Source organism: Telmatherina bonti, assembly GCF_933228915.1.
Source record: "Telmatherina bonti genome assembly, chromosome: 5".
NCBI lineage: Eukaryota > Metazoa > Chordata > Actinopteri > Atheriniformes > Telmatherinidae > Telmatherina > Telmatherina bonti.
The window spans coordinates 35,220,697-35,364,875 of NC_136623.1; the positions used below are offsets into that span (position 1 = coordinate 35,220,697).

Sequence of the window (144,179 nt, forward strand, 5' to 3'; positions counted from 1 at the left end):
TCTCCCAGCAGTTACATTCATGTATGTTCATGCAGGATTTATTTTAATGAGCATTTTTACTTTGCTGGAATCCAGGCTGATTGTGATCATGCTGCTGAAAATCCTCCAAAGGAAATTAACAAGACGCCATATGTTTCTAACCGTAAAATATTCACAGCTATGCCCAGTTCTCTATACATTAAAATTTTCACCTTCAATTCTCACATAAAGCAATGGAATCATTATTATAACAAATACAATAGGTGTGATGGAGAAACAGACGGTCTTCTCTAGAAAACTCCGGGAGAAAATGATCACTTTATCTCTGGAACAACAAGGAACATACGGGAAGATTAGAGGTTGTCGTGGAGATTATATTCTGGGAATTTAAGGGGATTTAACAGCCTTAAGAGAAGGTTACATTAAAAGATTATTCCTCTTTTTATGAATGTGAGGTAAACATTTTATAAACATTTCAAAGAGCTTTGGTGGCTGTTTTTACACAAAACGTTGGATTATCTTTAATAAGGAGAACAACAAAACTTTTGGAGACGTTTCATCTCCGTGCTGGTAATCCTGACTTTCCTGCAATGTTTTGTTAATAAAATGCATCTAAGAAACATTAGAGAGCACATGACTGGTTTCTGTTTAAACAGATAAATAAAGGCTAAATGTTTATTTTTATTTTTGTCATTTAATCTTTATTTTACCAGGGAAGTCCCACTGAGATCTCTTTTCTAGAGCAGCTAAATTCCATCACACACAGAAACCATTAAAACAACCAAACAAGAAAAAAACACGCCGTATAGAAATGCTGCTAACTTTCTTCAGAAATAGATGGTAAGACTCCAGTATTTATGGTGAGACTGTCGCTGAAGAAAGCATCAAACTGACTCCAGCTTGGCGTGGAGCAGCAGGGGGCCACAGCCTCTTAGTTTTCTGGTTGAAGGGGGTCCTTAAGATCAGCCGCTATAGATGATAATTACCTCCAAACTCCCACCAGGGGTGATTCTGCAAGCTTTTTCTGAAAGATGATTGAACGTAAAATCTTGTGACTTGTTGCTTAATGTCAGATTGATTTGATCAAATCTTCATAACTGATTATGGCCGAATGATTTATCTGCACTGTCCTCATGTGTCACATGACTGCAGGTTCGCTGTTAATCTTGATCTGCAGAAGGAAATAAAAGAATGATGCGAATATTGTTCTTTTTGTGAATGCGATCTGTACAGGATTAAACTGCTTGTGTAAAGTGTGAACCTGTTCAGCAATTTAAATTCAAATGAATCTTTATTGCCAATAAAAAAAAAAACTAACATTAAGCAATGAAATGTGGGTTACAATCTGACCAGAAGTGTGGAAAGGAAAAGCCAGAAGCAGGAAGGGAAGGGCTTCCATTGTCTTTCCATCACATTTCTGACAGCAATATTTTTAAATAACACATAATAATACATAAAATAATAATTATTACCTAAAATACAGAGAAATTTTTTTTTTTTTTTTTAAAAAGGGCTGAGATGAATTTATCTTATTATTATGATTTATAATTTCTTCACACAAGTGATGAAATAACTCTTATCTAAACACCAAGCCAGCTCATGCTTAGTGTGAATTAGCAGCTGATATTCTGTTAATACACCAAAACGAAGCTGTTTCTGCTCTAAACGTACTTACAGTGCAGGGTGTGCAGCGGGGAGGTGGGTAACAGGCTGATTACAGTGTAGGGGAGCGGAAATGGCAAGCAGGCATTAGCACACGGCAACATTAGCGCTGTCCCTGACAGCCTGTTAGCTGAAGTGGGCTTTAATTAGCTATTTTCCAGTTAGTAAATGGTGGAATTATCGATGGCCCAAAAACAATAGTGAAGCTGGGCATGCAATGTACACGCAACACAAGCACACACACGTGTATAGCCTGTCAAGTACAAAAACAAACAATCCAAATAAATGGCAGATCCATGCATATAATATTAGCATAATATGTTGCTCGCAAATGGGAAAAGCCATTATCTGGTTCCAGGGACGGAAGCTTTTTTCTCTCCTGCTTCCTGACTAATCAGAGCCTTGTCGTACGACGCCATGCTGCCTGTAAGTGTTTCCTACCTTCGCTCCCTTCAGCCTCTGACAGGACACTCAGACTTTCTTTCTCCTTTGTGGGCAAGCCTGCAGTTGTCATGGCTGTCACATTAGAACGATAGGCGAGGTTATTAGCCTGCTTTTTAATTAGTTTCTCCCCTACCACACTTGTTCACCCACACATACTTCTCCATATGTGTGGGTGAACCAGCGAGGCATTATTAATATTTAGATGAGAAAACCTCTCCTCTTGCCTTGGAGGCTGTTGGCGAAAGCAGACTCCCCCGTAATGCGGCAGGGTAGATGGATGGATGAATTCCCCTGATGGCCCTTCATCTTGGCTGCTGCCACAGCCGAGCAGCCTCCCTAACAGGGAAGACGAGGACTGGGGCTGTTTATAGTGCAGCTCCTACATGTTGTGCTGTGTGGGTTTCTTAAAGGTCTACAACATTATTAAAAATGCTGCAAATGTTCCATGTGTTTCAGATTTGCTTTGCTGTGTGTGTGTGTGTGTGTGTGTGTGTGTGTGTGTGTGTGTGTGTGTGTGTGTGTGTGTGTGTGTGTGTGTGTGTTTTGTTTCTCCATGCTGATGCACAACCAGCCTAAAGCAAAGACGTGCCACATTGAGGATCTATCTTTCTGAGGCACAGAAATGATGATTCACTGCAGGCAAATAAAACTCATGTTTATTTAGATCTTTTAGAGGAAATGATGTAATGGATTTAACGCTGCTTGTTCTACGGAAACCCAGAGCGGACATTTCTGTTCTGTTTTTAGTCTCATCTCAGGAAAACAAATGAATTTTCTCATCACCGTTTTCTTGTGATAACGGCATCATTTCTCTCATCATATCAATAAAATAAAGGGTTTTTTTTCCCAGGATAAGGAAGTGATTACAGCTTCTTACGTCCTCCATGAGAAGCAAAACATTTCTTCTTGCTCTCGAGAAGAAAATGACGTCATTTTGTTCTTGTGGACGTTTTTGAAGACAGTTCTCGACACATCAGGCTGGCAGACCTTTTTCATGGCTCTGAGAAGTATCGTGTGATTGGTCGGACATTTGACATGGGCGTGGTCAACACAGGTGGGAAGTTGATGCTTCTGCCTGCTGATGCAGGTAAAACTGTTTGTTTTGGATGAATCAGCTGATCGAGGTGGTGAGAAAGTACGAACATGTTTATAACATGTGACATTTAGACACACAGACCAAGTTTCTCGTTAAATATGAACTAGCAGGGTTCATTGCACATACCCCCCCCATATCCCCCACCTCCCACCCCCACCCTGGTCATTGCAGTTGAAGCTTCTTATGAATGTAAAATATTTTTTTGTTCTTGCAGCCTCAATAGCAAGAACACAGTTTCTGCTTCTCGTGGAGGATGGAGCACGTTTTAGGGGGGCTCAAACAGAAGTGCTTTCTGTGTTACATCTGATTTCACTGATCAAACCAAAACCCACGGCAGCTGTGGGTGTGGAGAGGCCACAGCCATGGTACCGTATGTGTAATTCTGTGAATGACAGAGAAAACTTCCTACTTAGACGCGTCGTAGTTTTAGCTTTTATCAGCCTTGGTTAAATGGAGTTACAGTGTGTTCAGACCACTCAACGCTGGTCACTAAACTGCCACTACTGTGTCCGACGCCCAAAACGCTCGCTTGTCTGCCGCGAGCGGCAAACGCGGCGGAAAAGAGAGGAGGGAGGCGGCGCTTTCCTTCCGGTCAGTTTGAATGATGGCGGATTCAGGAGAGAGATGGCATGGTTTTATTTAATAAATAAAGCTGGAGGACGTTGTCGTAGGGCAGTGATAGTCACTGTTAATGCAACAAGAGCCGCACTCAGCAGAGAGCCGCCGCCGCCTCCAAACAAAGCGTTGCACGGAATATTGCACAGAGTAATGGCATCTCAGCGCTGTGTCTGGGTTCACCACAGAAATCCTCCAGGAGCTGCGGGCTGATCGCTCTGATTGGTTGACGCCCCGCGTCGAGCGGCCAAAGCTCAGCTTTGTCCATCTCTGGCTTTCGACGTGCGTTCCGTACGTCGAGCATATAAAAACTTCTGAAATTTTCAGCGCGTTCCACACAGAACGCCGACGCGAGAAAGCTCGACGCCCTCTTGCCGCGCCTCTACATAGACTTTACATGGAAACCTGCCGCTCTCGACGCTCAAGACGCGTGTGGTCTGAACATGCCGTTATCTGACGCCAGACTGCGTTTTGTTGCTAGGTTGCCTGTTCTGCAACATCCCAGCACAGTTCTGTTCTGTCATTTTAAATTTTATTCACTATTACTTTTGTCAACTTCAGCTTATTTCAGTGAGATCTGTTTATATTCTTCTTTAATGGGATATGAATGAGGACGACTAGTTAGGGACTAAATGAGCCTTTAAAACTGGTGCAGGCTGTCTCAGTGGGAAAGATCTGATTGTTCGGGTGGTTTTAATATTTGTAACCATATTTTGTTGCCGGTCCTGTGATGGACTGGTGACCTGTCCAGAGTGCGTCTCTCCCAGTGATTGGCTCCAGCTTTCCTGTGACCCTGAATTAGAGCAAGTGGTTAAGGAAATGGACTGATGGATGGATGATGTTGCAGGTCGGTTCTGAACAGCACCACATCGCTCCCGTTAGTCCTACAGTCTATCAACCGGTGTATTTGAGGCATAATTGAACTTCTTTGTGAATGAAATGCCTCAGTCTTTTGACTCCTTTACTTCCATTACGTCCAACCTGTGTGTAGCTGTGAAGGGAAGTTTGCTAATGGATTCAGCACACACACTGGCTTCCCCGTGTGACTCGCTGGGTGAGTCCAAGGCACAAAGTTCTGCCACAGACAGCAGAACTTCCTCAGGCTTTGTCAGGCTGTGTGGAGTAGACGAAGTGGTGTGTGGAGGTAGTTTGAGTGAACTGAAGCTGAGCAAACATCTGAAGCTTTCCTCAAATTGAATAATAATTAAGCAATTTAGAAAAAGAGAAGTGGCCCACTCCAAATGGTGTGTAGGAGAGACATCTGTTCCTGCAGGCCGACCGAGATGACTGGAGGATGGAGACTCAGCTCCCCGATGCAGCAGGAGAAGGCTTCCACACAGCCTTGCTCCGACACAAAGGTAGAATTAAAATTTACTGTATCTACTCTGATGGAAACAAGAGCTGAAGAAAAGAAATAAAAATGATCTTGTATCATTATAACATTTAGTTTTTGTTGGATCAGACACACTGAATAATGTCAGAGTTAAAACATTTATGCACAGTTTAAGTGATAAAGTCATCCTCTCAGCCAATGGGGGATCGTCGCATTGAGGGAAAGTTGTGAAGTTTAAAACTAACATCACGGTTTGGAGTTGACTCACCATGAACTACGCAAATACAGATAAACCACAGACAACAAGCAAGTGAGCAACATGTTGGATTGATTAACAATATAAAGCTGAAGGACAGCAGCCTGAGTCCATCCAGCCATGAAATATTTGTCGGTGAAGACGTAGCTGGTCACAGCAAGCTCTCCAGGTCGGGCTGCTGGCACTCTACCACCGAGCTTAAAGGGTTCCTATGATGGTATTTGGAGTTTTCTGAGCTTTCTACAGTGTTACAGTGTTGAACCCTCATCAGACATGTGAACGACACTGTTTTTTATCACCTAAACGCATGTTTGAGTTTGAGTTTGAGTTCCAGCACTCCATTCAGTTTCCATGGCGACGAAAAACGCGTCGTTTTAGAGAGTTTTTTTCTACTTGGAAATCCTTGTGACGTCCCGGGGGAGAAGGTTCGGTGACTGGTTACCTTCTACTGGTTAACAAGGGCATGTACAAATACATCAGGCGGGTGGAAAACGTGGGATAAAGTTATTTCCAACGATGGCTGGTGAGTTTACCAAAGAGAGACATCCTGCTGCATTCATTGCTGTGGGTTGCTGTTTTCCACTTCGTTTTCAGGCTCTGATTCAGGTTCCAACATGTAGGGCTGCATGCTATGTGTTGACATTGTAGTTTTTTTTTTTTTTTATTGAGTTCATATGAGCCTAATCCTTCTGTTTATGAGATGTTACAATGACGGTGAAAGCAGGTGCGGTGCGCGCTCCTGATGTAGTGCAGTGGCAGGAGGCGGGGCTTAATGCGGAAGAGTCTCAATCCACTCGTTTTGCCCGCAGGCTGATCTGACAGCCTACGGAGAGGGTCGGTCTGAAGTAAATAAAGCCTTTTGTGACAATAACTCCATCAATCCCAGCCCTTCTGGTCTCAGAAATAAAAATAAATTAGCCTGAAATGCACATAATAGTTCCACTTTAATGCTGTTTGGTCCTCAACAAATATCCTCCTGAGCATGATGAGCAAACGTCTCCACTCTCGTCTCATCTGTCCAGAAGACCTTGTTCTAGAAGTGTCGTGATTTCTTTAGAACCACCACTGGAAACCTGCCGTAATGTCCAGGCTGCAGAGCGGACAGGAATGTAGCCTTCACCGAGCAGCAGCTCTATTTCCTTCTACTACAGCCACTTTGATGGCCTTTAACTTGAAAGCCACATCATATGCGTTTCTTTGTGTGTTCTCTGCGATGCAGATGTGTGCATGAAGGGCAAAAGGACTCATATGCCAGTAAAGATTCCCACATTAGCCTCATCACTGTTTCAGCCACAGGAAAAGTAGCAGCTTGTTGCCTGGAAACAAGCAACGAGTCTTTCTCCAGAATACTCAAAGCAAACTACACTTCTCAGTATTTATTAGTTAGACCTGCATGAACTTCGACATCTAACATGCTGTTTGATGCCTGTAGAGTCTGAGAAGGTTGGGTTTTTTTGCAGTTTCTCTAAAGCAGCAGTGTCCAAGTCCGATCCTTAAGATGTACTACCCTGCAACTTTTAGATGCAGTGCGTTTGAATGGCTCAAGTCCCTCATCCACATGTTGGAGAAGGATTACATCTAAGAGTTGCAGGACTTGGACACCCCTGATCTAGACCTGCGATGATGTGCTGAACTTTCCTCTCCTGGGAAGACTGTCAGCTGTCCTCAGTCTTTCACACCAGTCAGTAATCTTTCCCACTGTAAAATGGACTCAGCTTTATTTATAAAGTCCTTTAAAACAACCAGAGTTGGAACAAAGTGCTGAAAAATAAAAACAGAATAAAACAGTTCAAATGCAAATCAATAACACATAAAAACAAGAGGTCATACAAGGTATACGGAATTAAAACAGGAAAATAAACTAAATAAATATTAAGTAAAAACCAATAATAAAAATAAGGCACACCGACTCAACTGTCTTACGTTGGGTTGAAGGCCAAGGAAGAAAAATGGGTTTTAAGATGAGTTTTAAAAATGGACAGGGAGGAGGACTCCAACAACGGTAGTTCGATGTTGTTGGAGGCTTTTCCTCGGCCTTGTGTTAACACACCGGCTCCTTCTCCACTTTCCCCACATGCAGTTTTTACTCTCAGCTCCTGCATTTCACTGTAAATTATAGACCTATTTTCAGGACTTGGTCAGAAGCACATTGTTTCATCCTGCCTGGCATGTAAAGCTCACTTTCTTTCTCCATGAGGTCATATCTTTTAGAAAAGCCACAGCAACAAGCCTGCAAGACGTTTCTCTCAGCAGAGCGAAAACTTACGACCTAGAAGTGTGAAGAAGTTTTAAGGCTTTTGTTTGTAGGCCGCGTGGCAACATCTGCATGACCTTGTCTTTGTCTTCCTGTCTTTTCTTTGCAGGATTTGTGTAAATATTTGAAATAAAAGAAAAGTTGTGTTGAAAGAGAACGTTGCTTCTTGTTTTCTGTGTATTTGCCGTGTTTATTTGTAGTTTCCGTTGTTAAACTGCATCACAGCAACGTGAACAGCAGCCTCTGTCTTGGTGTGTGGTTGTGACAGGTAAGTCTGCTGAGGCGCTTGATGCTTTTGGACACGATGTAAACCTGACGTATGGATTTTAAAAGTCTGAAAGCTGTGATCCTTAAATTAAACAGTAGCTTGCTGCATAAATTAGACATCTCCCACATGCCGTGTAAACCCTCCTCGACTTTCCCGACAGCCTTGAAAAAACTCATGCTCTGAGTGAGATGGACTCTCATTGGCTGCGACATCTCTGTGATTTAAATGGAAGACCCTTGTACCGCTGAAGTTTACCAGCATCAAATATAAAACAAAACAAAACCTCCTCATTGCACCAAGGCTGCTTTGCTGCTGAATATTTCAAAAACCTTCCCCCCTTTTTCCTTTTGCCGGCAATCAGGAAACAATCTTTCCTTGTCTCTCCCCGGCTTCTTCAGGGACTCTGGGTGCGGAGCGAGAGGGAAGACATCTGAATGCGAGATGACTGCTCCAAATCCGATGGCGGATGGGTGTAGCCGGCGGAGGGCGGTTTAATTGGAGATGTGGCTGGCTTCTCCTGCAGAGGGAAATAAGAATATGAGGGGCTCCCAGTGGCTCGGTGCGTCGCATAACCAGTGACCTAGAAAAGGAACACTGATCACTCCCCGGAGCTGACAGCAGAAGAGCCTCGCGCTGAAGGAATGCTCTCTGCCCGAGTGTGCTGCTGAAGAAAGAGGCTCTGAGTGTGTTTGTGGCGCAGACAGAAGCAGGCAATGTGACCCCCTCCAAGTAGTGAAGAGGAAGAAATGCTGCTTCACAGATTCAATCTGGTGGAAAATTTATTTATGTTAGACAGAAACATCACAGAGGAGACCCCAGATCGATGTCCAGTCCCCTTTTCTCCACTTTCTGTCTTCAGCGCCGTCTCTGCAGTTATTTCTGTCCCATGCAGTTAAAATGAAAACTGTTTCTCAGCTCATTTACAGCTTCAGATTCCTTTGTTTTTCTGTTGCAACTGTTATAAATCTAATCATGTGATTTAATATTTGAATTTATTTTCATTTAGGTTTACTTCCAGACTTCAGAACTGGATACAGACAATCAGACACTCACTCACCTTTAGTATTGTAAGTTTTCCATGTTGGTGGTAAAACGGTAGTTTACATTGAATGTATTGACATGACTTGAATGTATTGTTCTCATTACGGACTGAATTTTATTGACAGCCTTGAATGTTTGTTGAAAAAAAAAAAAAAAAAATATATATATATATATATATATATATATATATATATATATATATATATAAAAATATATATATAAATATATATATATAAAAAAATATATATATACAAATATATATACATATATATATATATATATATATATATGTACTCCTTTGTATTTTGTATGTATATATAAAGGCACATATGTGTAACTTAACTTAATTTTAATTTTCTTATTGTTTCTTAATGCTGTAGTATGTGCCATCATTCATGGAGAATTCTTGTCCCTATCAAATAAAATAGAATAAATAAATAAAAGATTGTTAAACATTGCAGATGTGATGTATTTTATAATTTTCTTTTAAATATTTTCTTCCGTCATCTGTCGATGCAGCTGTTCCCTGTTCACAGGAGGAGTTAAAGATGCTGAAAATCACAGTAATTAGCACATATCTGCATCCAGGTTGTTATAAATAATCATAAATTGCCTATAAATACCTAGCAAGATGGTTGAAGTGTTATCAGATCATCATTTGTGTTTTCTCTGCTCCAGTCAGTGTGTCCTAACTGTGCACAACTAAATTCTGCAGGATTGTCACATCTGAGCAGGTCAGCGTAGGACTGAGCCACTCCACTCCCCTGCTGTAGTTTATGTCTGAATCAAACTAGCTTGAAACAGTCAGCTCAAGCGTTTTCCAGCCGAGATGCTTCGTAGTTTCCTCCCTGGGACGCAGGGCAGCGACGAGGGTCATCTGCAGCCATTCTGATCCACCAATGTGTCAAAGCTGCACTTAAAATGGCTCAATTTTAATTTCCAGTAAATCTGCAGGAACATTAAACACTGTTTAATATTATCCCTGATCTTCCAACTTTCTGCACTTTTATAATGATGTGAATCTGGCACAGATAGTGTGAGACTCCCGTTAGCGGTGGGGGGAGAGGATCCCAGTGTCTCCTCCATCATTAGCAGTCCACATGAACCAGAGGAAAACGGCTGATTGCTGAGGCAGCTGCAGCCAAGCGGATGTCAGATAACTTCAGATTCATCCTGATTTAACTGTCTAAGGTTGGTGTCCTGCAAACATGGTTCTCTTACTCACCTGATCAGGCCTTTTTCAGCCATCGTGCCTTCAGAGGATCAGCTGCAGGATGACCTAATCCATGACTGTCTGCTGCTTGCCTGTAATGCTATCTGCCAGGAGGAGCGCTGGTCAGCCTGTCGTCTGCAGCAGAAAGTAGCATTGAGGCATTTTAACAAGCCTTTCCTGCGGTACAGATGTGAAAAACAAATCAGGAGTCAACATAATGTCTTCATCTCTTTTCACATCACATCTCTTCCTGGTGCATTTATTTTACTTTTAACTGATGGGAATGGTTTTAAGCAGCTTTAGAAAAAGCAGATCAAATGGTTTTATCCAACATTTTATTCTATATTTTAAATGAACGATTGTTCTGCTGTTTATAAGAAAGAGATCCAGTGTGTTAAAGCGGGCAAACATTCAATCTGTTGATTAAACTGAGAGAACAACTGACAGACTGATCTACAGAGTATTATCTGGAGTCTCATCCTCTGATAGAGGAGATGTTATTCCTTTTCACATTTTCTTTGTCTGCATTTTTAACTCCTCGTTTTCCTGTTGGGATGTTTTACAGCTTGTAAAGATCATTCAGATAAAACCAGAAATTTTGCACAAATATATTTAACAAGTGACAAAAGGTAATAATAATATAAAAATAGACTTTTGGATATGACATGAGCTCAAAGTCAGCAATAACTATGTGTTTTTACACATATATACAGTATATATGTGGGTTTCATGGTGTTATATGGGCTAAAATGTGAGTGTATATATGTCCTCCTTTTCCTCCCAGAGAAAACCTTTCATTTGTCTCCCGTTGACGTGCATCACAGCCTTCACATTAATCACCAGTCTGTCGCTCCTTTCTCTCTTCCTCCTGGTCTCAATTTATTCACATTTCTCTCTTTCCCCTTCCTTTACCGTGAATCACGGCTAATTAGGCGCTCTCTAGATCTGATTTTCATAAAAGGCTGGGGGGCAGGAGAGGGAGGGTGTGTGTGTGTGTGTGTGTGTGTGTGTGTGTGTGTGTGGGGGGGGGGGGGGGGGGGGGTTGGTTATGACAATTATTTTTCATAGGCTGTATAGAACAGCGACAAAGGATAAATGGTTATTAGTATTCTGCAGCTTAAAGAAAATCACCAAAAAGATTTTACTTTGATTCAGAAATTACAAAGAGATGCTGCTTCTTTTTCATGCCGGGGTTGAATTTGCAGGACAGCGACAAGCTTGGCGTGTAACAGGCGGCACCACCATGTGTGAAATGTCCTGTTTAGACACATGCCTGAAATAAAAAGCCGTGTAAAAGTGACTGAGTCTGCATCTTGCCTTTTGAAAGTTTTGCTCTTGTGCTACAAAGGACTGTTTTGTTTTTCTAGGGTTTTTTTTTGGTCCAATTAGCGGCTTGTGTGGCTGCAAATGCAGCATTCTTGAGTGATTCCTTATTAAAAGCAGGTAAAAAGCCCCTGACACAGACAGAAGATGAAAGCAGAACCAGCCCTGCTTATACGCTTATTTTCCAAAAACAGCAGCTTAAAAAGTGAACCTGACCTGGGAGCTGATGTCATTATAAATACTGTAAAACCAGCATATGTTCTCCACACACACACACACCATCCATCTCTCAAATATGAAATAAAGCAGTTTGTACATTATTCAGAAAGGACTGGGCTGCGGCTGCACCTGACCGCCTCAGGGTGGATGCAGGGGGTGAGAAAACACGGGTTGAGGTGGGGAAGATCCGGTGATGTCTCCTGTTAAATCAACAACAGACAGACGCACATATATTCATGTCTTCCGCCATATTGAGTGGCCTCTATTGTCTGCGGCCCCCTGGACAGGGTCTCCAGATGGCAGGGTGCCTATTACTGCAGCACCTACTGTGAGGGCCCCACAGTGGAGATGTGTGTGTGTGTGTGTGTGTGTGTGTGTGTGGTTGTCTTTGAATGTGTGTAGATGCAAATACACACAGAGAACAAGATTTTTCTGTTCTGAATTTGTCTGGCTGTATGTCTGCAGGGAGAGCCGTGTGTGTGTGTGTGTGTGGGGGGGGGGGGGGGGGGGGGGGGGGGTTAGGGTGGGCCAGAGGCATCATAAAGTGGCACACCGGTGTGACATTCCTTCAAAGCGCTCATCAGAGCCTCTCCCCCTACAAAGCAGAGTGCAGTGCACGTCCCTCAGGGGGATTAGCTCGGCCTCGGTCATTAGGCCTCAGCCGAACGGCCCTAAGGAGAACCTGGCTGGATCTATAGCATGAAACACGTACAACACTCACACTGCCGTATGGTGGGCCCAGCTCATGAATATCATTACATAGTAATGCAGGATAACTACCCAGGGATAACGCGTTGCACATTATGCTTGCTGTGCGTGTCGGGATGGCTTTGAAAGCACTGCGCATGGACCTTAAATAAAATTTGAGAAATTTAAAGAATGTTTTATTTTTCATTTGAATGATATCTGCAGTGTTTTGGTTCCGAAGTGAATTCCTTCCACTTAGTGGATTCACACGTAAAATAAGCATAAAGACGAGTCTGACGGTTGCTGGAGTAAAACTGGAAGATGCAGAGCTCTCTGACTTTCATCTGGCCTCAGAAACAAAAAGAGAAATATTCTGAAAGAAAAGATGTGAAAAGAAAACCAAAATATATCTGATCACATATCTTATTTATGTTTTGTCATATTTATGAATTCTATTTGTTGACCAACTTCCCCCCTAAAGTTTGCAACCAGCAGAAACCACCGATCAACATTTCATCATATTGATCAGATGAAGAAGGAGGCATCAATACTACGATCAATATCTGCAGGTCACAGAGGTTGAGCTCACACAACTGGTTTATCTCAGACTGGAACAGGAGAAACTGCTGCAGCGATGATTCATCACTAAAAGCAGCCAGTTGGAGAAACCGCATTCATTAACATGATAGACTAGATTCATCTAAATGATTAAATGACTTAGAATTATTGTTTATTATGGTTTAGTCATGAATTTACAGAGATATAAAAAGATTTCTTTAAAAAAAATGTTTTATTTTTATTGCTAAATTATTCAAACAAACAGCAAAAACTTAAGATGCAATGAGATCTTTTTTCTCTAATCCATATCTATATATATATATATATATATATATATATATATATATATATATATATATATATATATATATATATATATTTATATATATATATATATATATATATATATATATATATATATATATATATATATATATATATATATATATATATATAGTTTCATTATCTTAGTAGTTTTCTTCAGATTCTTGCAGCTACTCAGACCTCACTGAGATTAAAACGTGACTCTTCACTGATTGTGAATTCTTGTGTTGCTTTTTCTTTGTTGGATTAAAATAAATACAAATATTTATAGATTTATTGCTCCTAATTGCTCAAGTGGATCTAAAAGAAGTGTGCATATGGACGCAGGAAGCGAAGCAGTGTATGAATTTCCTGCCATCACAGTGACTTATCTTCACCGTGGAAACAATTCATTACCTGCAGGATATCCGACAGGACGCGCTGCGGTGCCTCCCTTTTGTAAGGCTCAGATACATGCTGACATTTGAACATAATGGTGCCGATAATGCAGTCATCTGTTCACTGTTTATGGACCAGCAGCCAGGGGTGATGTGATGATAGATACATCGAGCCTCTGCCAGAGAGGGGGGGTGTTTGACTTTCATCATGTGGTTAAACACTGGACTTAAAAGCTTCTAGTAGGTTTTATTTTCTGCTGTTTTACTCAGATGTCATGATGCAAGCAGTCGTGCTGCACGGGTTTACTGTAATGAGCTGCTTTTAAATGTTTAACTGCACATCTGTGTGTGTGATAAACCTTCTTAATTCTTTCATCTGGACTCCACCGCTTCCATTTTGTTTGTTTTTCCTCATGTTTCTCTTTTCAGGGTGGGATAAATTATTAACAGAAAGTATGGATCCATAAGCACTCAATGCATTTCAGCTGCTGAGCTGCATCGCCCAGGGGCGGAGGAAGGGGGTGGTGGGGCCTGGTGGGAGGCGGGTGGCCGGGCATTTCACGAAAGAGCGAGCAAGCGAGGCAAAAATGCAGCTCTCCAAAGGTCACCGCCACCCACTGGGTCTCCTGTGATATTTTCATTACTGAGGTGGAAAAAAAAACACACACGCTACTCTCCAGTCATCTCTCTGTGCACGTGCACCACCTTCAGGCCCGCAGTAGCAGTCCCTGGTGGGCGCAGCAGTGTCATGCAGGGGGTGGGAGGTGCAGCCACAGCTTCCTACATGTGCAGAGGAAGACTGGGAAAACGCCAGAAGAAAAGCTATTATGAGGAAATGGGAAAAACTATTAAAAGACCAAAAGAATCGGGAGGGAAGGAAGAGAGAGGGACAGAAATTCGGCTGGAGATGGAGGGAAAGAGATAGAAGAAGCTGGGAGAGACGGGCCAGAAAGAGGAGAAACAAGAGACTTCATTACAGCGACGCGTCTCCGGCTGAAGCTGCGGATCAGATAGGCTCTGATTGTTTTTTCTTAGATACACTGTAATCTTGCTGATCTCCAAACAGTGCTGTAATTGGATTCTTCTGGGAGGATCAGGAAAAAAAATGTCCTACAAACCGCCGTCCTTTTTGTCTCCAGAGACACAAACAATACGATAACCTGAAAGATAGATGAAGGTTTGCTTTTATATTAAGACGGATGATGTGAAATGAGATTATTTTGTGATTATTTGTCTTTCAGAAGGTTAGATGCTGATAAATTCATTACAATATACTTGGAGAAGAAGAATAAGTGATAATATAATATTTCCTCCTGAAATGAGACGTTTTGGTAAATGTTTATTCACTGCCACTCAGCTGGAAGAACTGGACAAACAGGAAGTTTCTCTGCAGCAGGTAAACATCCACTCACAGCAGCATCTTTAAAAGCAGCTAACACAGTAGATCTGGATCATCTACTGCATGCAAACTGCAGAAATATTTATTTACATCTCAGTTACTGGCAGCTTTGCACGTTAGCTTTGTTTTGTTTCCATGTGTTTCTAGACATTAGCTCAAAAATGGATAAATCTGCAGATTTTTTTAGGTGGTTTTGTTTTTGTTTTTTGTCTTTGTGACGATAGAGTTGTAGTTTTTATGACTCAGGATAATTCCACAGCTTTATTCTACAGTAATAAACCCATGAGGCAGAGGTGAGGGAGGACAAACTGAGGAGTTTATGACCGTGAGTCAGGAGACGGAAACAGATCAGGGGTGTGGAGTCTGGAGAGGTGGTCTGTCACGGCTGAGGCCTGCAGCAGAACCTGATGTGGCCTTTAGAGAACTCCACCTGGGGCAGTTTCTCGAATCACATAATTAATTTGCATATTAATTAGTGCATTTCCACGTGCAGAGAGGATCCTGCAGAGAATTAGCAGGAGAATTACCCCCCCCCCCCCCAACTTTAGCGTGTTTTCATTTTTGTTCATGGGATCTGGTGATCCTGACCCATCTCTTTAGTTATTCTCCTTAAAGTCCGGACAGCTGGGATGACTTCCCATGATGCATCTGTCCATTCTGCTATCGTTGCAGTTTACTGTCCATGTATATAACATCTGCGGTATCATCAATGTCGTGTGTTTACTGTTTATTTTTCTCTCACATGTCATATGAGAGAAAAAAAAATGTGTATATATATATATATATATAAACACATATCCACACTGGATGTGTGTTAAATTCCTGTCAAAATGCCACAGTTGACTATTAATTAATTCTTTCCTTGAAAGACATTAAATCTGCCATGAAAATATAAATCCCTAATTGCTGTAGCAGTAAACACTTCCAGGCGGGATGGTGAAGAGGATATAAACCAAGACAAGTTTGCTGTAAAAGGTTTACTGGAAAGCTTCTTTCTGCGCTCCCACTCTGAGATGGAGGGAAATGAGGCGGGTGGAGGGATGATGGAAGCAGCTTTTAAACTTCATTTTCCCCAAAGTCACAGTTTTTTTTATTTATTTCTTTTTTTTTTACCTTCCCTGCTTGTTTTCTGTTTCTTCTTCTCTTCATTATGGTTTTTCTGAAGTCTTTTTAAAGTCCGTCATTAGAGCTTCTAATCAGCCGATCTTCTGATTCCAGCCCATCTGAACCTCGAGCCAGCTGATCGTCCTCTCACTCCGTCTCTCTCAACACCCCTACATCACAAAATAAAACAGATTTTTCCTTCTGTCCCTGCTGGTTTGCTCCCTTATTGACAAAGAATTATTAAAAGCAGCACCCGTCACCTACGAGCAACCTACTTTCCATCCACAGTCTACACATCTTTTCCTACTCAGAGAGCCTCAAGTCCCAGAATCTGCACAGCTAATGTTCCACAGCTGGTTTTGTGTCCTTCCTGCACAGTTATCTATTTAGACTGAAGTCTAAAGTTTTGAACCATCTCAGGGGTGTCCAGCTTCGGTTCCTGCAGGTTTAGGCTGAAGATTCTTTGGGATTCTTTGCTGTCTTGCATTTTCTCCTACAAATACTTACAATACTACAAATACCTGCTTTTTACGTTGCAAACTGGAGCTGTGACGATCCGCTTTTGTCCAGATTCCATTTGATTCTGATTTTTTTGGGTGCCGATTCAATTTATAATGCGATTATCACAATTCTTAGTTATTGTTGATTTTTGTAGATTAAAAATAAGGAAAAATATACTAAATTTTTCTTTGCTCGTCATTTTTCTTGATTTCAATTAAACAAAATAACACAGTAGCCAGACCATCTTACTTTTTATAATGGATTATGTTTGATAATTATAAAATAAATTGATTTTTTTTTAACAAAAAAAAAAAATTATTTTAAACTTGTAAAACAAAAAATCCCGATTTACAATTTTATTTTATTAGATTTGCCCACCCCTATTGTAAACTGTCTCACCCTAACCCTGACACACGTGGCTTACTGTTAGTGTTCACATCAGGATCGTCCGCCAGACTCTGTCCGATTGGGGACTCGGCTCAGCTGTAGGGGGGTGTATCCATTCCGACCGAGATCATGTTCACGTTGCACTTTGGTCAGACGCTGCCAGAGAGAGGACAAGACCGACGTGAAGAAGAAAACTCCGTTGCAAGTTTAACATGGAGACCAAACTATGACTGTTTTGGGTTTTATTGTGTCTTGTGGAAATATCCTGCAGAAATACTCTGCAACAATGGACGCAGTATGAACACCAGACGAGGCAGAGGACCCTTAACGCCATCGCTATGTATTTACCCACAATGCAATGCTACGCCACATGCAGAAAATGACCATTTTTTGTAGTTCGCTTCTGCTTGAAACGGGCCGAGACCTGTGTTTGTAGGTGGACCGAGTCCGCTCCTTCGGTCTGAATCTGAGTTCGTTTGGCGCGTTCACATTTCCCCAAACGAAGCGACTTTCCGAGCGAACGGACTCGGATTCGGATCAGAAAGGCGGATGTGAACGAGTCCTTAGTTGCTGAACAGACCAGTAAACTGAGGCCACACCTACCTGGGTTTGATATACAGCAGGGACACTTGGAAAGCCTGCAGGCCCTCCAGGACCAGGACTGAGGATCCCTGCTGTATGTGACACCTACACAGGCCTCCGACGTTCCACCACTCCATTTGTCGTCTGAAGACACGGTGGCAGTGGATCAGGTGGTCGAGGCATCTTGTGAGCTGATGGTCAACAGTTTGAGTCCTGCTCCTCTCTGCTGCTTCAGCCCAAAGGGAGACACTGTTGTTCCCAAGCCGGATAAATGTGATTTGCTGTGGCGACTCCTTCAGAGGCACAAGCTGAAAAGGGACGACTTCATTAAACATTGTGAAGTTAGTAACACATCCACCTGTTTACACATTGTGTGTTTTGTTGCTTTGTCTTCTGTCTGCACAGACCCTGAACTCTTACAGGACATGGTTTTTATGCTTGCACTGTAGAATCAGCCTCTAAACTCACATCTCTGTTTATTTCTAATGCTCAGCTGGTAAACATATCTGTTCATGTAAATTAACATAAAAACCCATGAATATTACTGGTAGACTCATAAGATCCACTACCTGTAACTCCATTAGACAACATGAATGTTTCTGTAAGTCTCATACATTCAGAATTTTACAGTAAAAGAAAAGAGCATGTGATTGCTGCAGAATATCTGCTTGTTCACCAGGTAATCTTGCAACTGGATCACTCTCGCTTCCACCAACATTTTCTTTTCCGTGCTAAAAAGCACGTTGCCTGGTGAGACTCTGCCCTGAATACTGATCCCACTTCCAGACCAACGTCCCACACAGAAACAAGCTGCTTGCACTGTGAAATACAGTGCCGTACACTTGATAAATAATGTTGGATATTATGATCACACACATCCATTATTTATTAAGTCAAAACTCATGAAATTTGATGATTCAGTTTACTATAAGACGATACAAGTTATGTTTAAGGCTAAACAAAATGTTCTTCCAGAAGGTGTCCAGAATTACTTTAAGCTTCAGCAGACTTAATATAACTTCAGAGAATTTATTGTTCCAACATCTAGGACAGGGTGAAACAGAGATGTTTGTCCTTTCAGGGGTTCAACTGTGGAATAAACTCAGTAATGAGGTAAAAAATTGTAATTCTTTAATTCTATCTAAAAAGATTATTTATCAGTTTATTTTTGAGAGATATGCAACTGATTATAAAAGTCACACATTGTGTTTGTAACGCATCTGCTTTTGTTATTTGTATAATTCAGGGTAACTACTTGTAAGTGTACATTATTAGGAATACAAGCTTTGCTTCTGCATGTTTTGTTTTTGTTTTACTTGATTGGTTGTTTTTTTTGGAAATGGACAAACTGATTGTGACTGATACAAACAAAACTAACTAACTAACTAACTAACTAACTAACTAACTAACTAACTAACTAACTAACTAAAACAGCTGAAGCCAGCATGTGTCCTGTTGCTGAAACGGCTTCCGTAAAGTCTGTATTGATCATCACTACTTCTGTGAAAAGTACATTTTATTTACAGGAAAGTAGTTTCCATATCTGATGAATCTGAACTGCATTTTAACTCGGAGAGCACGTCCTGCGATCTGCCTGTTTCTACTGGAATCACACCCCTTCTTTCTTTCTGATTTCACCCTCTTGCTTTTATTCTAATCTGTTCCTCGTTTTTTAATGTGAATTCTCACCTTTCAGTCGTTTATTTTTAATCTTTTTTTCCACCATTTATTCGTCTTCCTCGACTCCATTTGCTCCCCTCGGCTGCTTCACAGCTTTCTGTCCTCTGCAGTCTCATTGCTTTTCTTTTGATTGACCAGCATTTCAATAGCAATGGCCAAGGTTGTTTGGCAGGGCTCCACAGAGCACGTTTGTTTGTCCCTCTCTGAGACTGAAGAAGACACTCTGCTATTCTAACGGACTCCAAAAGAGAGAGTCCTTTCAATGGGTTTATAAAAGAAAGCCAGCAGAGTCTCTTTTCCCTCTCTCTTCTCTCCGTCTCCGCCTTTGTAGAGGCTGACAAAGGAGTCAGTCTGTGTTTGCCATGGGACCAGATGTACCCAGGCAGTAGGCAGGATGCTAACCTCTGGAAGCCCTTGTGTTCCTTCTGTTGTGGGGTATTAAAGCTACACTCGACTGCATATTGGCAGCTAAATACATAGCTACTTAAAATGTAGAAAACTCAAGCAAACATTAAAATGCACGTGAAACGGCACAAAGTGCAAGCGCTTCCAGGGGAATCGGAAATGTAACTGGGACCGCTGGGAAATGTTTGTGGTTTCCATGGTGATTCATGAAGCGGGTAAAATTGTTTCTTTGTTTGTTATATATCACAAAAATAAGCTTTTTTCTTAAAGAAATCTGTTAGGAAGTCATGTGGATAATTTCTTCATTTATGCTCTTCTTTACTTTTCTTTATTAGCTCCACTTGTTCAGCCAATCACATGACAGCAACTAACATTTACACGTTTAGTCAGAACGAGGAAGAATGGAGGTTTTTTTGTCTTGTCCAGCATTTAAGCAGCAGAATGATTATCTGAGCATCAGAAGGAGGACGAAGCGACTCTGAACGCTGCGTGTTGTTGGTCTGAGTGTTTTATAAACTGCTGATGTACTGGGATTTTCACACACAACCATCTATAGAGTTTACAGAGATGATCTGAAGAAGAGAAAATATCCAGCGAGCAGCAGTTGTCTGGACCAGAACGTCTGGTTGATGTCAGAGGAGACTGGACAGACTGGTTGGAGACGATGGAAAGACAACAGGAAGTCCAGTAAGCACTGGTTCTGACCAGGATATACAGAACATCATCTCTGAACACGTCCAGCCTGGAAGCAGATGGTCTCCAGCAGCAGAAGACCACAGCGGGTTCCCTCCTGTCAGTAAGAACAGGAAACTGAGGCTACAATTCACATACAGTTCAGATGGAAAGGTCTGAATATTCTGGAAACAACATGAACACATGAATCAAACTTGTATCAGTGATTCAGGATGATGATGGTGGAATGGTGGGGGGAGGTTTTCTGGTCCCACTTTGGTCCCCTTAGTACCAGTATGACCTGGTTTAACCAGCACAGCCTACCTGAGTCCTGCTGCTGACCATGTCCATCCCTTTCTGAGCACAGTGTAGCATCTTCTGATGGAAACTTCCAGCAGGATGATGCACCATGTCACAAAGCTCACATCATCTCCACCATGACGATGAGTTCACTGTCCTCCAACGGCCTCCACAGTCACCAGATCTACATCCAGCAGAGCAGCTTTGGGATGAGGTGGAACGGGAGATTCTCATCATGATGGGCAGCAACTGTGTGATGCTTCATGTCAACATGGAGCAACATCTCTGAGGAACGTTTCCACCTTGTTGGATCTGTGACACCAAGGATGAAGTCGGCTCAGATGGAAAGGGTACTGGTACCTGGAAGTAGCAAAGCGGATCTAATAAAGTGCAGAGTGGACATCCAGAGGTTGTATTCAGGATGTGGTCTGAAAGCGTTCTCAGCCGATAGAAGCTGTGGCTCACGTTGGCCAGCAAGTAATACATCTCTGTTCTTCTAAAAAGGAACATGAAGTGAATACTTTCCCATTCTGATACTTCCACTTTCATGTGTACATGTATCATTCTCTACTGGAGAATCACCTCCTGGTTTAAAGAAGTGTCCACAGTACCAGCAGATCAGAGGTGAGACGGGAAGCGTTGGAGCTTCTTTGTTTTGTAGAGAATATAAACCGTTTCCATGGCGACACTGCTGGTCACTTCACTCAGGAAGGCTCCTAATAAAAACGTGAGTTTTTGCAATTTAAAAAAAACAACAACACATATTTAAGTCTCCATCACGTCCAGGACAATGAAGCTAAAACACAACAGAAGGAATCCATAAATGAGCACTTCCCTCCTCCCTGTTCCACTTCAGCATTGTTTTACTACTATTCATGTTACGTCTTCACGCCACATAATCAGCAGTAATTGCTCCAAGAACCATGCAGAGATCAAAGACTTGGAATAATCCCACTTTTTAAGGCATCATCATTTGTCCCATTAGAAATCACTTTCCTCCTCAGTTCTTTCAGGCACTTTAATCCAGCTTGGTATTAAAGGCTCGACTCCTGCCACCAGCTCGCAGTGCAGCTGCGAATCCCAGCTGTCTGATGCACCCAGCAGAAACCATCCAGACACGGGCCAGCCTTTACAGGGTTCAGGATGAAGAAAACTACAGTTTATGATGAGATTAGATTCTAAATATGATATTTTATACATGTTTATGCATGTTGATGTATTCATTAGGCTGATGTCATGGCTCAGAGGGAGAGGCGAGGTGGAGGACCCTGCCCAAATCTCCTGTTGCTCTTTTTCTCCACGCTCGCCTCTCCTGCATCCCACAACAAGCTCATTAAACTGCAAGCAGACTGACATTTCACCCCACAGCCTCCCACTCTCTCTCTTGTTCACATCATTAAGTGGCAGCATCGGGCTCAAAGGTAACTGGGCAAACTGGGAGAAAGGCTCGCCTGGCAAGCGGGCGTTTTGATGAGCTTGTCACTCCCTCACCCCAAAACATGCCTCATTAGTAGTTCAGTCAAAACACCTATCTGTAACCCCCCACCATCAGCATCACCACATCCACGTCCCTGTTACACACACACACACACTCTTTCATTTCCTTTTTGCTTTCCCTGCATCTCCCACCTCCCTGCCCCCCCCTCCTCCTGTTTTTCAGCTCTAATTAGCTGGCTTCTCCCTCTTCTGTGCTTCCCCAGTCACATCTCAAAGGGAGACGGATATGATTTTTCTTTAACCCAAAGGCCAACTTAATCAGCTGAATTAATGACTTTATTACTCGTTAGGCTCCAGGCCATGCAGCACAATGCCCACTGCTCCTCTTTCCGCCTCCTCCTCTGCTGCAGGAATGCATACGTTGCAAAGGTTTCACAGAAATAAGACAAGAAAACAGAGAGGAGGTGATAAGTGGCAGAATGACGTTAGAAATACAAACCTTTAATAGATGCATATGTCTTAAACTGGAGGGTTTCAGTCAGTTGAGTAGAGAATGGGTGAAAAGGAGAAGAACAAAAGCATTTCAAGACATTTCATTTGCTGGTCTGGAAAAATCAGAGCGTGGAATCACGAAGCTAAACGCCGAAATACTCCTTTTCTAAACGGCTAAAACAGGGTAATTAGTTGCTCCATCAGTGTCTGCCAGCAGATATATGGACACAGCTGAGAAACAACTCCGATAAGGAAATGCACCATTAGTCTTCTCATTTATGTGACAAACATGCACAGAGCCCAAGGCCTGCACACAGCATCAGGTTCATGTGGTGACAGGGAAGTAATGGCTTCTCGTTGCTGCAGCTCAGATTCATCTGGATGTGTGTGGAGAGACGGACTTTTCCTCCGGATCTGCAGCTTAACGCTGTTAGGAATGTTGGGAATGTTGGGAATGTTGGGAATGTTAGGAATGTTAGGAATGTTGGGAATGTTGGGAATGTTGGGAATGTTAGGAATGTTGGGAATGCTGGGAATGTTAGGAATGTTAGGAATGTTGGGAATGTTAGGAATGTTGGGAATGTTGGGAATGTTAGGAATGTTAGGAATGTTGGGAATGTTAGGAATGTTGGGAATGTTGGGAATGTTGGGAATGTTAGGAATGTTAGGAATGTTGGGAATGTTAGGAATGTTGGGAATGTTGGGAATGTTAGGAATGTTGGGAATGTTGGGAATATTAGGAATGTTGGGAATGTTAGGAATGTTGGGAATGTTGGGAATGTTGGGAATGTTAGGAATGTTGGGAATGTTGGGAATGTTGGGAATGCTGGGAATGTTAGGAATGTTGGGAATGTTAGGAATGTTGGGAATATTAGGAATGTTGGGAATGTTATGAATGTTAGGAATGTTGGGAATATTAGGAATGTTGGGAATGTTATGAATGTTAGGAATGTTGGGAATGTTGGGAATGTTAGGAATGTTGGGAATGTTGGGAATGTTAGGAATGTTGGGAATGTTAGGAATGTTGGGAATGTTGGGAATGCTGGGAATGTTAGGAATGTTGGGAATGTTAGGAATGTTGGGAATATTAGGAATGTTGGGAATGTTGGGAATGTTAGGAATGTTAGGAATGTTGGGAATATTAGGAATGTTGGGAATGTTATGAATGTTAGGAATGTTGGGAATGTTGGGAATGTTAGGAATGTTGGGAATGTTATGAATGTTGGGAATGTTGGGCATGTTGGGAATGTTGGGAATGTTAGGAATGTTGGGAATGTTGGGCATGTTGGGAATGTTGGGAATGTTGGGCATGTTGGGAATGTTGGGCATGTTGGGAATGTTGGGAATGTTGGGAATGTTAGGAATGTTAGGAATGACACACACCTCCATCTGATCACTGTTATGTAGCTTGGTTTGTATTAAAAACAGACACCTGTGTGTAATTCTGTACACACACACACACACTATTTATTTATTTGTTTGTTTGTTTGTTTGTTTGTTTGTTTTTTTGCTTGATGACAAGAAAGATTCAGATTTATTATTTCATCTGAAACTTTCTTAACAGGTGATGATATAAATAATGACCAGAGTCCAAACACCAGAGACCAGAGTCCAGACCAGAATCCAGACCATAGACCAGACCAGACTAGAGACTAAACATGGAGTGTTTAGCCGTGACGCTGCCAACATGTGGAACAAACTGCGCTGGAGATGAAACTTTCATCATGTAGAATCTTTAATGCAGGTTAAAAATATTTCTGTTCTCATCGTCTGCATGAAATCTGAACGGTAACTTTTACCTTTTCATGCTTTTCATTACTTAAATGTATGATTTTATTGTGATTTTTGCTATTTGTTGTTTTTTACAGCATCTGTTTAATGTTAATTGTCAAGAACATGAAAGTTGCTGTACAAAAACCTGTATTATTGTAAATGATGAAACACATTTTAAGTGCCAGAAATATCTTTTTACTGTGTTTTCCAATTGTGGATGAAAAATGATGAGAGTTTGATGGGATAAGATACATGGAGCAGTTTGCTGCTCAGCGCTTCTTTGGCGCCCTGCGACCCTTCATCAGACTAAGCCGTTAGGATAATGAATGAATGAAAGTGTTTGGCACATGCATTAAACTGGAAATTAAAAGATATGAAGCAGAAAAACCAAAAAGCTGCTTCTTAACTTGGTTATAATTCAGTGTTTTTGGGACTTTGTCACAAATTGCTTCTAAAATGCAACAATTTCAGACATAAACTTTCATCATCCAGATGTGTTTTTTAAATTCTTTTTTTTTCTTTATTTGTGTTTCATGTTGCTGAAGTATTATTGTGGGAAGTTTTCTCCTCCCCAGTCAGTTACCAGCTGCAGCCAAAAGAAGGAAGACTTTTAATCGTTTTAAACATATTTTCAGATATTTGATGTGAACACCTGGACGGGGAGTGGCGGTGTGATTAAATGGACGGCTCAGTCTAACTGTAGAACAATGTAAATAAATAAAATAAACTAAATAAAAATCTTTAACCTCCACTACGCTGCATATGTAACCATACCGCCTTAAGGCTAAAAGATCACAGCCAGTAAATACTTCTTTTCTTATTCTTGACTATAAACCAGCTCTAAATGTACAAAGCACTGGATTTTAATAAAACATCTAAAAGCATAATAATAAAACATAAAGTGAGCTAAGCTTTTCGGGCTGTCAGCTTTAATAAACGGTGATGAGCTTAAAACGGCAACAAGCTACAACATACTTCTTCCAATCAACACCGTTACAGCATGTGATGATGCTTTTATTGACAATACTTGTGATCCGTGGAAGGAAAACACTCATTATCAGCTTGCGGAGGAGGAAGCTGATTGAAGTCAGAGGTGTGAAACACACACGGGGTATTGCATATCAATCCATCCTGAACTGGTTCACAACTCCCACCTGCCAGGTAGTCCAACTGTATGCAGGAGATCACCACAACATGCTGTGTTAATTGATGAAAAATGATTATATAGAATTTATTTGACCAATTACATTTTTTTCCCTTAAACTTGAAATGTAAGATTCTCTTTGTAATCTGTGATGTGACACTAGAGGTGGCATGAAGTCACACCCTGACAACTTTTCCAGAAAGTCTCACCTGAAGGTAAACTTCCCTGCTAGCAGCAAGGTGTGAGGGAGGATGCTGCTCTCCATTCTCCAGGAAACCAGCATCCCTCCTCCCTTCAGGACCAGCGGAACATCGGGTTAGTAAAAACTGAAAATAAAAACTTCTTTTGCTGTGAATTCATTCTGATATTTACAGTAAGGACTGCTGTGTTCATGTGTGGCATTAACAAACTGAAATGATGATAATAAAAGAAAAAGCAGGTATAATTTACATTTCCTCTGTTTGCTTGTGTGACTCTGGATTGAAAATTAGTTTGACAAAAAGTACATCTTAACAGGCTTTTGTCTTTATAGGCTGATGTGTCATCAATTCCGCTCCACGAGTCGACTGAAAAGCATCAGTTCAGGTAAAAAAATCTCCTGCATTTACTTCTGTTAACAAAACGACTGTTGTTCAGATCGCTGTCTTTTTACTCCGTTTGCAATCTAAACCCAGTTTTGTTTTAAGACTCAGAATTGACCAGGAAGGGTTTAATATGAGACAGAATAATGTTTTTTGAACCAAAAGTTTTATAGATTTTTGTGATGAATTGTTTAAAACGTTATTCATCAGCTTTTTAATAGGTCCGTTTCCCCAAATTTGCTCCATTTCAGTCTCCTGAGCAAATCTGACATCTTACAAAACATAACAAACAACAATGTAGGACAATAGCATGGGGAAACTATGACTTAGTTGAGGCCTGGAAGTGGAGGACTGCAGGTCTGATGTGCTGAAGGTAAAGCTGCTGGTGCATCAGGCCATAACTAGTCCTACACTGCCCTCTACTGCAGGATGCATGTATTACATGATATTATAACATAAAAACAAACGATATGACATATTTTACATATAGCTACACACCCTGGTGTTGGAAACAAGCTCCTTTTTTCTTAGCATAAAAGTAATAATGTAAATAATTTGGAATGATTAGAAGATGTTTAATTTCGCTGGTACCCTGGATCCTTTTTTCCTTTAAACTGCCTTTAATCCACAGATCCAACAAGGTGGAAACATTCCTCATGGATGTTGCTCCATGTTGACATGAAGCATCACACAGTTGCTGCACATCATGATGAGAATCTCCCGTTCCACCACGTCCCAAAGCTGCTCAGCTGGACTGAGATCTGGTGACTGTGGAGCCGTTGGAGGACAGTGAACTCATCGTCATGGTGGAGACAGCAGCTGGAGATGATTTGCTTCCAGTTTGATGAGTCTGTGTGAATTGTAGCCTCAGTTTCCTGTTCTTACTGACAGGAGGGAACCCGCTGTGGTCTTCTGCTGCTGGAGACCATCTGCTTCCAGGCTGGACGGGTTCAGAGATGATGTTCTGTATATCCTGGTTGGAACCAGTGCTGACTGGACTTCCTGTTGTCTTTCCATCATCTCCAACCAGTCTGTCCAGTCTCCTCTGACATCAACCAGACATTCTGGTCCAGACAACTGCTGCTCGCTGGATATTTCCTCTTCTTCAGATCATCTCTGTAAACTCTGCAGATGGTTGTGTGTGAAAATCCCAGTAGATCAGCAGTTTATAAAACACTCAGACCAACAACACGCTGCGTTCAGAGTCGCTTCGTCCTCCTTCTGATGCTCAGATAATCATTCTGCTGCTTAAAGCTCAGTTTGGACTTCAGCAAGGCGTCCTCTATGTGACTACATTGAGTTGATGCCATGTGATTGGCTGATTAGATGTTTGTGCTGATAAGCTATTGAACAGGTGAAGTCTACAGTGACTTACTGCTGTGATGTGATGAACGAACATGAACGAACTCCTGCATGTGAAGCTAAGTTAAACACAGACCAGAGAATGTAAATGATGAGCTGACCGTCTTTGTTTCTGCGTTTTACAGAATCAGTCACTGTCGTCAGGATTTACTGTAAAAGTCAAAACTGTAACGTTCTACTGAACAAAATTTGTTCAGTCATTAGAAGTAACCACAATATGCTGCAGTGAAAACTACATGACCGTCTGTTGCCACTGCGAACACTGCTTCCTAAAACAGGAATACGGGCTGAAATGCTCTGACAAAGCAGAACTTTTATCTATTTCTCCTCTTCTAACTGTAAAACAACCAAAATGACACAAAGGTGAAGTTAAGTCAGAAATAAAAAAAATGCTTCTTGGTCTAAAAATGACAACATTTGAGAAAATTCAGTTTATTTGCAAAAATAAATAGTGTAAAAGACAAGTTAAGATTCTACTGATTTATTAAATAAAGGCCTGAGTAACAAAACTTTACTGTACCAAACGTGTTTTTCTGGCTTTGTTTTCTAAGCCGGGTTGTGTGAAGTGATCCTGAAGATCTCAGTGGTCTGTCTGCTCTCCGTCTGGAGAGGCAGGGAGGGAATCTGACGGGGAAACTCAGCTCAGAGCGACTCAGACTGCCGCATGAAGCAGCATGGTTGTCCTCCGATCAGGAAACGTCTGAAGACAACTTTTTAAAGGATTTACTGGAGGAACCATGAAACTTTTGGAGTTGGTACAAGCTCATTGTAGTAGACATGTTCTGAGAAGCTGCTTCTGGAGTCGTCCTCTCAGCTTCTCAGGTGCAGGTAAGAAAACTCATAAGTACGACACACAACAGTACTTTAATAAAATCATTTTCATTTCGGCTCAGTGTTATCGTTGAGCCATCTGTCTCTAAATGGAGATGAAGTCCTCGTGACGTCCTTCAGGAGACATAAAATATCCTCAGTCACTGTGTAACCAAGTGTCTCCTGCGCCGCATCCGTCCGTTGATCAGAGCACAGATCTGTATTTACATGCAAACATGAGCCAGACTGCACATGCATTCTCAGGATACACGAACACCCGAACACGCACGGCCAGTCTGACGTGGTCACCACGACAACACACTATCTCCTCACAGAATGGAGACCTGCAGGAAAGAAACACCAGAAGCTTTAAATCATATTGTTTCCAGTGAAACGGCGCTCACACGAAGATGTTGCTGGACAGTCATGAGAAACTTTAAGTTTGGCTTGTCTGGGTGCAACATTGTGCCCTGAAAATATTTATTTACCATCAAATCTACTGGATAAAGGCTTGAAGGTAAACAGACACAACACCATGGTGGATTATTCCACATCCTCCAGGCTGGAAATGTCCAACGGCTGATAAGTTAACAGCTACATCAGCAGTCTACAAAGCCTCCACTTCCACCCAGAGATCCATGTGCATGTGTTGGTGAGTAAATCAGGGTGTAAAGATGGCTGCTCAGAGCCGGCAGACTGCGTCGCCTGCAGCAGCTCCCTGCCTGAACTGCTTCCAGCTCTGCCCCAGTCCTGCTGTGGAGAGCGTCTTCACCCTCTAAAATGTTTGATTATAAATCCTGCACCTGCTTCTCGACCTCATTGTATAGAGAGTTTGCAGGTTTTAGCATAAGTCAGCTGCCTGTCTGAAGCTGTAGATGTGTCTTTGTAAGTTTTTGTTCTTCTAACAATTTCACCAAACAAGAAAGAGGTTTGATGAAAGGCATCTTCACACAGTCATAAAGACAATGGTTTTATTTGCCGTGCGAACCTCATCTGCTGACAGAGTGTGCTGAAGACACGCGGATGGACTCATCTGCAGCCACATCCCAGACAGAGAAGGGAACGACAGCGTACGTATTTGTTTTAATGAGAGAATTAAAAATAAACAGACTGCACTGTTTTCCTGCTGGTCAAAGACTTAACTTCTGAATCCTGCTGCTGGTTCATAAAGCACTGACTGGTTTACGATGAAATCCACCCAGAAGCTTCTGGTTTGTTATTAACCGAGGTCATCGGGTCTACTTTCTGGTTCCATAGTCCGATGTAAACATGATGTTTGCATGTGGAACAAACTCCCAGAAAACTGCAGGTCTGCTAAACTCGCTGTTTTAAATCAAACTTTAAAACTTTTCTATCAAAAAACTGAAATTCATCATGCTGTAACATTTATTTCTTGCATTTTATCTTATTCTACTGTATTTCTTTTGCCCTAATTTCATTTTTTTGTCTTTTGAAACTTGTAATTAATGTTCTTTAGAATTCTTCCTGTGAATCCACAGTAAGTCTTTTAATGTTTTATGTAAAGCACTGGCAGATAAAGTGTGTTAAACTAATAACCTTTCCTTGTCAGGAGAGGCAGCGGGATAGCTGACCTAGAAGGCTGCTGACAGATGACTGCATGCATATCTGCACTGTTGTGGTTTGTAGACACGGACACAGAAAACAGAAAACAAGGTCAGACTTGGATCGCCACAATAAGCTACACAACCTTCCAAAATGACAGAAGCTGGTGCAAAAGTGTGGACAACCTGAAGCTAAAACTGTAATCTATTAGTAGTCTATCAGGAGTCTATGATCAGTCTATCAGTAGCCTACCTGTAGCCTACCTGTAGTCTATTAACAGTCTATCAGCATTACACATCTTGCCTTGAAAATATTTTCAGTTCTGGTTTCAGACTGCATCATTTAAAACCTTTTATACATTCCTGGTGAAATTTTTTTCCTGTCTTGATCTGGATCTGCATTTCGGGTCATTGTCGCCCTGAAAAGCAAAATTCCTCTTCAGCTTTCTAGCAAGATTTTTGACCAGCAGTGAATCTGAAATTGCTCATAATTCTCCTCGTTCTGACTAAAAGTCCAGTTCCAGCTGTAGAACAGCAACCCAAAGCAGCACTGTGGTGTTCCACCATGTGTGTGATGCTCCGTTGGTGATGCTAAAAGTGCTAAAAGTACTCGTCCTTCTAGATCTCAGTGCTACATTCGTCACCATTGAACACAATATTCTGCTACAGAGGCTGGAACATGTTATTGGGATTAAAGGGACCGCATTAGACTGGTTCCAGTCATATTTATCTGATAGATTTCAGTTTGTAAATGTAAATGATGAGTCTTCTTCACACACCAGGGTAAGTCATGGAGTTCCTCAGGGTTCTGTACTTGGACCAATACTTTTCACATTATACATGCTTCCTTTAGGAAACATCATCAGGCAGCATGGTATAAATTTTCATTGCTATACGGATGACACTCAGATCTACCTCTCCATGAAGTCAGATGAAACCAATCAGTTTCTTAGATTACAAAGATGTCTGACAGACATCAAGACCTGGATGACTCTGAATTTTCTCCTTTTAAACTCAGACAAGACAGAGGTCGTTATCTTCAGGCCTGAAAAACTTAGGACAAAATTATCCAGTTATGTAATTAATCTGGATGGCATCAATCTGGCCTCCAGTACCACAGTGAGAAATCTTGGAGTCATTATTGACCAGGACTTGTCTTTTAGCTCACATTTGAAGCAGGTTTCTAGAACCGCCTTCTTCCAGCTGCGTAATATTGCAAAAATTAGGAGCATCTTGTCTCAGAAGATGCAGAAAAATTAGTCCATGCCTTTATTACTTCCAGACTGGATTATTGCAATTCCTTATTTATGGGTTGTCCCAAATATGCCCTGAAAAGTCTCCAGCTGATCCAAAATGCTGCAGCGAGGGTTCTGATGAGGACTAGCAGGAGAGATCATATTTCACCAGTTTCAGCCTCTCTACACTGGCTCCCTGTTAAATCCAGGATCAAGTTTAAAATTCTTCTCCTCACATATAAAGCTCTCCATGACCAAGCTCCATTGTACATAAAAGATCTTATAGTTCCATATATTCCAAATAGAGCACTTGGCTCTCAGACTGCAGGTTTACTGGTGGTTCCCAGAGTCTCAAAGAGTCCTATGGGAGGAAGGGCCTTTAGCTATCAGGCTCCTCTCATATGGAACCGGCTCCCACCGTGTGTTCGGGAGGCAGACTCCCTCCACACCTTTAAGATGGAGCTGAAAACCTTCCTTTTTCTTATTCTTATTCTTCCTTTTCCTGATTCTTATAGTTAGGATATGAGCATCTCCTGAGTTGGAGTCTGCATGTACGGGACCCAACTGTTCAGGTTATGCTCTTTGCTCTTATAGTTATGGGTAGTCTAGCCATCCATTACTTATGTAGCAATGGAGACGTTACCTGATGCACTGAGAAGTACCTCGCTCTATTTCTCTAATATATTAATGTATAAATATATGCCAATATTGCCGTCTCTAACTTATTTTAGACCTTTTTTCCACAGGTCTTCCTGAATAAGTGCAGTTGTACATGTTGTTCTGTCTTTCCTGTCGTCTCCACCCCAACCAGTCGAGGCAGATGGCTGCCCTCCCTGAGCCGGGTTCTGCTGGTGTTATGATGTGGTGGTTTGTGTTTTTTCCTTGATTCAGGTTTCCTGTTTTATTTTGTAGATTTTCCTGTTTGGTTCCCTTGTTTGTTGTTTAGCTTTATTGATTTCCTGTTCATTGAGTTCACCTGGTCTTGTTTCAGTTCATTCCGTTCGCCTGTTTCTTGTTTGGTTCCCCAGTGTATTTATACCCCTCAGTTTCATTCCTTGGTTGCTGGATCATTTTGTTGTGCGACTTTGTTTTAGTTAGTCCCTTGAGTGCCTTTGGTTGGAATAAAACTTCTGGAATCTGCATCCCTGTTTCCCTGATCTCTGCATTTGGGTCCACACCTTCACCATCCCTCACCGCCACCCTATAACAGCTGGAGGTTTTCTTCCTGTTAAAGGGGAGTTTTTTCCTTCCCACTGTCGCCGCGTGCAGCTCAGGATGGAGGCTTTGATCGAAGTCATGACTCGATGCAATCAGTTGGTTTCTATTATAGGATATGTATGAATTGGCTTAAACTGATGTGTATGTAAAGTGCCCTGAGACAACGTTGTTGTGAAGCGGCGCTATACAAATAAAGCTGTATTGAATTAAAATGCCAAAAATCTCAAGTGATCAGAACACATTTACCCACATGGTTCTGGAAGACATTTGTTTGCACATTGTTTGGATATTTTCTTTGTCAGAAAAGGCTTCTGCCTTCAACACCGCCCCAGACTCCTGACTCATAGAGAATATGGGAAAGTCCTGCGGCTCCTGCTGTTGGTCTCCTGGATGCCTCCCTGACCAGTTTCTGTCTTTTCATCAGTTATCAGGGGGTGTCCAGGTCTTTGCAGCTTCACTATCATTCCATATCAGGCAGCTGTAGCTCAGGAGGAGGAGCCGGCGTTTTTTAACTGGAAGGTCAGGAGATCGACTCTAAACTTCCTCCTGGCTACATGCCGACGTGTCATTGGACAAGACACTAAACCCCTGTTTTCCCCTGATGTACCTGTCGGGGGATGAGTGTGTATGAATGGCTGAATGTGCCATGTAGTGTAAAGCACAGTATCTATTTACTTCATTCACTTTGGATGAAGTCTTCACTGTTTTGCGGTATATCCAGCCATGTGGGAAATCTTTGCTCCGTTCTCCTGGCTGACAACTTTAAACAATGAGATAAATGTCATGTTTTGGAAGCTCCCTGTGAGTCTTGGCTTCTGCTGCAGCTGGAAACTGAAAAACAGTCTGGAAAATCTGGAGGACAGCTAGTTTTCCCCTGACAGCTTTGCTGAACTGTTGATGTTATAGGTCACATTAAAGGTGGGAAATGTTTGGAAATGATTTATAACGGTCTCATGTTTTAATATCCCAAAAGCCTCCACTGTGCACCTGTGTACCCCCACCATCTCACCTGAGACAGGTGGCGAAGGCTCTGCGAGCGTTGCGGTGCAGGAAGTGTATGGGGAAGCCTTTAAAGGTGTGTCCATCTGGCACAGCTCTCCTCACTGCGTCCTGGAACTCCTCGTTGCCGCAAGACACGCCAGTACAACGCTCCATTTCATAAGCCGACAGCGCGGAGGAAAGCAGGTAGGACAGGTGGTCGTCCCACACTGTTGCCAGATCCAAGTCCTGAAGAAGAAACCCCTTAAAGCTCATTTCCCTTCATGCTTTATAGACATCAGGGTTTACTCATATTTTGTACTAAATATTTGGGATATTTCAAAGTTCTTTAAAGTAAAAAGTAAATAATTATAGGTGGACAGACATGAAATGTTTTCACTGGAAAACGAGTTAAGTTTAAAGTCAGGCATGAGCGGCTCCTTTTGTCTTTTACCTTCCTGTACTCAGAGACCAAGTAGCGCATCTCCAGCTCCAGCTGGTTGCTGGCTGCAGCAGGATCCAGAGACGGGGCGCAGAGCGGCGGCAGAGGGGGCAGTGAGGTGGTGGCGCCGGGTGCACAGACAGACCTCAGAGCCTCTTCGCTCATGGCTTTCCAGCGCGACTGGTTCTGAAGGGAAAGGATGGAGAAAAGCTGTTTCAAACCAACAGGAAGGATGGGAACTTGGGCTGAATAAAACTGTTCCAGACTCAGATTTCCTCCCAACAAACGGGCTCGTCACCCAGCGGCTCTCTGCTGCAGGCTCCCTTTGCCCTCCGACTGGCTGAAAACAGGTCTGTTTATATCTGCTGCAGCGGTTTTCATTAAAAACTGCATTTACAGTTTTACACATGGATCTGCATCTTCATTTCTCCTCAGTCAACACAACACTGAATACTGTTGTTGAATCATCGATACTGACATAAGTTTATGTAATAATCTGGATTTTATTGATGAGTTCAATCGTAGCAGTTTTCACACATCTGTCAGATTTCTTTCATTCCATAGAGGGGTGTGAAACTGCAGTCCTGGAGTGCCGGTATCCAGCTGGTTAGTGTTGCTTCCCTGCTCCAACACACCTGATTCAACTCAAATGTATCCAGCAGCTTCTTGTCAGCCGGTTCATTCATTTCAGAGGGGCGTGTTGGAGCATGGAGACAACATAAACCTGTAAGTCAACCAGTCTGATGCCTTAACAACAGTCTCATGTCGGAGATTCATGGATCGTTTCTGTCTGGACTTCACTGATAAGGCCAGAAAATCTGTTGCTGTTTGGGGCACGCTGTCTCCAAAAGCCCAAATGTAGAGGTAGCGAGCGACGCAGCACGCTGCACTACAACACTCCCTCTCTTTGGGTCACTGGATGATCTGTTCAGACTGCAAGTTTAAAGCAGACTGGAGCTCCCTTCCTCGGTTTGCACCAGAGGTCCGTTGTGCATTTGCACGACTCCAAACAAGCTCTATTGTCCACAGAAGCAGGTCAGATTCAAAACGAAGCAAACTGTGTTGTATGAATGCATACAAATATATTTCATACGGCATACATTTCATATTTCAAACGGAAAATACAATGATAATATTTCAGCCCAGTAAAATGTCTAACTTTGAAAAAAATAATTTGATCTAAAGTTTATAATGCAGTTCTTGGATTAACTAAACAAGTGGAACGCATCTGGAGCTTTATAGCAAGAATTGGCGATTATTTATCCCGCCGTTGGGGACGTCTGTTCCCCTTCTGGAGGCTGGATAATTTCATGATGGCAGACTGTCATGGTGCGCCTGCTGGCTTACCCGTTAATTGGAGAAACAAATCTAAAATATTTCGTTTTATGTGAATGTGTCGGGCTTCTAACGGAGGTCATAATACACCAAAGATAACGCACATATAAATACAGAAATCAACTTTGCTCACTTAACAACAAAAAATCTTACAGAATGTATTTGTTGCAATGTTGCAAATAAGGTTCAAAGTTTTCATTCATTCACAAGACATTGCGCTGTTTTCACTCTTCTCATTTGCAGAAAGACCCTTTTTCCCCAGACTGCAGGGAAACTGGGTCTGGTTTAATCATGTGAAAGTTTTCCTTTCATAAAGTTCACCTGGGAAACTGGTCATCGCGCCTGTCTGAGATATTTATCAATGATCCGAGCAGTTAAGAGAAACAAGACGAGCTGAATCAAACACAGAAAACCAAAACTCAAATGTTTTATCAATAGAAATCCTGCTTGCAGCATCATGTGTTTTATAAAGGAGTCTTTATATCTGTGTGCAGAAACTGTTGAAATGGTCTACAGCAGTGTTTCCCAGTCCTGGACCTCCTGCAACCCCCTGCCCTGCATGTCAGAGGCAACTAGCGGTGTAAGCACACATCGACCGACATCAATGTATCGGTCATGTGGTCGACATCGATCCAACGTGCAAATATTGTTCAGAAATCGCTACAATATAATTTATCAGAAGCACCTTTATTTTGAAAATGGCTGCTTTTTAAAACCCCCCAATCACAGTTCCAATTTATTACTAGTCTGTCTTCATTATTCCAGCAAGTTTTTATTCATTTTAATTTAAATTAATTCAAACATCTGGGCTCAGGAATAAAAACACACTAAATGATCTTCTGCTTGCTTTTTATCATTGTGATATAAATGTTAAATTACCTGTGACATCATTTCATATCGATCGGTGGATCGTAAACTGATAGTAAATCAGATCGTGACTGAGTCTGACATATGGACAAATACCGAATCATGACATCATGTCGTGTTGTCATCAAACTGCTGATTTACACTTTTACAGGTGAGCCTACTTTAACACACCTGAATGACATAAAGGCTCTTTAACAGGCTGCACAGTTCATTTATCTGAATCAGGTTTGTTGGAGCAGGAACACGTGACACATGCAGAGCATTGGTCTGCAGTGCATGTGACTCTGGTCTGCTTGCTGCAGCCATGAAGTCATTTCATGTTCTACGCTGCGGCTGTCTGGATGCGAGTCATTCAGGGGCGATCTGTGAATTACAGACCTCATGACCCACCAGCACAACTTCTCATCCTGGGAACTCACAGCCTGCTTGCTGTTCTACAAAGTTATGTCCAGTCAGACGAGCAAGTGAAGCTGCAGTGCAACTTTATTTATAACACACTTTAACAACAACAAAGTCGAGCAAAGTTCCACAACGAGCCGAGTTAAAACTATATAGAATAAATAACATAAAGGAGGATATTAACATAAAAGTTAGCATTAGCTCCTGCTCTTCTGGCTCACTTTATAAGTTTTAATTCATTAGCAGCAACAGACACACACAGACACACACATGTGCTGCTGAGCAAGTGTGTCCTCATAGATGTCCTCATTAAACAGTAAAGCTATGTGTGTGTCTGTTCTTTCACAACAATTGATTGCCTGCACACGAGGCATTTAGAGCACATTGTACCCTCTATTTATAGCTCAAGTGGGACTTTGCAAATTCTTACTGACAGAAAATAAGTGGCACTGCAGTGTTTTCACCGAAGCTAAGAGGAATTATCTCAGTCTGGTCGGATTTTATTTCTGTGACACTTTCCACAGTAAAACAGCTTCATAAACAGAATAACAGAGCGTGAAATATAAATGAAAGGAATTAGAGTGACGGCGAGGCCGAGCTGCGCGGGGAAACTACGAGGAGTGTTCTGCTCCAACCTGGAAGTCAAAGACGCAGAGCTCCACGGCATCAGAGGGCTGGCAGTTGGCCAGGAAGGAGAGGTGGTTGAAGACGCAGCCCACCGTGCGGTACGGGGAGGAGGCTTTGGGTTGAGGGGCCAGGGGAGGGGCATCGGGATCAATGGCTCTGTGCAGATATCTGATCACATTTATTAAAAAAAAGAATAATAATAAAAATAGACTCATTTTAACATTGAAAAACATTATAATGCACAACAGACATAAACAATTTTAGGACTTTTTAGTGATTCAACACGTTAAACGTCATGTTGGGGGGGGGGTTCTGAAAATCTATCTCGCTTGTGGTTCTGTGGCTGAAAATCGTGAACAAAATCCTGGGATGTCCTGGTGAAGAAGGCTTTTAGCAGCTACGACTGCGTTGTATTTGTGGAGGTAAATCTCCAATCCCCAAATAAAATCCTGATGTGTTTCACACGCTGCAGCTGGATCCAACACGCAGCGGCAAATCAAGAGAGAAACCCGACCTGTGTGCTGTTAGAGTCTCCCAAAAAGTGATGGTCCCATCAGAACCACGGGTCAGAACCCAGGCGTGCGGCACCCCCTTGGCTTTGGTCCCCACGCAGACGTACGCATCCAGGCCGAAGCCGAGCAGGAGGCTGCAGAGCAGAGTAGCGTGGTCCTCACAGTCTCCCTGAGGAGGACAAACAAAACTGGATCAGTTTGAAAGAAGAAAAAATCTGAATTCATGTTTATTTTAGTTTAACAAGTTTTATTTTAAGTGTCATTTCTGGTTTTAAGCGTCTCTGGAGCAGCAACGTTTTGGCAGATTGTTTTAATCAAGGTGTAAATCCTCCAAATAAAGAGCCTGTTAGCATGCTGACGTCCCAGAAGAGCATGACATGTAGTTATAACCTCGGAAAGTTTGGAATCTGACCTCTGAACGTGGGTTTTTCTCTTAAATTATCCAGTTTCCAACAGATCAACAACTCATTTTGATGCTTTGTTTTCTCTGGAAGCTCTGTAGAGTCTACTGGAAAAAACATGAGAACTATCATTTCTCTCCGATAACAACTTCATTTCTTTCTGAAATTAAAAACTTTATACAGAAAATATTCGCCTGAAATTCAGAAATGTGACCATAAAAGATATTGCCAGCACATTTTATTCTCAAAACACATCATTTTTATTGAGATATTCAGTTACTCAAAGACTAATGACTTATTCTGTAACAGTGACTCGATACATTAAAACTACTTTTAGAAATAACAAACCAAGAAATGATGTGAAAAACATTCTCAGGGTTTATTTGGTCCTTTAATACAAAATAAATAGATTAAAAACAAATTGCATAAAATTACTTGCATATATGTATTGGTTATGAGCCCTGTCTCCAGTGTGTGTGTGTGTGTGTGTGTGTGTTGTCTTCTAGGCTCCGATGTCGTTCATCATATATCTTTCGGCGTCCATCCCGCGTTTGAAGGCAGATTGTTAACTCATACTGAGTGGTAGCTGTTTTCCTGAGATTTTTAGCTTGTTTTCCATCCTAATGTGTGTGTTGTCTCCCTGGATCTTGTCTGATCATTTTCTTCTCCAACTTTTTGGAACCAGTCTGCATCCACCACCTGACCTCCATCCACCTGACTGCCTGCTCGTAAACTGGACCACTTGCTTCTCTTTAATAAAGTGTGTATTGATCTAGATTCCCATCTGCTCTTTGGCTCCATAACATTGCATTGTGACAGCACCGTTTCCACCTGTTTATCAGGTGGTTAACACAAACATCTAATCAGCCAATCACATGGCAGCAACTCAACACATTTCCTCATGTGGGCACGGTGAAGACGACTTGTTGAAGTCCAAACTGAGCATCAGATTGAAAAAAAAGAGGATTTAAGTGACTCTGAACATAGCATGTTGTTGGTCTAAGAATATCAGAAACTGCTGATCTACTGGGATTTTCACACACAACCATCATCTGGTTGATGTCAGAGGAGACTGGACAGACTGGTTGGAGATGATGGAAAGACAACAGGAAGTCCAGTCAGCACTGGTTCCGATCAGGATCTGCAGAAAATCATGTCTGAACACACAACACGTCCAGCCTGGAAGTGGATACTGAGGCTACAATCCACACAGGCTCATCAAACTGGAAGCAAATCATCTCCAGCTGCTCTGTCCACCATGACGATGAGTTCACTGTCCTCCAACGGCCTCCACAGTCACCAGATCTCAGTCCAGCAGAGCAGCTTTGGGACGTGGTGGAACGGGAGATTCTCATCATGATGCTTCATGTCAACATGGAGCAAAATCTCTGAGGAATGTTTCCAACACCTTGTTGACTCTATCACACCAAGAATGGAGGCAGTTCTGGAGGTGAAGAGGGTTCAGTCCAGAACCAGCAAGGTGGACTCAATCTTGGCTTCCTGATTTCCAGTTTAAATGTCTCTTTAACGTCTAAAACCATCAATAAATATTGATTTGTTGGGAATCAAATGTTGATCTGTGGCCTATGTATTGAGACAAATTAATCACTTATGTTGTGTGTGTGTGTATGTGTGTGTGTGTGTGTGTGTGTATGTGTGTGTGTGAGACAGCTGGTTTGAACAGAATAGATGATACTTTCACAGCAGATCTGTATAATTCATCATGTTTCTACACCAATCTGTGACAGGAGAAGAGAAACCCTAAAACATCCTGTTCCTGCTGCAGCGTTAGCCGTGGCTGGAACATCCCAACATGCCAGAGACAAGTCAGCTGGCGGGTAACAAGCTCTGTAGTCAACAAATTCTCCATGACAGTAAAACTTTAAAGGTAAAAAGGCCCGGACTGAGCGAGGCGCTGCTGCTGCTTGCTGGGAAGAGCTACGAGCTAGTCAGAATGATAGATGTTCCCCAGAAGTGCTAATATGGATGGTAGCATAAGAACAGGCTGAGGACTGATGAGGGTAAATTAATTTTCTCTGGAATGAAACTCATAAATCACAGCTGACAGGGGGCGCTTTGTGAGAGTCTGCCAGCCACTCGCAGCAGACAGGCTCTGAACATTTATCCGGTGGTGGTCTGGGAAATTCCCACTATCAGGTCCAGAGATGAAAATGCAGTCGGTCAAGTCTGTACAAATCGTCCTTCCTCAGAAATAACACAATGTGAAATGAAGTAAGCGTAAAGGGAGTTGAGCTGCGTTTTAGTTTTCACTTCCTCACATGTGGAAGAAACTTGTGTTTTCAGGGCAGCATGCAGAAACCTGTAGCTTATTTAGGTTTTCCATGCAGACACAGATCATTCACCTCTGTGTTGGTCCTCTAACATTCAAAATATCACATATTTACTTAAAGACAACAACTGAAAACATCATCTAAACCTTGTCTGAGAAGAATCCAGTGAAGACAAACGGATCCTCCACATTGTTGACCTCTGCAATAAAAACTCCTTTTCCATCGCAGGAGCGTTTCTCATTTACCTGGAACACCTCAGCACCTTTCTGACAGCATTACCCAGGTAAAGACCTTTCCCTCACCCCAAACGTACCCGGAAAATAAAACAAACACCTGGAATGCCTAAAATCTGACTGGTGGAACACAGTTGCAGCGTTCTGCACGTCCGCTTTCCGTACGATTTAAAGGTGCAGTGTGTAAGACTTACTGACATCTAGTGGTAAAGATGGAAACAGAAATTTTTTAAAGCATGGTGTGAATCATAGACTGTATATAAAAGATGGACAGAGTGTCTGTGACGTCACCCGTTGGTTTCTGAAGAGCTGAAGTTAAGCTCATTGGGCAGTTCCCACCGTCGCCATCTAGGCAGCATCACGTCTCTCCCGGACAATACGAAAACAGGTAAAGAGGTGGAGCTGAGAGGGGGGCTGAGAGTGTGGGGCTGGATGATGGACATCTATCAAACTCAGACCTGCCTGTAGCTAAGAGCTAGCTGAGCTAACCTGGAGCTAACAGGAAAGAACGAGAGGAATGCTGTTCTACATTCTGTCGTCTTGCAGCAGGTACCTGTCAATCAAAAGGACACACCCCTAATTAAGCTGAATTTGAAGGTGAAACTGGGTATAAACTGGTAGGTCATAAAAAAAAAGGTAAACCTGACCTGGTAAACCTAAAACTGTTTGTTGTTCCAGGCTGTAAACATGTTTATTTCTGCTGTAAACATGTTTATTTCTGCTGTAAACATGTTTATTTCTGCTATAAATATGTTTATTTCTGCTGTAAACAGGTTTATTTCTGCTATAAACATGTTTATTTCTGCTGTAAATATGTTTATTTCTGCTGTGAACATGTTTATTCCTGCTGTAAACAGGTTTATTTCTGCTGTAATCATTTTTATTTCTGCTGTGAACATGTTTATTCCTGCTGTAAACAGGTTTATTTCTGCTGTAATCATTTTTATTTCTGCTGTTAATAAGTTTATTTCTGCTGTAATCATGTTTATTTCTGCTGTAATCATGTTTATTTCTGCTGTAAACAAGTTTATTTCTGCTGTAAACATGTTTATTTCTGCTGTAAACAAGTTTATTTCTGCTGTAAACAAGTTTATTTCTGCTGTGAAGTTGGTCTTTTTAACGAAGGACTCTGGGAATTTGCTCTGTTTTGGAGCCCCTAGTGGACGAGGGGCAAACTGCAGTTTTTGGCACTTCCACACAGACTTTACTTTTGACCGATGGAGGTTGTCGCTTGGTGTGAATGGATGGTGGCTGTCAGGAGCTGAAATTTTAACAGATATGAACCGTTTTCATCTGCGAGTGCATGAAGTGTCCTCAGGCACGGTGATTACTGCCCTGCAGGTAAATACTTCTAACAACTACGTCTTCCTCTATGTGCCTTACACAGAGCGTATCATATTCCAAACGGCGCTCTACAACCTATCAAACAAGCCCAGAGGATTCTCACTTCACACAGAGCTGTTTGAGCATTCAGAGACACAGCAGTAGGAATGGTGGCGGTTGTATGTAAGTAGATATAACCGGCTCATTGTCATCGAGTAAAAACATTCCAGTAACTTTAGTAAAGTGATTAGATACCAACAGAAACAGCTTTCATCAATAATCTAAAACGTTCCTGTTGTCAGCCTTTGATTTTGTCACACGCTGCTCCTTTAAACCAGTTTATTTTACAGCTTAACTTTGTGTTTTATTCAGTAGAAAAATGAAGGTAAAAAAAAGCGTGGAGAAGTGGGCGGATGATGAAGTCAAGTCTCCTTTGTGTATTTGGACGACATTCAGAGCAACTTCAGTCTGCAACTTGAAAGCATGTAGAGAATAGCTGACAAGCTGGTGGAGCTGAACGTATGACACACACATAAAACAGGAAGAGTTAAAGGAACTGAAACACGATCAAAAGATGATGAAAAAGACAGTAATGAAGTGAGTCCTACTGTCATACCAACAACGGTACCAGCAATACATTTTCTAGAATTTTTGGAGGAAATAAAACTTTGCAGATTCCCAGGAATGACTTCTCTCTGAAATAATCAAATTCCTGGAAATATTGGTGGAAAACCCCAGAAGCACTGAAAATATGAAGATTCTTCTTTTCATTTAGCTTTGAGTGGGGGCTGTACCGTGGTGTGATAGTTATTACCGCCACCTCAGCACGGAGGCTCCTGGTTGGACCGCGAGCTCGAGCCTTTCTGAGTGGCGTTAGCGTGTTCTGCCCGTGCGTGCGTGGCTTTTCTCTGGATTCTCCAGCTTCCTCCCACAGTCCAAAGACAGCTTCATTGTTATGAGCGGTAGTTTGTTCTCTTTCCAGGCCCTGTGATGGACTGATGGCAACCTGTCCAGCGTGTCTCCTGTCTCTCACATAGGAGCAGCTGTGATATGCAGGCACAGAAAGTGGATTGATGTCGCCTCAGAGTGGACTGCCATTCTGGTTAATCAATAGATAAATGTGATTTCCAAACCAATTTAATAAGAAAATAGCCGTCTCTGTGGCTGGCATGGAGCTGGACTCTCTGGTGACAGTGGCAGAGTGGGAACAATGCCAGCCTCCCTCTGCACACTGTCATCAGCAACCAGAGGAGCCTGTCAGTGGTACACTGCTCTTTCCTGAGTGTAGAACTAAGAGGCTTAAAGACTTCTTGTCCTTCAAGCCATTTAAAGCCTATAAAACATGTTTATTGTGCATATATCATGTCACACAATACACAAAACAACTTATAAACAAAATATTCCATGGAAACAATCATTATCTCTGTTGTGTCTGCAGGCAACTTACCTTCCCTCTGCACAGGAAAGCCATTAATGTACACCACTGCTCCTGCTTGCTGCCTCCCCCCCCCACCACCGGCGCCTTCTCGTGGGCCAGCAGGCTCACAAAGCGGGCCGCCTGTCGGGGGCTCTCCAGGAGACGGCCGGCCCGGAGGACGTGCACGTAGGAACAGACAGGCCTGTTGATGCCGTTCTCATCCTGCAGAGTGTACCCAGAGGTAAAGAAGCGGTGCTGCACACTAACGCCACACACTCCCCTAACAGCCGCAGTTACTGACATACCTGTGCAAAGATCTTCACCAGTTTGGACTGGTGAGACGGTCGGATCTCCAGGAACTCTCTCCACCACTGTTTGGCATAGACCAAGAAGAGCCTCTCCTTCTCTGCTGTCCTCTGTCTCTCTAAGGCTTGCTGATGGGGACATGAGAGTCAAACACAGAGCTTTGAGGCTCTTTCCAGAGTATGACTGATTCTTAACAGCTGTACTGGAAGTATTCTGTAATATTTCACTATTCGTTCACAACAGTTAAGCTGATTTACAATAAACCACAGGATGAGTGGAGAAAAAAACATGACGGAAGAGGCTTCCTTAGAGATCCAGGAGATTCTTTAATTCACATTTTTTGGGCATAAAAAGAAGGACTGATATAAACGGTGATGCCAACCTGTGTGCTGATGATGTCGGTACTCAGAGTCTCTGGGAGAGGAGGATAGAGCTCCAGACTGACTGTCACAACACCAGCTGGGACTTTGCATTCGCTTCCTGTTGACACACAAAACTGCTCCAGAAGCTGCTTCCACATTCAGATGAGAACATTACCCAAAACTATGAGCAGTTTATATCAGCATGTATCGTTTTAGCATTTTCTGCACCAGTAATTAAAGATTTCTCGGCCTTTATGAAGAAAATATTCCACTGTTTTACTCCTTTAAACTTCCAGTTTCATTCTGAACCACAGGTCTCCGTCCAGCAGGCAGTTAAAAACCAGGTATGGTGACATAAAAGTGGATGTGAAATGTGCTAATCTAACCGTCTACGTCACATGTCTCAGCGACGTTCAACACGGGCCGTAACTGTTTACCCCGCCTGTTTTTATTAGTGAAGTGACCAGCAGTGTCGCCATGGAAACGGTTTATATTCTCTACAAAACAAAGAAGCTCCAACGCTTCCCGTCTCACCTCTGATCTGCTGGTACTGTGGACACTTCTTTAAACCAGGAGGTGATTCTCCAGTAGAGAATGATACATGTACACATGAAAGTGGAAGTATCAGAATGGGAAAGTATTCACTTCATGTTCCTTTTTAGAAGAACAGAGATGTATTACTTGCTGGCCAACGTGAGCCACAGATAGGGTTACAGATAGGTGTTTTGACTGAACTACTAATGAGGCATGTTTTGGGGTGAGGGAGTGACAAGCTCATCAAAACGCCCGCTTGCCAGGCGAGCCTTTCTCCCAGTTTGCCCAGTTACCTTTGAGCCCGATGCTGCCACTTAATGATGTGAACAAGAGAGAGAGTGGGAGGCTGTGGGGTGAAATGTCAGTCTGCTTGCAGTTTAATGAGCTTGTTGTGGGATGCAGGAGAGGCGAGCGTGGAGAAAAAGAGCAACAGGAGATTTGGGCAGGGTCCTCCACCTCGCCTCTCCCTCTGAGCCATGACATCAGCCTAATGAATACATCAACATGCATAAACATGTATAAAATATCATATTTAGAATCTAATCTCATCATAAACTGTAGTTTTCTTCATCCTGAACCCTGTAAAGGCTGGCCCGTGTCTGGATGGTTTCTGCTGGGTGCATCAGACAGCTGGGATTCGCAGCTGCACTGCGAGCTGGTGGCAGGAGTCGAGCCTTTAATACCAAGCTGGATTAAAGTGCCTGAAAGAACTGAGGAGGAAAGTGATTTCTAATGGGACAAATGATGATGCCTTAAAAAGTGGGATTATTCCAAGTCTTTGATCTCTGCATGGTTCTTGGAGCAATTACTGCTGATTATGTGGCGTGAAGACGTAACATGAATAGTAGTAAAACAATGCTGAAGTGGAACAGGGAGGAGGGAAGTGCTCATTTATGGATTCCTTCTGTTGTGTTTTAGCTTCATTGTCCTGGACGTGATGGAGACTTAAATATGTGTTGTTGTTTTTTTTAAATTGCAAAAACTCATGTTTTTATTAGGAGCCTTCCTGAGTGAAGTGACCAGCAGTGTCGCCATGGAAACGGTTTATATTCTCTATAAAACAAAGAAGCTCCAACGCTTCCCGTCTCACCTCTGATCTGCTGGTACTGTGGACACTTCTTTAAACCAGGAGGTGATTCTCCAGTAGAGAATGATACATGTACACATGAAAGTGGAAGTATCAGAATGGGAAAGTATTCACTTCATGTTCCTTTTTAGAAGAACAGAGATGTATTACTTGCTGGCCAACGTGAGCCACAGCTTCTATCGGCTGAGAACGCTTTCAGACCACATCCTGAATACAACCTCTGGATGTCCACTCTGCACTTTATTAGATCCGCTTTGCTACTTCCAGGTACCAGTACCCTTTCCATCTGAGCCGACTTCATCCTTGGTGTCACAGATCCAACAAGGTGGAAACGTTCCTCAGAGATGTTGCTCCATGTTGACATGAAGCATCACACAGTTGCTGCACATCATGATGAGAACCTCCCGTTCCACCACGTCCCAAAGCTGCTCTGCTGGATGTAGATCTGGTGACTGTGGAGGCCGTTGGAGGACAGTGAACTCATCGTCATGGTGGAGATGATGTGAGCTTCATGGTGCATCATCCTGCTGGAAGTTTCCATCAGAAGATGCTACACTGTGCTCAGAAAGGGATGGACATGGTCAGCAGCAGGACTCAGGTAGGCTGTGCTGGTGAAACCATGTCATGATGGTACTGAGGAGAGCAAATATCTCTCACACTGCTGCCAGCAGTAGCATGAAGCATTGATCCGAGACAGGACGAATACTTGTTTTCATGATGTTTTTACCTAATTGGAGCTAAAATGGAGACTCATCTGATCTCCACACACAGAGAGCAGCTATGACATGCCATCATGTAAATCACACAGATAAAATCACATAACTTAGTTTTTTCATCAAAATTGTCTCAACGTTCCCATCCACACTGCAGCCTCGATATGTTCTTGACCCATTTTAAAAGGCTCTCACATGAGAAGGTAAACGTAGCAAACATTCCCTCTTCTTAAAGAGACAGATCCCTAGATATAACTCCAAGAAAGGACTGAGTCAGCACACCTGTGCATCCAGCATTACCTGCAAGCAGTTACGCTCTTTTTCCTTCTTCTGACCCTGCAGCCAACAGTGTGGACACATCTATGTGATGTGGTATCACTGTCAATCGTAAAATGGTTCCTTCTACTTGTAGATGAGGAACATTGCTTCATGTGTTCTCTGTACTCGACATCGCTCTGGAGAAACTTCCAGCTGCGAGAAAGGCACGAAGGGAAGAATACTGCAGGAAAAATCCACAAGGAAATGCAGAAATTCTCTGCTGTTCATGTGTGTAGATAACTTATAAAATATCAGCTGAGTCCACATTCCATCCACATTTTGTTATTTCATCACACAGGGGAATATTCAAAGCATTATGTTGACATTAATTAAAGCCAAAAAAGCCAACTTATTTGTGTTTGTCCATCTTCATGCTCTACAATTGTGTAGCTGTAACATCACAAACGGCTCATAGAGCGTGCCAAGAATATGCAAATTACAGCTCTCCCTGCACCACTTCTCAGCAGCTTGACAACTCCTCCCCACTGCTCAGTGCATTTCACTCTGAGGTCACACTTCAACGCCTTCATTCTGACCAGATACAGACTGCATACCAGGATATCTGCGTGTGCTTTCAATTAGCATCCTGTCAGGAATCAGAGGTGTGATAAAATCATGAGGGCTCAGTTCAGACCAGCATGTTTCACTGTCGTCATTCCTTTCACACACACAGTTACTCAGCAAATCACAAATGTAACCTACATTTTATTAACAATATTATATGTTTATGTGTTGTTGTTTTTTTATTTTTATGGTATTGCAATTTTTTCTCATTGTAGCTGAGATTTTTTCCCTTTCTTTTTTTGCCGGGGAACCCAGGATGAGTCGTAGCCATTAGATGTGCAGCTAATGTGGATCCTAATAAAGCGATGCAACAACAGAACAACCTGCGAGCAAATCTCATCAAATATTAGGGGTGGGAAAATCAAATCGAATATCAGGATTTTTTTGCTTCACAATTTTAAAATTTATTCTTTTGTTAAAAAATCAAATTTTTTAAAAAATAAATAAAAATAATCTATTATAAAATTTTTGTCATTTTTATAGTTTTTATTGATCTTTTTACTCGTCTTCTTGGGCATTTTAGCAGCAGAATGATGGTCTGGCTACTGGGTTGTTTTTTTCTAATTGAAATCAAGGAAAATGACGAGAAAAAAAAACAAACTTTTGTACTTTTTTTTGTTGTTTTTAGTCGACAAAAATCCGGAAAATCGAGGAATTGTGAAAATCGCAGTTTAAATAGAATCAAATCGGGACAAAAGCATATCGTCAACTAAATATTGTCTTTAGGATGAGAACTCCTCTTGCAGGTTGTATTTCTGGGGCTTGGGAGAAGAGACACGGGTTTCTGTTTGTGGTAAAGCTTATGTCTACATTTTAGCCGTATTTAGCCATGTTTGGGTTGATTATAGGAGTGACATCATTAAAGCAGCTGAAATTGTTGTAGCTCACCGACTCCCATCAACTCCACAGCAAAGCAGGTTTTGCCACTTGATGAGCTGAGGATCGTCCTCCAGTCCAGGAAGTGGGACGAGACCAGGGTTGTCTCACTGGATGTGTCCGTCTTAATAAGCACCAAGTGTACCGGGTCACATAAGGACAACATGGTGGTTGCATCTGCCATTTTACTGCCATCTCCTGCAATAACCAGAAACATTTGAAAGATTATTTGACAAGAACAGAAATATATATTGTGTATTTGATGCAACAACCGTTTGTGTCTGAGACCAGCAGTAGTGGTTTACTTTTCGATATGTCATCCTTATAGATCTCCAGGAGGAAGCCCTCCTTCAGGTCGGGCTCACAGGCACACGGTACTGGTTTAGAGCGAAACCTCTGGTTGCGGAAGTGGAGGTAGAGTGTAAACGTAGAACACACCTGACCAGGTAGAGGCTCTGGCTCCTGGAGGTGCTCAAGAAATGCCTTACCTCCAAGGACTTGGAGATAGAGATAGCGCCTTGATGGATCCATATTGGCTTAGAGAGAAAATGGGAAAAATAAGAGAATATCCAAGAATGGAGTTCATTATTGTTTCAGTTCATGTGATTTTGTATGAAATGCTTCTTACATTTCTTTGGCTGAATAATATCTTTGTCACCATGAGGAGTGGGCTTGGGAGAAGATCCTGACTGTGCATCTCTGGTTGTTTCCTAAACAAGCAAAAAAACAAAAAAAGTAAAGAAAATGTCTTAGTCTTATTTAATAGATTTAAAATATAAAAAACTAAGAGTAAAAATGTTAGTTAATGTTATTAATGCTCATGTTTTTTCCACATTTTCAATGTTTTTAAGTCAGTTTTAAATGTGCTGAACTACAGTTTATAAAGTCAGAAACTGTCAGAAACTCTGGCGAAACCTGGCCGAAGTGGAGGTCTTTCATCACTTCATCTATGATGCCCCTGCGCTGCAGAGCCCGAAGGAGATCTGCTTCAGACAGAGGCCCGGGTGCTGAACTCTGGTCATCCCTTACAGTCTCAGCCAACACCTCGCGGATTTTTCCATGGATATCCATCTGACAAACAGAAAAAAAAACTTTATTTCCAGCGCAATGATCTTTGTAACAACATATGTTGAGATGAACTGCATCCTTAAAAAACTACTACAACACTTTAATTTCCCTTGATGGTCAATAAAGTATGTGTCATTTAATTTTATTTGATCTTATGTAATGATTTCATCCCATGACAAACTTGCTTCTACAGAAACCACATAAAACCATGACAGAGATCCACTTTGCTGGGGTTTTAAACGAGTCTATTCTCTTGGTTATTGGTGGTACATCTCAGATGCTTGCTAACAATTGAAGCAAGACCACATTGGAAAAAGAAAAGAAAACAATCGAGGGGAGTATCGTGAAGAAATCTGCCTTAATTTAAACTAAAAATAAAGCATCTTAGTTCGCTGCTGATGTGATCAAATGTACTCAATCTGATTTGTTTATAGTTAATATACAGCTAAATGGATATCCCTTTAAGCGCTCATATTTAATCATATTATGAACAAAAATGTCTGCAATAAGATAACACATTACTTGAAATCAGCAACAGCTGAATCATGATGTTTGTTTACCTTCAGCAGGTGATTTTGTATGATTTGCTTCAACTCGGAAGCTTTCTGTGGAGGGAGAGACATTACAGCTTTGCTCAGTTAAATGCCAAAACCGACACGTAGATTATCAAAACTGTACTGTTTACGACAACAAATAGCTACGTTTTTTCTTTTAGAGCTATAGTTAAGACTTTTGTGCATTTGTCGCCTGCAGAGCAACCAGTTTTCTTGTGTTTACGATTCGCATTTTCCAGTTTAAACTTTGGCGAGAAAGCAAGCGAGAATCGTTCTCTGTCGATGCCTGAGGAAAATAAAAGTAACGTTTAAAAAATCTTTCACTCCAAGGGTTGACTTACATTATCAAAGCTAAGTACACAAATAATATGGACATTTATTTTGATAAAAGAGCGTCTATTTTTTATTTTGTGTTTGTTATAGAAAAGAAATTGAAATTTTATTCAGGGATCCTATCAGTTGCCCTACTACGATTACCTTCAGCGACAGAGCGGAAATAGGACCCTTATAGAAATGTGTAGTTTTTTTCTTCTCCCCCCCCCCCCCCCCCCCATTTTTTTTTTATTTATTTTTTTTTTTGTAAAGAAAACCATTTTCAGGAGCAGGAGCGTGTACGGAAGCAAAGAAAAAGAAAATCATTAGAGGATGCTGAACTATACAGACATATACACACACACACAAATATTATTAATAATAATTTTTTAGGGATTAAGTTGCAAAATATACATTGTAAATAACTTGACAAGTTGTATAGCGTATTTACTTTTTCTTTTCTTTTCTTTCTTTCTTTTTTTTTAAAATTATTATTATTTGTAGTTTAAAACACTTTCAACGGTTCTGTGTTATTTAGCTCTCGGCACATTTCGTGACATTTTACATTTATTTTTTTCATCTTCTTAAATTTTCTTTTCACATGTTAAAAAATACACATAAAATTGAGTAAATAATAGTCAGCTCGAGTGAGTTTAAATACTTAAATAAACGAAAACAGACAAATTAAAAACAAATTATCTCCAGAATATTTAAATCCAGTATTTTTTTTAACCTGTTTTCCGTTTTCTCCTTATTAATTAGAACAACGATGACACTGTAACTAAAAGGAAGAATTTATATAAACAATGAAAAAATATTTAATATAGCTGTTAAAAATAATAAATGCATTTTAACACATTGACTTTCCACAACTTTACATGATTTCTCAGCTCAATACATTTCTGAAACACTATTAATAATAAAACAACAGGATAATGATTAAAAAAGAAAAAAAATTCACTTCTTAGGAAATGTTTCTGAAAGGTTACGAAAAACAGGCAAAAACATCTGACTAATTTATTTTTATTAATCATTTACAGAGGCCAAGAGCTGGTGTGATGACCCTACATGCCTTTCCGTGCTGTGATTACAGCCTTACTGTGTTTAAACCATCCAGACAATGCTGGAAATATTTAGTTTCCCTCTCCAGTGTTTATTTTGGACTTGAACTTAGCAACCTTCTTCATTTAGGATAACAACCTCAAATCTGCACTAAAGTAGAGTTTGAACATACTGAAGCATTTTCTAGGATGCATCTCAACAATCTGCAGTTTTCTTTCCTGATTTTCACTCTACACAACTCTGATCCACAACAATAAACTTGTCTCTTTTGTTTAACTTTTAGCATGGTAAATAATATCTGATGTATTTAATCCTATTTATTGAAAAGGAGACGTAATGTAATGGCTAACTTAAAAAGTTTTTTAAAGGTTACCTCACTCAACCAGTTCTGTCAACAACTAGTTAAACACATGTTTAACACGTTAAACACACAGGAGCTGAGTGACAGCCCATGTTTCTGCAGAAAGATTTCAAATGGACAGAAACAACTGTGTTTTGTGATTCTGTGAATCATTTCTGTTCCTTATTTGAGGCTTTATATAAAGAGAAAAATCTGGGTTATAATGAAAAAATATTACATCATTTATCAAACAAAAAAAAAAAAAAATCAAAATCAATGACAAAAAAAGGCCCTTTAATAAGATCTGATGCCACCAGTTACTCTTGCAGGTCAACACCACTTATCTAGAGGCATTACCAGGCAAAAAAACACACTTGTTGAAAGATGCAGGAGTCCAGTTGGAGTGATGCATATGCACAGTCATGGGAAAAACTAGGTTTTGCATGCCTCTAAACATGATTAGGTGCATAAAATGTATTGCTGAAGACTTGCAAAGTTATGTGTCCCATGATGGTAAATAAAGCATAGGTGCTAGGGCAGAGCTAAGGCCCAATTTAAATCCTGCTTTCTCCTCTAAATACACCATCCTGGTGGAGTGAAAATGAAATTAGTAAAGCACTCAGTACGACCAAAGCCTCTTCTTGAAATATTGAATCAGTTCCTGGAATCCACAGTAAGAGGCCTCCAGTCTGACTGCATTGATCTGGCTCATGGTCAAAATGAAATTATGACTGTGCCAGCAGTGAGGGGGTGGGGAAAGATATGGAAGGGCATGTCTGCTGTTCAGTCTCTGAGTTACAAACACACACACATACAATGAAAGCATGGTTGGATAAAAAAGATTTTATTGTTTCTTTATTGTTATTTCATATGAAGTATCTCATTTTTGCTTTTTTCCGTCCAGAATGAAAAAAAGGAACAAAAAGAAAACTCATCTGTCATGTCAGCCCTGCAGAGTAAAGTACTCCCCTGAAACATGTGGAAAACAAGAATAAATGGAATGTTATGGTCAAACATTTGTCCTGTGGGTTACATGAGAACACATACAAGCCATGTGCCACAGAAGCCAGTCGAAAATTAATCTCAGAGGTGAGTACAAACTAACACCACATTCGGTTTGGGGCGATACAACTGCTTATTCAACGCCTCAATTTCTACCAATAAGTCACTGCAGTGCAAACATTTTCCTCTCGCCATGACGGATGCATCCGTCCACATAAGCCTCATTCTGTACTGATGCGCTGGAGAACTCAGAGCACACGTTTCGATTTAACCTACGTCAAGGCACATAAAAAAACTATACAACAAGCAAACCAACAGGTACAGATGTGATTACCATCACTGTCTGCTGACTTTGAATTCAATCCCAGGAGCTTTGTAACAACTTCTACATTGCACTATGATCGCGTTAGATTGGTCCCAGTCAGTTCAATTTGGTAAAGCTATGGGTTACAATTAAAGAATCACTCAAACAACTCAAATATGCTACAACTAGTAAAGTTTTTGTAACACAGGTGTGAATTATGTCAGAGATCTAAAACAAATGAAATTCCACATTATGGGAGCGCAAGGCTTGCCTCGCTGTTACCCTCCAAAAACACAGCTTTGCTTTGGTTTACTCAACGATAAATGAAGAGTGGGAAAACTGGAACAGACACACATGAACCCATCCAGTGGGTAAATACATGTACTAATTGGCAAAGGACATGGCAGCTCACATTAGTCTACATGACAACCAAAATTCACAAGACAGGAAATAATTTACTTTCATAAACAGAAAAGCAAAGGAAAAACAATTCAAGCGGAGTTTGAAGTGTCAACAGGGCAGCTCCCTATGAAATGTCTAGTTGCACAAAAATATATATCTGACCATATCTGGATGCCCTGCTGAATGGAAGAACGAGTGGTGCTCTGGCTGGAAAACATGTAAATGCATGTATTTCAGCATATTACACGCACGCACACACGCACGCACACACGCACACACACACGCACACACACACACACACAAAGGAAAAAAAAATAATCCCAGAGTTAACCTCTTGGCTCTGGGGTCCTCCCAGAAATGTACAGGAGCACTGACAGTCACCAGTCCCCCTGACATGTAACATGTAAAACGGGTCCACATCCAATCGAGGCTCATCTGACCGCCACAAACAAAAGAATGCAAAAATAAACCTGTCAGAACTTTTCTTTGTACTGCACCTTTAGTATGTTTCTCTCAAAGCCATTTTTCTACGATAGCGTACATTCATCAACAGTGACGTGAGGGAAAGAAATCGTGCTGGCACCAAGATCCTGAGATGTTACTATTTTTGTTAAGATCTTACAAGAAAAATATACACACACTCGTTTGATCTAGCGCTCCTGCATTCTGACTTTAAGAAATAAATACCCCCAGATATGCACATATTACAATCTACGCCTACTTAAAGAAGAAGTACCTAATCCCAGGTACCGGTGCAAAAAACAGGAGTCAGTTTTAGGGGACCCAGAGGGTTTTACTGGGAGTACATCCAGCACAGCAGGCCAACTACCACCGCTGCCCCGGCACCGACGTTCAGAAGGATGGGAGTCCAGTACTGCCACTTCTCCCGTTTCTTCTCGGACTCAGTCAGTCTCTGTTTCATCTGCTGGACTCTCTGTGCAGTGCTGGCGATCCTGTCTTCACGGTGTTTCTTTCTAACACTGGAAAATAAAGAGTCAAAGAGTTATGACAAATCATGCCCCATTATAGTCCAAAGCTGATTCTCTGTTTTAATAACCTGCGCCACCTGGATTACTGAAAGCACACGGCAACACGTCTCAAGCTGGACATGGATGGTGATGCTTCAGCTGCAACAAGTTAATCAACCTGAACTAAAATTTGTCGAGGAAAAGATGTTGGTCTGTTGATGGATCAAATTATTGAGCTCAAGAAAAGAAAACATATAAGGAGATGCTGACATGACTAAACTGGGTTATGAACTGTCCAACGCATTAAGTCCAAACCCATTTCTGTTTTTTTATGACCCCTACCTCTTCCCACTTTAAAACAGAACTACAAGGACTGAAAGTCTACCCTATATGTCATCAGTAGTCACTACTGCAGACGCAGTGAGCTACTGCTGAAAATCTCAACAAATGATGCCATCTACAGCTGTGCTGATCTCTCATACGGGTGTTTTTGGCATCCTTTATAGCAATAATCAGCAACTGGCGACCGACGGGACAACATTGTCCCATCATCCATAATGTCTGGTCCAACAGATTCTATTAATAAAAACTTATTGCAAGATTCATTTGTCCATATGCAGAAATGGTGCTGTTTACAGTGCTGTGTTGAAAGAACGGTGTGGCCCCTTTAAGAATGGTCGAGCTAAAGAGAGGAGGGAGAGACGCACAGTACGTCAGCTGCGTCGGGAGCAGAGGAAGCTGTAAGAAACTACTTGTTTAGGAGTGAAAAGCTTTTGTAATAAACACCACACAGCTATTCTAGTTCCAGCAGAGTCTTGTCTGCTTCACCACTGCTGGGTAAAGAGACGGGAGTTTACCCCGAAACTAGCTGCAGCTTCCCCTCCACTCAGTCTCCTGAGCTGGTTTGGAGGTGGAAAGTTTAACAGCTGCTTCTGTCTGAGTCTTCAGACAGTGGAGGCAACAGAGTAGAGCAGCACGATTACTAAGCCGTCAATGCAGTGATGCAGTTCAGGACCAAAAACACCAGATGGAAAGAAAAGGCAAATAACTAGTTTTGTTGGAGCTGAATGCTCATGTAGATGTTCAGTTCACTTGGTAAACAGCTGCTCATTACATGCAGCTAGGTGTAAGGTTTAACTCCAACATCTTTCTCATCCACTGCTGAACAGTAAAGGACAGTAGAGTCCACACAATGTTATAATATAACTAACACACACACACACACACACACACACACAGTTTACATTTAATTATATAAAATAATATACAAAAAAGGGCATAAAGACAAAGAAAAAGTTTTTTTTTAAAATCTGTGAAGAGGTTATCAAGTTGCCAACCGTTGCTTTAATAAGTATGAATAAATCAGTCATTGTGCAGAACTTCATTGGCTACTGGATCCATTTCATGTGAGCCAGGTGTGTTGGAACTGGGATACATGGAAACCCTGCAGGAAAGCAGCTCTGAAGAACCGACTTTGGACACTCCTGGTGTAGATGACCAGGGCTGACCAAAGAAGTATTAGTGTATGACTTTCGTTTTGATGGTTAATGGAACTTTATCTCGCGTTTCAGAGCAGGTGTAGAGCTGTAACTTACTGTCCGGAGTTCTCAGCCACATGCTGGTCGTGCATGTCTGGCTCTCTTGTCATGGGGGGGTCTCCCGTGCTCTCCTGAAGCTCCAGACGTGGTCCATTAGGTCTGCTGTCATTAAGATCAGGTCTGGGTGGAGGTGGTGGAGGGGGCAAATCTGGCTCCAAATAATCTTTGTACAGCCCTTTCAGCATGTCCTGTTGCCATGGGTCCAACAAACAGAGAAACGATCAACTGAATGGGACGTGACGAAACACTTTGCTTCAAACTAAATTAGGAAATACAGTTTATAAGTGGCTGAGCTCCGAGCAAGGCTCTCTGTAAAACTGTCTTTTATTTTACTATTTTAGCTAATGGTGGAGCACCTTTTTGTCAGGCTGTGTACTAAAGCCTATGGCATATATGACAGTGAACAGCAGAGCACATTCAGACATGATTAAAACTAATACAAATCCAACTACACGTGCAATTTCTGCATATAATACACTTTAATTAGTAATATCACTTAGAGTGGAAAGGAAATCTACACTAGCAATGTTTACGGAAACACTCTGAATCAGAATCATTAATTTAAAAAAAAAAAAAAAATAGTGGTATGATGTTTTAATGGAAAAACATGTTAAAACTGTTATGGCTGCTTTTTTACGGATCTATACCAAACAGAATATAATTTTAGGTCTGTAACAATCTCATGTAAATATGTAAACATTTTCATATCAAATTGAGATAAATAATATTATCATGACGATACAATCGTCTGATATTAGATTAACAGTTAACTGTCAGACTTTATCCGTTTCATCACGATAACTAACAGATAAAATAACAGGCGGTACATTAAGACGAACCTGTGGGAACATCACAATGCTGCGCAGCAGGTCCGTCACCTGCTGCTACCTGATGTCTGACCTGCAGCGAGTGACGTCGAACTCAAACTTTCAGCAGAGTGGACGTTTTATAACACTAGAACTCCTGAGATATGAAAACCTTCATAAGGCTGAAGTTATTGGTTAAATGATCCAAATATCTCATATCATGCATCGCTAAAATTTAGAAAATGATTTATCATGTCTCCCAGGTCCTGTCCTTCCTCCCGCCTCAGCATCTCCTCCTCTCACTGGACTACCTGACAGCTTGGTTCTGCCACCTAACAAAATAACACAATGCTGGATGCTGAGGAAACAAGTGTTTCGCTTAATAATCTTATTATCTACACCTTATAAATGACTAAATAACAGCTGAAAAACTGCTTTTCTAGACACTTTTCTGTTGTATCACTCTGATGTCCTCCTTTCTTTTCTCTGCAGCTGACATTCTGACTGAAGACACAACCACAGTTAGAGGTGCTTGTGCTGGACACTGGTGGGACATGCCCCACTGTCCTTACCTAATGCTACAACCACACTGCCAAGGCTGGAAGACTTTTGGGAATATTGTAGACTTGTCAGTGATGTAATTATGAACAAATATATTTCCCAACCAATCTAACACCTGCTAGATTGTGGCAAAATAATTCTACAAGAGCAAAGTTCTATTAAAGGAGGTATTTTTAATCTTTGCTGTGTCTCTCTGCTTGTTGTCAAGTATCGAGGTAGGATGGGTCAAAGATGATGCTGCTGGTAGCCAAAGACTACTGAAGTCTGTGTATAACGGAGAACCATGACAGGAAAACATGCCGTTGTGGACACAGACCCTGCTGTGACCCATCTGACTCCACAACGCAGCGTGTTATTGCAGTGGGACAGCGTCACACATCCTGTCTGCTCAGTAAAAGGAGCAAAGGTGGGGGACTAATGGGAAGAAAAAATATTCTTCTTTGCAGCATGGTGCAGTTGTTGTAAAAGGAGATGTCTCCAAAAGATTTACAAATATTTTGGTTCTCCGTTTGTACAAGGAGCTTGCTCAAGTTTTATGAAAATCTTTCTCTTTTATCTTATTGCTAATGGGTTTGCTGCCATCTGGAGATTGCAGCCGTGGCAGTGGGGTCGAACAATGGTAGTTATAAAATATTAATGCAAACTACATCATGTGTATGTGTTTTCTCTGAGGGAAAAGACACTGACGCAAGCTTTAGGAGCCAATAAGGAACTAGAATGTAACTGGAGGTACAAGTTAGTGAGCAGGTCCATCTCTGTACACACCCAACAGGATGGTAAAAAGATTGATACTATTATAAAGAAACCTCCCACAAGATCTATCCCAGCTTGTCTTCAGTCATACACAAACTGTTTACAATTGTAAAACCATGAATCATTTTTCTTCTGTTGCTATTATTGGCAATGAACTCATGCATGATTTGAGCATGAGAAGAAAACAGAAGGAGAAATGGCCGTGCTGTTGTGGAGACAACATGATTTCCTTTTACGACAAACAGCAGGTCAGTTTCAGCTGAACTTATATATTATAAACTGAAAGTAGATGAAATTACAAGTAGATCAAGGTGTAAATGAAAAGATCTGTGACTGATACAGATCAAATGTTAGTGCTAGCTTTAAAAGGAAGCATGAAACTCATCTACATGCCATTCATTCATTCTGCTGAAGAAGTTGCCGTAAAACAATCCAAGCTGTTTATTTTTTCTTCTCCATTTTCAGTATTGATTTTGCTTTCACTGAACAGCCAACTTTTTTTTATAGTTTCAATCTTTCTTTGGTGGAAAAATACCAACAACAACTATAAAACTAGAGAAGCTGATTACGGTTGCCAACACCACAAACCTAAAAACATCGTCTCTATTTCAGTGAAACTGGAAGACTGAAATCTCTGCACTGCTTTTGTACTTTGAGGATGAATCTCCTGCCATCTGTTTGGATCTTCGTGGTGTTGTGCGAGAGTTAACTCCTGATGAATCTCAACATGTTTGTGCTATGCTTCCCTACAGCTAAGCTTCAGGGAGGTTTCTGACTGGCACTGCAGCTTACCTGAAAACAACAAATAAACATACAGCACTCGAAAAATGAGAATTAAACCTGTCTTAATTCCCAGCCTTGTGACCCAACTACCTGTGCTGCTGAGCTGTCCGTCAGAATGAGCTTGGCTCCCTCGATGACGGCCATGTAGGAGAAGCGGAGCTGGTCGGGAGTCTGGATTAGGCCCATGCGATATTCCCTCATGTCTAGTAGCACCTTTTTTATGTCCACCGACGATGGGCTCTTCCTCTTGTCTATCTGCAAAACACAACTAGATTTTCTTACAGGATGCACATGGAAAGATTTAGAGGTTAAGTCAGTGTTTTCACACAACACTCAATCCCACCAGACTGCTTAGCGGGACATCACACTTGTGTCTTGTGAGCTCATGGTGTTTTGGTATTGTGCAACTCAGGTTTCCTGATAAAACATGCATTTATGTTTATGAAAAGCTGAATACTGGAAAGGTGGCTGACTTTCACCAGAACAGTGGGTTGGACTTTGATTAGATTTAACTGACAACCACTAACCCGTCATTAAGAGAAGTTGAAGTAGAAGAGAGAAAGTTTGGCGTCCCTCTTCTACAATATAAAATAGGATATTAATAAGTAAATTGGTGCTATTTTTCCAACAGTTTTCCTTTTTCCCATTTCATCTGTACACTCTGAAAACCATCTTACTGCTATACAATACCAGTCAAAAGTTTGGACACACTTTCCCATAGGATTAAATGGGAAAGTGTGTCCAAACGTTTGACTGGTAGTGTATTTCCAAATGTTTTTACCAGAACCTCACAATGGGATGGAGGAGATTTCTGTGCGTTTTCCAGTCACCGTTCCAGTCTCTTTCCCTTCAGCTTTTTCCTCTGGATTTGTACCTTCTGTCCACATAAAACACCGTTTTGGGGCAATTGATTGGTCAGCTTTGATCAGTCTACAGTTTTTAACAGTTTGTCCCAACTTGAGCAACAGACAGACAACACTTTCCCCAAATGATCAGCAGCTCAACTTGTGACAGCTCGCACAGCTGGAGTTCAGGGAACGCTCAATGTGTAACAATCAGTCAAGAGGCAGCATTATGAGCGATATTATCTGCTATGACAAGGAGCCCAGTTTTGGTTTACACCAGGACACGTAGGACTCCTTTCAACGGGCCGGTGGAGCCAGGACAAAGTTTTCCAGAATATGACCTGCTGTCGCCTGCAGGACAGACTACAGGTCATTTTTATTTCAGCAAACTGATTCAGGTTCATCACAACAATATTATTAGCATCACCATTTAGCATCCGGCCTGTCGGATCCCACAGATAGGCTTTTCTCACTTCTGATTATTTGTGACGTGCCACCAAGCTCGGCGTAAACAAAACAAGTATATTAGTAAAAGTTTCCACTTTTTAGGGTTCCAGCTTATTATCTGTTTGCCTAAAAAAGTAAGTGAGACGACACCTGACTTCTGAAACGTTCAGAGATTTTCATCTTAAAGCGCTCATAATCCAAGCAGACACAAAAAAAGAGCAATCTAAAAGAAAAAATGCTGGTAAAGAGCTTTTCATCAGACCCTTTCCCTTTGAGGACAGAAGAACAATGAACAAAAATGTACTTTTTTTATTCCCATCTGATCAAAAAACTTATATACCCATGATGCAATCAATAAAATTTGTTTTTAAGACCTGCAAAGGAAATGAAGAAATGAATGATTTTTGCTAAAATATGGGAAAAAGGGAAATCTTCCTTGGTGTTCTCTGATGTTCCTGTTTTCCTCCTTCCTGCATCACGTGGAAAAATCCAGTGTTTATAATTCCATTTTCTCCCAGCTTGAACTGCACATCTTTCACTTGAATCTCAGGAAAACTTTTAACTCTGTTGTCATTACAACTAGAATCACAACACAGAGCAACAAGAACTTCCTTATCCTCACTCACCAGGACAAGGCAAGTGTCCACCAAGACAAACGTCCCTGAGCGTCCAATCCCAGCGCTGCAGTGCACCACCGAGGGCCCGTGCTCCGGGCCCAGCGAGCCAGACTCCCGAACCTTGAAGAGGAAGTTGAGGAAAGAGGCAGGAGACTCTGGCACGCCAAAGTCAGGCCACGTGGTGTAGTGAAAATGGTAGATCTCTCTCGATTCTCCTGTCTACAGAAAACAAGTGAAGGAGACATGGGCTGACCTCACGGTATAACTGGACTGATCTAATATATCTGCTTCATCCATATAAAATCAGACAAAGCTGCAGCTCAACCATGAACATAAGTTTTACTTTCTAGGAAAGTCCGTCATAGACGGTCAAGGAAAGCAGTTATCAAACAACCACAACATATTTCACCCAAAAAATACAGTCTGGCTCTAAAATAGTGCTTCTTTGCCTATTCTCACCTTTGTGTTTTGTAGATCCAGCACTCTGATTGTATAATGGGAATGGTCCTCCTCAGAGAGCAGTCTCACAACAAAGCCTGTGTCTGTGAATGACATCTGCATCTCCTCTGCGGTGGGCCAGTACTGAGCACACTTCTCCTGTTGAGACAGAAAACAACTAACGCTCAAAACTCAGCTGGCTCTTACAAGTGCGGAGAAACTTACAATCTCCATCTATGAAAAAATAAATGAAAAGCAGAACAATGGTGTTTATATGTCAATTGTTACTAAAAGTTTAGACCGTAATGTTCACAAACATGTCAAAACAGTGTTTAGAAATTATTTATAACCTTTTGGGAGCTAAATATGTGACATATAAGATGTTAAACAAGAAAAATCAATAATTAATATTCCTGTGAATGCGGCCATGGTGTGGAAATGTTTGTGTTCCAGTGGAACGGGAGAAGCTAATCAATGGAATGTTTACATTCACTTTCTAAGCATAGTGACAGACAGCTACATGCCTCATGACACAGACAACACGGCTAGCAAAGTTATTTTTGTGGAGTAATTTTTCATTTGTCTTCTTAGCTGTTTTTCTGGAAAGATGAGCAGCGCGTAACAGATTAACTCAAATTTGTTCAGAAAGTCACATGACAGCCGTTTTCTCCACGGAAGACGTGGACAGGGTATGTGTTGTTAAGTACCTTAGATGTGTCATTCAGTAAATTCCAAGAATGTAGTTCATCAAAAACACAACTACCAATGTAAATGAATGTGTCTTGCACAAAGCTTATGACTAACAATATTTATAATTTAGACATGAAAATGTAAAAAAAATAAAATAAAAAGTGCAAAAAAAGGTCAATTTCCCCAATTTCTCTACTGCCAGTGAGATTAAACTCTCACCAAATATAGAAACTTTTAAATCCAGGTTAAAAACATTTCTTTTCTCATGCGCCTATACATGACATTTGCACAGTAACTTTTAATTCATTCTGCTTTTAATTATTTCAATATAGTTTATGATTTTATTGTGATTTTGTTATTTGTATTTTCTTTTATGCTTTTTTTCTGTAATGCTTTTAATGTGCTTTTAACAATAACACTTTGTCTTGTACATGAAAGGTACTATACAAATAAACTTGCCTTGCCTTTAATTTTTTTTTTTTTTTTTTTTCCCTCCAAGATAAATTAAACACCCATTTAATATAAATTCATTTTGAGATTCTTGTCTAGAAGAGATGGTTTCCCTTCTTTTCTTTGTTTTCTAGAGCTGTAAAGTAAACATTACTGGGTTGTTGGCCGGTGGTCACGCTATATATGCTCCCTTTAGGCAAAATTATTAGACAGCATGGAATAAACTTTCATTGTTATGCAGATGATACTCAACTATACTTATCCTTTAAACCAGATGAAACAAATCAGCCCAATAGGCTACAAAATTGTCTCATAGACATAAAGACTTGGATGTCTAGAAATTTTCTCCTCTTAAACTCAGATAAGACTGAAGTAATTCTCGTTGGATCTGAAAAACTCAGAGCTAAATTTTCCAGTTTTGTAATGAACCTGGATGGCATTACTTTAGCTTCCAGTGCTACAGTGAGAAACCTTGGAGTAATATTTGACCCTGACCTGTCCTTTGGTCCACATATTAAGCAGGTTACTAAAAACAGCCTTCTTTCATTTACGTAATATAGCCAAAATTAGGGACATTCTGTCTCAGAGTGATGCAGAAAAACTGGTTCACGCTTTTGTTACTTCGAGACTAGATTACTGTAACTCTATTACTGGGCTGTCCTAAATATGCCCTGAAAAGCCTTCAGCTGATACAGAATTCTGCAGCCAGAGTCCTGACCAGAACCAGCATGAGAGATCATATTTCTCCAGTTTTAGCCTCTCTTCATTGGCTGCCTGTTGAATCTAGAATAGAATTTAAAATCCTTCTCCTTACATATAAAGCCCTCCACAACCAGGCACCACTATATATCAAAGACCTCATTGTTCCTTATATACCAAGCAGAGTACTTCGTTCGCAGACTGCAGGCTTACTTGTGGTTCCTAGAGTCTCAAAGAGCCGAGCAGGAGGCAGAGCCTTTGGTTATCAGGCCCCTCTCTTATGGAATAAGCTCCCAGTTAGTGTTAGGGAAGCAGACACCCTCCCCACCTTTAAGACTAGGCTGAAGACTTATCTTTTTGATAAGTCCTATAGCTAGGGATGGTTAGCATCCTTTAGTTATGCTGCTATAGGTTTAGACTGCTGAGGGACATCTCCTGATACACTGAGCTTCTTTCTTTTTCTCTTTATCTCTTTCTTTTACCCCCCCCCCATAACAGTGTTGCATCATTAACATGTATGTCTCCTGTCTCAGCAGGTCTCCCTGGCCGGGAGTAGCAGTTCCTGTTGTCTGTTGTCTTTCTGTCCTCTTCCCCCCACACAGCAGAGGCAGATGGCTGCCTGTCCTGAGCCGGGTTCTGCCGGAGGTTTCCTTCCTGTTAAAAGGGAGTTTTTTCCTTCCCACTGTTGCCAGTGTGCTTGCTCAGGATGGGAGATTGAGTTGGACTCAACTCAATCTGTTGGTTTCCTTATATAGGATTATGAATTGGCCTTCATTATGTTTTCCCCTCTGTCTGTAAAGCGTCTTGAGATGGCATTGCCGTGATTTGACGCTATATAAATAAAGTTGAATTGAATTGAATTGAATTGGTTATAAATCATAAAATAAACTTGCAAACTTTCAGCAATAACTTTTTACCTGTTAAATTGCAAACAAAGCATACTTATCAATGTATAATTCAAATTACAGATAGCATTTTTTATATTTGTCTATTTATAAAAAAAAAAAACCCCATCTCTGCTGATAATGCCAAGACAACTCCCAGAGAAGAAGTGATTAATCACCAGGTACATAAGCGTACTCACAGATCCTTTCTCTATCACTCTGTTGAGCATTATTACGGCTTTGGAACATTGCTCCCAAATCATCAACCAGAAATGGCCACATGTATTCCTCAAAGGGCCCTGTTAAAAATATACAGACAAGAAAAAATTGTGAGCAGCCCACACAGTTTCCCACACACATAAACATTTATCCAGCAGCGTACATACCTGAGAAAGAATGTAAGCTCTTTGGGCTTCTTTCACTGAGACTAAACTTGCATTGATGTAGTCATTTTCTGAGTTTTCAAGTTTTACCCGGCTGTGATCATCTAAGAGCAATGACATGACAGAGTGATTACACACGTTAGTCTCAACAAACACATTACGGTTAACAACTTCTTTTGTCCTAAGACTCACATGGGCTGACATCTCTGTAGCGGTTCAAATTCCTATTCGCTGGAAGTTTTGCTACTTTGTACGGATAGTCACTGGCCTGGTTGCGGATCTCCTATTGCAGACAAAAGGACAAGATTAAACAAAATAGTCATAATGTGCACAGCCTGGGCAGTGAATGCATCGCCTGCCTTATTCAAATGGTCGCAACAACTAAAGGCTGCATTTAAGTAACAACCACAGAAAAAGATGAAAGCTTTACAATACAATAAATCTATTGTACTGGTTGGAACTCCTCTGTTTTGTTCAGATTGTCATTTGTCAAAGAGGTGTATTGTAATATCCTCAGTTGCTGTTTCCAGCCCATCTGGGTGTAACTAAAGGGTGAACAGAGTTCACTATAAAATAAAACACTTAACAAGAAGCTTGTTCCATTTATTAGAAGAAAAAAATGTGCAAAAGCACGACTTGACTCTGGTAGATTAGTTCCAGATAGAGATCTAAACTGGATGAAATAATCATTTGTTTGACCATGATGGCTCATATCTATTTGTAATCGGTAAAGAAGTAAATTAACAATCAAGAGATTCTTGTCTGGCTTACGTGGGAACATTAATCCCTTCTATTGCATGCAATTTCAAACTCAACACCAGCATTTTATGTCTGATAATTTAATTTTAAAAAAACAAAAAACAACTTATAATAATAAACCGTTTAACATAATAATAAACTTTAAGGATAACTGATAATAATAAACTGTTTAACACTGTTTTTCTACAACAGCATGACACCATCCGGTTCATATGTACATGTAACAGGGTCTAAACCAAAGTTAAACCGGAATAAAAGCATATTCTAAATAAATCTGAGTGCTGGGCTGTGTAACACAGCCGGTGATAAAACACGTGTTTTTCTCTGGAAGTCCAGACGAGTTCTCAGAGACCGCATATGACGTACACTGCTAGCGGCAGCTAACGTTAGCTAACCCAGACTCTGCACGTTTTGCATCTACGGAAGTCGGCTTCTGCCAGCAAAACACTCATAGTTTCTTATTCATCCTTCACAATGTGGCGATGTTAACAGAAAACACAAAGTGATAATATATGGATAAAATACTTAACCAGTAGCAGCGATATCTAGCGAGAAAGTTAGCTAGCTAAGTATGTTAGCAAGCGATCGTCATAGAAACACGAGAGGCCCGACGTCCAGACTTACATTGTATAGGTTTTGCCATTTCCCGGACGAGTCAATATCCTCAAATTCTTGCTCCATTTTGTCGTAATTTATGACCCAAAAAAACAACTGAATAATCTCAGAGTGTTTGTAGCACCGTTCACTAACTTAGACCTTTGTGTCAGCCATCTGAACAGCTATGACCCTTTGAATCCCTGCAGTTCCTTCACAACACGGCACGCGCGCTCGCTCGCGCATACTGGCTGGCTCGCGCAGCTCTACGCATGCTGGCTCGCGCTGCCAGTTGTGTTTACAGTAACTGCCTACAACGGAAATAGTTGCAGTCACCATGACAACTGCGTGTGTTTTTTATTCAACAAAATTATGCATTCCATTATTACCACTAAATTTGATATAAGTTATGATAGTTGGCAGAACAGAATTTTTATTCCATATTTAAAATTATTTCTTAGTGTTTGTTGTAGATGATGCCATCCAGTTGGTTTACTTTGAAATGAGGATGGGGTAGTTTTTATAAGATTATTTCTTCTTCCTACTCCAATTTTCTTTTCTTTTCTACATGAAATGTACTACAATGGTTGTGTAGTAGTTGTTTTTTTTTTTTTTTTTGTTTTTTTTTTGTTTTTTTTTTTGGATATGTCAATATATTATGGAAAAGAAAAGAGAATAAAAATGTTGAAATTAAATGAAAATACAATATTTGTTGGTTTGTTTAAATTACAAAAAAGATTTTTCTTTAAGGCAATCAATGGCAAATGTAAATTTTCTTTCTTTCTGTTTGGGAGGATTTTTTCTGTCTAACAGAATGTAAAACGGCACGGCCAGTTGTGTTTACAGTAACTGCCTACAACGGAAATAGTTGCAGTCATCATGACAACTGCGTGTGTTTTTTTTTTTTTAATCAAACAAAATTATTCATTCCATTATTACCACTAAATTTAATTTAAATTATGATATTTAGTGGAACAGAATTTTTATTCCATATTTAAAATACAATATTTTTAGTTTGTTTCAATTACAAAGTAATTTTTTTTAAGGCAATAAATGACAAATGTATATTTTCTCTCTTTTTGAGGGATTTTTTTTCGTCTAACAGAGTGTAATGATTGTGCAGAATGAGTGCACGGCACTAGAAAATAAGAAAATAATGGAAATATATAGAGTTTTTTTGGACTTCAACTTTTACCAAAAAAAAAATTCAAAACATATGTATAGCGACAGTTTCATTTGACTTCGATTTGACATATTCCGCATATCATATTGTGAAGCTTCTCAAAAGTAAAAAAAAAAAAAAAAAAAAAAAAAAGGTTTTTAAGCAACATTTTGTGTGAAGGCGCCCCTCTGTGGCCAACATGACGTCATGAGGACCCCGGCGCCAAACTTATACACGCAGTCCATGAAGTAAACCTACTAGATTTCCCGGCATATTTGAGTTGTAATAATGTTTGTTGCTCGTAGTATTGCAGCAGATCATAAAGATCTAATTCACGATGTGTCGTATGATTTTCACGGGCGGAGAATGGCGACTTGCTCCAGTGACCAAAGTGTCAAAGTAAGTTAGACGTGGTGCTAATGTTAGCATATGCTAATATTAGCATGCTAGCATTATCCACGTTATCTACACTTGTTTTCTTATTGCCTTATCTGTCGTATAAGTTTGTGAGCAAGCTTAGCTGTTTTCTTACATTTTAAGTAAGCTGTACGACGCAACACTTTAATTTCCTAGCTGTACTATCTGTGCTATTAAAGCTTGATAATAACTAGCTAGATAATGTGCACGTTAAGTTAGTACAGGTTAACACTGAGGAGTTTATTGATGCTTTAGCTTCATTGCATATAAATTCTCAAGGATTTAGAAGATTCAACACTGTCATTCTGTGCCTTATTCTACTATCTTAAGAAATATGTGTACAGATTAGGTCAAATCTGCAGTATTTATTCCTCAGGTTTGGGACAAAAGTGAGAATGGCGAGTGGCTTTGCACAGCCAGCTGGAAGGTAAATAACCTGCTACTGTGTTTTCCTTTTTAACTGATTGCTAAAGGCTTTGGTTATAAGATGCTATGTTAACAGCCTTTCATGATAACATTTCCATGTTTTTCTTATCTGTGTATTTGTTTTGTATGATGAATTCAAATAAGATGCTCAAAATGAAAGCCCAGTGTGAACTTCAGTTTTAAGGAAATCTTGGCTTCTGTGCAGACACACAGTGGATCAGTGTGGAGAGTGACCTGGGCTCATCCAGAGTTTGGGCAGGTTCTAGCCTCCTGTTCCTTTGACAGAACGGCAGCCGTCTGGGAGGAGATTGTAGGGGAGTCTAATGACAAACAGAGAGGGTTGAGCCACTGGGTTAGTGCAACCCTGACACATTTCCAAACCTTCAGGCCTGTTTGTGAGATGCTAGGTTTGACCTTACCCTTTCATGTTTTCTGTTTTAGATTAAGAGAACCACACTTGTGGACAGCAGAACATCAGTGACTGATGTGAAGTTTGCTCCCAAACACATGGGTCTTATGCTGACAACCTGCTCAGCAGACGGGGTTGTGAGAATCTACGAGGCTCCTGATGTGATGAACCTGAGTCAGTGGTCCCTGCAGCATGAGATCTCATGCAAGCTCAGCTGTAGCTGCATTTCTTGGAACCCATCCAGGTTAGATAACAGTTGCATACTTAAAAATGTGTAAAAAAAAAATTTATTTAGTTGAACTATGCACCTCTGAGGTAGATATAAATCTTACATACAGATATGCTGACTGATAGCCAGTGACTGAAATTAATTAAAAGGAATTAAAAAACCAAAGAATTATTAATCTCAGAGAGAGATTATGATTATATATGCATGTAAATGATCATTTTATTTTTTTACATATTACAAAAGCTTGTCAGTTGACAAGCTTTTGTTTGCGTGTTTTACCACAATGTTGCACGTACTACAAACATTTTACCGACTCCGTTATGTAGAAAATTGGAAAACTAAGGTGTAAGTTATAACATAACACACACTTCACTTGCAAAACATTTCTAAAACAAAACAGAATAAAATCTCCCTAAAATAATGTTAGGGAAAAAACTGGCTTGCTGTAACAATCAACATGTTTGCTGTGGTTATAACTCAGCCGGGCGCTTAAATTAGACTACTCTTTATGTCCCAGTGTAAAAGCAAAGGAGAGAAATAGATCAAAATAGACTCTGCTATGATAGTTTCCTGTACACTGCCTTTCATTTCGTTAAAATGGAATTTTTTTTTTTCCAGTCGACTCTTTGCATGATGTACCAAACATCAAACACATGATATACGATTTAGCTGACGACAAACATAACAAATTCAGTCATTTGTTGAGCCATGAACTGGAAAACTTTACGTTGTTCATTTTATTCATTTTACTAAACAAATATATCCTATGCCATGTGGTTTGTATCTGTTGCAACCAGCTTCTTCTGTATGTTGGGAACTGCGGCAGTGGTGGAGCATTAGTAGAACACGTATAACAGTTTAACACTAGAAGGACTATGGAGGGGTCATTTGATCCCTCTACCTTTTGAGACTATGGAGGGATCATTTGATCCTCCTGTTTGGAATGTGGTCTGACCAGTATGCTAATAATGTGGCAGCTTCTTGCTGTGTGTTGAAATGCAGATTGTCAGAGCAGCACAAAGGAAATGAAGAAACAAAAGGAAGAACTAGGTTTTACAGCAACTGAAACTAACTTCATTGCTTCTGATTCCAATCTTCTTCTTGACCGCTTGAATGTTCCTGCTTTTTTGTAAATATTTTGCATTAGTTAGAATGGATCGCCACATATTTATCTTTTTTGTTAAATTCAATTTAGTAAGAGACATGAAAGTAAGAAAATTAAAAACATACAAAATAGAAACTGTGCTTATTTCATATTTTTGAAACAACATTGCAGAAAACACAAAGAATATTCACACATATTTACAGTGTGTGTGTGTTTGACATCACACAACTTATTCAAAACTGTCCTTGGTCTGAGCAGACCTGGCACTCCCATGGCACTTCTTTGTTGCTCTTGCCACATGTAAACTTGTAGCAGTGAACACATCGTTTGGTAGCAGGGTTCTTTTTGCACCGGTGCAGGACCTGCCACTTCTTTCTTTTGCCGAGTTCATCTGGTGTGGAAACTGCGAAGACAGTTTCCTTTTCAATCTTCTTTGCCGTCACATGAGACTCAGCCAACTCACTGGCAAGTCGCATCAGAAAATCTGGCCGCCTTTCTTTCCTTCCTGTTCAGGGCTGCCATGTCAACCATGTTACAGAAGACTGCGATCGGCCATCTTCTTGTTCCTGCCCGTACGCTGTATTCTCGCACCATGTGCTCCATGGTATCCACACAGTGAATTTCTCCACTGTGAGATAAATAAAGTCTTATCTTATCAAACTGCATTTTGCTGAGTTGTACTGGGTGATGTTGCTTGGCTTTCTTTTGCGGCTGTCCTCAGTCTGAATGACACCGTGCATACTGCTCATAACGTGCACCGTCTTCTTCTTCCGGCTGGCTGCAAACACTGTCGTCGTGGCGTCAGTCGTTGAAAAGACCTGAGTGCTGAACTCACTGCAGTTTTTCTCTCGAGCCGAAGGGGAATTTCTCTGCGAATCTTGTTGAGTGTTCCAATAATGGTGGTTTTCCGGCTGAGCAGCTTCTTTGCAAGTGAAATTGATGTGAACATGTTCTGCCCTGGTCCAGACATGGTTCCATCAACTTCATTACCACACTCTCAGACAGTCTGTCCTCTTTGGGACAACTGGGGTCTTTGCCGACATACTGAAAGACATTGCAGATATAGTTTGATTTCAAGTTGCAAGCCCCCCAAAATTTGATTCCAAACTTGTCTGGTTTTATTGCAATATATTCCAGAAAATGGCAACGTGTCTCTGATGGGTAAAGCTGTTCATGAACTGTGATGTGCCGACCAGGGGCCTCATTTATCAAACTGTGCATGGCAACACTGACTACAGGTGGCGTACGTACGGGAAATAGGAAATGCGGTGCAAAAAAACTTCACGATTTACAAAGCGGTGCGCACGCACGTCCCACATCTGTTTCGCTTTATAAATCAGGAGCAACACTAAATGTTACACACATAAGGGAACATGTTGTCACGCCCACATATTGGCTATAAAAGGTCAGGTGAACACCCCTGATAAATATTAATCCATCTCATTTCCACAACGGTTCTGCAGGGAAAAAACAAAAAAAGAGGAATTTTCTGGAAAATGAGGATGAAATTCTAATAGATAATGTTGTAAAATGTAAAAGTATTTTATCTGGTGGAGACGGGATGGACATCACCACCAGAAAGACAGATGAATGTCAGCAGGGGAAAATGAATGAGTCCAGAGATACGCTGGAACAAAATGCTCCAGATGATGCTGAAATTGGTTCATTCCTTTGTTTCATATTATAAAATGAACGTACAAAAATGAGACGACATTTCTTTGGTTTTATTTTCTGCCTTTGGTGTCGCCATTCCCGTTTCTCCAGATGTTGTGCGTACACCAGGGTCAGAGTTGGCGTGGAGGTAGGGACATTTTACTGCCAAGTCGGGTTTTGATAAATCCCAAAAGTTGACTAGAATTGGTGTACGCCGGGTTTTGAGCGTGCGACAGCTTCGTAAATGAGGCCTCAGGTCTGTAGAATGTGACATAGTTCTTTGCTGCAGACCTGTCTGTCTGCACTCGCTCAGGCCGGGTGTTCTGCCTATCAAAGCGAAGGTTTCGCATGATTTCTTTGAAGCGATCTCTAGCCATTGTTGCCATGATCCGTTTGTTTCCATACATCTCAGACCAGTTGTCAGACAATGATGGAAACTTCGTCACCCCTCACCAGATGATAACTGCAATAAAAGCCATCAATTCTGGAACAGCCATGAACCAATCCACAGTCTCTGTCTCCCTTGCATGCTCAATCTGGTGAGTAAGAAAACAGAGAAAGCTTTGAAGGGAAGTTTTGATCCTTTTTCTGGCTTCATGTGTTGGCTCTCCCTCTGCGGCGTAAGGTTCAATAGGAGTGAAATCCAGACGTCGTCCAACCTCTTCCATACGCCAAACTATGCCATCTTTTGCGGTCTCTGTTACCATGGTATCCAGCCGAGGATTCTTTTTCAGGGGAGGGGGAACATCTTCCTCCGAAGACTGCTCCGAGTCAGATTCTGCATGAAGGTCCATGTCATCTGCTTCAGAGTCAAAAACGCTTGTTTCACTCAGAACCATTTGCAAAGCCTGCTCAGTGGTGAATCTTAGGATAACAAAAGTGACTAATCAGCCACCACATTCCAAGGCAAGAGTACTCAAAACTTCAGTCCTGCCATTAGTGGCACATTTGAATCACAATAGGGGCTCCTCAGTCACCACATTCCAAGGCAGGGGATCAAATGACCCCTTCTCAGTCCCCAAAGGGAGTACCCAAAACTTCAGTCCTGCTAGTGTTAAGCTGCACTGTGTGGAAACATACAGGAATAATTCAACATCTGCTCATATGAGCCATTTTGTACAATTTATGCCAAACATGTTTAAATATATTTTTTAAACTGGTTTCAATTAAACCAACCCTTCAAGTTCATTTTCTTCTACTTTAGTGCAGTTTAATAGTCTGGATGAGGTTCACTTCTTTTTGGAACTGACATCAGCTCTTCAAGAACGCTAGCATGCTTTAAACTAACCCAAGTTCCCCAGTAAATACTAATAAACTTATGTATGATCTTAATTTTACCCAGCTCTCGCGCTCACCCTCCAATGTTTGCTGTGGGGAGCGATGACAGCAACGTAACATACGGTGGGAAGGTTCAGATCTACGAGTACAACGAAAACACACGGTAAGTGCTCCCTTTTGAGTATTATTTGTACCGTAGTATTATTAAAAACACACCGGCATAATCCTTATTTTCCCTGTTTCTGAAATATTTTTCTACCTTTTTAAAGGAAATATGCTAAAGCAGAGACACTGATGACAGTCACAGATGCCGTCCATGACATTGCATTTGCTCCAAACCTGGGCAGATCGTTCCACGTGCTCGCCATCGCAACAAAAGATGTCAGAATATTCAAGCTTGTTCCCATAAGGTGATGCATTCAGTTTTTTTCTCTCTCTGTTGTCATAGCCGTCATTTGAGTGACTGATGGTGTGCAGTACTGGGTGTTGTCTCTGAAACCTGCATTTCACGTCTGAATGAACTCCTATTATTCTTATCCTGGACTTTTCTGACAGGAGAGAGAGCACCACCACAGGACCGACCAAGTTTGAGGTGCAGATTATGGCTCAGTTTGACAACCATAATTCCCAAGTGTGGCGTGTGAGCTGGAACATCACCAGCACCCTGCTGGCTTCCTCTGGAGACGATGGCTGTGTGCGTCTATGGAAAGGTGGGAGGCTGCTGCTGGCAACGCCTGTTGACTCACCACCTAATCTTTTTGTAATTTTAGTGACAGCTGTACTAAAAGCTGTTAGTTTGCTAAATGGAGATCTTTGCAGGGTTCCTTTTGTAAACATATTGTTGCAAGGTGAACTTGTTCTGCCAGTACTAGTGCTTCTAATATTTAATTATTAGCCGTGCGCAGGACTCCTAGTAGAGTTTTTCGACTTTTTTGTATTTTAATAACCACGTTTAAAGTATAATGCAGTAAAATGACAAAAAAAAAGACTTTTGAAGCATCTGACATTGGCTACATGCTTGTAGCAGGTTACATCCTTCCAGAAACAAGTTGGCTGAATCTATGAATAAATCATTATTTTAGATCATTGGTAGCAAACAGGAAGGCAACTACTCGTTCTACCTGGGTGGTAATTAATGACTGGATCTATCACAGCTTCCCATGGGGTCGTTTACTGTCCCAGATGGAGTTTAGCATTGGAGAGGCTAACTGTTAGCCTCTAGACCATCCAGTGAACTAAAGAGGGAAAGTAACACAAAGCACTTTGTAGAGCAACATGCTGGGTGACTATTTGCCTGTCCAGCTGCTTAAACTTTCTTGTAAGTAAAAACAGAAACCTCCAAACTACTTAAAGCATCGTTTACTTAGAGGGAATCAGCCAGCTTAAAGGGAAAGATTTCTGTTACTGGTCCTGGCCAGTTAATGAACTGGGTTTCCCTTTTTCCAGCTTTTTTCCTCTTCTTGGTGAGTGGTCGTCTGAAGGACAACTGTCCCTAGAGAGGAGTTGCTGTAACTGTGTGACTTTGTCCTGGCGGTTCAGTCTGGAGTCGAGGAGTAAAATGCGGTGTGAAAGCAAACCAGACAAAGGAATGTTTTCTGAAATATCTGCCCTCTCATACCGAGTTCCCTGGACTGTCCTGCTATGAAGCTCTAAGTCTCCCCCGTACAGTAGACATCAACACCCAGTAAGGGCCCACACATGCACATGTAGGACATGCACACTCCACACTGGAAGGCATGAGGTGTCAGGTCTTAACCAGGAACGTTCTTGCTGGGAGGCCATTGTGCTAACCGTGCTAACTGTGGCCTCACACAATCTTGGCTGAGGGGAGGTTTCTGTGCAGAGTTTGGATGTTCTCACCAGGTACACCGGCATCTTTCCACCGTCCAGAGACATGCATTATAGTGCATGTTAAGTGATAACGCTAATTTCTCCTCTGGAATGAATGTGAGTGTGAACGGTTGTTTGTCCTGCTCTGCTGGCCCTGCGATGGACTGGTAACCCTAAACTGGAGCAAGTGGGATAGAAAAGGAATGAGTAGTTGTTGTGAGTTTGATCTGTGAGAGAAAATGATGAGGGTTGGCCAGATGAGGTATAACTTTGATGTGTGGAAACATCTGGAGACATTCTGTCAAAGCTGTATTTGTTAGAGAAGTTCAAGAAATGCAGATGTCTAAAGCCTGTTCCATCCTCCACGAGAAGTGAGAACTTTTTTCTTGTTCTCGAGGCTCCGAGAAGAAAATGACGTCATTTTGTTCTCGTGGACATGTTTGAGGACAGTTCTTGACACATCGGGCTGGCAGAACTTTTTTCTTGCGGGGCTGCGAGAAGTATCGTGTGATTGGTCGGACATTGGAGGTGGGCGTGGTTAACACAGACAAAGCATGAAGCGGAGTTGCTGCTTCCGTGTGTTTGCTGTTGCCGGCAAAACGGATTGTTTTGATAAAACAGCTGATCGAGGTGGTGAGAGTACGAACATTTTTACATGTGGCATTAAAACACTCAGATCCAGCCGCGTGCACGACCCGCCCTGCCGCGGACGAAGCTGCTCGTTAAATATGAAAATAGAAACTCGGAGAGCGGAAACCTCCACCAAGCACAATGTTTAAGAATCCTTTTAAAACATTCCTGGATCCAAACGGTGATCCTGATCACCACCAGAATTTAATCACTTCTTCATTTTTACATTTGCAACAACTCTTGAAATATTTATAAAATCCCTCCGTAACCTTTTAAGTTATCTTGAGCAAAAAGACGCCGGGGAAAACAACCTCCTCGGCGGAGGTAACAACCGGGTTCATTGCACATAAAGCAGACATCTGCCCCAAGCAGTGATCCCTCCCCGCTGCAGACCTGCTTCTCGTGTAGTATGTAGGGACTGCCGAACAAGACGTTTTTTCTTGTTCTTGCAACCTCAAGAACAAGAACTCAGTTCTTGCTTCTCGTGGAGGATGTAACAGGCTTAAACCAGCAGTTCTCAACCTTTTTGCAACACAGTACCTCTTGTAAAATATTTTTTCAGCTACGTGCCCCCTATCCACTGCAAAGTTTTTTGGTTAAGAAAAAAACATGAAATACAGCACTTTGTCATTTGTGTTTTAACCGTGCAAAACAATGGAAATCTCTACAACGCTTCAACCAGGACTGTGCGTTGTGAAGTCGACAGTGACTGACGAATATACTTCGGCTCGTAATGGATGGGGTTCAATTCATGTCGGAATGTGGGATTTTGGGAGGAATGCAGTGGTGAAAATTTATATGTAAATTTAGTTTCTGAATGTACACTTACATTGGATGACATATATTAAATATTTATATTATATTATTTTGTTTAAGGGTGTTTTAAAGAAAACATTATACGTTTTCAAAACTTTTCAGGTACCCCCTAGAATGCGTTGAAGTGCCCCCAGGGGTACGCGTACCCCAATTTGAGAAACAGTGGTCTAAAGGACTTAACATGGCTGTTTCAACAGAGCTGGCGTAGTTTCAGGCATTGTGTGTCTGTACATTCCTGATTTTCATCATTCCAGCTTTATTTTCTATCTGATATCAAGCTAGACATGAGAAAAAAACCTCTGCTTTCTTTCTTTTCCTAACAAAATTAACAGGATTTATGGTTTAAGAAACATTAAACATTTGAAACCAACACTAACTGTAATAATAATTTGTCCAGAAGGAAGCAGTGAAACTTATTGACTATGATATACACATTGTCACTTCATGAGATTAATATAAAATGTGTGTAAAAGAATGTCAGCATATATCTAGCTGGTGTAGCATTACTTAATTAGTTGGACTGCAGTTTTTTATTTTACAATATAGAGAATTTAAGGTCAGTATGAAACTCCATCCTACTTTATTCAGCATTAATAACCGAAATGCTGTTTGTCTTCTATCACTTTTCCTCCTTAATGTTGCAAGTGGGTAAACGCTTTCTCTGTCTTCTTTGTCTGTGCAGCGAACTACATGGACAACTGGAAGTGCACTGGTATCTTAAAGGGAGATGGCAGCCCGCTGACAGGTTCATCTGGTCAACCCTCAGCCATGAGCACCGTGGTGGGTTCCTCTGTTCAGACCTCCCAGAACGCCCTGAACGGGATGTCAGCAGGAAGGTAGGTGGTGTGGTGCATCTGACGCCACTCACCCAGTCCACGTCGAGCCGGTCGGAGCCGACTGGTTTATTGCTGCCTCACACTGACTGAGAGTGCAGCTTCCCACTGACAAACCTGTTGGACCCACTGACCCAATGCTGCCTTCATGCAGAGCTTTGCTTCTGGCTTCCAGCAGACAGCTTATCTAAATCCAGCCTGTGGAGCCAGGTGTGCTCTGGTGACTTCCTCTTGACTTGTACTGATGCATGTCATGAGAGTGATGTCATGTTTCCTCTTCGCACTGCGAGTGTGAGGTCTAAATGTTGACTTGTTTAAAAAAAAAAAAAGTAGAGAAAAAATGTTGATATTGATTTTTTTTATGTGACTACTATTGAATTATTAGTTATTTCCGGCGATCCAGTAGAAATATAGTTTGTTATTTTGTTTTCTTTTTTTTGGTGAGGGGGGCGGGACTACACTGTTTATATACCAAGGAAATTAATAACACTGACTGAAAAACATTGCAACATCTTGACAAGTTTCAAACAGAACTATGACACAAATCGGCTCCTATTAATACGAGTGATCTTTAGGCAAGTGTTGCCAAACTCTTTGCTGAGCAGAAGAAAAGCTTGAAGGAAACCATATTAACAATATGTGAACACATGAATGTGAGTATGAATGCAGCCATATACATTTCCAAACACAAAACTTGGAAGTTTCTGCTTCAAAATGAATTTACTAAGAGATAAAAATGAAATTTATTGTTTTTTCCAGAGCCTATGGAGTGATTCTGTCCATGCAACCTCTCTGTCGTAATAATTACAATACTAGCTAAGACATGAACATTGAGTATTATATGAAGCAGAAATGAAAGTAGCCGGTAAACAATCAGATTTCTGGGTTTACCAGAGATAATATGTGGCTGCATTCATGTTAAATTTGATTAACCAAGTCTTTATATTCACCTGTTTGACTTAACTCTTGATTCAAGTCTAACCTGAGTAACACAAGATCTGTGTGATATTCTGTAATGGATGAGTTCTTTTGTATTGCAGATTGTTAAATTATTTTACACAAAGTTTCCTTGCATTCCAGCTACTTTTTGACAAAAGAAAATGCGTGTGTGGTGAATTTGCTGAAGTTAATCTGGTATTATATTGCTTGTTGCATGCAGGATTGGCAAGAGAGCTCCCTTTGCTCCTCCCCTGCGGCAGCTGACCACTCCAAAGATAAACCAGAGTCCAGCATATTACTAATGTCTCTTATGCATAAGCACCATGTGCCAACACAACGATACATTTGAAATATAAGACTGCTCAGTGCATTTCAGAACTGGTTCAAGTTTTCATCTTTGGCATGAAAACTGCATGCATGTACTTACATTTGGATCCCTTAATGTTTTCAAGATTTCACTGGTGTTGGAAAATGGTGTTGCAACACACTTGGAAAATAAACTGAGGTTACCATCACCGCCCTGCCTGTCATTAATCCACTTTTTAATGTGTTGAGTTCATATGGAGTGTTTCTTTTATAAATCCTTTTTTCTACAGTTTGTTTTCCCTGGATATTCCTTTTGTTTATACTTTTCTTTTCCTTGTCCATGTATTTGTCATCTGTCTCTTTTCCTGTTTCTTTCTTTTGTTTGTTTTTTCCCTCCCTACATTGCTTCAGGTATTTCTTTCCACCTCTGGATCCTCCCAGAGCGGGCAGCAGGTACGGTCTGCTGCCTCCTTCCTCTCTAATCGAGCACTGTGATGCTGAGCCCGTTGTTCAGCCTCAGCAACAGGCTCTTCCCCACAGACTCTCCTCTAGAGCGCTACTGTCCCTACCAGAAGCTGAAGAGCAATGATTAGATTTTTATGTGTGTTTTAAATTAAATAATAAAAAGCAGAATGATGATGGGATGGTGGTGAGCTCCAATGCTGCCATTCATTTTAATAAAAAATTCTTTTGTGTATGTTTTTCATGTCTTGTGCTTTTTTCTGTGATAAATTAAGTTGAAAGATCTGTTGAAGGATTATATGAGATAACATTGTCAGCCGGTAAACTATTTTAATTGTTTTTATTTATTTTTTTAAAGTTATAGGGAAGTTCCCCTTTTATATATTTGGAAATGGCTTATGAGGAACTAAGTCGTATGTTGGAAAAACAACTGGTGGAAAGACTGATTCATTATCAATGCCTCAGACCAGGCCACAGTGTTATCTGTTTTTAAAGCATTCCAGTCATGAAAAGTGACGTGAGAGCCTCTGTATAAGGAGCTGATATGGTGAAGACCACAACGATCAACTTGACTATAGACCCTGAACTTTCCCTGCTTAATTTTTTCAGTTTCTGAGTTTGTCAACAAAATCCACTATTTAGGTAATGCCATACGTTATTTTAGGACCACGAGATAAAGTGGTGATTTGTGTGAAGAGTTAAGTGTAACAGCTGGGAAAATGAATTGCTTGTACAGTATAATTCTGAAGTCGTACTACAAACTCAGCTGGATCGAGGTCTGGGCTTTGACTTGACCATCCCAACACATCTAAATGTTTACCCCTAACTGGATCATTAGTTTAGCAGAATGCTGAGGGTCATTGTCAAGAATTTTGCTGTATTTAGTACCAACAATCCTTCCCTCAATTCTGAACAGTTTTTAGTCTCAACTGATGAAAAACATTCCTTGAGGATGCTGCTGCCACCACCATGCCTCACTGTAGGGACATAATAATCGAGCTACCATTTTTCTATTCGTTGCCTTTGTGTAATAGGCAACGAATAGGGCTTTGTGTAATTTTTAGAGGTAGGTGTGTCTTTTATAACCCAACACTAATTTTTAAGTCCACGCTAATTTTCTCCCAACCTCTTTGAAGAAATCCTTGGTCTTCATGGTACCTCTTGATTTGTTGTCTCGTAGGCTCAGAACAGGTGTGCAGATATACTGAGATTATGTGGGACTTAGATGGTAAGATAAACCTTATTTACCTAATATGAATTCTGAAGGCAAATGACAGCAACAAATCTTAATGACTTCACAGCCTCTGTAAGATTTCTGTTCCTGTCCAGACAGCTGTCTGCTTACTGAGGCATAGCTGCAGCTGCTTGGCACAACACATGATACACTCATCATTTGGTTGATATTCTCCCACAGTGCATCCCTACTTTAAATTACTCAAGTCAAGAAATTAGTTTTTAGTTGAAGTCCTTATTTTAATACATTCACGTTCCATGTCTAAGTTTATTAAACTAATTTATTCTTGTACACATTTTTAAAACATATAATTATTTGTTCTGTTTAAGTGGTAACATGTAAAATGCCTGTAACTCTTGCTGCCTCTTGGCCAGGACTCCCTTGAGAAACAGGTTCTTTACTTCAATGGGACTTTCCTGGTGAAATAAAGGTTAAATAAAATATATTTCTACCATACATTAAGTGCGGAGTTTGAGGAGAAAAATGAATGCGTCTGTAATGGACTTTTTGAGAGGGAACTCCGCAGTAATATGAATGGGCTATTTTCTAAAGTGACCCAACGAGCAAAGTGGCACGAATTCTGTCCAATCAGGATCCTCCCTCTCTTGCGGTTTTGACCAATCAGAATAACCCAAACTGCTAAAGTCCCGCCCTTAAAATATGACGCTCACGCGGGCTTCCTGTGGCTTCTGGGCGCTGTTTGGTGATTTGAACCGAACCAGAGTTTGGATAAAATTCCCAATTTTAAGTAAAAAAATGAACATTAATTATGTCAGAGAAGTTACATTTGTAACATAACTACATTTTGCAAAGTTTCTGAGTAGGTTTCTGAGGATAAGTTTGTGAAGAACCAGTCGTGTTGGCCAGCTCCCGGAGTCCTGAATGTAAGTTTTAGGATCAACCAACGTTTATAATTTTACTTCTTTCTTAGCTGGATATGAGAATAAATAACTTGTAAAACCCGATGAGCCTCGTTAAATTGTCACTCCTATCCGTAAGGCTTATTTTAACGCGTTAAACGAGGGGAATAACTGAAATATGAGGGTTTAAGCTCGTGACTAATTCTGTTTTTAGCATTTAGCTAATAAAGATAAATTTCAGCTAATCTGGTGTAAATTAACGTGGTAGCTTTTTGTTACATGGATGCACTTAGCCGTGGATATGCAAAAACTCACACATTAAACATGCAAACAAACAAAAAGTAGACTTCCAACATTGTCACAGGTGAATCATGTTTTATAGGAAACCAAATGAAGTGGTTCAACCTGATGAATGGTTCATTCAATCAGCATGTTTAGAGATACTGAACTAATTCTGCCATTATTGTTGTGTTTGTCTGTGTTTTTATGTAGTCTTTACAGATGATCTTTACCTAAACTGACGTTTGGCAGCTGTTAAAGATGGCTGAAACTTTTTATAAGCTGGAGGATGAAGCCTTCCCTAGCTTTCTTGACAAATCTCTGGAAAGCACCAGTGGCCGTGCCACACTGGGGAATGTGACATTGGGTTCAGGCCCAGGGCTGCCCGTGGCTGCCTCCACAGTTGCTAAAATTAGACCTGGATCTGACAACAGGTGGGAGCATGTGTCTTGTGTGTGTGTCTCTCTCTCTCTCTCTGTCAGACAGATGTGACTGTATACAAAGTCTAATGCATTATTCTTAATGTTTATCACACAGGTTAACTAACTGATGTAAGAGGTAGATTCAGATTTACTGGTGTTTTTGTAGTTAGAGTGAAATAAATTAAGTTGACTTGCTCCAAGTTAAGCTTTTGGGTCCTTATGACCTGCATTTGCCAAGTATAATAATTACGATTTACTTTGTAAAATCATTGCATTTTGGGCTTGTTTTACAGGGATCATGATGAGGCATCATATCTGGAAGGCAAACTACAGCCATCTGTTGTTGAACAGCCCAAGTTTGCCCTCAGCTTCAAAGATGATTTGTAAGTGTTTTCAGACATATTTCACAAAGTCTCTTTTTTTTGCCTGTAGGTTTTTTTTTTTTTTTTTTTAACTTTGTAAAGGGAAAGCTTTAAATGATGTGTTTCCGTCTGTCCATCCATCCGTCTATCAATTAATAAAAACCGCTCAGTCCAATTTAGGGTCGTGGGAAGCTGGAGCCTGTCCCAGCAATCATTGGGTGAGAGGCAGGGTACACCCTGGACAGGTCACCAGTCCTGCACATGGCCATGATTTGTTTCCATTTTTTAAATGGTTTTCTTAGCAAAGTTTCTGTCGAAACTGTCAATAATGACAATATAATGCAGAGTTAAAGCAACTTTAGAGAGCCTTGCGAACCTTTAAAACAACATGCTTTTGACTCATTTCAAGGTGCATAAACCTATGTTTTACGTATTCTTTGGTCTCAAACTGCCCTGGAGTGCATACAGAGAGAGATGCCGCAGTTCAGTTTTGGTTTCAAGCCTGTTACGCCGTTTTGTATGGATATACCAGTTTTTGGTGTGTTTTGCCAACTACTGAATAACACACACTATTATAAATTAATAAAACATTTAGTGTAAGGATCATAGTTCTTGTGATACTTCTGTGTTTTTATGCTCATAATAAAATCTTATTTATTCAGCATGAAATGTGAAAATTGAAAGACTTCCTGTAATTGTTGCCTGACCACAGCATCCTCAGTGACAGTTTGCATGTACACTCTGTGTTGTGTTCCCATTGAGGCTTAGTCTTGACCTGGCCATTCATCTTTTAACTGTTATAGGGCATGTGTGAGGGTGGTTGTGGGTGGGTGAAAGGGGACTATGGGTGTACCTGTGTTAGTGTTTTATCTATTTTGATGTGAATTATTTTATAATGTAAAGCACTTTGCATTGTTTTTAAGCATGAAAAGTGCTATACAAATAAAGTTTGATTTGATTTGTCATGAAGGGAACAACTAAAATCCTCGTCTACTGCAGTCATGTGACATGGGACTGAATGCTGGTTGGACATTTAACCTGAGTCAGACGCTACTGGTGTTTCTTTATAAATATTAAAGGGGCTTAATATATGAAAGATTTGTTTTTAATCAATGTTTAAGGGTTTTGTGTGTGAATAAATGATATTGATACTGGACAAAGATGTCTTTTTTTCATGCTGTAATGTGATCAGACTTATTTCCACTCTGCTTGTTTTACAGGGACAATGCGGATGAGTTCATCGCAGCTCATCGCCTTTCAGACGTTTTGGTGAAGATCAGTCTGGATGAGACTGCGTCCAGAAACCAGATGTCCATGCCGGGTCTTCTTCCCATACAGACGGGTTTAGAGTGTGGTCGAAACACAGAGTTTGGAACAGGTTCAGAGATTAACTCCTTGCACATATTCTTTTCACATTATATTCTGGGTTTAAGTAATGTCTGCTATTAAAGCTGAGGTAGGTAATGTTGGGGAGCCAGCAGGATGTGAAAGGGGCGCCCTGTCTGGGCTCCTCCCCTACCTTGGCTCCTCCCCCTGTATGGGCTCCTCCCCTGCCTGGGCTCCTCCCCCTGTATTGGCCCCTCCCCCTTTGGTTCTGCTCCTTGTGTGATCCGAGGCTTTTTTATTCGCAGCTTTTTCCACCAACGATTTTCTCTTTCTCTGCTGTTTAGCAGGAGGAGGCAAAAAAACTGAGCCGGGTCGGGAAATCCTTCCTGCATTTTTTCAGCCATGTTTGCCTTCCGAGTTTCTTCTTCTCTACTTTGTATTTTCATCCTAACACGCTGTTTATATGCAGGGTGTGGCTATCAGGTATGCGCTGCTGGAGGGGGAGGAGGGGAGCCGGGAGAAGAAGCTTATGAAATATAAGAAATAAACAACTCCATTTGGGTCGGAACGTTTGGATTTTTCAGAGTTTTTACAGATTTACAATAAACTGAAGGGTCTAACTAGATTTCTTAGTGTTCATGATTACAGAATGTATAGACTACTATCAGGACGAGGAACCACTTCACCCAGAGGAACACGTCTCTGAGCAACATTAGCTACCCCAGCTTTAAGTGTTTTAATAATTTCCTCTACCTTTCTCATATCATATTGAAGTTGCAGTGTTGATCTAAAATGTGTTGTTTGCTTTGTTTTCCCGTTAGATCTGTCAACAGGACTTCTTTCGTTTGCCCAGTTTAGACAGAAGGGAAGTGCAGATGCAAAGGTACAGGCTTTGTTTTTCTCTCTTTATGCACATTGATCCATGGCCGGGTGCAAAGACGAGGCCCGAACTGAGTCAGACTGTTAAACTATTATTTTAGACTTTTAAAATTATTTAAGGGCTCTTATTTTCTGTTCTTGAAAAATAAATATTGACTTCCCAGGAGAGTTTAAACTGTCCTGAAAATAGGTATGAATTATATGCATTTAATTTAGAAATCGCTAAATATTAGACCCAAGATGATATCCTGTTTGTTCTGTTCCTCCATGCATGCGCAGACTTTACCAACCACAGCTGAAGATGACCGCAGCCAGAGCGAAGGGGTTGACAGTGACCGTTTCAGTGGCAGCAACTCCAGCTTCCTGGCAAATGAAAAGCTCATGTCTGTGGACAGCATGAACAGCGATATCACAGGTGTTTGAGTAGTGGCAGAACAGTAAAGTATGGTTTGTGATATGGTCACATGTATTTGATATAAAATTGAAATTTGGCCACCAGATGATGACATTGATTTAAACAACCTGCCGGATGATGAACTGGAGGTGTACTTCAATAAACTGGTTCCTCCTGCAATGCAAAGAGGCAGAGTGGAGGGTCAGGAGATTCCTGGAACAGTAAGACTATTTTCTTTCAGTCTATAGATCTTTTTTTTTTTTTTTTTTTTTTTAAAATATCAAAATAAATCCTACTTTTCTTTTTAATAGTTTTTGTTTTACTTAATTGCCTCAGACATTAATGCAGTGTATTAATGTGCAGGGACTGGCAGCTGCTTCTGATGTATCAGAGACGAGTTCTGCAGAGGCAGAACAGTACAGATATCCGTTCCTTGATCAGTACGATCAGGTGAGTTGACTCAAACATGATTTTTTAACACGCGTATGTTTGACCCAAGGGGATATACTCTGTGTAATGAATGTATTTTTTTCTTCAGGAGGATTTCCGGATGCCTGATGTACGTCTTGCAGCTACGGGCATGGACTCCTGTCCAGCCAGCGATGAGGACACGGAGGATGAGCTGGAGTCGGCCAGAAGGATCAGTAAAAGCACCAGCACACGGCTGCTGCCAAGCACATCCAGACAGCTGGTTAGAAACACAAAATTATTTCATTTCTTTTTCATTCTTTCTTCAGAACCTGTTCTATGCCAATAAATCCACATGCTAAATCTCTAACTCTGTTGTTTTTTAACTGAAAGTACCAACCCATAGTATTACTACCTGTGGTGTTTCTGAATGCTTATCTACTAGGGGTAGGAAAATCGACTCGAGAAATCGGGACTTTTTTTTCTTCACAATTTTTAAATAGATTTTTTTTTGTTTTAAAAAAAAAAAAAAAAACTTTTTTTTTTTTTTTTTTTTTTTTTTTTTCCAAATAAATAAAATGAATGCACTATAAAATTTGTCATTTTAATTTTTTTTTTTTTTTTGTTACTTTTTGTCTTCTTTGGCATTATAGCAGCAGAATGATGGTCTGGCTACTGTGTTGTTTTTTCCTCATTGAAATGAAGAAAAATGACAAGCAAAAAAATTTTTTATACTTTTTTTTTTTTTTTTTTTCTTTCTTGTTTTTAATCTACAAAAATCAGCAATACCGGAAAATTGTGAGAATCGCAATTTAAATCGAATCGGCACCCAAAAAAATCGGAATTGAATCAAATCAGGTCAAAAACATATCGTCACAGCCCTATATTATCTATGTGTTTGTACAGGTTGGAGAAAGTAATCATCCTACCTTCAGGCCAGGCCTAGAAGGGGGGAGCTCTGACGATGAGGCCTCTGCTGGCCGTAGCGGGCCCGCTCTGTCTGGAATTGAACATAGAAGATCTGCTGAAGGACAAGTCATCAACCCTCCTGTTACAGGTAAAAACATGCAGTATTAAAGGCTTTCCTTTCCACTCTTTGGTTACTTCTTCCTCTCTTGCTGATATTCGGAATTGTTGATTTTGATGAACGCTGAAAACTGGAGTTACTATGGTGATGTGTTGTCAGAAAAGAGCTTTTTGGTTAGACCACCAGTTTGGTTTGTTCCACTTTGTAAAACCAGGGGATGGAGGAGGTGGAGATGGGAGCAGTGGGAGTGAGGAAAGCGGGAATGATGGGGGAGTTTCAACCATCCCTCTTCCTGTGAACAACGTCCACACCACCTACGATGCCCTGCGTGGACTGGGGATTGTGGGAAGCAGTCCTGTCAGTGAGGATGAGAATGCTGGTCTGACTAATCTGCTGGGAAGAAGTGCTCTTCCCAGACATACAGAGGTGGGACAGAGGATTTTCAGTCTGCATATCTGTAGCAAGTCATTCTGTTTCTTTACCTCTGAGTATTTGCCTTTTTTGTGATGCATGAAATGCGAGTAGCCAAGCTGCCATGATTACTTTACATGGCTGTTTATTCTGTATTTCTCCATGACAACACTGTTAATGTTGTTAAAACCACTAGAAAGAAATTCTCACTCAGAAAGTCACAGTCAGTATAAGCATGTTTTTCTCCTCGTCATCATCACCGATCACTGTTGGATTAATTCATTTATGACGAGTGTAATATTTTCTGCATTTACACTGGTTTATTGTTGCATTTTGACAGATGGGAGACCGTGTAGGCCCCGTAGGAACCGGGGAGGCCAGCTCCTTTGTCGGCTCATCTGCAGGACCTCAGAGACTTTCCGTCAATTGGAGCGTGATGTTGGACCGACAAGAGGCTTTGGTGAGTACAACATGCTTTATGCTTTGGAAAGCATTTAAGAAAAGAGTAAATTGATATGGTTTTAGCTTCCTTCAACATGTCTTTGTTTGTACCTGGACTTGTTGAGAGATCAGGCTGATCATGTTTTCTACTGAACTTACCACCACCCCCCCACCACACAGATCAGCTGTCAGCATATTTAGATTATTCTGTAGATGGGCATTTAATTAGCTTTTTTTGTACCAGGATGCCATGGAGAGCACAGACTCTGGACCTGCAGCTGATCAGTTATTGGATTCTGACTACTTAAGGAACGCAGATGGACTGATGAGACCTCAGGATTCAGCAAACATAATCTCTCACCTTCAAGGCATCCAGGGGAGCTTTTACCCCTCCCAGGTACGACAGGTCAAACAAACGAACGTGTAAAAATCTTGGATTTGATTAAAATGTCCATCTATGTTCACTTGGGAAAATTAGATATACTATAAAAGGGTCAGTTGAGAAGTTTTATGTATGTCAGCAGATGTTTTTGTATAATTATTTTACATTATGCTGTACATGTATACACATGTATACACAAGACCTGAGGTTGAGTTTGTCGGTACCTGGATACTTATCTTTTGTATATTGTAGCTGATCCGGTATAGAAGGGTAAATGGCGGGTTTTATTTCTTTTCTTTTTTTTTGTTAAACATATGTTTTTATGTTTGCTTTATTTGCCCTAAATGTAAAAGCAATAAAGATACTTTGAACAAAAAGTCCATTTACAATAATATAGGAAAGTTTGCTCCTAATTAACTAAACACTCGAGCTAAAAGACCCAAACGATCATGTTTGTTGGACATTTTATCTCAAGCAAGCAGTAATCTAGTATTAAGTGTAAGACATTGATTGTGGTGTTTCGTTATTATTTCATTCATACATTCATTTCATTGGAATATTTTTTCCTTTAAATTGTTTTATTTCAGTTTCCATGTGTGTTCTGAGAGGAGATTTGAGATTATTATTGTCATAATTATAATAATTGTAATAAAATGTGACCAGTCTGCAGAGCTTTTGTCGTCTCTCTGCCTCAGGTGTTGCTCCCAGATTGTGACGACAATGACGATGGAGTAGACAAGCCGGATGGAGCGAGACCCTCGTTGGGATTGAGGGGAGGACCCTGTGGTGATGTGACTCCTGCTGAGGCCTCAGATGGTAACAGTGAGGATGAGAACAATCCCCTTTCCACTTCCCTGGAACCCAAGTATTTCTCCCAGAGTTTCCATCAGGAAGAGGATGATTCGGATGAGGGCTGGAACCATTGTCCGGACAACATGGAGCTCGAGTTCCAACAAGGTTGGTTGTGTTTACGTCACAGGTATCCCAAAGATACCTCATATGTAGTCATAGTGTATATTTGTGCACTGATTGCTATGTAAAACGCTCTAACTAATGCACTGTTTTTGTCTTCAGCTGCAAATGCAACTCATAACGTAGTTTACCAAAACGAAGAAGGCCAGTGGGTGACAGACCTTGCATACTACTCCGGCTTTGAGGCGGAGGTTGATGGGAATGCGTTGGAGCATGCAGGGCAGTTTCTAACTGAGGACTTCCTACCTGCCAGTAAGTTCAACAACTCTAATAAAATATCTAAATGACATGGTCTTAAAGGCCATAAATTACTTTTATGCTTTTTTATTTTCTGCTTCCCCAACGATATTTTCTCCTTTTACAGGCGATGCCATGGAAAAAATAGTGAAGGATCAAGAGGACTTTGACAAGGAGCACCAATTTATGCAGGTGTATATCTAAAGCTATCCTCATTCTGTTCGACAAAGGCTTTAAGATGGCAGCATTACATTCATATTAACATTATTTACTTCAAGTGCATAGAAAAGATGATTAAATGGCACTATGGCCTGTCGCTGTCCACTCAGGAGGAGCAGATTGAACCAGCCAGCAGCAACAACACCTTTCTCAGTGACTCGTCTTGGAAGATCCCCCCAAACGGACAAATCCTGATGAGGGCTTCCCAGGTCTCCTCGGAGTTCAGGCAGGCCGATGAAAGTTACCTGCGACTGTCTTTAGGGCAGTTTTTTGGGCAGCGTTCTGAAGCTCTGGGCTGTTTGGGAAGGACAGATGTGAATGAAATGAAACGAGTGAGTAATTATTGCTGAATCTTCCGACTTTAGCTACACGAACAGTCACACAAATACACAAATAAACCGATCCCAGTTCTTAAGAACCGCCACACATCATCTCAATGATCCCAGCACATTTTCTACAAAGTGATATATTTTGTAATTTAATGCACAACTGTGGTTTCGATCATTTTCGCCTTATTTTTCAAAGTCCTGCTGTGAAATGGTTGTACAGCAATCCCTGAGCGCACACTGTTTTCTTCCAGCCATCCTTCGGTTACGTCATCACCTCTCCAGAGAAGAGGGAGCCGTTTCCCTTAATTCGTCCCTCACAAATCACATCTCAGGGCAATTCTCCCCTCAATGACACAGTGGATCTCAGTGAAGCCGACCAAACACTCAACCCAGGTATGTTTAGTAATCAGTCATTTTCTAACCGTTGTTTTCTTTTATTGAAATGATTTATCATTGTTGTTCGTGATCATTTCTGTGTAGAAGATCTCGACAAAACTCTCCACGCTCCAGGGGAAAGAATGTCTCCTAAAGGAGATCCCGATCCAGAACCTTGTGAACCAGAGGTACATTGATCGAGTTCTCAGAATGAAATGTTGTGGTGTAGGATTAAAGACTCTGCTTTGTGAGTTTATAATGTCACTGTGCTTGTTTTTAGGTTTGTACTCTCAGGGCTGCACCGGCTGTACGTAGCTCAGGCTCTGAGTTGAGTCTGGCTAACCAAAGCTGTCTGTCCCCTGACAATAACAGCAGTCAGCTGATGCTGAGTATCAGTGCGATTGCTTCAGCCATCGCCAATGCATCCATCAGCACAGACCCATCACAGCTGGCTGCCATGATCGTGGATCTGTCCAAGAAGAGCCGAGCGAGGAAACGTCCAGAGTCTGTCGGCAGGAACGCAGAGGAACCCCTTGCATCACACCACGTAAGAATGGGATTATCTCTGATGGATTTTTATGTCATTGAGGAAACTGGAGAACACAGAAAAATATTTTGTGTTCTCAATAAGGATGTGAATCTTAACAACTCACGATTCAATCGATTCAGATTTTCGGGATGACTATTCCATTCAGAATCAATTCTCTATTCAAACAGATCTTCGATTTATAATCTTTTGACTTAAGTAACAAAAGGTGCTAATTTCCCAAGTAACTCCATTCTTCTATAAGTTAGAAAGAACTGAGAAATTATTAGGGCCGATTCGATTTAAATTGCGACATGTACAAAACGACACAGCGGCCAGAACATCATTCTGCTGCTATAATGCCCAAGAAGACAAGTAAAAAGATCAATGAAAAACGATGAAAATCTTATTATGGAATTGTTTGGGTTTTTTTTGTTTTTTTTAATGGATTTTTTTTTTAAAACAAAAATCTTTAAAATAGTGAAGCAAAAAATCCTTTATTTAAAATTTTTTTTACATTTTTATTTTATGCCCACCCCTTGTTCTCAAGTACCGTCACCTCACAAAGCAAGGATCAGAATGGTATTCTATCAGGATGCCCCGGTTATTGTTGTGCATTTCTGGTGTGGAAGGTTAAACATTACTTTTTGTTCATGGATTTGAACGTCCACACCAGCGGTGGGACTAATTTGAAGTGAAGATAGTTCAGCACTAGATGTCCATAGTAAACCGTAAACTTCTCTCTTGCTTTGCCCGTTGAGTGTCTGTTTAGTTATAAAAGTCAGTTAATGATGTTTCTGTCCCTAATTACTCTTAATGTCTAATGAGGACAAGATCATGAATCTGCTCGCAATCTCATGGTTTTTTAAAAAATACACAGTTTATGTGCCTGAAATGTCAAGACAGGAACAACAAGCCAGTGGGAGTGGATCCACGCAGGAGGTTTAACATGGAGATTAAAATTGGACAAACCTGAAAAGTGACACAAAGGAGAAAATCACACAGATTTTATAAATAAAAAATTCAGTGATGAAAAATGGGATGGAAGGGAAAAATGGAAAACTTTGTCACAACTACAAAATGATCATTATTACCTGAACTGGTTGTTGCAGCAGAATTACTTTCCCATTCCCCTTCAATCAAATGGATTAGTAGCTCTTTAGTCACACAATTATACTTTCAGAATAGCACAACTGTTCTCCACCTTGTATGTTAAATAACATCTTGACTTGGCATTTCTTTTCTGCCTCCTGTCTAGAATGACTTACCTAAATTAAATTATGTATGACTGTATGTAATCTTGCTGTCAAACGAAAGCTGGGACATGTGAAGCACGACAGAAGTGTCAGAATTGATGTGTTACTGTGTCAGTAAATTCCTGTGGAACACAGTAGAAGATGGAAATGCTTATCTCCTCCTAAAAGAAAACCACGTTACTGTCAGTAAAAACCAGAGAATAGCAGCTTCATTCATCCATCCATTAGTAAAGTAATGCCATCTGAGGCACTGTGCAGAACCTGAAGGTAAAGAAGTGAACCTCAGCTGTTATATAGATGTTTTAATAGAGGTGTTCTGCAGGTAAATATCTCAGGAAGCCATCAGGTCAAATCCCTGGTCAGAGTCAGGAGAATGGAGGAATAGTGCAACACAATGAGGTTCCAGAGTGAAGCGAAACCTGAGATAGTACATGATAGGAAGAATAATTACTTAACTATTAAATCTACTTAATCTCCGTGGAAACTACCAGAGGCATAGGAGAACATATCTGAGTTTTTTAGAGTTTGAATAAAACTTTGAGACCATGAAACAGCAGGGTTGTAGGAGGCTGGATGATGATTGTTGCTAAAAGGTGAATGACTGATTATGGCTGGGCGATATGACGACATATATCACTTGGACAAGAGAAAACGTATCGTTTCATATGAGGCTCTATCGTTTACGCCACGATAAGCTGCTTTACTGCAGTATTTTATGTCAAGATGCACTTTAGAGATGAGCTGCCAACCCAAACCGATGAGCTTGTTGCTAAAAGAGGGAAATTTCTGTCTGGATACGGTTTGGAGATAAAAAAAAAGACCGACGTGGAACCGATAACAGACTATCTCACAGTCCCAACAACGGACTCCGACACAACGAACTCATTTCATCACCTGCGCAGGAATCAGGATAAAGAATACAGAATAAAGAATAGAGTCGACGAGCAAAAGCAGTGTCAAGTGGAGGCGAAAGCTCCTATTAAACTCCAGACCAAACGCCACAACAGACCTGTGGAACGTCATACGGCCATAGTTTCCGCAGATGGAAGGAGATCCCTGCTGCTGTTGCCAAGCATATCTGACACATAACTGATGACTGACACAACATTACACACACAGTTTTATATCATTATGTATGTTGTTATGGGGATATAAAATGAGCTATATCGGGATATGAGGTTTCTGTCATATTGCCCAGCCTTAACTGTAATTAACTCTATAAAGTCTCTCTGATCACAAATGTTGGAAAAAAAGTAGTTTTACTACAAATTGTCAAAAAAAATAAAATAAAAATAAAATATATATATATATATATATATATATATATATATATATATATATATATATATATATATATATATATATATATATATAGAGATAGATCAAATATGTTGGGGGTTTTTTTTTGTTCTCTTTAGATCCAGTCTGAGCCAAGTCACAGTGCCATCCTCGACACTCTGCAGAAAAGTATCTGTGCTGGAGAGATCAGTGCCTTTGACATAGAAAAATACCTGAAAAAGGCTGACATGTCAGCCACCAGTGACTCCTCTGAGGCACACACAACCTTTGACTTGAGTGGTTGGGTTGACGGCCTCGGCAGCTCCCAGAGGAATCCTGAAGCGGAGTATTCTGTGGACCGGGAGAGGGAGAATCAGCAGCTCCTTTCAAGTACAAAAACTGAAGAGAAGGACAAAGGAGAAGTGGTGACGCTTGCAAACACAAACTCTCCTGCAGCTCTGCTCTCCGGCACATTGTCACCAGCAAAGAGGGGCGACTTAAAAAAAAGCTCTATTCCACATCCCCGTGTGTCACTCAGCGCCGCCCGAAGGCCTGAAGGCTCCAGGGAGTCCACACCTGAAGCAGACAACCTGAAATCCTCTGGTAGCGCCGCCTCGTCTTTTAAAGCCTTCAGCTGTGCAGGCGGGACAGAAACAGAAGTCCAGCCTGGAGAAGTGATCTCTAAAAGCTCCAGTGACAAGCCTTCAGAACCTCTACATACCAGAACCTCTCCAAACCTGAGAACCAGACACTCTGGCCTGCCTTGCCTGAAAGGTTCTTCTCCCTCAGCCCAGAGGTCAAAGAGTGTAGGCCAGCAGCTGCAACACCGACCCAGTGGTTCCTCTGAGAGGAAACCAGCAGCAGACATCCCTGCTACTCCTCTACCTCATCACCCTGTGGAGAAGCACACTGCCTTCTCCTCCCAAAACACTCAGCCTCCACCAGACCCTTCATGCGGTGAGTGTCTGCCTCCTGGTGTTACCTGCAGTAATCATAATGCAGGTGTAGTCATTGACAAGATGCTTAAACATTTTGTTGTAAAATGTAATAAATAACTTGTTTTGCTTCTAATAAGTAGTGAAAGGGTTTTCCGAGCCATGTGTGGAGGAATCTCAGGGCAACTTTAGACCATCCACCTCTCCTCTCACTCACTCCTCTCCAAGCCAGACCTCCATTCCCAGTGCTGACTGGTATTAGACAGTGTTTGTTCTCATCTAATACATCATTTATTACTTTTTGTGACTGAACACTGTACTCATTTAACGCTTGAGTCTTTTGTTCTCCTTTCCAGTTTGCGTTCACCTACTTCACAAAACGGAGTTGTTGCAGACAGACGTCTGGGTCCAGACCTCTCCCCTCAGTCAGTCTGCTCCAGTCCCAGTCTCAGCAGGCTCACATACATCTCAATGAATGATGGCACTGCTGTACCTACACCTGACCGGCATAAGGTACCTCTTTTATACCTTCCTCTTTTGAATGAATGAAACTTTATTATCCCACCAGGGGAAATTTGTCGTGCAGATTCAGCTGCAGACGCCGAACATTCATACATTAGTGTATAGAAGACATAACAATGATACTGTAAAATCGATTTAAAAAAAAAAAAAAAAAAAAAAAAAGGAGCACAGACTTGTACAAATAAAGTGCAGAATGCGTGTGTGTTGATTATGAAAAGGGAGTGAAGGGATGAAGTGAGCGTGGATGGGCAAGGGATCCACAGCTGAAGGTCTCCCCCCTGCTTTATAAACTGGGAGCAACCCAGGGGGAGGTCTACATACCCCTGTTCTTACATCAGGAAGGTTGGAGTGGAAGGAGGCGGTCTAGGGTAGTGGATCCACAGCTGAGGGCCCTCCCCACTACCCTGGTTGGGAAGTGGAGGTCGGCTGGACTGTGCTGATTTGTTTCAGCAGGGAAATCGAGGTGGGAACAAAAGAGAGCCTAAAGCGTCTGTACTTGGATTTGCTCGCTCTCTAGCGTCTCCTGAAGGCAGCAGCTTGTACTCCGAGAACAGAACGAGAGAAGGGTCAGCCGAGGCTTTCGAGGCTTCCCTGACCACAACTTCCTCATACAAAAGCTGAAGAGGTCTGATTTCTCCACTAGCTTTTGTGCTATTGCTACCACCCTGTGTAGCTTGCTCTCACTCTGCACTGTCAGGGAGCCGTACTATATCTTACAATGCTCCCAAAGACTGCACTGTAAAATATGGCCCTGATCTCTGCGTGCACACCAAACAGACGTAGTCTTCTGAGAAGGTGCACACTTCGGGCTAGTCTGCTGCATAAATAGTCAGTGTGTTCACTCCAACTCAGGCTGTTAGACACCATCAAGCCCAAGTAATTATATGAAGACAGTTGTTCTATGAGCGTGTTGTTGATGGTTACAGGGTCGAGAGTCATAACGCCTCGAGGCTCACAGATCATTTCTTTTGTTTTCTTTCATGTTACTGAATCATGAAACCATAGTAAAGTGAGGATGAATAGTAAGATCACGATTGTTTTTTGGACATTTTGTGAAGATGTGGACCGCTTGTCGTGCTGTGGTTTTGCAGCAATGCTCTGAATGTTGCATAATTACAGAAGAATAGTAGTTAAGGCATATTAACTTTACATGATCAAAACTAATAAAAGGATCAGTGTAGATTTTCTGAGTCAGCTGTTTTTATGTGGAAAATGTTTTTATATGGAAAATTAGATATTTATTGGTTTTCTGATCCACACAGAGGAACTCCTCTATGGCACTGAGTACCACAATCATCAGATTCAGTCCAACTCCACCCGCGGAACCTGATGCACAGACTAACCTGGACATTCTCAACCTTCCCAAAAACCTCGATGATGTTCAGCCGCAGCATTCAAAAAGTCTGGACTCGCTTCCGGCGCAGCAGGGTAAAAGTTCGGACTGCTCTCGCAGTAATTCTGCCCTGAGCTGCACCCGCAGCCAGAGCGAATGCACCCACCGCTGCTCTGGTGGCATCTCCACAGGATGCAGGAACCACGAGCATCTTCCCGAAGCCAATGTGAGGCAGCTCACCAAAGTGGATTCAGGTTACTGCAGCAATCTAAACATTCAGCAGATCAGCAGCTCTGCAGCTCCTCAGGCCTCCCAGCAGTGGCGACATGCTCCATCAGTGTTATCATCCGTGTACGCTGGCGGCCTTGGCGTGCCCTCTGCCTACTCAGCACCGGGGCTTCATTATGTGCCAATTCCCAGCTTTAAGCCTCAGTGTCCTGGATTGATTGACCTTTCCCACAAAGGAAGTATTCAGTCTCTCCTCACCGGACAGCCCCTCATCAACTCCCAGCTACCTCAGCTGTACTTGGGATCTGAAGTGCCGTTACATCCTGGTGCTTTTCATGCTGGCGCAACAGGAAATGGGCTCTACGCCGTGTCCTCTGCAGGTAGGTCATCTGGGTTTCTTTGCTTATAGCATAAGTATGGTTTCATTATTGACCAAAGTTAATGTCAGCAATAATTCTATATGATAACTTGTTGAGATGAGTAAGAGATGGATCTAACCGAGACACATTGACCCAACATCAGGTCCTATTGGGATTTCTGGAGCTGCTGAGCCCCTTCACCTTCCCAGACCACATGAGAGTCAACAGGAGCTGAGGATACTGGGAAAAGCATACAGTCAGTTTGGTGGAGAGCCGCTGGTGACGAGTGGTCTGGAGGAACTGAGAGGTAGCACGCAGGTTGACTGTTTTTGGAACTGAGAAATAATAGCAGGTTTTAAAATGTGTTAAGGTGACATGGAGTAAGCTTTTTGAGCATGCGCATGGTACATTGTTTATATTTTATTCTGCACAAGGTTGCAAGCGATCCCTGTCCCAATATCATCCTCAGGCCAAGTGGTGGTACCAGAGGAGCTTCGGTTCCCACACGCCTGCTGTGTCGGCATCGCCTCGCAGACCTCACTAAGCCTCTTTAACCCCTCTGAGAGATGGCAGCAAGTTTTAATCACTGTCACCAGCCTGGCTATCGATGGAGTAAAGGTTAGCCCAGGGTTATGTGTCTGGAAAATTTCTTATTTAAAATACAGTATTGCATATTGTGTCCAAATAACCTCAAATTACCAGCTTTGCAGCTGACACGACTTGCATTATTAATTTAGTTGCTGACAGGGTGGATTTAACCTGTTCTTTAATCTGTCACGGCGATCTCTGCAGGTGGACAACCTGCCTTACCAGTGGTTGATGGTGAAGAACAAGACGATTATTGGACCCAAGAGTACCGAGGAGCAGAAAGTGCTGTTCATCCCTCCCCAGGCTGGCGTCTACCAGTGTACCCTCAGTGTTTGTTCCTGGCCCGCATCGGCTGACGTGGAGCTGGCTGCCAGGGCAAACATCTTTGCCAAAACGGTGGTGCTTGTTGCCATAGCGGAGAGTCCTGAACTGGAGGTAGTGGTCCCCGGTTCATGTCCAAAGTGAATCAAAATTTTAGTTTGCATTTACTTTGTGACCCTAAAAGTGAAGTTTTTATTACTTTCCATTATTACTAAATTATTCTTGTGGACATTTTTAAAACCATGATCTTCAAGTTCATGTTGATTCTCAGATTGAACTCTGCAAATCTGGTTGTTTGGATTTCGGAGACCTGCCAGGAGGCAGCACCAAGTCACTTCCCCTGCGATTGCTCAACAGGACTCGCGCCACAGTACCCATCCGTCTAGTCATCAGCGCGGTGAGTCAACGCATGCTGATCCGTGAGAGTGATGTGGGCTGTGTCTGAAATCTAGTGATGATTTTATTCACCCTACAGCAGGGATGACCAGTGGCTTCATAGTCCAGTCCTGCTAGTTTTAGATATTTTTCTGCTGCAGCACACCTGACTCAAATGTGTCTGTTAAGAGGGCTGTGCAAAAGTCAACAAGTTGTTGGAGAACCATTTGATCTGAAACAGGTGTGTTGCAGCAGGGAAACCCTTAAAGTCTCCAGGATACTGGCCTAAAAGGTCAGGAGTTGATCATCCCGAGCTTATAGAATGAACTTTAAAGAATCCAAGAATGCCCCATTAAACCTCTGATTTCACTGATGCTGGAAATAAATGTCATTAAACAATCGAGTAAAGCATGAAAAACTGTAGAAGTTTGTTTCCTGAAGTTTCATAAATTTGTTACCGTATAGTTTGTGGGTAAGAAGTATCTTGTAGAAGGTAGGTGTGTAAAATACTGTGGAACTACAGGCTTTGAAAAGAGTGATTTCACACCATGGACAGTGTATAATGATGGACGGAGCCTCCAGGTTTCTGAAGAGCCAAAGTTGAGCTCAGTGGGGTTCTCTTCGTCACCATCTTGGCAGCTTCACACGTACAGATGTTCCCTGAATTTACAATAATGGGCAAAGAGGTAGAGGTGTGAGGCTTGAGGGTGTTAGCGTGGGGGCAAATTGTTGACTGCTATCAAACTCCTACCTGCCTGTAGCTTAGAGCTAACTGCGCTAACCTGGAGCTGGGCATGTCGCAATAAGTCAATTAATCGCACGAAAAGGAAAAATCCACGCAGTAAGTTTGCTGGACGCGATCATTTTCATTTGTCTTTCTTTTTTTTTCTTGCTAACTCCCAGCGAGTGCTGCATTTGTTTTAAGATAACCACGTTGCCAAAACCCCAGGAGAAATCCGGATCTGTTTTAACAGACTGGGGACTGGATGAGTATAAACTAGTCTGCACATTGAGCTAAATGTTCTTTAGAAATTAAAGTATTTTGATCTTTGAAAGCGTGTACTTTTTTTTTTTTTTTTACATTATTATGGCCTTATTGTTATTTTTGTCAAAATGACAACAAGAATTGCTTTGCGCAAAATTATCGTCTATCACACTAATTTCTGATCCAATTAATCACATGGCAAAATTGTTTACCTACCTGGAGCTAACAGCAGCTAGCTAGCTTAGCAAGGTAGGCGGTCAAAAGCTAAGTAACACCGTTAGCTGGCTAAAAACCACAGTTGTGCTACACTCAACTTTTCTGCAGCTGGATATCGGATACCTGTCAATCAAAAGGACAGCACCCCCAGTAATGCAGAATTTTGAGATTGAATTACCTCTAAAGGGATGAGTTATAAGAAAAAAATTACTCCTCCCTGTTGTCATGAAGGTAACTTGACCTATTAAACCTAAAATGTTTTTGTACCAGGCTGTAAATGGGTTTATTTCTGCTGTAAACATGTTTATTCCTGCTGTAAACATGTTTATTCCTGCTGTGAAGTTGGTCTTTTTAACATGGGAGTCAATGGGGATTCACTCTATTTGGAGCCCCTAGTGGATGAGGGAAGGAACTGCAGTTTTTGGCACTTCTGCACAGGCTTCTCTTGTGTTTGTTTGTTTCACACACAGCCATCCTGGCCTCTGGTGGCAGCTGTCTAAATGCTTAGAAGATAACACCCAAGTCATTTTTTTTGTGTGTTTTATGTCCTAAAAATGCCAAGTATTTTAGTTTTTATTACCCTACATGGTAACATATTTACTTAAAAAAATAAAGTGCTGTTTGAAACCCACAATTCTGTTAATATTGTAATATTTCTCCTTGTGCACTTAATTCCTCCAGAAGGCAACAGCATGGCGATGCTTTACCTTTTCCAAGCATCCTGTCACAATGACGCCTGAGGCTACACAGCAGGCTGGAATCATGACTCCAGTTTCTTCTCCCTCAGTGATGAATCACGTGTTGCATGCCAGCTATGCAGAGGTTAGCTTTACCAAAATCATTCCAGCCTCTGACAGTCTCTGCTGTTTGAATCACAGACACTGTGCACAGTAGCTAAACTGTCTATTATGATACATTTCATTTGTTTCTTTTAGAGTCCAGAGAGCTTTACTGTCTGGGTTCATTTTAAGGCCCCTCACAAGTATGAAACCCCTTCAGGTAATAAGCTTATTGATCTTTTATCTCTGTATATTTAAATTGTTTCTCTATTCTGCCAATAAAGCAAAAGCATGGAACAAAACTTAGGTTTGTTTTCCAGTCTGTGGTTCTGTGTTTCAGGTGAACTTGGTCCGGCTGAAGAGTACAGTGGTCGGGTAGACATTGAAGTGGATACCCCCGGTTCCAGTCATGTTATCAGAAGTATTTGCCTTAAAGCTAGGTCTGGCACTGCGAGGGTCCATGCTCCTAAAGATCTGCAGGTAGCCAAGCTGTCATGTGGCTGTTTTACTGAGTTTCATGTGTGACAGCTTTATTAAATTTGAATGCACCATTTGAAGCAAGACAAGGATTTACAGGAAGAAGTGTGTTAACCTCACTGAGTTTGGTCTGGGTCAGTAAAGCATACAGTATGAATGGCAAAGGTTGTGTTGAGAATAATGCATGAATTAAATGATTCAATTTCACATTGAGACTTTCTTTATTTGTCTTGTAGTTAACATTCATGCTAACTTTGATTTGCACTATTGACATGTGACATTCAGCCTTTCTCTTCCAGTGTGGAGCTGACAGTCAGCTGCTGCTCTTGTTTGTTTTTGTCTAGACGCTCAGCCTTTACGCTGCAGTGGGGAAATGCAGCCAGCAGATGCTGCCATTAAAGAATGCAGGAAACATTGACGTGCAGCTGAAGCTCAAGGTAATTCTGACCTTTACTTTTCTTATTACATCTGGGATTTGTTTAAGCCTCTGACATTTCGGACTCACAATGTGACACTTTTTTTGTCATCTCCTTTCACTCACTCCTTTTCTTTTAACATTTATTTCCCTCTCAGTATTCAGAGCTTTAATTATTCCTCTGTTAACTTTATTTATTTATTTACAGTTACTTTATTCTTCTGTTTACAGTGCAGTGAAGATGGCGATAGTTTTACCACAACACCCAACGAGCTGCTGCTGAAAGTGGGAGAAGAGCAAAACATTGCTGTGTCATTCAAAGCAAGTGACCGCAGGAAATGTAGAGAAAGGTAGATGAATGGTTTTTATGTCCAGCAGTCATTAAAGGAATACTGTTGATAGTTCTTAGAGGAATTCATTTTACTCTAAACTGAATGAAAACCCAACTTCAGTTTATACTGCTATTAAAAATCATTAAGATAGAAGGAATTTGTCATCTGTGTTAAATGTCAGATGTCCATATTTTCAGACTTAATGGGATACAATTAAACTTTTCATCAGTAGGAACACTAAACCTGTAACTTCCTGCTGGTTGCACAACACTGCTGGAAGATTAGTTTACATCTGTGACACTGACAAATAGAAAAACAACACAACACTCACACAAAGCAAAAACTGCCCAAAAACATAGTAATAAATTGTTTATTATCAAATGAAACATTAACTTTGGTACAACTCATGTCAATAACTTATTGTAATGAAAACATCAGCATTAGCCGTTAGCTTATGGGACATTACAGCAGTGCTGCTTCCTGTTGAACAGCGTCTGAAAACTGTAAAACTAAACCAGACCTGTTGCTAATGGCAAAGCGCTCCGGGTCATATGACCCAATGAGAGATGGATCTGCTCCTGCAAAGTTACCATGTCTGGTTTCTGAAGAGGGCAGCTGCCTCGGAGCGCTGACACACATCAAGCCCTGACCCCAGAAATGACCCTTCATTACTTCAGGCTAATGTTTGGGTCAACAGCTGTAAGGTATCCCTTTTTAAAATACGAAAGTTGTTTTTCTGCAACATGGTGCTGAGGGTTGTAGTGAGAAAACATCGTTTTATTCCCCCTTGATTTAATTCAGGTGTTACAGCAGTAAGTAGAAAGTTGAAGTAGGAGGAGAAAAATATTAAAATTATAAGGGTAGAAAAAGTATTACAATAAAAAGTTAAAATATTTTCAGCTCAAAATATGCAATTATAGAAAAAGATTAAACAAAACAACACCTAACACAATGATGAAATGTGCTAGCTTATAATTACATCTTCATTATTTTTAATATTATTATTTATTGTTTTTATTATTGCTATTATTATATTTTAATAATAATTTAACTGTGACTAAGGCCTTGTACGGACCCACGCCAACGGTACACAGGTTTAACAATCCAGATCTGCTGCCATACTTCATCTCACGTCACCTGCTAAGTAGGGTGTGTTTGTATTTTACTTTTCAGACACACCGTGTAAAGGTAAAACCATTTTATCCAAAATGGCCCCATTAGCGGCTTGTTCTGCGCTGGATGATGCCACACTGACCTCCACAGCACGTTCTGATGTGCTCTTCTGTTAATTATGGTAAAAGTAGCAGAACATGTGTTCAGACATGTGAGAAGTCTTGCTAAACGGGATAGTACCAGGCAGCTGTGTAGCAGCTACTAGTGCATCCTGGTGCATATCCACTAGGGTTGCACCGATACCAGTATCGGCTCAGCACCAAGCGTGTGTACTCGTATTTGGTATTAATAAAAGTGTATCGATACCACACTAGTCAAGCCAGCGCAGATGTGTTTGATGACACGCTTCGGACATGTTTTAAAAGAAATAAATGCCTTAAATGTGACATTTTTTGTTACAGTAAAATCTAGATCTTTGTTTCAAAACCACACATTTATAGTTGTACTTAGGTAAAATTTTCCAAATCAAAATAAAACTTGTTGAAATAGTTATATCTGTAATGTTATTATATTTGTATTGGTGAGGTAACTTCAGAAAGGATGGGTCATTTATTACAACCTAATGAAATCTTACACAGCAATAACAGCAATAATAACCATAGTCATGTTCACATAAACAGATTTGGTATCGGCAGATATTCAAGTTTCAGATATCTGTATCAGATCGGAACTCCCAAAAAGTGGATCGGTGCATCCCTAATATCCACACATGTCCTCATATTCTGATGTTAAATTGATGGTGACTCATAGTCTGTTGCAGGTGGATAAACACTAGTGATGCTCTCCACATTATCGCATCGTAACTGGAGTTTTAAATGTTTGGAGGTTTTCCATTTCTGCTACCAGGAGCTGCATTTACATATAAAATGAATGCTGTTTGTTCATGTGTGCAAAATGTAATCAAACCCTAAAAACTAAATAAATCTGGAACGCTCCATAGATTTCTATGGACTGAGCTTTTTTCTTATGTAGTCTCATGTGCACTGAGTGTGTAACCTGTTAGAGACGTTGTCGTTGTCTCACAGCCTCCTCACCATCCTGGTACTGCCATCGGGCCCTCAGTATGAAGTGACATTGAAAGGAGAAGTAACCCCTCTGGACTGTGGAAAACCAGCACTACCTTCTGCTTCTGTCTCTGGCTCAGCTCTGACCACCGACGTCCCGCCTATCCTTTCTAATAAGCAGTTTGTGGCCTGGGGAGGAGTCACCCTGGGACGAGCTGTGTAGGCAACTTTTCTACTTTTCAATAATTTCACTGCTGCTTGGTTACAGAACACTTTCTAGGTATCAATTATTCATTGGAAAGTAATCAATAAAAAATTCAAGGCCCAGTGTTCCATCTTATTCTATTAGGGCTTGTTTAATGTTATTCATGAGAGGGGACAGAGCGCGTCTGCAGGGACTCCTGTTCCTCAGAAGCTATCTCAACAAAATGAACAATCTATTTGTAGCCACTTACAGAAGGTAAAAGGCGGCACAACAGAACGGTGAAGCGATGTATCTGAAACAGATCCATGTTTAACTCCACTACTCTGCTTTCTCATTACAAAATAACTTTGATTTCTGAGGTTTGCGGTTTTTTTTAAGCCAACAGAAGCTGGTTCTGAGAAACAACTCGACGAGCGCCACGCAGCAGCTGCGTTTGCTTATTCGTGGTCAAGACCAAGACTGTTTCCAGGTAGACCGCAGGGTTTCCTTCCGCCTTTTTTCATCTCACAACCTTTTCTTCCAAGCAGACGGGGAGGTTGGAAGTTCATGCAGAGATTCAGTTTCAGTCTCCAACCCTTAAATATTTGCAAGTGTTTTATAAGTTTAATTGAATATTGACTTTTTCTCTCAGCTCCAGAGTCTGTTCAGCCTCGAAGAGCGTCTAACCCAACATGGAGAGCTGTCTATTCGCCCAAGAGAGGATGTGACGGTCCACTTGCTCTTTGCTCCCACCAGGGTGGCCTGCATGTTGGCCAAGCTGGAGATCAAACAGTGCGGGGTCCGGCCTTCACAACCAGGAGTCAAGTTCACTGTAAGTCTGTAGCTGTTAGAGCCTTGCTTTGCTTTCTGACTTCACACTCCCTTCTTATTAGATCCTTTTGTTTCCCTTCATCAGATTCCTCTGTCTGGCTACGGTGGAACGAGCAACATCATCCTGGAGGACCAAAGGAAGCAGGCAGACGGGTATGTGGCAACGCTGAGCGATATCGCCGTCGGACGTGTCAGCAAAGTATGTCTGTGTGTGAGGAACACTGGCTCCAGAGCAGCCTTCATCAAAGCCGTTGCTTTCTCTGATGTACCAACCCGATCGGTGATGGAGCCTTCAGTCATCAGCCTGGCACCTTCACAGTTTGTCCTGAAGGAAAGGACACAGGAGGTAACCATAAAAACCTGAGCAGATCATTCTCAATCTGTTGTCCGTCTTCATGGGACAGGCCTTTGGTCTACAGTTTTACCACATTGTTACCATTTTACACACATTAGGTATCTACTCTACGAAGAACAATATTATTTATATTTATTTTGTTTTGTTGAGACAAAGAAATGCATGTTTCTGATTCCAGATGTTCTGTCTGGGCTGTAATTTAACAGTAAGATGAGGGAAACATTTACCACAAGGACAGTAGAGCTGCGTGTGTGTGTGTGTGCGTGCGATCCCCACCAGTATTAAGTGTTTTTTTTCCAGTGGCAGAGCCAAATGAACAGGAAGAAGCTGGATGAGAGTGGACTGCGTTTTGACCGCTGCAGCCTGACATTGACGAGCTCATTCTGTGTGCTGATGAATCTTATTACCGCATGAATAACCAACTTGAGACAAATTGGCATTTATTCTGCTGGAGAAATTGGCCAACAGATCTGCAGAACTGAGATCCAATGTCACACTGAGCTCAAAGTAGGCCTGCACCATGTTACCATGGAAACGCAGCTCCTTCACCAGCCTGGATCCCCGACCTGCTCTCTGGATCTAAAACCCAGTTCAACCAACAAGTCCGGTTCAGTTCGGTACAGATCGGTACGCAGTTTTCTGCGTCTTCACAGGAAAAACTGGAGCTTGACTTCAGCAATAAGAACAAAGCAGCATCATGCTTAGATATTCTGGGTTTTTCTGTTAAAGCCACTTCGCAAACCGCTGGACGTCCACCATTCTTTCAGTCTCTGTGTCACCTTCCAGTTTAAGGAGAGACTATGACGTTGCACTGTTACGTAGCTAACTGTAGGAGAGGAGGCGTAGGAGGAGAGGAGGCGTAGGAGGAGAGGAGGCGTAGGAGGAGAGGAGGCGTAGGAGGAGAGGAGGCGTAGGAGATGACTGTAAACGATATCAAACTACCAGCTTCCTACCTGCCAACAAAGATGGCCACCTCCAGTCTGAAATCTACTTCAGCCATTTTCCTGAAAGGACTTTTATTTCTGTGTGGGTTTTATTTATTTACCTTGTTGTCATGTTTGCAGGTGATCACCGTGTTGATGAAGTCCACCCAGAGGGAGCAGCGCCTGTGTCAGTCAGCCAATCCGTTGCTGGCTACAGTCTGTCTGTTTAGTGGAGATGAAGTCTCCAGGCAACAATACAGGAAGTAAGAACATTTACAACTTTTATCTTTTATGTTCTGAGTTGATTTAATATGAGTTGCACTAATTAAACATGAATGTTTGAAGAATAAATGAACCAGATCTGGGAATCAGTTGTGGGTTTTTAGTCATTAAACCTGAAACACCGCTGAGAAAATGTCTTGGTTTTTAAATGATAACTATTGATCAGAGTATCACTCCATGCTGCTCATGTATTAAATAAAGTTATGCCTGTTTGAAACGATTGTTTGTTCCTTCAGACTGCTTGAGAGCAAACCGGAGGCTGCTTTGAAGGCTCTGTCCGAGAACAGTCTGCTGAAGAACATCGACTTCAATGAAAAGTTCCTGGGAGAGGAAGGTGTGACTGAGGGTGAGATGGCAACGTCACACAACACAAAATACTCTGTAAAATCCTAACTTAAACACTGCAAAAACTCAGCCTTAAAAAAAACAAGAAAAAACTAGGTAAATGTTGCTTAAAATAAAATAAATGATCTGCCTACAGAACAAGAAAATTTGGCTTGTCAAGACTTCCCAAAATAAGTAAAAATACTCTTAAAACAAGAGGAATTCTCTGGCGTAAAAACTAAGAATTATCTTACCTTTTTTAAAAAAAAAAAAAAAAAGCATATGTGGACTCAATTTAAGATTTTTAATCTTAGATTTCAGTTTTTGCAGTGAAGTAACTGAACTTTCTCAAACAATCAGTAAAAGTGGTGAGAAATCTTTTGCATCCCTCCTGTTCCTGCAGCTGCTCTGCTCTGCAGGTAGTTTAGAACAGCTTCTGGTTTCCATCGACCTGACTTGTGTCTAACTTGTGTAACTGCTCTTCTCTGTAGCCTACGACCTTCCCCAGCGCCCGAATGAAGCTCACATCTTCTACGGCAATATGAGTCGGGTGGTGGTGTCATTGCTGGGTAGAACAAGGAGCAGCAGATGCGGTGAGGACGAGCCGTGTGTCCTGATAGACGCGGAGAGGTAACGTCCCATATCACCAACCTGCTGGGATACATAACATCCAGTTCCACTTTAAAACGACCATTCTGAGGAGAGAATACATGTATTGCTTGTTTTGCTTTATTGAACGGATCGTATCATTTGATGTTGTGTAATTCCCAGTAGTTTGTCAAATGGAAACGCATCTCTGGATGTCCTGCCAGTGAAGGATCCTCAGGTTCCTGCTCTGAGAGCTGCAGGACCTTCCTTAAAGGTACATCTGTGTCTTAATGACCATTGATTGTCGTATTTTTCAGGCCACAAGGCGCAGTCTGTTTTTGTCTTCAGGTCACACATACGGCGCACCGCGTTATTGGGCACAGAACAAAACAAAGTAATGAAAGCAAAACAGTGAATTTGGTTGAACTTTATTCACATTATTTTAAAATACACTCACTTTTTTTTTTTTTTTTTTTTTTTAAATCAGTCTGTTGTGACAAATCCATCAAAGTCCGTCGGTGTCTTTGCTGAGTGGAGGTTCAACGATAATACCAGCTTTTACCAAAGTTTGGACAACAATTGATGGAGATACGTTCGTCCAGGCAACCATAATCCACTCCCATAAGGTGGCGTAACTCGCCCGACGCTGCCTCCCAGTCTTTGGGAGGTGAGTTTCTCATCCATCGTTCCCATGATGCTCGCAGCTTGGCTTTAAACTCGGTGTTCACACCCATGTCCAGCGGTTGGAGTTCTTCGTTAGTCCTTCTGGGATGATGGCAAGCTCAGAATTCACTTGCTTTACTTGATATTTCACCGTAGCGGCGATATGGGCGCACATGGAGTTGCAGATCAACACAGACGGTGACGCGTGGGAAAAAACAAAACAAAAAAACCCATCTGGTCTCTTTACATACACCTCTCTCAGCCATTTCTCCTCGTATTACGTCCCTACGACGGCGGGAAATGGCCTCACAGTCAAAGCAGGGCGCTGAGTAAAATCTAACAACATTTTTACAGACTTTGGGATTCAGCACAAACGTAAGGCGCACACATAGACCGTACATACAAGATGGGCGGAGCCTCCGTGACGTCACCCGTAGGTTTCTGAAGAGCTGAATTAAAGCTCGGTGGGCGGTTCCTACCATCACCATCTTGGCAGCGTTGCGCGTGTCGTCTCTCCCGGAAAATACAAAAATGGGCAAAGAGGTGGAGCTGAGAGGGGAGATTCAGCACATGTAAGGCTCACCTGGTGAAAAGGGACAGCGCCGATTTTTCCAAAAATGAGCTTCTTTTAAGTGCACCTTATTGCCTGAAAAATAAAGTATTTTGTTATTTTTAAAACAGGATCAGATGAAAATCTTTTGTTTTTCGTCTTTATATGGAAAACCGTCTAAATTATCAATAATTTTTCAGGCTTCAGAAACGCTCCACACCCAGTCTGAATCCTGGACCATCCACCCACAGCAACTGGTCCTGGCAGCTCCCACCATCAGTGAGTTGAACCTAGAATATGAGGTGTGTTAGGACTTTAATGTAGATTAAATGTAGAAATATGATGAATCTGTTTTTATTAGATGGACCATCCACGACCAGCCAGGTTCAGATTCGAAACAACTCCTCTAAAGAGCTGAAGTTTGATCTGTCCTGGCCAGCCCACTGCCTCACCGTCACTCCCCAGCACGGAGTCATCGAGCCTCAGTGAGATCAGTTTGTTGCTCGGAAAATTATTTAGGGAAAACCAAATGACTACAACAATATTTAGTTAAGATTAGGCTGATGTTTAATGATATGTAAACACATTTATATCCAGTGTTTGTTAAACCGTCTAGGTTAGTTTCACATTCAAAAAGTTATATTAACCTTGCAAAATAAACAGCCAAGTCATAAAATATGACTTTTTCTGTGACCTTTTATTATCCAACATGTCTTATTTCTTGATTTCTGTTTGTAAATCCAGGTGTCACCTGCAGATTTTGATCAGCCCCAACCCTTCACTATCAACCAAAAGTACCCAGCTGCCATGGAGCGGACAGATTTATGTCCAGTGTGATGGACAGCAGAAGGTGGAGGACATCAGATGTGTCTTTGTGCTTTTCCAATATTTGTTTTTAATATAAAATATTATTTTATATTATTTTTAGTTTGAATGATGTAATTATTTAGTGAAATCATTTGTGTGTAACATTCCTGTTCTTCCTTCTGATGAGATTCACTCCGTGCTTCAGGAGTGCTAACACAGCTTTAGGAGCGAAGCGTTTCTGGATGACTAAAGCTGCTCTCTGTGGTTCTGGTTCAGTGCATAAAGGTCCAGATACGTCAGGACTTGGCTCTGGATGTGTCTGCAGCCCCAGCAGACACAGCTCTGTCAGCCCTGCCTGCTCAGGCTGCTACTCCTGTCCTTCCTGTGGCCAGGCTCGGCGCCAGGCCCTCACTGACCATGCAGACGCCGCAGACGCTTCAGGCCCTGATGGAAATTAGCAACAAGGCCGTCATCTTTCCCTCGACTCATTCAGGGGAGACGTCAGGTAGGAGGGGGCTGACCTCTGGAGGGAAGTTGCTTTTGCTGAGGATGTAAAATCAGGTTTAAAAGCTGGGGTAGGTAACGTTGTGGAGCTAGCAGGATGTGAAAGTGGCGCCCTGTCTTGGCTCCTCCCCCTCTGGTTCTGCTCCTTGCGTGATCCGAGGCTTTTTTATTCGCAGCTTTTTCCACCAATGATTTTCTCTTTCTCGGCTGTTTAGCAGGAGGAGGCAAATAAACCGAGCCGGGTCGGGAAATCCTTCCTGCATTTTCTCAGCCATGTTTGCCTTCCGAGTTTCTTCTTCACTACTTTGTATTTTCATCCCAACACGCTGTTTATATGCAGGGTGTGGCTATCAGGTATGCGCTGCTGGAGGGGGAGGAGGGGAGCTGGGAGAAGAAGCTTATGAAATATAAGAAATGAACAACTCCATTTGGGTCGGAACGTTTGGATTGGTCAGAGTTTTTACAGATTTACAGTAAACTGAGGGGTCTAACTATATTTCTTATTGTTCATGATTACAGAATATATAGACTACTATCAGGACGAGGAACCACTTCACCCAGAGGAACATGTCTCTGAGCAACATTAGCTACCCCAGCTTTAGGAGCTGAGCACTGATGCAGTGAGAAAGGGAAAGAATTATGTTTGTTTACATGTTTTGTGAAAGACTCGAGTGTTTTCGTTGCTCTTGTATTCAGAGGCCAAGCTGGAGGTGCAGAACGGCGAAGTGGAAGTGAGATGGTACTTGTCATCATTTGCTCCTCCGTATGTGAAGGTATGATGTTTATCTTCACTTCCATCCAGCTTTTTTATGAATAGATTCTCTTACAGCTTTTCTGCTTTAGATTTGCATTTTCTCTTTTATGACATTTTTAATGACCAGCCTGTAATTAGGATTAGTTTATTGACACTTGATCACCAGAAGCCACAGCTTGCCTCGTGCTGTTTTCACTGTGGATGAGCTGCTTCTGCTGATGTGTGAATTCAGACGCAGGACAGCAAAAAGAAAAACAAATGAGTTGAATCGCTGCACGATTATTTTGAAACATGAATTTTTTGTTCTGATCTTCCAGCTCAGCAAGGAAAAATCAGGTTTTCACAAACATACCAATCTGGCTCTGATTTATTTTGTTATGAAAGATCTGCTGTATTTTCCTGGTATGTTGTTGGCTAAAACATTCCTGACTCTAAAACACACACATAAAAACAGCAGACTTTATTTACATGTACTGTCCAGTCATGCAATTACACGTTAAAGGGCACGCACATCAGGACAGAGATGTTTGATGTGATGATCAGTTGGAGGAAATATGCATCTATTACAACACCCCAAACCAGGTAGAGATCATTTCTGCTGCATGTTTCTTACCTGTCAGGTCCTGATGACGCTCACATCGTCTGTCCTCCTCCTTCTCAGTTGCATAAAGTAAAGTTATATGCTCGGCTCGAGCTTCAGAATTATATTTAAAGTAGCTGTGAAACTGGACTTATGTGGTTTTCCACGATCGAAAGACGAGAAGCAGGAAGAGAAATTTGTGTATTTCCAGTCACGTCCACCTTCTGTTCAATCAGAACCCTTCCCAACCCGTCGCTCTACAGCAGAATTAAGTGTTTCATGTAAACCTCCATTCAGAATTATTATTTCCATGTAAACTTGTTGGAAAATACAGTTAATTTGGAATTAATTCATTCTGAATGATTGATTACTAATAATAAAAAGAAACATGATGTAATTACTTATCTGTAAAATGCAGTCAGAAAACACTGCAGGTTTATGGTTCACATTGAATTTCCGCTGCTGTCTGACTAAAGATGCTCTTCAGTGCTGAGGAGGAGGAGGAGGAGGAGGAATGTAATCCTTTTCTTCATCACAGGATTACGTAAAAACGAAGCCGATTCTCATGAAGCAGACGAGCAACACAAATGCATTCCAGAGAGGATTCTCAGCTTTTCCTTTAAAAACAAACAAAATGGCGTTTTCTTCTTACAGAGACCCCTTCTGTGTGTGTGTGTGTGTGTGTGTGTGTGTGTGTGTGTGTGTGTGTGTGTGTGTGTGTGTGTGTGTGTGTGTGTGTGTGTGTGTGTGTGTGTGTGTGTGTGTGTGTGTGTGTGTGTGTGTTTTTACATTTTAAATATCTTAATATGGGTTATTGTGTGTGACCCGTACATGAAGCCTTTCTGCGCTTCTCTTCTCTCTTCAGGGGGTTGACGACACCGAGGACGTGTACAGGGCCACCTACACTGCTTTCAGATGTTCCAAGGTCTCAGGAACCCTGGGGGCCCATGAAAAGATGCAGGTAGCTGCTCGCTTCCAGCTAGGCTTTGCTTTGATAATTAGAACAAGTAATTGCCAAGGGACAGCGGCGGTTATTATGGGATGTTCCCACGGGGTTGATTATCTTGTAATACTTTCAGCTTAGATCAGAATATGGAGCCAGGACCTGCCCGCTGTGATTCTACTGATCCTTGTCTCTTAAAAGCTGCTTGTTTTTGTTGCATGTGGTAGGAAACTGAATTCTTTTGGAGGTTTGATCGTTTAGTAAGACCAAACATGAAAAAATGGGTTTAATGGTTTTTTTCTTTCACATTTTCAAACACCATCTCATAAACTAAATAAAAACACAAACTAAATTGCAGCGTAACTGAGAATGAAACTTTTAGCTTGTTTGTGTTGAATCATTTCCTGACGTATCCCTACATAAAACTACACACTGAGTCATAGAAGTAAGTCGTTTTAGAGGTTGTTCTTGAATAAAAGAGACATTTCAGGTTTTTCTTTGCTTCCCCAGGTTCCTGTTACCTTCATGCCCAGAGACAGAGGAGACTACGTCCAGTTCTGGGACTTGGAGTGCCACCCTGTGTCCGATCCCCAGCAGAAAACCAGAATCCGCTTCCAGCTCTGTGGCACTGTGAGGACTTTTCCTTTTGTTAACAGTCCAGGTGAAATCAGGGGATCTGTTCAGCTGTGAAGCACCATATAATCATGTCTGTGTATTCAGACAGAGCGGCAACGCACAACGTATGACGTGATTATTAAACAGCACCGTGACCTCACAGCGAGGTCGCTGGTTTGATCCTCGGCTGGTCAAACTGGCCTGTGTGAATGGAGTTTACATGTTCTTCCTGTGTATGCCTGGGTTCTCTCCAGGTACTCCCGTATCCTCCCATATATATTATATATATAATATAATATATATATATATATATATATATTATATTTTATATATTATATTTTATATATATATATATATTATATTTTATATATATATATTATATTATATTATATATATATATATTATATATATATTATATCATATTATATATATATTATATCATATTATATTATATATATATTATATATATTATATATATATTATATTATATATATTATATATATATTATTATATATATATTATTATATATATATATATATATATATATATATATATATATATATATATATATATATATATATATATATATATATATATATATATATATAATGTTAAAGTACAAATAATAACCTTTTACAGCATGGTATTAGAAATAAAGGAAAAGCAAAAAATACCCTCCAATATGAACTTGGCGAATATTTCAGTCCTATTAAAACCAGGAAAGGACCCTACACTCCCATCCAGTTACCGTCCAATTTCATTAATAAACGTAGATCTCAAAATAATCAGCAAAGCTCTAGCCAGAAGGATAGAGAAAATAACCCCTTCCATTATTCACCCTGATCAAACAGGCTTTATAAAAGGTAGACATTCCTACACTAACATGCGCAGATTAATTAACATAATAGATTATTCAACTCTACACAATCTGAAGTCCACAGTTATTTCTTTAGATGCAGAAAAAGCATTTGACCGTGTAAACTGGAAACTTTTATTTGCAACTTTAAAAGAATTTGGGTTTGGGTCATCATTTATTGACTGGATAAAAATATTATACAACAACCCAAATGCATGTGTGAAGACTAATGACAAAACTTCTCCAAACTTCTGCTTACAGACAGGCACCAGACAGGGCTGCCCACTTTCTCCATCACTCTTTGCCATTTTTATCGAACCCCTGGCAGCTGCCATAAGACAAAACCCAGAAATCAAAGGAATTCAAGCTAAAAATATTGAACATAAAATTAGTCTTTACGCAGATGACATTTTACTTTTCCTTAACAACTCACAAACAACACTTTCTCAAACAATCACACTAATTAATACATTCTCTTCAATATCAGACTATTCTATTAACTGGTTAAAGACTACAGCAATGCCCATTAACTGTGACTTTAAAAACATATCTAACACCACTATACAGTCAGGAAATATTAGTTATTTAGGTATAATAATCTCTCCCAGACTAACCGAACTAATAAAGTTAAATCATGATCAGCTAATAAAAACAGTAGAGGATGACCTCTCAAGGTGGAACCGCTTGCCCATATCACTTATGGGGAGGGTTTCCACTGTTAAAATGATGGTTTTACCAAAAGTTAATTACCTTTTCTCAATGGTTCCCATCAGACCATCCTCCACTTGGTTTAAATCACTAGACTCCCACATATCCAGATTTCTCTGGAAAAACAAGCCATCCTGCATTAGTCTAAAAACTTTACAACAGACCAAAGACAGAGGTGGGTTGGACCTGCCAAATTTTAATCAATATTTCTTATGTAATAGGCTGCAATGCATCTCCAAGTGGCTTAATCCAAGTTCTTTGGATGAGCCATGGCTGGATGTTGAGCAAGCATTGTGTGAGGATTTAGTCATCTCTGATTTACCATTCATCAGCTCAACTGTCAAGTCATATAAGTGTTTTAAAAGCATTAACATCAGCTCCAGTTTAACGGCTTGGTGGGAATTCCTGAAAGTAACAAAGTCTGCGCTTATTCCATGTAAGCTCACACCCATCTGGAACAATCCTGACTTCCTGCAAAACAAAAAGATGATAAACTTCCCTCGGTGGAAGAATAAAGGAGTAAAGCAGTTAGAACATATAGTAGAAAATGGAAACTTTCTGCCATTTGATGCAATTTCTTCACGGTATGAATTCAGCAGCACCAAATTCTTAGAATACCACCAACTTAAATCTATCATAAGTAAGAAATACACCACTGATCAACTAAACTTACAGTTACCTATAAGGGTTGCAGAATTCCTAAATCTTAAGGCCCCGAAGCTACTATCCAAAATATACAGATTACTATTGAAGCTAGAAGATTCCATCTCTCTCCCAACTTCTAAATGGGAAGCAGACTTATCCAGCAACTTCAATCAAAATGAATGGTCACAAATCTGCTTAAACACATTCAAAATGACTAAGAATTCAAGCATGCAATTAATACAATTCAAAATTCTACACAGAACTCATTATACAGGACACAGGATGTTCAAGATGGGTCTGTTACACTCACATATCTGTTCACACTGTACTGACAACATGATTGACAGCTACTACCATGCCTTATGGTCTTGTCCACCTGTCCAGAGATTCTGGCTCCAGGTGTGTAAAGATCTGTCAGACTGGTTTAAATGTAATATCCCTGCAAACCCCAAATTGTGCCTATTGAGTCACTTAGGTGAAAATAACATAGGGTTTAATTTAGCAAAACCAATCCTCAGCAGCCTGTGCATCGCAAAGAAAACTATCCTTGTGAACTGGAAAAGCAAACAGAATCTGTGTATCCAGCAGTTTAGAAATCTGTTATGATGTCTGCCTCCTCAAAGGATCAGTCAGTTGAATTTCACTCTCTCTGGTCTCCTGTGATCAACTCCATCACTTAGTGTAGGGGGGGGAGTGTGACCTCATCCTGCTCGGGGCTAGGGAGTGGCTGGGTGGCTCAGGTGGCTATGGGTCTGGGGTGGACCCCTGGACGGGGATCTTGGCTGCTTCATTACTGGGGGGGCTAGGTTTCCAGACCTGGCGGGAGGCCTTGGGTTGATCAATGGTTGGAGTTGCCTTTTGGCGGTGGGGCGAGGTCGCTGGCGGGGGCTGGATCGGCGGGTATTGGCTCCGTGACGGGTGGCCGTGCCGCTGTGGGGTGGGCGGGGTGCGGGTCCTGGGCTCCGGTGCCCGGGGCTGTCCCCTGCTTCTCGGGGATGGGGGGTCGGCCCTGCCGTGGGGGGGTTGGGCTGACCTGGACCTGCCGCTGCAGCGGGGGCGGGTCCGTGCCCTGGTGCCCGGCAGAGGGACCCGGGCCCAAGATAGTTGAGGATGGGGGGTGCCTGTGTATATATGGGGTGTGTATGGAGGAGTGTAGTGGTACATGAATGTATGGGGGGTAGGGGTGCGTGTATGTGGGAGTGTGTTGAGGCATGTATGTGTGGGGGTGTATGTATGAGGGAGTGCGGTGGTGTATATGCGGGGTGTGTATAGAGGATTGTAGCGGTACATGAAGGTATAGGGGGTGAGGGGTGTGTGTATGCGGGAGTGTGTGAGGGGTGTTGGGGTGGAGGTTTAGGGGACTGTGATAGTACATGAGTGTGTGGGGTGTAGGAGGTGTGTGGTGGTTTATATGTGGGGGGTTTATGGGGAGTGTAGTGGAGCATGAGTTTGTGGGGGGTAGGGTTGTGTGTAAGGGGGAGTGTGTTAGGGCATGTAGGTGTGGGGGTGGAGGTTTTGGGGCGTGTGATAGTACATGATTGTGTGGGGGGTTGGGGTTGTGAATGAGGGAGTGGGTGTGTGTGTGTGTGTGTGTGTGTGTGTGGGAAGGGGTAAGGGCTTGTGTGTGGATAATCTGGTGTTAAATGCATGGGAGATAGGGGTGTGTATATAGAGGAGTATTGAGATGCATGTGTATGGGGGGTAGTGGCCCGTGTGTAGGGGGGAGTGGGGGGGTGCATGTGTATGTAGGTGTATAGGGGGGTGAAGGGTCATGATTATGAAGGGGGTAGGACTTCAGTGAGAGAAGTGGGGAGTTGTAGTGGTTTGTTCTAGGGTAGGTAGAATGAGAAGGGGTGTTTTGTGATGGGCAGGGGGGTGAGTGGGATGTAGGGTTTTGGAGGTGGACTAATCTTTTGGCCGTGTATCTGTTAGAATGGGTGTGTATGTGTATAGATGTATGTGTGGGTCTGTAGGTGTGTGTGTGTGTGTGTGTGTGTGTAGATGTGTGTGTATACCAGGCTGATGGTGAGGGGGTGTGAATGTGTTGGTGTGTAAAGGAGAAGGGAATGCAACGTGTCTCTGGGTGGGGGCGTCTCCTAGGGGTGTGGGGGCGGTGGTCTGTCTCTCCTTCTCCCGCCCCTCCTCTTCTTTGCGCCCCCCCCCCCCCCACACACACACACACTTTTGCATGTGGTTCGTTGGTGCCTTCTGGGGCCGGTGGCGGCTCCTTTATTGGGGTTGCTGAGGGCCCTGGTTGTTGGGGCAGCTGCCCTTGGCCTGTCCTGGCCTTCGGGGGCCCCGGGAATGGGGGACGTGCCTCGTGCCGCAGGTGGCTCATCTTCTTGAGGGAGGCGCGCTTCCCTCGGGACCTAAATCCCCGGACTCCCCTCCTTCCCTTCTTCCACCACACACAGGCAGGGCGTTGGGAGGTGGACCGTTGATCTGGATGGTGAGAGAGGCCATCAAGGTGGTTTCGATCGCTGCACCCAGCATCGGTTCACCTCCCAGTTTTAATTACACTTAGTCAACATAACACAAAAAACACACACTGACAACACATGGACATATTTTGGGGGGCGGGCCATGCAGTGTGCGGTGGGCGGGGCTGCTTTGGTGGTCCCGCTCACAACATGATGTGGTTACTTCTTCCCAATTTTAATTGCAAACAACACACACTTCACAATCATTCATAAGCTGGGAGGGAGGGGGTGACAATGGGGTCCTGCCACGCCCCTATTTCTGGGGCTGTGCCGGGGGGGTTTGGGCGGGGGAGTGGTGCTGTTCAGGGGGCCTGGGTCTGGGCTGGCCTGGCGGGGGTGGGACTGCTGCTGGCCCTGGGTGGTGCTGGATCGGCTGCATGTGTGGAGTGGTGGGGGGGCATTGACAGGGGTGGGGGGTAGTTGTGGGGCCCTGATCGGGGCCCTCCTATCCCCTGCTCCCCCGGGGGTATCTCACAGGGGACACGTTGGGAAAGAAAGGTGAGGGCGTGCATGAGCCAATGGATGAAGTGGTGACTGAATGTTAGGGTAGAGGGGGGGTGGGGGGATCAGGGTGAAAGAATTTAGGAAAGTGGGTGGCCGCTGGGATAGGAGGAAGGGGGGGGTGTATGCAGATGGGTGGGGGTGCGTATGTGGGGTTATGTTGGTGGTACAGGGAAGTGATGGGGTGGGTGTACAATGAGGACTGTGAATGTGGATAGAGGGGTGTAGGGAGGTATGTGTGTGTGTGTGTGTGTGTGTGTAGAGTGGGGTATGCGTGTATGGAAGAATGGGTGATTATAGAGGGAGCAGGGATGTGTGTGTGAGGGGGTGTGTGTGTATAAAGAACGGGGGTAGGAGAGTGTGAGTTTGAGCGTGTGTAAGAGAATGGGTGTATAGGGTGTGTTTAAGGAGGAAGTGTGGATGCGTGGGGGTGGGTGTGTGTGTGTGTGTGGGTGTGTGTGTGTGTGCGTATGTGTGTGTGTGTTTGTGTGCGTGGAGGGTCTTGGTGCTCGGGGAGCGCTGCTGGTGCGCTGGGGCGCGGCCTGGCTGCCGCTCGGTGGCGGTCTGGGGATCCCGGCCCTCCGTCGGTGTGGGCTGGGCCCTCTGCCTGCGGGGGTGGGGGGTTGCTTCTGGGCTCTTGGGGCCGTGGGGCCCGCGCTCTGTCTGCCCTGGGTGGCCGGTGCCCGGCGGGGCCGGTCCTCGCTGGTCCGGGCCTGCTGGGGCCTGTTCCCCCTGACTGCGGGGGACTCTGGCTGGGACCCCCCTCTGCCGCCTCCTGGGTCGGTGCATGGCTGGCTCCGGGGTGGGGCGGTTGGGGTCTGCGCCTGGGGATGGCTGCCGATGGCCCTGGTCTCGGGGGTACTCCTGGCGTGCCTCTTGCCTTTGTGTGGGAAGGGTCACACTGGCATGATCACCTTTTCCGGAACACGTTCCACTCTGCATGTTCTGCATGTGACACAGTCACCGAGTCGTCACGCAGTTTTACTCACTAACAGCAGCTAGTTTTCTCATTTCTGTTTGTTTCTCATTTATATTTAACTTTTTAGATTCATAGTTTAGTTAATATGATCTAAAGTTGGCTTGTATGTGTATGTATATGTGTTAATACTGGCAAGTGCGTATATGTTCGTACGTATGTATGTGTGTGTATGTGTGTGCATAGAGGTGTGTGTGTGTATATATGTATGTGTATATGTATATGTGTACATATGTATATATTTGTGTATATATATATATTATGTGTGTATACGTGTGTGTATATGTATGTGTATGTATGCGTGTGTATGTGTGTGTATATGTATGTGTGTGCCTGTATGTGTGTATGTATACATCTGTAGGTTGTTTTCTTTCTTTTTGTTTTTGGGTTATTTTTTAGTTGTTGTTTTTTTCTCTCCCTTTTCTCTCCCTTTATCTCTTTCCCTTTTCTTATGAGGTGTTTCTTCTCCTTTCTCTTTCTGTCTTTTGTCTGTCCTCTCTGGTCCAGCAGTACAAACTCTACAATTCAAACAACAATACAAAATAAACATAGAAATAAAATAAAAAATCAGAAAGTCAAGGGGATCATTATATCTATAAAGCTTCCATTGGCAGAGAAAATTTGCTCAGCAGAACATCCAGACCATCATTCTGCTTGCCTAAATGCTGGACAAGACAAAAAAAAAAAAAAAAAAAAAAAGTACAAATAATATGCTGATGAGTGTCCAAAACCTTTGTGGAGGTCAGGTTTACAGGTTTTTCATGTCAAACCCCCAAATAAACGACCAGGAATGAAAGAACCAGATGAGTATCAGATTTACTTCCAGGGGTTCTTTTATGTTTTTTTCTTTTAACTTTATTTGGTCTTTATGTCGGTCGAGTTCAAAAGAAGCAGATCTCTTCAGCTGTTTAAAGGATTTTTAGTATTTTTTATAAGAATCCATTTAATTTATAGTACTAAAGTTTATCATTCTTTTCTATCTTGCCCAGATGTGACATTCTACGGAGAGAAGCTTCGGGTTCTTTATAAAAAAATGCTTATTTTTATTTGTTTTAGTGTTTTTTCAAATCAAACCAGGCTTCAGAGTTTAATTGAAGTTTGTTTCAGGTATGAAGTTGTTCTGAGTTTAGGAAAGGCAAGTTTATTTGTTAAAAAATAAACAGTTCAAAGTGCTTCACATTAAAACATCAAAAGCAAAAGTTTTATGGAGGGTGATGATATGTGTGTGTGTGTGTGTGTGTGTGTGTGTGTGTGTGTGTGTGTGTGTGTGTGTGTGTGTGTCTGTGTGACATCGGGTACGATGTCAGACTTAAGCAGGAAAGACGGTTCTAGTTTTGTTTTTTTAAACTGGTCCTAAACCAGCATAGTGTGGAAATAAATGCAGGTGATATTTGACGTTTTCTCCTTGTAGGGAGTGTTTCAGTAGGAAATGGTTTGTGTGTGCACAGGGAGTAAAGTCTGGACCAGTGGAAGGACCAGTGGAAGGAGACTGCTCTCTGGTGAAGACAGAAGCCAAAGTGAAGAGCTGGAAGAGATCTGATGCCCCAGCAGGCAGAAGCAGGTGAGTCCAGCCAGGAGTCAACATGGATAAAATCCGTCTTCTACTCACAACAAGATGTTGTCTTTCGTTTCCTCTCAGTGTTCCTCTGTAAAGACAGAATTAGGTGTAGATTGTTGTTGTGTTGGTTATTATATATGATTTATAATCACACTTTAATTATTATTGTAACTATGCACGGTGATATTTGGAATGGTCAGCCAGGTGGAGGCTGTGCGGAGAGGTGTGTACTCTGCACAGGAGTTGTACACCTTCCCAGACACACGGGTCGGCGAGTTCAGCACTCTGAAGGTCAACATCCGCAACAACTCGCCCAACACGCACGAGGTGGGTTTGCCTTTTGCTCAGAAAGTCTCAGCAGGGAGCTGTCTGCCTTTTTTCCTGCCTTCTGCAGCAGGAAAGGTAGAAACTAAGCCTGGGAAACCCCCAGCTGCATCAGACCAGGTCTCCATTCAGTCCTACCCCCCGTAGGAGGGGTAGGGACACATGGAAAATCACAGTCTAGCAGATTTTCCATGTGTCCGACTCCAACATACCTGACTCAAATTAACGAGACATTCTGCAGATCTTGATCAGCTGTTTGATCCGTTTGATGTGATGTATTTGTGTTGAAGCAGGAACACATGAAGGACCTGCTGGATTGTGGTCTGGACTGAGTGGAGAAGTCCTGGTTTAGATTCTGTAGCAGAGACATCGTCACGCCAGGCGTCCAACCAGAATTTAGACTCTGTCTCTGCATGGCTACTGAATGTTAAACATTAATGCTAACTGTGCTTTGCATGGATTGACTTGTGATGTGTGGCTTCTCTAATATACTTGCAGCTGAAATTTGTAAAACCTAGGGAGCCCTTCCACACCAAGCATTCCCAGTATTCCCTGAGGTGAGTCTCATGCTTCTCCCTAACTGTGGCGCTTCAAGCCACACTGTGCTTGTACTTTTATTTCTCATCAGTAACCGAGGGATTAATGAACTCTTAATGACCTTGACAGTCTGTTGGTCTCCATGTATTGCTGTTGTTTATTCCCATGAGGTATTAATGTTTAGTCAAATTGTGCTGTGTACAACAACATCCAGTAACGTAGTTTTCTCCTTGCAATGCTCACTGGGAGACCTGGAGGGTGACTTTAGGCCTAGAGGAGTAGCGATGTTTTGCCTTACAGAGGCTGCGTGCTGACAGGTACCAGCTGTGTTTTACTCTGCTTAGAATGGCACATGCCATGCCAGTGAATGAAAGAACTTCATCCACAAACGGCTTTTGACAGACAAATGATGCACAACCTGGAGCAGCCCCAGCTGTGCAGCAGATGTGTTGTGAGCCCTGCTTTTTGTGGATTTATTGGTCTTGTTGTGTTTCTGGCATGTTGTGACTTTTATCAGGGTATCTGCAGGTCTTTAAGACTCTATTAGTGTCAGACCTCTTGAGGAAAATATGAAAAAGATTCACTTTTAGTATTCAATTTCATCTTACTTCCAATGCATGAAAGCATGTAAATATGAAATTCCAATGCAACATAATTATAGGGAAAAAAAGGGGGGGAAAAAAAAAGGAAAATGTGCAGCAAATTGTTTTAATTAGTTTATACTTTAATAATAATAATAATAATAATAATAAAAAGTCATTTGTTCCACCGGTTATCCATGGCCAGATTATTATGATTAACTCTGCCAAGGCGGCAGCAGCGTTGGTCTGTCTGACTGATGGCATCAGATCTAAAATAAATGAAAAATAGATTTTACTTTAACTTTTAGGAATAAATCATAAATTAAATAACAAGTGACGTTCTGTAAAAGGATTTTAACTGTTACAACATGGGAATTATATTATATTATATTATATTGTGTTTCTTTGCTGTAACAGTGGGTCAAATATCAGAAATAGAGCCACAAATAGCCTTTGTAGCCGTTAATTCTTCTCATTTGGCTCTGAAAATGTCAAAGTTCAAGCAGTTTGGTTTTTAACAATCTGAATTTCCTGCAGAAATCCTACGTCTTCGTTCAACTTGTTGTATTCATCCATTATGTCCCGTTATGATTATTTATACCAACATGACTGTTACATGTTGTGTGCATGTGCATAAAACTGGGAGTTCATGGTTTTCTTTTTTTTGGTTGCAGTAGTTCATATTTCTGATTTTGCAGATAAAATTATTTTATTCTTCTGAATGACTTTTTAACACGTTTCTTTCTTCCTGATCCCATTAGATCCCAGCATTATCTGAAACTTCCTGTCAAATTCAAGCCCAGTACAGCCGGCCGACACACAGGCCTGCTGCTCGTCCAGTCAGACACCAGTGGCAGTGTCGTTATTCAGCTGACTGGTGAGGCAGTACCTTAACTGGTCGCCACCTCAGAGTTGTGGAGCTTTTCTGTGCTGGGACTGAAGAAGAAGAGACCAAACGACCGAAAGACCAAATAAAAGGAACTGTGGGTCTAGATCCTTGCTTAGCATCTTTTTTCTAGGTTGTCTGAGAACGTGGAGTCGGCTGGAAACGTCAGCTGGAAACAATCCTCTTTGTGTCTGAAGCTGACTGGTCCGAGTCCACTTGGTCTGGCATTTCAGAGAGCTTGTCCTTTTTCTCTGGATCTGGTATTTGCTTGATCCTTCAGTCCCGTCACAAGGCAGCGTTGTTGCCGCCACTGTCTCAGCAGCAGGACCGGCAAGATGCATGTGTTGTTGGTTTCTCTGAGAAAAAAACGATTCTCTGTGCCTGAAGTCATTTTCTGCTTTATGATTGTAAAACAGCCACAAGATATTTAACAATCCTGGTTTTTCATAGTTATTTCATTTTTAAATGGCTGCTATGAGTCAGTTTACATTTCATGAGATTTTTTCTAATCCTATGTGCTGGTGTGGTTTCCATGGCGACATTGCTTTAGTTGGTACCATGCGTTGACATCCCAGCAGCCTCCAAGATTTGTTCCAAACTGTCCAGATGTGCTAATTTGGTCCCGATCAGGGCAGCTCACAGCAGCATTAGGATGGTTAATGACTGTTATTACATGCTAAAAGAGTTTCCTCTGGTGGGGTCTGTGTTCCGCAGCTAGCCAGGTCTGCTTAGCATGGTTGCCATGGCAAAACGATGGTAATCACCGATCCAGTCACAGGAAATGAGCTCACAGTTTCCTCTCTTGGCTTTTGGGGTGCGTGGCCAGGAATGTGACGTTGGCTCCACTCCTGTAATCCGGTTTGGAACTGGACTAGCACGAGGATGTGGTGCAAACTTCATCCCAGATGTTGTTCATCTGTTTGCTGCCACATTTTGTCTGGTATCTATTTGAAGAACACTAATGTTTAGAAATGTTTTCCTGCATTAATGGACATTGTAATATGAAGGCAGGTGGCACGGAAAGCCGTCTGGACACTGATTCACAGCTTGCACTGCTCTGTAATATATTGTATGTACACATTTTAAATAAAGTTTTGTAATAAATAACTGTTGTCTCTCTTTACCCATCATCTGAAATCCATTCACACCTAATCGCTGGAACGAAGAGAACAGCCGGGTGTTTCTTGAAGTGGTTGATGAAGGTGAGAGAACATCATCTTCATCACTGGAGTTGTGTGGGTTTTTTTGAACTGGCAGATAACTTTTCTTGGGTTCGAACCCTCTCAGTATCATTAATCTTGTACATCAAAAAGAAATCTGAAGTTTTAATTAGGGGAAATACAGCGTTTTAGATAAATGTGAGCGTGTTTTACTGCAGTTTGGGGAATTCTGCAGCCCTCTGCTTGTCCTACCAAACACTCCATGTGTACAAAACCAGCAGTTTGGCTGCAGATTTCCTATTTTCTAGTCATTAGATTCATCAGACCTGTAGGAGTCTGGAAAAACGTGCCCTTGCTGCTTTATGCTCTTTAGCAGCACCTGAGTTGTTGAGATGAAGCTTGTTTCGCCAGGCTGATTAAGGACCAGAATCGGAGCCTTCAAACGGAGAGGAAGTGTTTAGTCAGATGTGTGTGTTTATACACTGCTCAAAAAATAAACACTAAAGTAAGACATTGTAGATCTGAATGAAAAATGTTTTTATTAAATACTTTCTTTCCATAGTTGAATGTGCTGACAACAAAATCACACTATCAATGAAAATCAAACATATCAACCCATGGAGGTCTGGATTTGGAGTTCTACTCAAAATGAAAGTGGAAAAACACACTACAGGCTGATCCAGCTTTGATGTAATGTCCTTTAAACAAGTCAACATGAGGCTCAGTAGTGTGTGTGGCCTCCGCGTGCCTGTATGACCTCCCTACAACACCTGGGCATGCTCCTGATGAGGCGGCGGATGTTCTCCTGAGGGATCTCCTCCCAGACCTGGACTAAAGCATCCGCCAACTCCTGGACAGTCTGTGGTGCAACTTGGTGTTGGTGGATGGAGCGAGACATGATGTCCCAGATGTGCTCAGCTGGATTCAGGTCTGGGGAACGGGCGGACCAGTCCATAACATCAATGCCTTCGTGTTGCAGGAACTGCTGACACACTCCAGCCACATGAGGTCTAGCATTGTCTTGCATTAGGAGGAACCCAGGGCCAACCGCACCAGCATATGGTCCCACAAGGGGTCTGAGGATCTCATCTCGGTACCTAATGGCAGTCAGGCTTCTTGCCACCGTTTGCATTGATGTGCCATCCTGGATGAGCTGCACTACCTGAGCCACTTGTGTGGGTTGTAGACTCAGTCTGATGCTACCACTAGAGTGAAACCACCGCCAGCATTCAAAGTGACCAGAACATCAGTCAGAAAGCACCGGAACTGAGAAGTGGTCTGTGATAACCACCTGCAGAACCACTCCTTTATTGGGTGTGTCTTGCCAGTTGCCACTGATTTCCACCTGTTGTCTATTCCATTTGCACAACAGCATGTGGAACTGATTGTCAGTCAGTGTTGCTTCCTAAGTGGACAGTTCCATTTCACAGAAGTGTGGTTGACTTGGAGTTACATTGTGTTGTTTAAGTGTTCCCTTTATTATTTTGAGCAGTGTGTATGACGTGGTGGGTGTGTTTTGTATGTTTGTGTTGGAATGATGTAAAATGGAAACTAATGTAATTCCACCTCTCATCTACCCATATTTTATTCCCTGTGGATCATAAACATATCTGGTGCTAAAAGTCTTGAAATTTTGCTATTTTGTGGAAAATCTGAGCTCACGTTGGATCACATGGCAAAAAAAGCTGTAAAAAGTTATTGCATAGTGTTGCATCTCCTCTTCTAACATCTGTCTGTAAACATCTGGGAAGTGAGGAGACAAGTTGCTGGAGTTCAGGAGAGGAATGTTGTCCCGTTCAGCTTCGTGGAACCTACAAGGTCTTCCCTGAAAGAGACGTTGTCTGGATGGGAGCAGATGTTTCAGCATTGATGGAGCTTCCCAGATGTGGAAGCTGCCCACGCCATCGGCACTAATGCAACCCCATCCCATCAGAGATGCAGGCTGATAACAAGCTGGATGCTCCCTCTCCTCTTTAGTCTGCAGGACACGCCGTCCATGCTGTCCACAAACTATTCCACATCTTCATCCAGGTTTCCACTCAGAACATTTTAGATGAGCTTTGGTCCAGAGAAGACGGCGTGTTTCTGGATCCTCTTCACATATGATGGAGCTTTAACCTGCATGTGTGGATTTCAGGGTGAACCGTGTTTACAGACGGTGATTTCTGGAATCTTCCTGCAGTGATTTCCAGCAGAGAATCCTGTTTTTAATGCAGTGCTTCCTGAGGACTCCAGAAACACCAGCATAAACCAACATGTTATGCACTGTCCCAAGCACACAGAGATTCCTCCTGAATATTAGAATCTTTTGATTTTCTACTCTGTAGATGGTGAGACCTTAAGTGTTCCCCAAACTTTAGACCCAGTTTGTCTCAGACTGGTAAACCTCTGTTTGACTGGACATGAGAGACTCTGCCTCAGTGCTCCTTTCATGTCCAGTCACATGGCTGACCTGTTGGCCATTAAAAGTCTCCTCCAGGTAAAATCTACTTGTGCTGGTTTTATTTTCAGCCTTTTGTTGCTCTAAATTTGTGTTGCTATCAGATTCACAAGCCCAACTAATAAAGGTAAAGTTTCTGATCAGGTCGTCACGTTTTAACCAAAAAAAGAAAGAAAATGTTAAATATCAAAGCTTTTTGGGTCTTTGATATCCAGTTTCCTGATTATTATAATATAGATATTAAAATTGTTTCACATGTAATTTTTTTGGATAATTTTTATCCAAACAAAATAAACTATATTTACATATCTATACATACACATACACACACATACTAAGGAATGAAAATAATATTTATTATAATAATATTGCAACATTAAATCATTACTTAAAGCAGTATACACTTCTTTTCCCACGCCTTTCTGCTCACCTTGTATACCTCTGTATCACACAATGGGATTTCTAAGCCACAGGCATGTAAGGATGAAACAACAAGGAGTCGTGAATTACAAGGTTTTAATGCACGACGTGGAGCGGGAAAATTAGAATTAAACTTCCTTTTCATGTAGTTGATGTGGATTCAGATGAAAAACATCAACTTTACAAGCATTACCTGGATTCAAGATGTTAATAAATCACAAATGTAATTAATAACTGGAATCAGCATTCATTTAGTGTATCCATGGACTTAATCATTCAAAACAATAAACCATGAAATATAAGATAAATAATATTTAGGGGATTGACCCTGCGGTAAAAGATGAAGAGTTATTTAACAACGTAGTTTGTGAAATTGGGTAGTCATGTTTGAAGATGGGGGGAGGTGTACCACAAGGGTCATCATCTTTTCCATTTTTTGTGTAAAACACAAATCTTTTCCATATGTGGCTGACATGTGACCTGCAGATTACAAGTACAACTACAGAATCAGCTTTACAGAGAAGATTAGTCTGTGTGCGTAACTTGACAACAAACTTTATTCATGCATGACTGAAGTAAAGAACATTTCTGCTCGAGCTGCTGTAAACACAACTTAGGAAAACTCAGGAATATTCAACTTTTGGGTGAAATTTGCAGCAAATTTACAAATATATGAGGAACTCTAGGTGTTAGTTGTCATCTTGGTCTGATGATGTGAACAGTTGTGAAGACTTTTAATAAACTATACAATATATTAAATACAGATTGTCACTAAACCACAACATTTAGTGGTCATCTGATGGATCAGACACTTCTTTTCTCTTTTCCTTTTTGCACTTAATAAGTATGTCAGCACTGAAAGTTGTACATTCAAAATGCTGGAGGTTGTGCTTCAGTTTATGTGCATTATTGTGAGTACGTGCTCATAGATTCCCTTTCAGCTTGTCCCTCAGAAGTAGTCACTACAGCAAATCACTGCAGAGATGAAATGGCACTTGTTTTACGCCAGGGTCCTGATGCAACACCCTGGATTTATCTGGGATTGGGACCGGCCTACAAGGAACGATCATGTTCCCCTCAGGCTGCAGCAGCATAGGGGAGCAGGAGTCAAACTGCAGACCACCAGGAAACTGGACAGGTAGCACTACCACCTGAGCCACTGCCACTCTGAAGTAGGCATGTATGTTTGTGAGAAATATACTGGGTTTATGTCAGAGGTATATAAAGTAGAAGTAAAAATAGTAGATTAGTCCTGCCATGATTTTGGATCTACTGATGCATTTAGAACAGGTGTTTTCACTAACAGGCTAGTCTACCTTGGAGTTGAGCTTAGCTAATTAAACTTACAGGGTTAAGTGACTGGTTGGAAAGAACTTTTCTACACCTCTGGTTTATAAACAAAGAGAAATGTAGCTACATGCAATGAGGATAAGGGATTAATTTAAACAAGAAGAAGGGGAAGGGTTATACACTTTTTTTTTCGTGTGTTTAGTGATAACACTGTTTTCTTTCTTTCTGCAGCTTCTGAAACCCTGATATGCACAGCCTGCCGAACAGCAGGGTGTCGTGCTGCTTCTGGCCTGCAGGTGTCGCCAAAGCGCCGCTGAAAGCAGCTGTCAGCCGCGTGCACCGTGCAGGAGGACAGCTGAGCTTTATTTTGCTTCCCTTCACACCACTGTAGTGCAGTTGGACTTGACGTCTAGCAACGCAACATCCCAGACTTTAAACAAGCCAGCCACGGCGGCTCTGCATGTGAGTTCACTGCATTCACAGGTAGGAAGCCTGCTATGTTTTCCTAGTTATTACTGCACACGAGCGCAGATAAGAAACCATGCATATTGCCTCTGCTGCGGGCATATGGAGGAATGTTCTGGTTGTGCTATGCTAAACGCTAGTCAGGCTGTCCGGTGTGGGGGCTCCCTTTGGGCCAGGCTGGGGGAAGTTGCTGTGCAGAGTTGGAGCTGCTTTCCAAGCTGCGCCAGACTGCAGAGCTAAGCTAACTGAGCTAAGTTAGCAGGCTTTAGAGGAGCAGCCCTGGCAGACATCCATTCCAGGGGACCACAGCACCTGTCTGCCTCCCTGTGGGGGGGGAGGCTTGCTCTCCAGCCACCTCTCACCTGGAAGGGATGAATCTGCTCTGCTTGCTCCGTTAGCTGCCTTGTCCTGTTCATTGGAATGAACAAGCTAGCTGGGAATAAGTGATAGTCTGACATGACTCATGTTTTAGGCCAACTTTTCTTCACACAAGTGAGGCATGATGCAGTTCAGCTGATGGCTGATGGAGCAGCTTCTTCTGGGTTTGGGATGGGGCACAAAAACATCAGCATCCACACATCTCCTCTTTCTTCTCAGTTTAAAGGTCATCATTATGTCTGAACTTCCCACCAGAACAAGCCATCATACATACATATATACATACATCATACATACATACATGCATACAGTTGTGCTCATATGTATTCATCCCTTTATTAAGGAAAAGGCTGAATTTACAAGTCACTCAAATAACTGGAGACTTAAAAAAGGAACAATAACTAAAAATGTGCAAAAATGTAATTTCGTAATATAAGACACTGTTTTTTTTTATTTAATTTAGTTGAAAAAAGAAAAACAGACAAATGTGTCCTGGACAAATTAGAGCACTTTTCTGTTGAACAGTGGGACAAAATACCTGTCAACAGGTGCAGAAGTCTGACTGAGAGGAACAGAAAACACCTGACTGGAGCGGAAACATTAAAGGATTGTTCAACTAAATATTACTTTATGAGTGATGTAATATCTTATTTGTTTGCTTTTTTAAAAAAAAAAAAAATTCTTAGAAAATAATGTAATGATTTAAATAAATTTTTTTATTTATTATTACTTTAGTCAATTTTAGCTTATTTTACAGGCAGCTGTTTTTTTTTCCTTCTTTAATGAAAGGGTATGAATAAATATGAGCACAACTGTACATACACACATCAAACCAGCTGACTCTGTTAAAATCTCTTTTATATCAGCAGGCGGAACGACATTTTCACACTCTTTCCACCTCAAACAGGAAACTAAAGCTTGTTCCATCCTCCATGAGAAGCGAGAACGTTTTTCTTGCTCTCGAAGCTCAGAGAAGAAAATGACATCATTTTGTTCTTGCGGACGCGTTTGAAGACAGCAGAACTTTTTTCTTGCGGGGCTCCGAGAAGTATCGTGTGATTGGTCAGACAGTTGAGGTGGGCGTGGCCAACACGGAGAAAGCATGAAGCTGAGTTGCTGCTTCCGCGTTTTTCCTGTTGCAGGTAAAACGGATTGTTTTGATAAAACAGCTGATCGAGGTGGTGAGAAAGTAGGAACATTTTTACATGTGGCAATAAAACACTCGGACCCAGCCGCGTGCACGACCCGCCCTGCCGCGTGCACGACCCGCCCTGCCGCGTGCACGACCTGCCCTGCCGCGTACGAAGTTACTCGTTAAATATGAAACTAGAAAAGCACTCGAAGAGCGGAAACCTCCGCCAAGCACAATGTTTAAGAATCCTTTTAAAACATTCCTGGATCCAAACGGTGATCCGGATCACCACCAGAATTTAATCACTTCTTCATTTTTACATTTCCAACAAGTCCCTGAATTTTTTGTAAAAATCCGCCCGTAAACTTTTTAGTTATCTTGAACACAAAGACGGTGGGAAAAACATAAATTCCTCGGCGGAGGTAACAACCAGGTTCATGGCACATAAAGCAGACATCGCCCCCCGCAGTGATCCCTCCCCGCTGCAGACCTGCTTCTCCTGGAGGATGGATGGACCTGACGAACAAGAAGTTTTTTCTTGTTCTTGCAGCCTCAAGAACAAGAACTCAGTTCTTGCTTCTGGTGGAGCACACACACACACACACACACACACACACACACACACACACACACACACACCCAGCCCGTTATATAGTAGAGTTTGACTCTTGTGTCAGAGCAGAGTCCACTGCAGACGTGTCGGAAGCCGTTGCATATTTATCCTGAGTTGTTTGTCCATGTATGTGGTTAATAATGAACCAAGAAGACGGTGGAACCCAAGCGGGACCCTTTCCAGACATGCATCCCCTGCAAGGAATTTAAAACTTTCTTTGTCACATTATTTTCTCTTCAACACATCTGCTGTAGATGGAAATGCAAATGCAGGTCTGATGTTAGCTTCATAAACTGCTGCTGTAATTTCTAATGTATAATTTATCATCCTAGAATGGAGAATGATCTCTAATTAATTCACTGTGTTGGAGTCAAGTGCGTTTATACGACGCCAACGTGCCCCGCTACACCTCTATCGTAAAGAGATGATTGTGGGATTACTTAGTACGGGGAAGGTCGTTTGGCTTGACGTAACATAGCAAGTAGCTAACAAGCTTTTATATCTGCTGCTGACATTTATAGTGATGACATCAAGCTGTGCTAGCTGCCATTCAACCAGCACGGCTGATAGAGACTCCGGTCTGTAGAGGAGGCGCTCATTTTCATCTGCATGACTAACCGGTCACGATGAAATACCAAAAAACTCAGAGATGGATGGATATCGTAAGTTTTTGGAGCCTTTGAAGATGCCATTATTCAACTTTAATAAAGTCATAAGAATCTGCTGAGTGGCCCTGTGATGAACCGGCGACCTGTCCAGGGCGTACCTGCCTCTCGCACAATGATTGCCCGGATAGACTCCTAACCAGGAATCCTCAATCCTGATCCTGGAGAGACCATGGAGGCTTTCCAAGTGTCCCCGCTGCAACACACCTGATGTATGTAACGGACTGGTGCAGAGTCTGAGTTCGAGTTGGGTGTGGTCCAGCAGGGACACTTGTAAAACCTGCAGGGCGCCCGCCCCTCCAGGACCAGGATTGAGTGTCCGTCCTACTAAACGGTTCAGGGTGTACCTGCCTCCAACTTCCCAAGACCCTTAATTGAACCATAGACTGTATATAAAAAGATGGGCGGAGCCTCCGTGACGTCACCCGTAGGTTTCTGAAGAGCTGAATTGAAGCTCGGTGGGCGGTTCCTACCATCGCCATCTTGGCAGGGGCATGCGTGTCGTCTTGCCCGGAAAATACAAATATGGGCAAAGAGGTGGAGCTGAGAGGGGGGCTGTGAGCGTCATGGTGGATGATTGACATTGAGCAAACTCTGAGCTTTCTGTAGCTAAGAGCTAACCGAGCTAACGGAGGTTAGCGGGCTAAAGCTAAGTCACGTTGTTAACCAGCTAAAAACCGCGGTTGTTCTACGTTCTTCTTACTTGAAGCGGGAGATCGATACCTGTCAATCAAAAGGACACGCCCCTAAATATGCCGAATTTCAAGATTAAATTACTTTAAAGTGGGCGAGTTAGAAAAAAATTCACTCCCCCCACAGTTGTCATGAAGGTAAACCTGACCTATTAAACCTAAAATGGATTTTTGAACCAGGCTGTAAACATTTTTATTTCTGTTGTGAAGTTGGTCTTTTTAACATGGGAGTCTATGGAGATTTGCTCTGTTTTGCAGCCCCTAGTGGATGAAGGGGGAACTGCAGTTTTATGCACTTCCGCATAGGCTTCACTTTTAACCGCCGGCGGCTCCTTCCATCTTTCTTATACGGTTGATGAATTGAACTAAATGGTGAGGAAAATGGATGGATGAATCTGCTGAGAAAGGAAGGAATCACGCTGCAAGCGGACACTGAGGGAAACGATGTACATTTAAACCACAAATAACATCTGATGTTTTTTTACTACGTAAACTAATATTAAGCCCTGATGATGCGCACCGTTATTTACAACTTGTGTTATTTAAACCCATCAAACTCTAAATGCCTGCCTTAATATTGAAACAGATTTATGATCACATATCTCACATTTTTAGTCAATGTTTTGCTTATATAAAGTTTAAAAATGCACTTATGTGTGGCAGGAATAGAAAATATTTTTTTTCTGGGACATTAGTAAACCGCCTTGGGTGCCATGGTTGACCCTGGACAGGCCAGCAGTCCATCACAGGACCAGCACAACAAGAGACACAAAAAGACAAACTTCTGCATGTGCTCACACACTGCATTTAGAACTACAGATTAACCTGCGACTGAGGTCACGTGTGTGTCATGATCCACACACTGATCCAGATCCCACAGTCTGTTCAGATCTGTGATGTCACAATCCAGTTTTAGGAGAACTCCAAAGCAGGACGGGGCCAAACGAAGAAAATTATGGCTTTGGTATAAAACTAGAAAAGCAGTCGGAGAACGCAAAACTCCGCCAAGCACAATGTTAAAGAACTCTTTAAAAAACATATTCCTGGATCCAAACGGTGATCCGGATCACCACCAAAATTTAATCACTTCCAACAAGTCCTGAAAATTTCATGAAAATCTGTCCAGAACTTAAACACAAACAGATAAACAGATAGATAAATAAATAAATAAATAAAAGTGTTTTCACTTCCCATTACACGCGACCCACCGGCCGCCCCACTAGAAGGTCACATGAATTTATTTTGATCTGGTTTTCTGTTCAGCACCGAGTCACAGGAGAAGTCCACATTTCCTCAATAACAGGTTTATACCAGTTTCTTTCTTTCTATTAAAAACTAAACAGTCTGATGTTATTTATGTGATTTACATGACGGCATATAAATCGTGTGTGTGCCATACGACAGTGTGTGCCACATGCACGGACACCTGCACATGCACACGTACACACAGGTAAGCTCACGTCGTCAGTAGACGGAGACAACTGGTCACAAACGTGTCAACCAGCTGAAAATCAGACAATAAACTGTATCTGAGTGTCTCTCCTGCTCCAGTGTTCAGCTGAGAACTTCCTCGTGCACAGCTTATCCACGTGCACAGCTCAGCGTGGAATCTGCTGCCATTGTTGGGATTTTTGGGTCATATTACGATTTAAAATTCATCCAGTGTTCTTTGTATGTTTTATTAACATAAACACATTATCTGAATTTTATATTATAATGTATTTTATTTTATTTTTATTTATTTATATTTTTAGTTTAATTTAGTTTCATTTAATTTTATTTTTATTTATTTATATTTTAATTTTAATTTTAATTTATATTTATATTTATATTTTATTTTATAATTCAGTGACTCCACTGAATGAAACAATATTTATCAGGATATTTAATAACTGCTTTCTGTGCATTTCTGGGGTTTTGTGACAGCATTTAGGTACAAATTTCATCACAAACCAGTTTTGTGATGAATTTTGGAAAGTGTCACATGATGTTTAAGTTATTTGTCTTTATGACACGTGTCATATTCAGACTGTAATGGATCGCTTACGTGTTACAGCTGTAGAGTTTATCCATACATGATGTAACAGAGGTGATTTTAATGTTGAGAATGAAATCCTGTTTATTAAGCCTGTCTATAAGTTACACATATAAAAACGGAGTAATAAAAAGACTATTAATAGTATGTTTTGTTGCAGGTGGATGAATGTCGGGTCGGTACATTTTCATGTCAGATCAATGCATTATTTTAAAGCTGCATTCACTCCTGCAAAAATACTGTTGGCAAAGAAATCCTCATCATTAATAAGCATTATAAGTGACTGATACAGGACGAGATCTGCCAGTGGCAGCTTTCATTTTCAGTCTCGTCATGGAGCAGAGGTGATCATCTCCTGCTCTGAATGCAGCTGTGAGTGCTTTTGGATGGAGGGGTCTGCAGCAGCACCTTCTCCCATGTCTTGCTTGGAATGTTTTGCTTGTTTCTTATTTGAAATGGAGTCTCTAGATGGGTCTAAAAACTCTAAAAAGTTACCAAGTCGTTAGCAGAGCTCTGACATGTGCATCAGTCTAATCGGTGTACCTGGAAATTGTACTCTGACAAACGTTCTACGTTGTTTTAAACGCAACTTGCGATTAAGTTCCTTATTATTTTTAATTTATGGTAATTAATGCATTAATGTCCCACCCCTAATAAGAGCTGAACTTTGTAAATGTTATAGTCTACATTAATATGCATTAACACCTGACAATAAGCTGGATCAGGCAGCTGCAGCTTTTCATGATTCATTCTGAGTGTGTTGGAGCAGCAGAGGTGGAAACGTCCTGCTCTGTCTGCAGCGCTGGGAGATGAAACTGCTTCATACAAGCCACTCTTGCAAGAAGTAGATGCTTTTATTTTAATGAATTTTTAGCCCATTGGCTTCCTGTTTGTACAGTTTCACATACACCAGGGGTGTCCAGCTCCAGTCCTTGGGGGCCACAATCCTGCAGGTTTTCCATGTGTCCCTGCTCCAACACACCTGACTCAAACTAATCAATCATTGTGCAGAACTTCATTGGGCGTAATATCTGAACGGGGTAAAAAAGGTTAGAAACCACAGCGGTAGATGAATGGCCTGCACAGTGACCACATCACAATCCAATAGAGTGTGAGGGTCTTAGAAGAGAGAAGTTTTCAATACAATGATAGATTGTGTCTGTTAGAGCTGTGTGGGGTCCTCTGATGAGCATTTATATACCAGACATTATTTAGGATAATTAAACACCTGCTGTCATGACAGGTAATAGCTTGACATCGTGGCCACTTACCACGTCAAATGCACAATAACACGATTTCATACGAGAATGTCCATCATCCGTGACATAAACACAGCGAAGCATCACAGTGAACAACACCGCTCATTTCTAACAGCGCACATCATCATTAACAAACACCATAAATCATCAGTGTTTCACTTCTCAAACTTCTCCTTCATCTCTCTGTACTTGAATGCCGCTCACTTCGGCTGCAGCTAATGTGTTTAGACTCAACTGAACCTGTAACTAAAACGCACCCAAACAAAGACTGTGGTGACCTCATTGACCTGTATCATATCTGGCTACCTATTGGCTGGGGGACTTTGGTCAGGATCAGCTCTCCATGGTCAAAGTACACCGAAAAAATCTGTGGAGGGAAATTTTGAGAGTGCAGAGCAAAGGTGTGAGGGGAGGAGTCTAAACTGGAGAGACGGACATTTGTAGGAATTTGAGAACAGAAAGTCATTTTGGGAGCACATAAAACTACGAAGTCTGGCAAGAGCCAGTAGGTATATAAAAAAAAAAAAAAGAAAAAAAGAGTGGGATTCCATGTGCACAGATTTGCTGTATGTGTTAAAGGTGATCCCAGTGATGTTTTACAGCAGATTACAGCACGTTTCTTCTCTAGATCAAAGACGGTGAGGAAGTTGGGTAAAATTACTGCAACATCTCTATCAGTGTACAGTATATATTGTGTGACAAATAAACAATATTTGTTAAGTATAGAAGTTGTTTATCAGGACCTGGTCTAAAGTGCTCTAGGTTCCCATAATAATCTGTGGAATTGCCCTTTACACCATCGACTGTATATAAAAGATGGAAGGACCCTCTGCAACATCACCGGTAGGTTTCTGAAGAGCTGAAGTGAATCTTGGTGGGCGGTTCCTACCATTTTGGCAGCGTCACGTGTGTCGTCTCTTCCAGAAAACACAAAAATTGGCAAAGAGGTAGAGCTGAGAGGGGACGCTGTAAGCGTGGGGGTGGATGATTGACATCTATTAAACTTTGACCTGCCTGTAGCTAAGAGCTAACCGAGCTAGCTGGGAACTAACTAGCTAACAGATGTTGGCATGCTAAAACTAAATCACTCTGTTCGCCGGCTATAAACCGCAATTGTGGTACACTCTGCCTTCTTGCAGCAGGATATTGTCTGCCTGTCAATCAAAATGACATGCCCCAATTATGCCAAATTTCAAGATGAAATTCCTACTAAACAGAGGAGTTAAAATAAAGTTCATCCCTCCACAGTTGTCATGAAGGTAAACCTGACCTATTAAACCTGAAACAGATTTTTGAACCAGGCTGTAAACATGTTTATTTTTGCTGTGAAGTTGGTCTTTTTAACATGGGAGTCTATGGGGATTCACTCTGTTTTGGAGCTCCTAGTGGATGAAGGGGGAACTGCAGTTTTATACACTTCTGCACAGACTTTACTTTTAACTGCCCGAGGTTGTTAATTGGTTTACAATTGGATTCTCATCATGATGTGGTGGAACTGGAGATTCTCGTCATGGATGTGGTGGAACTGGAGATTCTCATCATGATGAGGTGGAACGGGAGATTCTCATCATGATGAGGTGGAACGGGAGATTCTCATCATCATGTGTGGAACTGGAGATTCTCATCATGATGAGGTGGAACTGAAGATTCTCATCATGATGAGGTGGAACGGGAGATTCTCATCATGATGTGGTGGAACTGAAGATTCTCATCATGATGAGGTGGAACTGAAGATTCTCATCATGATGAGGTGGAACTGAAGATTCTCATCATGATGTGGTGGAACTGAAGATTTTCATCATGATGTGGTGGAACTGGAGATTCTCATCATGATGAGGTGGAACTGAAGATTCTCATCATGATGAGGTGGAACTGGAGATTCTCATCATGATGTGGTGGAACTGAAGATTCTCATCATGATGTGGTGGAACTGAAGATTCTCATCATGATGTGGTGGAACTGAAGATTCTCATCATGATGAGGTGGAACTGGAGATTCTCATCATGATGTGGTGGAACTGGAGATTCTCATGGTGATGAGGTGGAACTGGAGATTCTCATGGTGATGTGGTGGAACTGGAGATTCTCATCATGATGAGGTGGAACTGGAGATTCTCATCATGATGAGGTGGAACTGAAGATTCTCATCATGATGAGGTGGAACTGGAGATTCTCATCATGATGAGGTGGAACGGGAGATTCTCATGGTGATGAGGTGGAACTGGAGATTCTCATCATGAGGTGGAACTGGAGATTCTCATCATGAGGTGGAACTGGAGATTCTCATCATGATGAGGTGGAACTGGAGATTCTCATCATGATGAGGTGGAACTGGAGATTCTCATCATGATGAGGTGGAACTGGAGATTCTCATGGTGATGAGGTGGAACTGGAGATTCTCATCATGATGAGGTGGAACTGGAGATTCTCATCATGATGAGGTGGAACTGGAGATTCTCATCATGATGAGGTGGAACTGGAGATTCTCATCATGATGAGGTGGAACTGGAGATTCTCATCATGATGATGAGGTGGAACGGGAGATTCTCATCATGAGGTGGAACGGGAGATTCTCATCATGATGAGGTGGAACGGGAGATTCTCATCATGATGAGGTGGAACGGGAGATTCTCATCATGATGAGGTGGAACTGGAGATTCTCATCATGATGAGGTGGAACTGGAGATTCTCATCATGATGAGGTGGAACTGGAGATTCTCATCATGATGAGGTGGAACTGGAGATTCTCATCATGATGAGGTGGAACGGGAGATTCTCATCATGATGAGGTGGAACGGGAGATTCTCATCATGATGAGGTGGAACTGGAGATTCTCATCATGATGAGATGGAACTGGAGATTCTCATCATGATGAGGTGGAACTGGAGATTCTCATCATGATGATGAGGTGGAACTGGAGATTCTCATCATGATGATGAGGTGGAACTGGAGATTCTCATCATGATGATGAGGTGGAACTGGAGATTCTCATCATGATGATGAGGTGGAACTGGAGATTCTCATCATGATGAGGTGGAACTGGAGATTCTCATGGTGATGTGGTGGAACTGGAGATTCTCATGGTGATGAGGTGGAACGGGAGATTCTCATCGTGATGAGGTGGAACTGGAGATTCTCATCATGATGAGGTGGAACGGGAGATTCTCATCATGATGAGGTGGAACGGGAGATTCTCATCATGATGAGGTGGAACGGGAGATTCTCATGATGATGAGGTGGAACTGGAGATTCTCATCATGATGAGGTGGAACTGGAGATTCTCATCGTGATGAGGTGGAACGGGAGATTCTCATCATGATGAGGTGGAACTGGAGATTCTCATCATGATGAGGTGGAACGGGAGATTCTCATGGTGATGAGGTGGAACGGGAGATTCTCATCATGATGAGGTGGAACTGGAGATTCTCATGGTGATGAGGTGGAACGGGAGATTCTCATCATGATGAGGTGGAACTGGAGATTCTCATCATGATGAGGTGGAACGGGAGATTCTCATGGTGATGAGGTGGAACGGGAGATTCTCATCATGATGAGGTGGAACTGGAGATTCTCATCATGATGAGGTGGAACTGGAGATTCTCATCATGATGAGGTGGAACGGGAGATTCTCATGATGATGAGGTGGAACTGGAGATTCTCATCATGGTGATGAGGTGGAACGGGAGATTCTCATCATGATGAGGTGGAACTGGAGATTCTCATCATGATGAGGTGGAACTGGAGATTCTCATCATGATGAGGTGGAACTGGAGATTCTCATCATGATGAGGTGGAACTGGAGATTCTCATCATGATGTGGTGGAACTGAAGATTCTCATCATGATGTGGTGGAACTGAAGATTCTCATCATGATGTGGTGGAACTGAAGATTCTCATCATGATGAGGTGGAACTGGAGATTCTCATCATGATGTGGTGGAACTGGAGATTCTCATCATGATGTGGTGGAACTGGAGATTCTCATGGTGATGAGGTGGAACTGGAGATTCTCATGGTGATGTGGTGGAACTGGAGATTCTCATCATGATGAGGTGGAACTGGAGATTCTCATCATGATGAGGTGGAACTGAAGATTCTCATCATGATGAGGTGGAACTGGAGATTCTCATCATGATGAGGTGGAACGGGAGATTCTCATGGTGATGAGGTGGAACTGGAGATTCTCATCATGAGGTGGAACTGGAGATTCTCATCATGAGGTGGAACTGGAGATTCTCATCATGATGAGGTGGAACTGGAGATTCTCATCATGATGAGGTGGAACTGGAGATTCTCATGGTGATGAGGTGGAACGGGAGATTCTCATCATGATGAGGTGGAACGGGAGATTCTCATCATAATGAGATGGAACTGGAGATTCTCATGGTGATGAGGTGGAACTGGAGATTCTCATCATGATGAGGTGGAACTGGAGATTCTCATCATGAGGTGGAACTGGAGATTCTCATCATGAGGTGGAACTGGAGATTCTCATCATGATGAGGTGGAACTGGAGATTCTCATGGTGATGAGGTGGAACTGGAGATTCTCATCATGATGTGGTGGAACTGGAGATTCTCATGGTGATGAGGTGGAACTGGAGATTCTCATGGTGATGTGGTGGAACTGGAGATTCTCATCATGATGAGGTGGAACTGGAGATTCTCATCATGATGAGGTGGAACTGAAGATTCTCATCATGATGAGGTGGAACTGGAGATTCTCATCATGATGAGGTGGAACGGGAGATTCTCATGGTGATGAGGTGGAACTGGAGATTCTCATCATGATGAGGTGGAACTGGAGATTCTCATCATGATGAGGTGGAACTGGAGATTCTCATCATGATGATGAGGTGGAACGGGAGATTCTCATCATGAGGTGGAACGGGAGATTCTCATCATGATGAGGTGGAACGGGAGATTCTCATCATGATGAGGTGGAACGGGAGATTCTCATCATGAGGTGGAACTGGAGATTCTCATCATGATGAGGTGGAACTGGAGATTCTCATCATGATGAGGTGGAACTGGAGATTCTCATCATGATGAGGTGGAACTGGAGATTCTCATCATGATGAGGTGGAACGGGAGATTCTCATCATGAGGTGGAATGGGAGATTCTCATCATGAGGTGGAACTGGAGATTCTCATCATGATGAGGTGGAACTGGAGATTCTCATCATGATGAGGTGGAACTGGAGATTCTCATCATGATGATGAGGTGGAACTGGAGATTCTCATCATGATGATGAGGTGGAACTGGAGATTCTCATCATGATGAGGTGGAACTGGAGATTCTCATCATGATGAGGTGGAACTGGAGATTCTCATCATGATGAGGTGGAACTGGAGATTCTCATCATGATGAGGTGGAACGGGAGATTCTCATGGTGATGAGGTGGAACGGGAGATTCTCATGGTGATGAGGTGGAACGGGAGATTCTCATCATGATGAGGTGGAACTGGAGATTCTCATCATGATGAGGTGGAACGGGAGATTCTCATGGTGATGAGGTGGAACGGGAGATTCTCATCATGATGAGGTGGAACTGGAGATTCTCATGGTGATGAGGTGGAACGGGAGATTCTCATCATGATGAGGTGGAACTGGAGATTCTCATCATGATGAGGTGGAACGGGAGATTCTCATGGTGATGAGGTGGAACGGGAGATTCTCATCATGATGAGGTGGAACTGGAGATTCTCATCATGATGAGGTGGAACGGGAGATTCTCATGATGATGAGGTGGAACTGGAGATTCTCATCATGATGAGGTGGAACTGGAGATTCTCATCATGATGTGGTGGAACTGAAGATTCTCATCATGATGTGGTGGAACTGAAGATTCTCATCATGATGTGGTGGAACTGAAGATTCTCATCATGATGAGGTGGAACTGGAGATTCTCATGGTGATGAGGTGGAACTGGAGATTCTCATCATGATGAGGTGGAACTGGAGATTCTCATCATGATGAGGTGGAACTGAAGATTCTCATCATGATGAGGTGGAACTGGAGATTCTCATCATGATGAGGTGGAACGGGAGATTCTCATGGTGATGAGGTGGAACTGGAGATTCTCATCATGAGGTGGAACTGGAGATTCTCATCATGAGGTGGAACTGGAGATTCTCATCATGAGGTGGAACTGGAGATTCTCATCATGATGAGGTGGAACTGGAGATTCTCATCATGATGAGGTGGAACTGGAGATTCTCATGGTGATGAGGTGGAACGGGAGATTCTCATCATGATGAGGTGGAACGGGAGATTCTCATCATAATGAGATGGAACTGGAGATTCTCATGGTGATGAGGTGGAACTGGAGATTCTCATCATGATGAGGTGGAACTGGAGATTCTCATCATGATGAGGTGGAACTGGAGATTCTCATCATGAGGTGGAACTGGAGATTCTCATCATGATGAGGTGGAACTGGAGATTCTCATGGTGATGAGGTGGAACTGGAGATTCTCATCATGATGAGGTGGAACTGGAGATTCTCATCATGATGAGGTGGAACTGGAGATTCTCATCATGATGAGGTGGAACTGGAGATTCTCATCATGATGATGAGGTGGAACGGGAGATTCTCATCATGAGGTGGAACGGGAGATTCTCATCATGATGAGGTGGAACGGGAGATTCTCATCATGATGAGGTGGAACGGGAGATTCTCATCATGATGAGGTGGAACGGGAGATTCTCATCATGAGGTGGAACTGGAGATTCTCATCATGATGAGGTGGAACTGGAGATTCTCATCATGATGAGGTGGAACTGGAGATTCTCATCATGATGAGGTGGAACTGGAGATTCTCATCATGATGAGGTGGAACTGGAGATTCTCATCATGATGAGGTGGAACTGGAGATTCTCATCATGAGGTGGAACTGGAGATTCTCATCATGATGAGGTGGAACTGGAGATTCTCATCATGATGAGGTGGAACTGGAGATTCTCATCATGATGATGAGGTGGAACTGGAGATTCTCATCATGATGATGAGGTGGAACTGGAGATTCTCATCATGATGAGGTGGAACTGGAGATTCTCATCATGATGAGGTGGAACTGGAGATTCTCATCATGATGAGGTGGAACTGGAGATTCTCATCATGATGAGGTGGAACGGGAGATTCTCATCATGATGAGATGGAACTGGAGATTCTCATCATGATGATGAGGTGGAACTGGAGATTCTCATCATGATGAGGTGGAACTGGAGATTCTCATCATGATGAGGTGGAACTGGAGATTCTCATCATGATGAGGTGGAACTGGATATTCTCATCATGATGAGGTGGAACTGGAGATTCTCATGGTGATGTGGTGGAACTGGAGATTCTCATGGTGATGAGGTGGAACGGGAGATTCTCATCATGATGAGGTGGAACTGGAGATTCTCATCATGATGAGGTGGAACTGGAGATTCTCATCATGATGAGGTGGAACGGGAGATTCTCATGATGATGAGGTGGAACTGGAGATTCTCATCATGATGAGGTGGAACTGGAGATTCTCATCATGATGAGGTGGAACGGGAGATTCTCATGGTGATGAGGTGGAACGGGAGATTCTCATCATGATGAGGTGGAACTGGAGATTCTCATCATGATGAGGTGGAACGGGAGATTCTCATGGTGATGAGGTGGAACGGGAGATTCTCATCATGATGAGGTGGAACTGGAGATTCTCATGGTGATGAGGTGGAACGGGAGATTCTCATCATGATGAGGTGGAACTGGAGATTCTCATGGTGATGAGGTGGAACGGGAGATTCTCATCATGATGAGGTGGAACTGGAGATTCTCATCATGATGAGGTGGAACGGGAGATTCTCATGGTGATGAGGTGGAACGGGAGATTCTCATCATGATGAGGTGGAACTGGAGATTCTCATCATGATGATGAGGTGGAACTGGAGATTCTCATCATGATGAGGTGGAACTGGAGATTCTCATCATGATGAGGTGGAACGGGAGATTCTCATGGTGATGAGGTGGAACGGGAGATTCTCATCATGATGAGGTGGAACTGGAGATTCTCATCATGATGAGGTGGAACGGGAGATTCTCATGATGATGAGGTGGAACTGGAGATTCTCATCATGATGAGGTGGAACTGGAGATTCTCATCATGATGTGGTGGAACTGAAGATTCTCATCATGATGTGGTGGAACTGAAGATTCTCATCATGATGTGGTGGAACTGAAGATTCTCATCATGATGAGGTGGAACTGGAGATTCTCATGGTGATGAGGTGGAACTGGAGATTCTCATCATGATGAGGTGGAACTGGAGATTCTCATCATGATGAGGTGGAACTGAAGATTCTCATCATGATGAGGTGGAACTGGAGATTCTCATCATGATGAGGTGGAACGGGAGATTCTCATGGTGATGAGGTGGAACTGGAGATTCTCATCATGAGGTGGAACTGGAGATTCTCATCATGAGGTGGAACTGGAGATTCTCATCATGAGGTGGAACTGGAGATTCTCATCATGATGAGGTGGAACTGGAGATTCTCATCATGATGAGGTGGAACTGGAGATTCTCATGGTGATGAGGTGGAACGGGAGATTCTCATCATGATGAGGTGGAACGGGAGATTCTCATCATAATGAGATGGAACTGGAGATTCTCATGGTGATGAGGTGGAACTGGAGATTCTCATCATGATGAGGTGGAACTGGAGATTCTCATCATGATGAGGTGGAACTGGAGATTCTCATCATGAGGTGGAACTGGAGATTCTCATCATGATGAGGTGGAACTGGAGATTCTCATGGTGATGAGGTGGAACTGGAGATTCTCATCATGATGAGGTGGAACTGGAGATTCTCATCATGATGAGGTGGAACTGGAGATTCTCATCATGATGAGGTGGAACTGGAGATTCTCATCATGATGATGAGGTGGAACGGGAGATTCTCATCATGAGGTGGAACGGGAGATTCTCATCATGATGAGGTGGAACGGGAGATTCTCATCATGATGAGGTGGAACGGGAGATTCTCATCATGATGAGGTGGAACGGGAGATTCTCATCATGAGGTGGAACTGGAGATTCTCATCATGATGAGGTGGAACTGGAGATTCTCATCATGATGAGGTGGAACTGGAGATTCTCATCATGATGAGGTGGAACTGGAGATTCTCATCATGATGAGGTGGAACTGGAGATTCTCATCATGATGAGGTGGAACTGGAGATTCTCATCATGATGAGGTGGAACTGGAGATTCTCATCATGAGGTGGAACTGGAGATTCTCATCATGAGGTGGAACTGGAGATTCTCATCATGATGAGGTGGAACTGGAGATTCTCATCATGATGAGGTGGAACTGGAGATTCTCATCATGATGATGAGGTGGAACTGGAGATTCTCATCATGATGATGAGGTGGAACTGGAGATTCTCATCATGATGAGGTGGAACTGGAGATTCTCATCATGATGAGGTGGAACTGGAGATTCTCATCATGATGAGGTGGAACTGGAGATTCTCATCATGATGAGGTGGAACGGGAGATTCTCATCATGATGAGATGGAACTGGAGATTCTCATCATGATGATGAGGTGGAACTGGAGATTCTCATCATGATGAGGTGGAACTGGAGATTCTCATCATGATGAGGTGGAACTGGAGATTCTCATCATGATGAGGTGGAACTGGATATTCTCATCATGATGAGGTGGAACTGGAGATTCTCATGGTGATGTGGTGGAACTGGAGATTCTCATGGTGATGAGGTGGAACGGGAGATTCTCATCATGATGAGGTGGAACTGGAGATTCTCATCATGATGAGGTGGAACTGGAGATTCTCATCATGATGAGGTGGAACGGGAGATTCTCATGATGATGAGGTGGAACTGGAGATTCTCATCATGATGAGGTGGAACTGGAGATTCTCATCATGATGAGGTGGAACGGGAGATTCTCATGGTGATGAGGTGGAACGGGAGATTCTCATCATGATGAGGTGGAACTGGAGATTCTCATCATGATGAGGTGGAACGGGAGATTCTCATGGTGATGAGGTGGAACGGGAGATTCTCATCATGATGAGGTGGAACTGGAGATTCTCATGGTGATGAGGTGGAACGGGAGATTCTCATCATGATGAGGTGGAACTGGAGATTCTCATGGTGATGAGGTGGAACGGGAGATTCTCATCATGATGAGGTGGAACTGGAGATTCTCATCATGATGAGGTGGAACGGGAGATTCTCATGGTGATGAGGTGGAACGGGAGATTCTCATCATGATGAGGTGGAACTGGAGATTCTCATCATGATGATGAGGTGGAACTGGAGATTCTCATCATGATGAGGTGGAACTGGAGATTCTCATGGTGATGTGGTGGAACTGGAGATTCTCGTCATGGATATGCAGCAACTGTGTGATGCTTCATGTCAACATGGAGCAAAATGTCTGAGGAATGTTTCCAACACCTCGTTGGATCTATGACACCAAGAATTAATGCAAGTCCAAGCTGGTCCAAACAAGATGGACCTGATTAAGTGTGTGTGGAAGTGGAAAAAACCCATTAAGTCATAAAAAAAACACAAGAAAGTTGATGAGAAGGTCAGCTGACAGTGTGTATTCTTAGCTTCAGTAATGTGTTCCCGTCTGCCAGGTTGAGCTGTGTGGAGCCGACACACACACACACACACATACACACACACACACACACACGCTGCACGAGCACCTCTCAGAGCCAGACTCCTGTGTCCGTCTGTCTTTTTGTTCTTACAAGTCTGAGTGTGTGATAGAGGCTGTACCTGACCACCATTGTGTGTGTGCATTCAGTGAAAGTGAGTGTGTGTTTTTTGCCCTTTGCCAATTAGCGGCTTCTCACATCCTGAGGCGAGAGGCTGGGAGTGTGTTCGACAGGAAGGAGACTTGACGAGGCTTGTCTGCTGCTGACGGCTCAGTCTGAACCTGAACTCGCGCATACTTCAGTCTGAGCGCCGAACCCAAACGCGTGTGTGAGCCGCAGCCAGTTGTTGGTAATAATGGCGTGTCTGTCTGCGGGTCCATGTGACACGGCGAAATGTGACAGCATTGTGTCTGTGGAATGAAGGCGTCAGACGGGCAAAGATGAGTGCCAGCCTGCACCAGAGTGTGTGTGTGTGTCTTTGTCTGGATTGTGCTCATTGGAGTGTTTTGTATGAGCCAACACACTGTGTGTTATTGTTCACATTTTAAAAATGGTGTGTGTTTAAAGAAATGAAGCATTTATGAGAAAAACAGGAGGGTAAATGAGGGTTTTGGTGGAATTTTCTTCATTGTTGAAACGTTTCTGGACAATA

General features: G+C 41.9%; 4 protein-coding genes across 5 annotated transcripts; 2 read left to right on the forward strand and 2 right to left on the reverse strand.

Moving 5' to 3' along the window:
* Window positions 1-28,231: 28,231 nt before the first annotated feature.
* On the reverse strand, window positions 28,232-49,582 carry cep76 (centrosomal protein 76). The gene is made up of 13 exons (XM_079240016.1): window positions 49,507-49,582; window positions 48,794-48,949; window positions 48,507-48,588; window positions 48,184-48,414; window positions 47,891-48,076; window positions 43,807-43,904; window positions 43,424-43,552; window positions 43,149-43,340; window positions 37,456-37,622; window positions 36,950-37,109; window positions 33,726-33,899; window positions 33,303-33,520; window positions 28,232-28,622 (listed from the first exon to the last, which is right to left on the reverse strand). The coding sequence occupies exons 1-13, from the start codon at window positions 49,567-49,569 to the stop codon at window positions 28,484-28,486; spliced, it is 1,995 nt and encodes a 664-aa protein (XP_079096142.1). The 5' UTR covers window positions 49,570-49,582; the 3' UTR covers window positions 28,232-28,483.
* Window positions 49,583-52,151: 2,569 nt separating this feature from the next.
* ptpn2a (protein tyrosine phosphatase non-receptor type 2a) lies at window positions 52,152-65,351 on the reverse strand. Its single transcript, XM_079241304.1, has 9 exons — window positions 65,228-65,351; window positions 64,037-64,127; window positions 63,848-63,948; window positions 63,662-63,760; window positions 60,760-60,897; window positions 60,310-60,519; window positions 58,482-58,646; window positions 55,486-55,676; window positions 52,152-53,902 (listed from the first exon to the last, which is right to left on the reverse strand). The coding sequence occupies exons 1-9, from the start codon at window positions 65,282-65,284 to the stop codon at window positions 53,716-53,718; spliced, it is 1,239 nt and encodes a 412-aa protein (XP_079097430.1). The 5' UTR covers window positions 65,285-65,351; the 3' UTR covers window positions 52,152-53,715.
* A 1,229-nt stretch (window positions 65,352-66,580) lies between these two features.
* seh1l (SEH1-like) lies at window positions 66,581-77,927 on the forward strand. Of its 2 annotated transcripts, none has more exons than XM_079241246.1 (9): window positions 66,581-66,758; window positions 67,153-67,203; window positions 67,408-67,554; window positions 67,644-67,855; window positions 71,941-72,039; window positions 72,146-72,286; window positions 72,432-72,586; window positions 75,835-75,988; window positions 77,642-77,927. In XM_079241246.1, exons 1-9 carry the CDS (start codon window positions 66,648-66,650, stop codon window positions 77,817-77,819), a joined length of 1,248 nt encoding a protein of 415 aa, XP_079097372.1. In that variant the 5' UTR covers window positions 66,581-66,647; the 3' UTR covers window positions 77,820-77,927. The 2 variants fall into 2 exon arrangements, with proteins under 2 accessions (XP_079097372.1, XP_079097373.1); XM_079241247.1 differs by lacking the exon at window positions 77,642-77,927 and adding an exon at window positions 77,145-77,622.
* Window positions 77,928-79,685: 1,758 nt separating this feature from the next.
* On the forward strand, window positions 79,686-121,282 carry cep192 (centrosomal protein 192). The gene is made up of 52 exons (XM_079240174.1): window positions 79,686-79,810; window positions 80,279-80,499; window positions 80,781-80,870; window positions 82,070-82,227; window positions 82,997-83,058; window positions 83,334-83,469; window positions 83,554-83,669; window positions 83,812-83,898; window positions 83,987-84,139; window positions 84,763-84,913; window positions 85,098-85,309; window positions 85,635-85,754; window positions 85,980-86,132; window positions 86,813-87,074; window positions 87,192-87,341; window positions 87,454-87,518; window positions 87,656-87,877; window positions 88,126-88,267; window positions 88,355-88,437; window positions 88,530-88,796; window positions 91,450-92,266; window positions 92,385-92,499; window positions 92,601-92,757; window positions 94,029-94,707; window positions 94,850-94,993; window positions 95,156-95,304; window positions 95,479-95,709; window positions 95,867-95,992; window positions 97,853-97,993; window positions 98,107-98,170; window positions 98,291-98,430; window positions 98,772-98,864; window positions 99,074-99,192; window positions 101,373-101,570; window positions 101,935-102,025; window positions 102,188-102,367; window positions 102,452-102,712; window positions 103,786-103,907; window positions 104,163-104,272; window positions 104,742-104,880; window positions 105,025-105,112; window positions 106,252-106,330; window positions 106,413-106,536; window positions 106,796-106,901; window positions 107,135-107,363; window positions 108,059-108,135; window positions 109,562-109,657; window positions 110,150-110,269; window positions 117,869-117,981; window positions 118,179-118,305; window positions 118,801-118,859; window positions 120,182-121,282. The coding sequence occupies exons 2-52, from the start codon at window positions 80,327-80,329 to the stop codon at window positions 120,312-120,314; spliced, it is 8,229 nt and encodes a 2,742-aa protein (XP_079096300.1). The 5' UTR covers window positions 79,686-79,810; window positions 80,279-80,326; the 3' UTR covers window positions 120,315-121,282.
* The last annotated feature ends 22,897 nt before the right edge of the window (window positions 121,283-144,179 follow it).

What these genes read in the sequence shown, in the direction of transcription:
- cep192 (XM_079240174.1), top strand. Translation starts at nt 80,327, where the DNA reads ATGGCTGAAACTTTTTATAAGCTGGAGGATGAAGCCTTCCCTAGCTTT. An exon ending in GGAGCTTTTACCCCTCCCAG is followed by an intron (nt 86,133 to 86,812) that starts GTACGACAGGTC and finishes TCTCTGCCTCAG; the next exon opens with GTGTTGCTCCCAGATTGTGA. An exon ending in TGGTCTGGAGGAACTGAGAG is followed by an intron (nt 94,994 to 95,155) that starts GTAGCACGCAGG and finishes TATCATCCTCAG; the next exon opens with GCCAAGTGGTGGTACCAGAG.
- ptpn2a (XM_079241304.1), bottom strand. Translation starts at nt 65,284, where the DNA reads ATGGAGCAAGAATTTGAGGATATTGACTCGTCCGGGAAATGGCAAAAC. An exon ending in AATGGCAAAACCTATACAAT is followed by an intron (nt 64,128 to 65,227) that starts GTAAGTCTGGAC and finishes TGTCTGCAATAG; the next exon opens with GAGATCCGCAACCAGGCCAG. An exon ending in GAGTGATAGAGAAAGGATCT is followed by an intron (nt 60,898 to 63,661) that starts GTGAGTACGCTT and finishes CTGTCTCAACAG; the next exon opens with GAGAAGTGTGCTCAGTACTG.
- seh1l (XM_079241246.1), top strand. Translation starts at nt 66,648, where the DNA reads ATGTTTGTTGCTCGTAGTATTGCAGCAGATCATAAAGATCTAATTCAC. An exon ending in TTTGCACAGCCAGCTGGAAG is followed by an intron (nt 67,204 to 67,407) that starts GTAAATAACCTG and finishes GCTTCTGTGCAG; the next exon opens with ACACACAGTGGATCAGTGTG. An exon ending in AACGGGATGTCAGCAGGAAG is followed by an intron (nt 75,989 to 77,641) that starts GTAGGTGGTGTG and finishes ACATTGCTTCAG; the next exon opens with GTATTTCTTTCCACCTCTGG.
- cep76 (XM_079240016.1), bottom strand. Translation starts at nt 49,569, where the DNA reads ATGTCTCTCCCTCCACAGAAAGCTTCCGAGTTGAAGCAAATCATACAA. An exon ending in TATTATTCAGCCAAAGAAAT is followed by an intron (nt 48,415 to 48,506) that starts GTAAGAAGCATT and finishes TTTCTCTCTAAG; the next exon opens with CCAATATGGATCCATCAAGG. An exon ending in TAAGGATGACATATCGAAAA is followed by an intron (nt 48,077 to 48,183) that starts GTAAACCACTAC and finishes TGGTTATTGCAG; the next exon opens with GAGATGGCAGTAAAATGGCA.